The 120294-nt window shown below is 39.1% G+C and overlaps 9 protein-coding genes and 1 long non-coding RNA gene across 14 annotated transcripts; 1 reads left to right on the top strand and 9 right to left on the bottom strand.

The window, feature by feature from the left end:
• Positions 1–7754: 7754 nt before the first annotated feature.
• Positions 7755–29028, bottom strand: LOC137032447 (polymeric immunoglobulin receptor-like). The gene is made up of 6 exons (XM_067404209.1): positions 28989–29028; positions 28511–28828; positions 9928–10242; positions 9505–9831; positions 9208–9303; positions 7755–9136 (listed from the first exon to the last, which is right to left on the bottom strand). Exons 1-6 carry the CDS (start codon positions 29026–29028, stop codon positions 9063–9065), a joined length of 1170 nt encoding a protein of 389 aa, XP_067260310.1. The 3' UTR covers positions 7755–9062.
• Positions 20269–21524, bottom strand: LOC137033115 (uncharacterized). Of its 2 annotated transcripts, none has more exons than XR_010896818.1 (3): positions 20902–21524; positions 20480–20778; positions 20269–20401 (listed from the first exon to the last, which is right to left on the bottom strand). It is a non-coding gene; the product is annotated as an uncharacterized lncRNA (long non-coding RNA). The 2 variants fall into 2 exon arrangements; XR_010896819.1 differs by having other exon boundaries at positions 21323–21524.
• LOC137033087 (polymeric immunoglobulin receptor-like) lies at positions 27341–28309 on the bottom strand. The gene is made up of 2 exons (XM_067405178.1): positions 27958–28309; positions 27341–27861 (listed from the first exon to the last, which is right to left on the bottom strand). The coding sequence occupies exons 1-2, from the start codon at positions 28301–28303 to the stop codon at positions 27461–27463; spliced, it is 747 nt and encodes a 248-aa protein (XP_067261279.1). The 5' UTR covers positions 28304–28309; the 3' UTR covers positions 27341–27460.
• Positions 29029–41774: 12746 nt separating the features above from the next.
• LOC137032446 (B-cell receptor CD22-like) lies at positions 41775–45365 on the top strand. Its single transcript, XM_067404208.1, has 10 exons — positions 41775–41882; positions 42818–42883; positions 42986–43330; positions 43410–43658; positions 43741–43995; positions 44274–44531; positions 44616–44864; positions 44950–45011; positions 45163–45229; positions 45340–45365. Exons 1-10 carry the CDS (start codon positions 41867–41869, stop codon positions 45363–45365), a joined length of 1593 nt encoding a protein of 530 aa, XP_067260309.1. The 5' UTR covers positions 41775–41866.
• A 10194-nt stretch (positions 45366–55559) lies between these two features.
• On the bottom strand, positions 55560–62254 carry LOC137032300 (polymeric immunoglobulin receptor-like). The gene is made up of 6 exons (XM_067404039.1): positions 62146–62254; positions 61659–61985; positions 60493–60810; positions 60070–60396; positions 59911–59994; positions 55560–59839 (listed from the first exon to the last, which is right to left on the bottom strand). Exons 1-6 carry the CDS (start codon positions 62183–62185, stop codon positions 59766–59768), a joined length of 1170 nt encoding a protein of 389 aa, XP_067260140.1. The 5' UTR covers positions 62186–62254; the 3' UTR covers positions 55560–59765.
• Positions 62255–70194: 7940 nt separating this feature from the next.
• Positions 70195–74249, bottom strand: LOC137032689 (polymeric immunoglobulin receptor-like). 2 transcript variants are annotated; one of them, XM_067404576.1, is made up of 8 exons: positions 74167–74249; positions 73749–74066; positions 73249–73563; positions 72826–73152; positions 72464–72577; positions 72283–72375; positions 70831–70847; positions 70195–70578 (listed from the first exon to the last, which is right to left on the bottom strand). In XM_067404576.1, the coding sequence occupies exons 1-8, from the start codon at positions 74204–74206 to the stop codon at positions 70450–70452; spliced, it is 1353 nt and encodes a 450-aa protein (XP_067260677.1). In that variant the 5' UTR covers positions 74207–74249; the 3' UTR covers positions 70195–70449. The 2 variants fall into 2 exon arrangements, with proteins under 2 accessions (XP_067260677.1, XP_067260678.1); XM_067404577.1 differs by lacking the exon at positions 73249–73563 and having other exon boundaries at positions 74167–74247.
• Positions 74250–76724: 2475 nt separating this feature from the next.
• On the bottom strand, positions 76725–86858 carry LOC137032820 (CMRF35-like molecule 6). 2 transcript variants are annotated; one of them, XM_067404780.1, is made up of 8 exons: positions 86721–86858; positions 82728–82916; positions 82488–82553; positions 82230–82265; positions 77936–78124; positions 77754–77846; positions 77505–77521; positions 76725–77246 (listed from the first exon to the last, which is right to left on the bottom strand). In XM_067404780.1, exons 2-8 carry the CDS (start codon positions 82765–82767, stop codon positions 77118–77120), a joined length of 570 nt encoding a protein of 189 aa, XP_067260881.1. In that variant the 5' UTR covers positions 82768–82916; positions 86721–86858; the 3' UTR covers positions 76725–77117. The 2 variants fall into 2 exon arrangements, with proteins under 2 accessions (XP_067260881.1, XP_067260880.1); XM_067404779.1 differs by having other exon boundaries at positions 82230–82553.
• LOC137032819 (polymeric immunoglobulin receptor-like) lies at positions 82929–92385 on the bottom strand. Of its 2 annotated transcripts, XR_010896753.1 has the most exons (9): positions 92277–92385; positions 91796–92116; positions 91284–91601; positions 90861–91187; positions 89380–89598; positions 88978–89070; positions 87900–87943; positions 87262–87804; positions 82929–87000 (listed from the first exon to the last, which is right to left on the bottom strand). XR_010896753.1 is itself a non-coding variant. In XM_067404778.1 (8 exons), the coding sequence occupies exons 1-8, from the start codon at positions 92314–92316 to the stop codon at positions 87352–87354; spliced, it is 1815 nt and encodes a 604-aa protein (XP_067260879.1). In that variant the 5' UTR covers positions 92317–92385; the 3' UTR covers positions 82930–87351. The 2 variants fall into 2 exon arrangements, 1 of the variants encoding a protein (XP_067260879.1); XM_067404778.1 differs by having other exon boundaries at positions 82930–87804.
• Positions 92386–97249: 4864 nt separating this feature from the next.
• Positions 97250–104042, bottom strand: LOC137032445 (polymeric immunoglobulin receptor-like). Its single transcript, XM_067404207.1, has 8 exons — positions 103850–104042; positions 101859–102176; positions 101426–101737; positions 101003–101329; positions 99622–99867; positions 99452–99550; positions 98383–98435; positions 97250–98283 (listed from the first exon to the last, which is right to left on the bottom strand). The coding sequence occupies exons 1-8, from the start codon at positions 104040–104042 to the stop codon at positions 97978–97980; spliced, it is 1854 nt and encodes a 617-aa protein (XP_067260308.1). The 3' UTR covers positions 97250–97977.
• Positions 104043–107128: 3086 nt separating this feature from the next.
• On the bottom strand, positions 107129–113270 carry LOC137032444 (CMRF35-like molecule 5). Its single transcript, XM_067404206.1, has 6 exons — positions 113231–113270; positions 112750–113070; positions 108087–108182; positions 107917–108015; positions 107641–107693; positions 107129–107545 (listed from the first exon to the last, which is right to left on the bottom strand). Exons 1-6 carry the CDS (start codon positions 113268–113270, stop codon positions 107339–107341), a joined length of 816 nt encoding a protein of 271 aa, XP_067260307.1. The 3' UTR covers positions 107129–107338.
• Positions 113271–120294: the final 7024 nt, after the last annotated feature.

Raw genomic sequence — 120294 nt, 5'->3', positions numbered from 1 at the left:
CGGGACAGTTATTGATTTTTTTTTCTCTTTTAATGGCAAAGATGAATCAGTCCAGACCTCATCCTGACAGAAATCAAGCTTCTGATGTTAAGTTGACTGAACCTGTTTATGAAAATTTAACAGTAAGTTAATGTTATAGTTATCTTCCATTGGTGTGGACGCTAATATAGTCATTTATTTTGTGTATATTTCTGTTCTTTTCTTGAATTACAAAAATGATCCAATCCATACTTCATCATGTGTGACGTCAAGCTTGTGATGTTGAGCTGACAAGCTTATTTATGAAAATGTAATGCTAAGTTAATGTTATAGTTTTGTCCATTGGTGAGGACGCTAATATAGTTATCATATATTGGTGTGGACGGTAATATAATTATTGTTATAGTTATCTCTATATACAGTACCATTGTTAAGGTACTTTCAGATAGGCAGGCAGGCAGGTAGTGTAAACACATAGGTATTACTGTGACGGGACAAAGAGTGCAGGACAGGGAACAACTTCATGATACAGACGATTAACTCAAATGACGAACAGCTGATGAAGATGATGATTAGTGTCCATGGTGACAGATTGTGGCGGGAACATAGAACAAAGGAACACATGATCAAAGACAACAAACTGAAAGTCCATTCAAGCAGAAACTAAACAGGACATATCGCCCCCCTCCAGCAAGGCGTGACCTTGTGCTGTGGCAGAACAGAGGGAGGGCCGGAGGGGGCTCTGGATGAGGATGAGGTGAAGGAGAAGGGTTGGTGAGAGGCAGACGAGAAGTGATGATGGCAGGATGCAGTGAGTGGATGGTAAAGGTGGGACGACGAGACACTGGCAACAATGATGGAAGATGGTTGATGGCACAGACCCAGAGCTCCCCAGTGGCCACAGCGGAGATGAGGAAGGGAGGAGTCCAGGTGGTGACGAGGCTGACGATAGCTGGGGGATGACCGACAGAGACGTGGCCTATGGATCCACAAGCACAGACAGAGCCAATGGGAACGATCAACATTGCTGGTACTGGAGACCCAGGCGATGCCACGGCGATGACTGTCAAAGGCGGAGCCAGAGTACCCAAGGGCTGAAGTGGAGCCAGTGGGATCGAGGACAGAGGTGACGTCGAGGGGAAAGAGGAACCCACAGCAGTCGTAGGGGTGGAGGGACGGAGTGCAGTGGACGGACCGCAAGTTCGTGACAGAAGTGGTGTGATGACTGACCAAGGAGGAGCCGGCAGGACAAAGGAACCCGGAGGAGCCACAAGTCCGAGGGTCTCCGGTGGAGCTTAAGTTGGATGGAGTCAAGACAGTGCCAACAGATCGACAGGCCGAGATGGAGCAAACAGTTCTAAGGCCAGAGGCAGAGCCGCAGGATCCTCTCACACTGATGCTGCTGGTGGTAACACGACCTGTGGCTTGACGAGCAGAGCAGGGCTCCCACGGAGATGGCGCAGGGCTGTGGACATCTGTCAGCGGCAGGGCTGGAGGACTGGCTGAGCTCTGGGATGAAGGTGGTGAGAGGAGACTGGACATGACGATGATGAGTAGGGTGATTTCCACACATATCAGAGAAATGATTAAATCACAGTCCATGCAGGTAGATGAGGGAGATCAGCAATGATGGTACCGGGTGGGATATCCCCTGGTTCAGGGATGGACGCTCTCCAGACACCTGATGATGGCTCTCCAGTTGAGATCGGTGGTATCTGCCCCAATCCAGAACATTGATTTCAGGGTCGTCAAAGGGGAAGGTGATGGCAAGGTGAAAAAAACAAACTATTATCCATTTAATCCATTTGTGGTCCGGTCAACTGTAACGGTAACAGACAAAGGCAGAAGATAAGTTCCAAACGTTTAATATCAAACTCCAACAATGGCAGACAGGTAGTGTAAACACAGGACTAGCAGGACAGGGAACAACTTATGTAATGACACAGACGATTAACTCAAATGATGAACAGCTGATGATGATGATTAGTGTCCATGGTGACAGATTGTGGTGGGAACATAGAACAAAGGAACATGTGATCAAAGACAACAAACTGAAAGTCCATTCAAACAAAAACTAAAAAAAAATAAATAAATGTGAAAACCATCCACTGGTGTACAACAATAGCTACTAAAATAGCTATTGTTGTGGTGATCTTTATAGTTGTTGTAGTATCTCTATTGTTGTGGTTATCTTATCTTTATTGTAAGCATCTATTGTTGTATCACAGTAATATAGTTATTATTATAGTTTGTGGTGTGATGGGTCAACACACTATGATTTAATGATGAAGACCTGATACACTAAATATAATGTACTGCTTAAAGTAAATTATAAAGTAATTTTATACCAACCTGACAGTTAAAGTGTATTAAATATTAATGTATTAATTCTGTAATTCTGTCTTTCTTTTTCAGCCTGTGATGAAGAAGCCATAGTGTTTTGGACAAATGGCAAAATATTTTACAGCTTTATTGTCTCTCTGTGGGCGGAGCTCTGAATGATTGACAGGAGTGTCATGAGTCACATTTGTTTGTTTAGCAGATGGCTTTATCCACAGTGATTTACAAACGATAAACATAATTTAACAATATTTACTACTACACAATGTCAAGTTTAAAGTACAAGCTAGATCAATGCTGGAGCTTAAGTGAAATGCAGTATAAATATTGTCAGTATAAATAAGTCTGTTCCAGTGAAGATGTCATACTCTGCGTGTTCTTTGTACCACCTGCTGGTGACTACAAACCAATGCATATTTTTTTCTTTTCCTTAATTAATTAAAGTGGATCTGTGATTTTCATTGTGAAATAAAAATCTTCTATAGCTAAAGCTTACTGACTGCTAATCTGGCACAGTTGCCCTCCAAATCATTTGTGGTCATGTTTCTAAAAGGTTTTTCTGGCACTACACAGTTACAATTACACACGGAAACAGTTGGCATTTGATCTCAAAACTAGAGCAGCCCAAATCCACCATTTTTAAATTAAACACATCCACAAAGGGGAAGATTATCAGCTGCTCAGCAAAAACAAGCAGTTGTCAAGAGAAATGGAGTGTTCTCTTACAAACAATTTGATAAAGATTTTAAAAGATATAATAAAAAGCAGAAAATTGCTGAACTTGGAGAATCTCTGGGGTCTATGAAGTTTTCATAGACGAGACATACAAAAACACATGCTGTGGGCTTAAGTGAAGTGGTGGTATACACCACCCCCATTCGTGCCATTTACGGTGCGAGAACGCGCCTTCCGGGAGGGGGACATTCTGTCACGATCACCATCCGCCAGTCCTGACCTCTGCCTGTATCTGGATTACGATTCTGTCTGCCCTCTGCTGTACCTGTCTGCTCCTGTTTTGACCCTGCCTGTGCGACCACGCTTACTACTTTAATAAAAGCTGCATTTGGATCTTACCATGAGTCCCACTTCATTACACTGTGTGTGCCTAGAAGAAGATTTTTTTTTTTTTTTTTGGAGAAATCCTTCAGATTACATATAAAAAGCTGATCTTGTGCTGTAGAATCACAGTGCTGCTGTAATCAATAATGTAAATCTAACAATCTAGAGATTGAGCTCTAAATGAGTTCAGTGATTCAGGTCAAATAATGATTATGTGAAAACATAACCAACACCTGATCATCTTTTCTCTGTGTTTGTCTGGCTGTTATAACTCAGTTACAACAGACCAAACAAAATCTAATATTAAATAGTCAAGGGTCAAGAGCTCAACTAAAGCAAACCCCGATCTCCATAATGGTTACTTTATATATTTTTTTTCTACACTACATATAATATGTGTAAAACAATTGAATTCTTCCAACACATTTTTATGCAATATTGACACAAAATGTGTAATGATATATGTCATAATATAATAGACCCCTTAATCGCCTACGTCACTGTGACTCTAGCTGGAGGCAAAACATAAGAAGAGCTCATTTAGTTCTGCTCTATCTTTAATGTATTTATTTGAAACTCCCCCTGGCTCTGCTCTTGTCTTATTTGATATTTCTGTATTAATGACTCTATTTGTGTGTTCTTATTGTTTGTATCGTAAAGATTTAATAAAAATTTAAAAATAATAATAATAATAATAAAAGAAGAAGAACTTATGTTTTTTGCTGCCAGAATAGAAGGAACATCACTTTTGGTTCAAAACTAACGTTTTACCAGATCCAGAACCAGACATTCCTTCACAGAAATCAAAAAGATAATTGTGGTTGAATGCAATACGGCGTACAGACTGGACGGAGATGATCATAAATAACACTCGTGTTTGCAGTGCACACTTCATATCAGGTAAAATAATCGATGCATATGTAATGGTGTGTTGGTTTTATCTAGTACAAATCAGCAAGTTTCTGTTTTATAGGTGAAAAGTCGCCAACTTTCAGCGCACTAGCTAGCTTAAATGTTTAACAAACATACAGTGATAGATGTGTGTGCCATCCTTTGAATGGTCTCTTAAAATAATCTACATTGCTAGCCATAATCATAGTTAGCCCAGCGTTAGGTTACATTAGACAATAAGCCTTGACAAAATTCCCCGAACCACCCGAAAGTAGTTCATATGTTGTCTAGGAAATATCCAAAATTTAAGTTAATTACAAAAATAGCTGTCATGGTCCCGCAGAGTCAGTGACTGTACATATTCGGACAGTTCTGAACCTTCTTCTGCATCTATGTTTAATAAATCCATGCTAGCTTACGCTTGTCAACATTGAGTCCAGCGTCTCTTTTTGCCTCCAGCAGATGAATCGCCTTCGATAATGAACACAATATTGCGTAGCTTGTCAGTGATCTACGGCTCTGTCTATTAAATGCCGCTCCATTTGAAAGCAGGTGATGGGGATTTCGTGGTAATCAGGGAACTGGCTTTACTGACAAAATGCGCGTGACAATCACATGCGATTTTGCCCAGCCCTAAGTATATGTGGTTAAAAACTAACTCAAATGCTTTGCCTGGAGCGAGACTTGATTGGTTTTACGTTGCTAATTGTAATAGTGGTAGGTTATATAATAGCTTAATAGTACCATCTTTTTTATCTGACCACCGCTATATTTCTGTAGCTGTTTCTGTCCTGTCTGCTAAAGCCTATAAGTCACACTGGCACTTTAATAATAGATTATTACAGGATCACTCTTTTATTCACTCTTTTAATCTCTTCTGGCAATCATGGAGAGAGGAGAGATGTAGTTTTCCTTCAATACGTCAGTGGTGGGATATGGGCAAAGTGCATATTAAGTTGTTCTGTCAACAATATACTGCCCATAAATCAATGAAGTCACTAGAAGAAGATATTCTGAGACAAAGTAGCCATGGTGACTCTTCTGATTCTATTGAGAGAAACATTGTTGGAGGAACAAGGAAAAGCAATTCTCTTAAAGACCAGATATTCTCAACTAAATGAAATGGATGCTCCCACTGCCTTCTTTTTTGGTCTTGAAAAAAAGACAAGAGAACAGAAGTATTTTCATAAATTGAATTTACCACAAGGTGGAGTGACAGCTGATCAGCAGGAAATCCGTACTCACGCTCTTTCCTTTTATGAGGACCTCTACTGTGCTGAATCATGTGACAGAACAGCAGCAGAACATCTTTTGTGTGATCTACCACATTTATCAGAAGAAGATCGACAAACCCTTGATAATCCTATATCCTCTGCTGAACTTTCTCTGGCTGTCCAGGAATTGAGCTCTGGGAAGTCGACTGGTTTAGATGGACTTTCAGCAGAATTTTATTGTACTTTTTGGAATTTGATTGGGGAAGACTTGTATGCAGTCTTTCTGGAAAGTTTTAGTCAAGAAAGCTGTCGGAGGGCAGTCGTAACATTGGTTCCTTAAAAACTGGCGACCTGTTTCATTGATCTGTGTTGATTTTAAAATATTATCTAAAGCAATAACTAATAGATTGAAAAAATATATGATAAATATTATCCACGAAGATCAGTCATTTTGTGTCCCGAAACGTACAATTTTTGATAACCTTTTTCTTGTAAGAGACATTACTACGGTTGCACAAAGACACAAACTGGATATTGGATTCCTTTCTTTGGATCAGGAAAAAGCTTTCGATAGGGTGGACCATCATTATTTGTTCAAGACCCTGGAAGCTTTTGGTTTTGGAACACATTTTATTTCTCTTGTTAAGTTACTGTATAATGATGTTTACAGCATGCTACGAATTAATGGGTCTCTAACTAGACCTTTTCCAGTGACCAGGGGAATAAGGCAAGGATGTCCTCTTTCTGGTCTTCTGTACTCTATTTCTATTGAACCTCTGTTGGTCATGCTGAGGAAACAGCTGCGCGGTATCGGTGTACCAGGTTCCCCTGAAGTAGCCCCAGTGAAACTTACAGCTTACGCAGATGATGTTACAGTTATAATTAAGAATACTGACGATGTAACTAAACTTATTTCCTGTTTGAAAAAAGTTTCAGAAAGCCAAATCTGCTTGTATTAACTGGGACGAGTGTGCATCCTTGTTGTTGGGAGACTGGGCGGATATAGGACCTCCTCGATTGCCACAACAGTGTAAATGGGATCAGACTGGATTTAAAGTACTTGGTGTTTTTTTTTTGGGACAGCCCAATACACTGAAAAGATTTGGGAGGGATTAGCAAATCGGGTGATCGGTAGATTACAGAAATGGCGATGTCTTCTCCCACAGCTTTCTTTTAGAGGGAGGTGCTTGAGTTTTAATAATTTGGCAGCCTCAATGTTATGGCATAGAGTTACTGTTTTAAATCCTCCTACAGTCAGAGGGTCTACTGGGGCATTTTATAATATCTGGCAAACTTTTTAAAATTTTGTTGAGGGAATGAAAGCAGATAATATGTCATTGTAAAAGAAAGAGGGAGGGGAATATTATTCATACTTACTTAATGTTGTTTATTATTATTATTATTATTATTATTATTATTTCTTTATGGACACCTGATCATGTATAGTATCTTTATGTTTATGTCTGGTGTTTAGGGGATGGGGAGTTTATAGTTGGAAAACAATTAAAAAAAAAAAAAATTCATATTAATGAAAACTCATCCACCCAGTCAGCTATCATAACACTACACAAAACTCATCTCAATAAAACCAAGACATTTAACAGGTGATTACTCACATGTGCCACTAGATGGAGCCGAAGGTTTCAATTACTCTTCTGATAAACAGAGAATTACAAACACAATCTCTACAGATATTCAAACAGATTCATTTAATAACTTGACTAAAAAAGACTAATACTACAACTAAAATTTAATAATAACCCAAATAATCCTGCAGACAGAAAAAAGGTCCAAACAGTCATGCTGACGGGACTTTAACCTTTAAACACAAAGCAGACATTTTATAACACAGATCTGTGACTGCCGTTAACTGGACTTGAAGCTTGTGCTTCCTTTTTTACTGTAAAAACAAAAGTCGTTCAACATTCAACAGAAGCATCTATATGCATTTCCAACAACCAGAATAAAACCCTCTGAAAGAATTGCGATATATTATAATTAATATTTTATTAGATAATGCAAATTCACAGCATCCCTTCATGGAGTGGAAAGTGTGTCCATCGTTGCTAAAGAAACCACTTCCTGTTTTTATCACACCTGAAGGCGGCTGAATCACATATTGATTTGACTAAACGAATATAAAGTGCATAAGCAAAAGAAAAGCACAAGCTGAAGAGCTTCTTGTCTTAGTTTCTCTTTATCACACTGATCACATATGATGGTCAACATATATAACGAAAACAGAATCGGAGCAATAATTGATCCCTGGGGTACAATGCATGCAAGAGGACACGAAGAAGAAATATACTGCCCAATAAAAATATTGAAACTTCAATTTATTAAAAAATAACAAAACCATTTTAAAACAGTGCCACACAACTCTCCAAACTGGAATTAAGAATATTGTAGTGAGACCTTAAATCTATACTGTAGATTCAAATAGTATTCCTTACTATAAAAACACTTGTATGTTTACTTGATTTTAACCAAAATGTTGACTTTACTACACATATTTAATTGTTGCTGAAATTTTAGAACAGATAGTTCCCATAACTAATGTAATTTGAGTAAAAATACAAAAGAATACATTCACACATTCACATTCACCCACATTCAATCTTTTCCCAAAGTCGTCTGTAATTTTTAATTGTCAATACCACTGAATAGTTTGAGAGAACATCACATAAGCTGACTTCAAAAACTGATGTAGATTTTCCTAAAAAGTTGTGAAGATAGATCGTTGTGAAATTGTACAATGACGTTCTGAACATTTTGGGTATTTGTAACAATATGCTGCAGCTGACAGTGCTCGAGTCACACACATACTTCAACATTCAGCATGCAAAACACAACACTGGTAACAATTACATTTTATTTAAAGTAAATTAAGTACTCTCTACAGTTCTTTTTTTAGTTACTAGAACTCTTGTGTAAGTGAACTATACTAAGAAAGCTTTTGTCAGTACAACATACTATTCCTCTTTCACTTTACTTGTGGAAAATGTGAAACTGACTTTTCTAAGTCTCCATAGCTTAAAATGGCAGATTAAAACCATGTTGAGCATAATAGTATTTAAGATGTTTGCAGAACACAATAAAACACTGTTAGTTAAATGGAATCCCTCCAGTAATCTTACTATTAAATCTTAAGTAGGATTAGGAAATATTCTAGAGTATGTTAACTAGAATTGACATTAAACTAACTTGATATTTATGACTTAATTTACTTGGGAAGAGTTTGCTTTGTTTACCTTCTAACTTAAGTTTTCTTCTCAAGTTTGCTTTGCAAAATTAAGGTAATCAGTTTCCAAATATTTCAAATGTTCTTATAACAAAATTATGTTAGCTGAGATCTTACTTTCATTTTCTCTACACATGTCAGGTTCTGCAGAGTATAACCATTTGGAGATATGAGATTAAAATACATGTTCATATAATGCAACAAACATAATGCAATACAGCATGTGAGACCTTTTAAATGAGGAATGAGCACATCAAAAACAAGTTAATTAAATTTCATACCTGCATTCATCATATCACACACAAAATAATACATATCTAAAGAGACTGAGACCTTCTTCAGAGCGTGATGAACACGAGTCGAGTGATGATCAGCAGCAGAACCACAGACACACTGACCACCAGAGAAGAGCCTGAAAACACCAGAGACTCATAATCTGAACCACACAGATGAGTGTGTTTGTGTTTCAGAGAGAGTTTGTACCTGTTACAGGAGACACAGATGAGATCGCTGGAGATTCAACTGATGAGAATGATGCTGAGGAGGAGAAGGATGAGGATGATGGTGTTGATGTTTGCTCTGAAACAGTAAAGCCAGTGTCAATAATCACTCACAGATACTTCACTTCCCTTTTCTCAGAGAAGCTGATGGTTTTCACACATTTCTGAACCATCTGACATGTTTCACACACACAAACATCAAACTGTTGACTGTATTTGAGACTCTCAGGAGGTTTTTCTTAAAGTGTTACAGATGCTGGTTTGTTTCATCATTTCTCACCTGTAACATGGATCAGGACTCGTGTGATGAAGCTCTTGTGTCCTTGATCAGACTGAACTCCACACCAGTATTCTGAATCTTGTTCAGTCACATGACTGATGCTTCCCGTCAGGAGCTGCTCTTCTCTGTCATCATACAGCTGGATCTTTCCCCCAGGACTCCATCTTCTGCTCTCCTTCACAGACGTCTCTTCAGCACAGAGATCAGCTCCAGATCTCCAGCAGAGAAACTTCACATCACTAATGTGGGATTGTGGGTATTTGCAGCTGATGTTCACAGATCCTCCTGCAGCAGCTGATAGACTGATGCTCTTCACACAACAATCATCTGTTTCAGATCCAAATCAAGTGCAGCAATGTTACAATGACCAGATATATTCATGGATTCTGTCAAATAATGCAGAAATGAATGAAAGCGTCTCACCGTCTCTGATGATCAGATTAAACTCAGAGAAGAAACTGTATTCTTCAGAAACTTTGACTGTAATCTGATATTCTCCAGAGTCGTTCTCATTCAGATCTCTGATAAACACACGTAAGAGACCTGCAGATCTGTCATCCTGAACGGAGAATCGTCCGTCCTGTTCCCATCCTGCTGCTCTGCTAGTGATTATTACAGTAAAACACTGACCTCCAGTTTTACAGAAATATTTCACATGGTTCTTGTGTTTCATCTCATATTTGTAGTTTATAATGGCGTTTCCTCCTGAATATCCTCTCACACTCCTGATTGGTTGATCTGTTGAACACAAAAGTAAAAACACAAGCTTTAGTCAATGAGATTCGGACACACACTTTTTTTTTTTTCTTTTACAAATTATACTGATTCACGACATAGGAAGCTAGAGAGCTGATTGAGACGCACCAACAGAAAGAGTGTGAATGTGACAGATAGAAGGCTAAGTTGAGAAAAAAAGAAGAAGAACAAAAAACCTTACCAACCACATTAATCTGCATATAAAGTTTTAACACACTTCTTACATTTTTTATAAAACATTGTTTAGTATGTCATTATACAAATTTGTGTCCTCATAAATCATAAAAACGCGCGCACTCACACACATAGTCCATAATAGTTGCCAAAACATCTTAACTGCACCTATTGCATTAATGATGGCAATTACAATGGGTGTGGTTGTTTAGTGTATACCAAACAACATTGTGGCGTTCTCGTGACCTGCCGCCATCTTAACACACACACACACACACACACACACACAACAGCAGTAATTCCAGTCAGTGTTGAGTGTTGTGATGTTGTGGAGATCATCATGGGTTTGAGGCTCTCAGTTACTCACCTCTTATAACCTCCAGATTCACTTCAGTGTATAAATCTTTTCCAACTCTTTCAGTTCCACACCAGTACGTGTCAGAATCCCATTGATTCAGATCTCTGATGGTCACAGTGAAGACTGCTGAACTTGTGTCGTCATACAGAGAGAATCTTCCAGAACGAACCCATTTATCTTTAATATCAGTCTTGATTTGGTCTGAGCAGCCTGTCCACTGTCCTTTACAAAAATACTTTACATATGCTGCATATCCTTTATAATATTTGCATGTGATCGTGACTCCTCCTCCTGAATATCCCGTCACACTGATGGAGCTCACGACTCCTACAACAAACCAGCATCAAACACACTTTAATATATTTATGAGACTACACAGAAATGAACTTTCTTCAGCAGTCACTAGAACATCATGAAGTGAAGTGAAAGACTCTCCTCATCAAATCTGTGCTGTTTTTAGTGATTTACTCTGAGTTCAGATTCTTACCAGGAATCATCAGCAGAGTGAAAGTCAAGATGATCTTCATTTTTCTCTCTTATTAAATGATCTTCTCTGTTGTCAGTAGATTCAGTTCTTCTGAAGCTCTCGATGTGTGTTCAGATGAGTTTTGAGTGTTTCTTTCCTGGTTACATGTTTAACATGAAGTGCTGAATGTGACGGAGACGCCCACTTCCTCTGAGAGAGAGAGAGAGAGAGAGAGAGAGAGAGAAAGTGATAGTAAGGCATTGGACAGTGATGGACCCAAACAGCAGTGGTTCACATGGTCATCTTATAAATGCATGTATTTCTTTGATTAATTATTATACCAGTGAGAATGTCAAGGGTCAAAGGTCCTTGTAACGCTTCACAATTAAATTTTCAGACTATGCAATGCAAATGCAAAAATGAAAAATTCAAAAGTCAGTTTTAATTATTAATATAATAACTGTGCTTAATAAAGACAGTCCAGACTGGCCATCACGAGCAGCTCGGAAAAGTAAAATCCCGGTGGCTTGGCTGATTTGGCACGTTGCCCACGTTGTTTGTATTTACAATTACTTATTCGTTATTACTTTATTTTTTTATTAATATGCAATACCCTTGGTCAGGGGGTGCATTTTACTTGTACAACCACAAGATCCCAGTTCATTTTCAGAGGGATAGACAGAATGGAAAGTGTGTGTCCATCACTGCTAAAGAAACCACTTCCTGTTCCCTTTCACGGGAACTCGCGTTGCGTCGAGAAATTGACGCTGTGGGAACGCAACGCGTTATGTCGTCATGAAGCACGTGTGAAATCCGTCCAATGGAGTGACGAGACGCCACAGGCGGGTGACGTCACGACCAGGAAACTATAAAGCACGCTCAAACAAAGCAACGCTAGCTTCTGTGTCTTCAGTAGCGCTTTGTGTGACTTGTCTGTCTTATTTGGTGTTGTTTGTGACTATCTATATCTATATATTTACTATTATGGCGGAAAAGCAATTTAGATCGTGTGTGCATCCCTGCCCTCGCTACATCACGAGTGGGGACACACACAATCTTTGTGTTGCTTGTTTGGGAGCGGAGCATGCACGGTCAGCACTCGAGGGTGCTGGCTGTGAGCATTGTGAGATGCTTCCTTTACGGACGCTCCGCTCCCGCCTGGCACTCTTTGATGAGGGCGCTCAGGCTCGCGTTCCCCAGGGTTCGGGTCCCGCTGCTGCCGAGGCACAGTGGCGTTCTCTATCCTGGGGCTCGCAAATGAATCTATCAGAGGGGTTTGAGACGGGCCCAGCCTTATCTCAGCCCTCACCTGATAGATCCAGTGCTTTTTCTCAGTGTCTGGAAGCACGCTCTGCGGTTCCTTCCACACTGGGTCAAGCACCGATGCTCAATATGTCCAGTTCCGAGGAGCTGGATGTGGAGAGCATCAATACTGTTGAGAGTGAGGACTCGCCATCCCACTCGCCTGCTTTTGAGGAGTTGGTGGAGGTTGTGTCTCGCGCTGTTGCCAGATTAAACATCGACTGGCCAGCAGAGAAGCAGGACGTTCGTCCTAAAAGCAAATTGGATGAACGTTTTCTGCCCTCTAGAGCGCAACCTCCGCGTCGGGGTCTCCCGTTTTTTCCAGATCTCCACACCGAGGTGGCGAGATCTTGGAAGAAACCAGCCTCATATCGGGTGCATAGTGCTCAGACCACGCACTATGCATCGATCGTGGGGCTTAAAGAGCACGGTTATGGGGTGATGCCAAAAGTGGAGGAGACGCTCGCGAGCTATCTCTCTCCACAGTCGGCGTCGTCCCTAAAGACCCCGACGCTGCCCACTAAGCCAGTAAGAGTCACCTCTGGTTTAGTGGGCAAAGCTTATTCGGCTTCTGGTCAGGCGGCAGCATGCCTTCACACTATGGGTGTGCTGCAGGCCTATCAGGCTGAGTTATTAGGTGATATTGATGAGGACGGGGGAATCACTCCCGACGTAGCTCATCGACTTCAGACCTTTCTCTCCGTGCCACCAAGGAGACGGCCAGATCCGTGGGTCGTGCTATGGCAGCACTGGTGGCTACGGAGAGGCACTTGTGGTTGAATTTGAGTTCTATTAAGGACAAAGATAAGAACATCCTTATGGACGCCCCGCTTGCGCCCCCTGGCCTCTTCGGCGATGCTGTTAACACGGTCGTCGAGAGGTTTCAGGAAGCCAATAAGCAGGCGGCGGCGTTCCAGAAACTCCTCCCCCGTCGCTCTTTCACCCCTGGGGCTGTTCCACAACACCAGCAGCCCCAGTCATCAAAAGCCAGCTCCTCACAGCAACACCGTGCCAATCAAAAGCGGAGCGTTTCTACCCGTACGCCTCCTCAGAGATTCGGGGGGTCGGGAGGGCGCTCACAGCCGCAGCCTTCAAGGGGTAAGACGGATCTGAGGAACGTCATTATCGCCAAGAAGGCTGCAGCAAAGAAGTCCTGACGCTGTGAGTGTCAGGGCTCAAATGAGGGCAGCCCCCGCTGGAGAGAAGTGGCGCACACCTCAGTATACGGTGCCCAGTTCTCTTCAGTGCCCTCAGGGGGCCGTTCTGCCAACCCTGCCACCTCGTGTGCTTCAGGGCGCGGTGGTCCCCAGCGAGCAAACACCCAGGTGTGCGCCCGGAAACGTAGCGGCCCTGGGGCGCTCGCCCCCTCTAAGGAGGGTCTCCGAACAGTCAGCTCGGCTGCCCCCTGCTGGTGCGCCGCTTCAGGGCACCGTTTTGGCTGTTCAAATTAAACCAGAGGCCAGTCTCGAGAGACTGGTTCCCTTAGTAGAATATCTGACAGCATGGAGGCTACTGCCAAATATTTCTCAATGGGTCCTGCGTACAGTCGAAAAGGGGTATACTATTTAGTTCGGGTCTCGCCCACCCAGGTTCGCGGGGGTCCTGCCCACTGTGGTGGGCCCCGAGCAGGCTCTGGTTATGGAACAGGAGGTAAAAACTCTGTTGGAGAAGGAAGCCATAGAGCATGTACTTCCTCTCGACAGAGAAAACGTTTTTTACAGCCGTTATTTTATCGTTCCGAAGAAGGATGGGGGGTTGCGTCCCATTTTGGATCTGCGTCTGCTGAACCAGTCAGTTATGAAGCTCAAATTCAAAATGTTAACGTTGAGACAAATCGTGTCACAAATCAGGTCCGAGGACTGGTTTGTCACGATCGATCTCAAGGACGCGTATTTCCACATCTCCATCCTTCCGCATCACAGGAAGTTCCTGAGGTTCGCTTTTGGGGGCAAAGTTTACCAGTATCGGGTTCTTCCGTTCGGCCTAGCGTTATCACCCCGCACTTTCACCAAATGCATGGATGCAGCCTTGGTGCCACTGCGTTTACAGGGCATTCGCATTCTCAATTACATCGACGATTGGCTAATGGTTTGGGACTCTGTTGTGATGCAGGCGCGTCTTTCACCTGCTCGCATAGATTCAATCCTTTCTACCGTAAACCGGATAAGGCTAGGCCAGTCACTCACTGTGAAACAATTTCAGAGACTGTTGGGTTTAATGGCAGCAGCGTCCAACGTGATTCCCTTTGGCCTGCTGTACATGAGACCCCTGCAGTGGTGGCTCAGGACCAGGGGGTTTTCTCCAAGGGGAAATCCATTTCGCATGATCAAGGTCACGCGGCGATGCCTACGTGCCCTCGACATGTGGAAGAAACCTTGGTTTTTATCCCAAGGCCCGGTATTGGGAGCTCCTTGTCGTCGCAAGATGCTAACGACAGATGCCTCCCTCACGGGTTGGGGGGCGATCCTAGACGGACGCCCAACTCAGGGTCTGTGGAGCGAACATCATCTCTCCTGGCACATCAACTGCCTGGAGATGATGGCTGTGTGTTTGGCTCTCAGAGTCTTTCTCCCAGATCTCAGTGGCCACCATGTTCTTGTCCGGTCAGACAACACATCGGTGGTTGCCTATATAAATCACCAGGGAGGTTTGCGTTTGCGTTCGCGTCCGCTTTACAAACTGGCGCACCAAATCCTCCTGTGGTCCCAGGGGAAGTTGCTGTCGCTTCGTGCAGCATACATTCCCGGGGTTCGAAACATAGGAGCAGACGTCCTGTCAAGGCAGGGGCTGAGGCCCGGGGAATGGAGGCTCCACCCCGAGGTGGTGGAGCAAATATGGGGGATGTTTGGCCGGGCTCAGGTGGATCTGTTTGCGTCTCGAGAGACGTCTCACTGTCCACTCTGGTTCTCCCTCACCCATCCAGCTCCTCTCGGACTGGATGCTATGGTGCAGACATGGCCGAGGCTTCGTCTGTACGCTTTTCCTCCGATTGCTCTGCTCCCGGGAGTCTTAGAGAGAATTCGCCGGGACCAAGTCCGGCTCGTCTTGATAGCCCCGCGGTGGCCGGGCAGAGTTTGGTTTTCGGACCTAGTATCTCTCCTAGACGGCTCTCCCTGGGAGATTCCAGTCAGGAGGGATCTTCTGTCTCAGGCGGAGGGCTCAATATTTCACCCTCGCCCGGAACTTTGGAACCTGTGGGCTTGGCCTCTGAGGGGACCCAGCTCATAGACTCTGGTCTCTCAGCCGAGGTTGTGGGTACCATCCTTCACTCTAGGGCTCCCTCCACGAGGAAGCTGTATGCTTTTAAGTGGAAGCTGTTTTCTACTTGGTGCAGTGTTCGTCAGTTGGATCCTTTAAACTGTTCGGTTGGGGCAGTGTTGGAATTTCTGCAGGAGAGGTTCACTGCAGGGTTATCTCCGTCCACCTTAAAAGTCTATGTGGCGGCTATTGCGGCTTACCACACACCTTTGGCTGGTGGCTCTCTGGGGAGAGACCCTCTTGTCACTCGCTTCCTTCGTGGCACACTGAGGCTGAGGCCTGCGGTACGCACGAGGGTACCGGCTTGGGATTTGGCTGTGGTGCTCCAGGGCCTTTCCTTAGCTCCCTTTGAACCCATTGAGGAGGTTCCTGTTAAGTTCTTGACCTTCAAGACTCTGTTCCTTCTTGCTATCTCCTCTCTTAAAAGAATAGGAGATTTGCAAGCTCTTTCGGTTGCCCCATCGTGCTTGGAATTTGCACCCGGTATGGTGAAGGCTTTCCTTCATCCCAGACCTGGGTATGTTCCTAAGGTCCCCACCAATGTGGTGAGGCCCATAGTACTGCAAGCCTTCTGTCCTCCTCCCTTCAGGGATTCAGACCAGGAATGCCTTAATCTGCTTTGCCCAGTTCGGGCGTTGGATGCTTATGTCCACAGAGCTGCCCTGTGGCGTAAGTCGGAACAGTTGCTCATTTGTTTCGGGTCCCCTAAAAAAGGGGCCCCGGTATCTAAGCAGAGGATGAGTAAGTGGATAGTTGAGGCTATCTCACTTGCTTACGAGTCGGCCGGACTGCCATCTCCTTTGGCAGTTCGAGCCCACTCCACTAGGAGTATGGCGGCCTCTAAAGCTCTGCTCTTCGGAGCATCTTTGCAAGATGTTTGTGATGCGGCAGGCTGGTCCTCACCGCATACATTCATGAGGTTCTATGACCTTGATCTGAGCTCCACTCCTGGGGCCAGGGTTCTGTCTGGTGTTGACGAGTCACACTAGACAGGCATTGGTCATTATGGCGGCGTGGGTATTAACGTTCCCACAGCGTCAATTTCTCGACGCAACGCGAGTTCCCTCTTCAGGGAACTAAGGTTACAGTCGTAACCAAGACGTTTTTATGACATACGCAGGGGGCTGAAGCACATACTGGTTCTGGATCGACTAAAGGAATATACAATGCATGAGCAAAAGTAAACCACAAGCTGAAGAGCTTTTCATGTTAGTTTCTCTTTATCACACTGATCACATATTAAAAACCCTGAAAAACCTTAAAAGTACCCTTCAGCACTGCAACATATCTCACCTTACCTCTAGATAATGTAGAATATAACATATATAACATTGTTTAAAAATGTATAGGATGTTTACAGATGTACTGTGGTTTCATTAAATGTATTCATTTAATTTGATCAGTAAAAGTACAATTTTTAAATCACACATGGATAACTTGTTGATCATAAATGTTTTTCAGCCTCTTCCTCTTCCTCAGCTCTTAGTCTTTATTGTCTTCTGCTCACAATGGATGTTGGTCCGTCTCTCTCTGTTCAGTTTCACTGTGGGTTTCCTGAGTCTGTTTAATGTTCTTAGAAAATAACTAAATTTAGGGCCTGAAACCTCACCTGATGTCTGTGACTTTGAGATGGACGGAAATGGCCTGCTCATCATGGAAACTCAAACACAGTGTTCATGAAACACTTCATGAAGAAAAAAAGATATTCAAAGCTTTTTTTTTTTACATTTTGAAACATTTTTAATAATAACCAAACAAACAAACAAAAAAGAATACTAATGATCATGATTAAAATTAAGGCCTTGTCAAACTATCTGTTGGCCTATAAAACTGCACATTCACAGAGCACCATGTGAAGTAGGGATGAGCCATATGGACTATAAATATTTTTGGCTACAAGTGATAGCTGCATCATGCAGTCTTGAGAGCCTCAGAAACAAACATTGATTCAAAGTAAAATGTACCCATCATCAAATAGGCTCCTATAATGGTGCATTACCACTGCATGGGACGGCACAGCACAGTTCACTTAAATAGTACCACCTTGGTGGAGGTTCCAAGCGTGCTGTACCGATACTAAATGTGACGTGTAAACACTGCAGATCACTGACTGGTCAGAGAGAATTGTCACTACAAGTGTCATTGGATTTGAAACACAAGACACCGAACCCCTAGAGGGTTTAAAGCTGCAGTCCGTAAGTTTTGCCTCTTTGTCGCCATCTCTGTTTTTACCCTGCAATTGCAGATATTTGTGGAATTATCATCTTTACGTTGGTTGTGCTTTGGCGCGACTCCTCAGGCGGATGAATCTAATGTTTGCTGTCAGTCACTCCACAGATATGGATACTGTACTTCAGAATCAGATTCTACGTCTTGGAGGTATGACCAAAATAAGTAACATGTCTCCCACTTTTGTTCTGACCAACTGAGGAAAAAAGCATTACAATAAATCACGCCAATGGTAATTAAATATAACGATTGCTTAGCTCAGATCACATCAAACCATGCAAATTATTATTATTGTTATACTTTGTCCTCGAATTGTTAATGTTAACAACATCAGCATTGCGTGACTGTGTATTTAGTGTGTATTAGCGTTACCTGTAGATTTCAATTTCTGCAGCCACTTCACAGTCCAAAGTCTTTTGCTTTTGACTACAGGTGAATCTCCAGTTGTCACTAATGATTGTCATTTGGACCTTTCTGGATTACAATCTGCCATCAAAATGACATGACTAATGACACAAAGACGAATGGCGGCATGCATGAATTTCCTGCAGAAACCCACTAGTACCGATTTTATTATAAAACATTATTAATAGCTTACCATTGTGAATCTGGCTAAAGTAAAGATGTAGTTTTGAGCACTGGCTGTTTATGTACTTGCTCAAAAATTGATTTTCGATAAAAAATAAATAAATAAAAAAGTTACGGACTGCAGCTTTAAAGGTAGCACTTTATTTTACAGTATGTGCACTTACAGTGTACTTATCTAAGAAAGTACAGGTTACTATAAGGTAACTACAGGGGTTAAGGTTAGGTTTAGGGGTAGGTTCAGGGTTAGTAAAATAAAGTGCTACCACTTTAAATAGTCAGCAACAGCCACCGCATTATCATTTGTGCACCAGTGCATGCAACCGGACAAAATAAAAAAGGGGAGGAGCAGATCCACGGCAGTAAAGGCGTTGCAACTATATCAGTCTATAATCCCACACGATACTAAAGCAGTACTAAACTGCAGTGGAAAAGCAAACCGAAAGTAAAGTGAGCCTAGTCGTACCACACAGTGGAAAATGAAAATGATTCCAGCACCGGCAGGAATTGACTGAAGTGTCCTTGAGCAAGGTACCTTACCCCCAGTCGCTCCCCAGGCACCCGGGTGTGTGTGTGTGTCACGGTTTGCAGCGTTTGTGTGTGTTCACTACTCTCTACTCTTTTGCAGAGTGCAAATTCTGAGTATGGGTTACACCAATATATTTCCAACAACCTGAATAAAAATATTTTTATAATATTAATCTCACAGCATCTCTTTATGGAGTGGAAAGTGTGTGTCCATCGTTGCTAAAGAAACCACTTCCTGTTTTGTTTTGTTTTTTTGACATACGCAGGTGCCTGAAGTGCATCTTAGTTTGACTTTTAACTCTTTCCCTGCCAGCATTTTTGAAAAAAGATGCTGTTTAGCCACAGCATTTTTGATAATTTTCACAAAAATGTCATGGCCCACAGAATATTTTTTTGTATGAATATGGAGTCTTAGTTGTGTGCAATAAATCAAAAGAGCACCTGCTTTAAAAAAAAAAAAAAAAGTTGAGAAAATCACATCCAGATTATGTCTGGATCAAATTCAGAATGATGATCAAAGAATAGATGTAGTAGATCAAGTCCATTAACACCCCTAATGCTTGAACAGTCCTATAGCTCATCCAGGGTCAACATTTCATTCAGTAACATTACACAGTTTTGATTTATGTGCTGTTTAATGTTGATGATCGCATTATTTTACATATGCATATGATTGCATATGATGTCACTTGTTTCTGCTTCTACTTGCCTGAGTTTTGATCAGGATATTCAGTAATCTTCCAGAAGATGCGTAATAGCACCCCCTACCATATAACAAGTCAATCTGTCAGTCTTGGTCTCTTTCTCTTCATTGAGAGTATTTCTATCTCTAGTGGAGCACTTCCCCTTACAGAGAGACTTTGACTTTGATTTAAATTTAACACTCCTGATTCTGAATAGACTGTATTTCTACAATGAAATCATCTGAATTGACTCACTGATGAGGTTGAGCTGAATTTTGGTGTTCAGGGAGATGAAAGTCAAATGTGTGTCTCTGGTTTCTGCTCCAAACCAGTAAACTCCAGCATCTCTCACGCTCACATTACTGATGCTCACTGTAAAAACTCTCTCTTCATTTCTCTCAGATGAACCATTCATTTCTGTCACTGTAGATGTGCTGATGTTTTGACAGATGTGATTATCATCCTCTTTGCAGAAATGAACTTCATGTTCCTCTGGGATCTGACAGCTGATGTTGACTTCTTCACCAAGATGAGCAGATTCAGTCACAAACATTGCACCTGTAATCCAAGAGTAATTACATTAAAATCAGATCAGATACTTCAAACATGCAAGATACAGTATTTCATGTTCCTCACCATCTGTGATGTTCAGCTGGAGTTCAGTGAAGCTCTCAGTATAGTGAGACACATTCACTCCACACCTGTATGTTCCTGCATCTGCAGCTTTCAGCTCTCTAAAAAACACCATCAAGACTCCTGCTCTGGTGTCGTCATATAAAGAAACATCTCCATCCATTCATCCTGAACTCCTGGATTCTTCCTCTCTGAACATCCATCTGATTCTTTACAGAAGTATTTTGGATTGGTTTTGTATTGAGGATGTTCACACTTGATCATCATACGACCTCAGTTGCCAGTTACTTTATACACTTTATCTGTCAATCAAAAAATATCTGTCTGAATCAGTGTGTTTATTGAATGCAACATATGACATATACTGAAGAAGCAAACTGACTATGTGAATTTACTAGATGACATCTATAGTTTGTTCTACTCACTCGTTATGTGCAAATTAACAGTATTAATAATGGAGTAATTGTATGAGAGTCTGTAGATCCAAACTCCACATAAATAAACTCCTCCATCATCTGGTCTCACAGCAGTAATTCTCACACTGAATATGTTTTTATGTCTGTCATCAGAAATACTGAATCTTTCTTTCTTCTTCCATGTGCTGTAAATCATCTCAAAAGAGTCTTTTCCTTCTTTGAATATGATCTTGTAATCATTAATATGATTCTGTGAATATTCACAGCTGAATGTGTCAGTTTCTCCATTACTCACTATCACTCTCTTTGACACTTTACAATATGAATCTGTCATTCACAAAATAAAGAAACAGATTTCACATATACCTGTTTAAAAGCTTTGAAATGATCGATAGTTTTACTAAAAGACTTTAATCTTTAAACAACTGACCTTCTTTCACATTTAAAGCCATATTGATGTACCATTGGCCTTCAACCCCAATTTCATATCTTCCAGCATCTTGTTGATTAAAATCTCTGATGTAGATCACAAGTTTTCCCTCATTGTTTTGAAACAGTGTGAATTGTCCTTCATTAATCCATGCATGTTTCTTATCATACAATATTGTCTTCCACTCAGATAACTTATGCATGTATTTCACAGAGTAACTGTACCAAAACCTCTGTGACTCAACCAGAAGACTTCCTCCAGAATATCCAGTGACACTAAAGCATCTCACTGCACCTGTCAATCAGATTGATACTGTGATCAGAAACCTCATGAACAGAAAACAGCATCATTACTGCAGTGATGAAAGAGAAAAGCTCTGACCTGAGATCAGGTAGAAAGTGAAGAAAATGAGGAGGATCTTCATTGTGAGTTGAGTTCATTCTTCTTTATGCTGAATGATCTCTGTGTGCAAGAGGGCTGTTAGTTAGGGTTTTTTGTTGTATGACAACTTTATAATATTCAAGTTGAACCACTGTACTCACATAAACTGATTTAAATATGTTTTTAGTACATTAATGGATCTTGAGAAGAAGTACCATTGCTGTGAATGCAGGCCTCACTGAGCCATAGAATTTAATCAAAATATCTTAATTTGTGTTCTGAAGATGAACGAAGGTCATATGGGTGTGGAACAACATGAGGGCGAGTAACGATGAGTGAACTAACCCTTTAAGTTGTGCCAGTTGTGGCCTAATGGTTAGGGAGTCAGACTTATAACCTGAAAGTTGTGGATTCGAGTCTCAGTACCAGCAGATAAAGTAAGTGAGGGAGTAAATGAACAGCGCTCTCTTCCACTCTCATTACCCACCACCGAGGGGCCCTTAAACAAGGCACATAACCCCCAATCACTCCCCAGGCACCACAGCAAAAACTGCCCAAAAACTGACTGGCCTTAAAAACTGCTAGATCTGCCTATTTCTCAAATCTCTTAGAAGAAAATAAACACAACCCTAGGTATTTATTTAATACAGTGCCTAAAGTAACAAGAAATAGAGCTTCAACTTCTGATATTTCCAAACAGCACAGCAGTAATGATTTTATGAACTTCTTTAATTGCAAGATTGATAATATCAGATAGAAAATGATAACCATGCAACCTTCTACTACAGTATTGCATCAGACAGTGCACTGTAGTGTCCCTGAGGAAAAATTCAATTAATTTACTGCTTTAGGAGAGGAAAAAGCCCCCTATACCGACTAAGCTATTGGAAGATATGCTTCCAGAAGTCATAGATCCTCTTTTTAATATCGTCAATTCATCTTTATCACTAGGATATGTACCAAAAACTTTTAAGCTGGCTATTATTAAATCTCTTATTAAAAAACACAACTTGATCCTACAGAATTAGTCAATTACAGGCCGATCTCAAATCTCACTTTTCTGTCAAAAATAATAGAAAAGGCAGTATCATTGCAACTATGTTCCTTCTTGGAAAGAAATGGTATCTGTGAGGATTTCCAGTCAGGATTTAGACCATACCATTGTCATGGTTCAAATCATACTTATCTGACCATTATCAGTTTGTAGTAGTAAACGATGAGATGTCATATCAATCACAAGTTCAATATGGAGTACCGCAAGGCTCAGTACTAGGACAGTTGCTTTTCACTCTGTACATGCTACCCTTGGGAGATATCATTAGGAAGCATGGCGTTAGTTTTCATTGTTATGCTGATTATACTCAGCTCTATATTTCTTCGCGCCCTGACGAAACTTACCAATTCATAAAATTAACGGAATGCATAGCTGACATAAAAAAATTGGATGACCAGTAATTTCCTACTACTAAATTCAGGAAAAAACAGAGATTCTAATTTTTGGACCAAAAACTTCTTCACGTAATAACCTAGAATACTGTCTAACACTTGATGGCTGCTCTGTTAAGTCTTCGACGTCAGCTAGGAACCTGGGTGTGCTCTTTGATACCAATCTTTCATTTGAAGGCAATGTTTCTAGCATCTGTAAAACTGCATTTTTCCATCTTAAAAATATATCTGCTGTCAATAAGGGCTACCACCTGTTTGCCATTTGCCATGTGAGCGCTGCCACTTTTTTTGTTTGTTCGTTCCCTATTTGCCCTAGAGCAGGGATTCCCAAAGTGTGGTATGCGCACCCCCAGGGGTACGCGAGCTGCCACCAGGGGGTGCGCGAGAGGAAAAATGTAATGGCGGTCTGTTTTGTTAAGTGGGATTTTTTCATACAATAAAAAGACATGAACAGTAAACATTTCCTTTGTAATCACTTTTATTTTAAATAAAAAACTATAATTAGTTTTTGATAGAAACGTAGAAGAAGACAGCTGCTGTCTTCTTCTACGCACTGCTCTTCTTTTATGCACTGCAGGCTAGGCTATATGCGTGCCAACTCGTTTTATTCATTCCATATATATATTATAAATATGCTTAACTGGCTGAAATCAGGGAAACTGTCTAGTGAGCTTAAGCCAGAATACCCTTTGTGACATGCTGGATTGAAAATATGTGAAATAAGTTTTTCTAGCCGACTAGTTGTTCATTTAAGCCATTAGTTGACTAATCACATTTATATTAATTTAATTTCTTAAATACTGGAGAGAATAAACTAATAATGACCTTTTATGTAATATAGGCTATGCACTCAAGCGCACACATAAGGCTTGCTATAAAGAACCGGCAAAAGTAATGATTATGAATGTGACCAAAACAGCAAGGAGACATTTTAATTGTTTATTAATAAAGTAAAGTTTTCTGAATCAGTGTTGGCTGCGAAGATGAAGTTGACATTGCTGACTCTCATCATCTCCGCATATACTGGACGCGCCTAGAGAGAAAATGCACATTTCATTCGGATTACCTAATCATAGTAGACTCTTTTCGTTTTTAATTATTTTGTTTTAAAGTAAATATTTCAAGCTTTCAATAGATATATTTCTCATGGCTGCGAGGCAAGCAGCCTGTACGCTGAGTTTCGGTTCATTTAGCCGTGCACCAGTTCACGCGCCAGCGATCGCGCCCATGCATCTGTGATTATATTGTCTGCTATATTTGCTTCTTATTTATTAATCCCAGGCAATTGGTTTATGAAACATTGATTAAAATTAAGATACAATTTTTACAAAACGAAATTCACTTTAAAGAGAGGCTTTCTATAAAACAAAACTTATGAAGTGTTTAAAATCATGTCTGACCAGATCCATGCGCATACTGCGCATCTTACTCATGGTGTTCACTTTTCATAATCAAGTAAATGAATTTAAAACATAGGACTATTTAAACATATATATATATATATATATATATATATATATATATATATATATATATATATATATATGAAACTACATTTTCTTTAATGGCTACCAACACGTATTGTACAGTACAGAGAAATTTCAAAAGCAAGAGCGGATCATGAGTCACGAGTCGGATCAAGAATTATTTATTCTTAGACTTATATTTAATAATGGGGGCATTCGTTATTTTACTTTTTTTTTTTTTAAAGTAACGCAATAGTTACTTTCCCTGGTAATTAGTTACTTTTATAATGATGTAACTCAGTTACTAACTCAGTTAATATTTGTGAGAAGTAACTAGTAACTATAACTAAATACTTTTTTAAAGTAACGTGCCCAACACTGCTTATGATAAAGTTGTTAGTCACGAAGGAGGAGAAGGACCAAGAGAGAGTGAGGATTTGGAGGCAACAGAGACGTAGAGAATAGCCTATTGCTGCAATGTTTCTTTTACGCGGCTGAAAATAATCATGCTTTCTGTTACTGAGCCTGTGTCTGTCACTCGTCCTCTTAAAAGTGGAAGCATGTGTGTAGCTTTGTTGCATTATATTGAAACTTTGTTGATGTTGTTATTGTCATGTGTGTTCTGGTTATTTGTGCATGAGTCTTTATATGGCGATAAAACAAAGCTTTGTTGCGTTTTTTTTTTTTTTTTTTTGAAGTGGGGATTGGGGGTGCGCCAACCCGGTTGGGACATAGAAGGGGGTGCGCAGGAAAAAAAAGTTTGGGAACCGCTGCTCTAGAGAAAAGGGAAGGATGTAACAACTGGGGGCTTGTCCGGGATTTGAACCTGGGACCTCTCGGACCCCAAGTGAGAATCATTACGCTAGACCAACCTACCCCTAGTTTGTGTTTTTTTGTAACAGTGTTAATTAAAACACATGATTTGATGCAAAGGAAGCCATAGACAAATATGATATGCCACCAGTATAAAACTCACAATGACCACAGCAGACAGTCCAGGGTGGAACCGGAGAGATGTAATACTGAGGTGGAATCAGGAAGGCTGGAAACCAAGTTGACGCCACTGGACCCAAAGGCCAAGGTGGAGTTGGAGGATCCAAGGACCGTGGTGAAGCCGGTGCAAGTAAGGAACCTGGTGGAGCAGAAGGAAGTCCATGGTGGAGCCAAGGTAATGACAGAACAAGGTGGAGTCTTAAAGATGAGGGACCCCATGTGAAGCTGGAGGGAAGGAGGTGGAACCAGAAAAGCAGGCGAAGCTACTTGGAAACTTAACACCAAAGACAAGGTTCAAACATTCAGCTCTTTTATATTCTCTGCTGTGGCTCTTCAAGCAGTGAGATGATTGACAGCAGCGTATTCACTGTAATCCTGATCATTCCTGAAACTGACACTGTCAGGACAGTCTGATTCCTTGTGGAAATTCACCACTGCGTAATTCAGATCCTCAGCAGATGAGATGCAGCACTGAGAGTCTCCAGAGGCTTTCTGAACTGTAGCGTAAACACAGATAGAGTAATCAGAGGGGTTTGTGGGTAATTGGGCAGTGGCATAAACTGTAGCAGAGGAATCAGAGGGGTTTGTGCGTAATTGTTTGTGAGTGTCTATAATCTCCTCATAATCACAACCAGTGTGAGAAACCTGAGGAGAGACAGAGAAATGATTTACAGCTCTGAAGATCTTCAGGATGGAAGGCATTAGACATTAATATCATTTTATACAGTAACTGGACTCACCACTTCATGTTTTCCTGGTCCAGTCTGAGATGATGAATCACCACCTGATAAAAACAAGCATCTTAAATTAATGACGTTATATCACATTTCAACACAGACATCTTGTGTAAATGTTTTCACACATCATCAAATTTCTGTATTTTGTAATTGTGGCCAATAGGTGGCGACAGATTCAAATTGAAAAAAAAAGTTTGTTTTAAAGTATAAATAGAGAGTTTAGTTAGGGAGTTTTACCTTGAGACTGACACTTCTTAAAGAGAAACAGTAATAAGAGTCCAGCGATGATCAGAACCAGAACCAGAAGAACGATCAGAGAAGAGCCTGAAAACACAGGAATTAACAATAACCAGAGAATATGATAATCTGAGCTAAACATCAGATTCTATGTATATCTTTCAGCACAAGGTCACCTGTTAACATGTAAGGAGGCACTGATGTGATGTTAGATGTAGAAGTTTTGAAATCAGAAGCAGATGACGATGATGATGGTGATGATGATGATGATAATGATAATGATGACATTGTTGTTTTTAGAACATCTGTACCTAAAACAATAACAAAAACGAGGAAAAACTGCTTTTCTAAACTAAACTGTTTAAAAACTCTTTAGAAAAACACTAAACTTTTTTTTTTTGTCTTTTAAAGGTTTCTGATGTCATTCCCCTACCCAGAATTCATGTTTGCTGATGCACAGACACCTAAAAAACAAAACTGAAAGATGTTCATTTAAGTTTATTTAACTTTGATCAGATGTTCAGATCCTGAGTTCACACTCGAACTTGTTTATTGTGTGATATATTGTGTTTTTGTATCATCTGTTAAAATGGCAATAAATAAATAAACTCAATATGTTTAAAATGAACCAATTATACATATAAAGAATGACATGAAGAATAAAATACACATTGAGCATTGCATTTGCAGAACACCACAGATCTACACAAAACTCTTTTAATTGCAGAGACTGAAGTAATACTAACGGCGGATCATTTTAGCAAGGACACATCCTCTTTTTAATTGTAGTTTTTGTCTTTAACAGATGTTACTTCTACACTAAAATAATCCTGTGGGTAAACCTACAAGAATAGAATAAGCCTGGTTCTTCACTATCTTTACACAGTAAAGCAACATGAAGCGAGCCACACAGTTGCATTACAGTTAATATCAGTGAGAAAATCACCTGTACCTGTAACATTGATCAGGACTCGTGTGATGAAGCTCTTGTGTCCTTGATCAGATTGAACTCCACACCAGTATTCTGAATCTTGTTCAGTCACATGACTGATGCTTCCCGTCAGGAGCTGCTCTTCTCTGTCATCATACAGCTGGATCTTTCCCTCAGGACTCCATCTTCTGCTCTCCTTCACAGACGTCTCTTCAGCACAGAGATCAGCTCCAGATCTCCAGCAGAGAAACTTCACATCACTAATGTGGGATTGTGGGTATTTGCAGCTGATGTTCACAGATCCTCCTGCAGCAGCTGATAGACTGATGCTCTTCACACAACAATCATCTGTTTCAGATCCAAATCAAGTGCAGCAATGTTACAATGACCAGATATATTCATGGATTCTGTCAAATAATGCAGAAATGAATGAAAGCGTCTCACCGTCTCTGATGATCAGATTAAACTCAGAGAAGAAACTGTATTCTTCAGAAACTTTGACTGTAATCTGATATTCTCCAGAGTCGTTCTCATTCAGATCTCTGATAAACACACGTAAGAGACCTGCAGATCTGTCATCCTGAACGGAGAATCGTCCGTCCTGTTCCCATCCTGCTGCTCTGTTAGTGTTTATTACAGTAAAACACTGACCTCCAGTTTTACAGACGTTTATCAAATGACTTGCTTCTTGCTTCTCATATTTGAAGTTAATAATGACGTTTCCTCCTGAATATCCTCTCACACTCCTGATTGGTTGATCTGTTGAACACAAACTCAGATTATTTGTCATTTTGTTCTCGATATAAACACATATCTGCTCACTTTACTGCAACATTTATGAATGAGGATTATGAGTGTAAATCTTACATCAGGAAATCAAAAGGTTACTGATGGAGTCTGTTATGAGTTTCAGGTATGAACGGCAGTAATTACAGTCAGTGTTGAGTATCATGGTGTTGTGGAGATCATCATGGGTTTGAGGCTCTCAGTTACTCACCTCTTATAACCTTCAGATTCACTTCAGTGTATAAATCATTTCCAACTCTTTCAGTTCCACACCAGTACGTGTCAGAATCCTGTTCTCTCAGATCTCTGATGGTCACAGTGAAGACTTCTGATCTTGTGTCGTCATACAGAGAGAATCTTCCATATTGAACCCATTTATATTTCTCATCAGTCTTGATTTGGTCTGAGCAGCCTGTCCACTGTCCTTTACAAAAATATTTTTCATTTGCTGTATATCCTCTATCATATTTGCATGTGATCGTGACTCCTCCTCCTGAATATCCCGTCACACTGATGGAGCTCACGACTCCTACAACAAACCAGCATCAAACACACTTTAATATATTTATGAGACTACACAGAAATGAACTTTCTTCAGCAGTCACTAGAACATCATGAAGTGAAGTGAAAGACTCTCCTCATCAAATCTGTGCTGTTTTTAGTGATTTACTCTGAGTTCAGATTCTTACCAGGAATCATCAGCAGAGTGAAAGTCAAGATGATCTTCATTCTTCTCTCTTATTAAATGATCTTCTCTGTTGTCAGTAGATTCAGTTCTTCTGAAGCTCTCGATGTGTGTTCAGATGAGTTTTGAGTGTTTCTTTCCTGGTTACATGTTTAACATGAAGTGCTGAATGTGACGGAGACGCCCACTTCCTCTGAGAGAGAGAGAGAGAGAGAGAGAGAGAGAGAGAGAGAGAGAGAGAAAGTGAAAGTAAGACACTGGACAGTGACATCTGATGGACACATACAGCAGTGGTTCACATGGTCACCTTATAAATGCATGTATCTCTTTGATTAATTATTATACCAGTGAGAATGTCAATTACACTTTAAGATTTGACTTTTAATAATCATCTAAACATCATTAACATGGAGACAAATTTAAGGCTCAGTAAACATCATTTGTCTTTCAGTTTGATTGACATTTGCCATTTAATCACTAAATATCATCATAAGTTAAACATAATATCAATATATATATAAGTGAATTCACATTCATAAACCTCAGCATCTGTTGAGTTTTCCAGCATATCTTTGTTTGAATGACTCTTTTACTGCTTCAGTGAATCTGGTCACATGAAACACATCAGATTAAACATGCTGGAAACCACAAACCACGAAAGAGAGACACAAATAAACCTGAGAGTCAAGCAGCTCCATCTAGTGTTGATCAGTCTGATCTCCTGATGGAGGAGAGTCGCTCCAAACAAATATTAAAGACACTTAACCTGTCACCAATAATGAATTAATCAAATTAATAACTATTGATTTTTACAATGGAATGAATCAATACTGAATTTACCTAAGCTGGTCAATGACACTAGTTTGTTCTAGAGCTGCTGTGCAGTGAAAATTAATTTCCTGTTCTCACTGTAAAGCTGCTTTGACACAATCTGGATTGTTAAAAGAGCCAGATTGACTTTTGCTTTAAACACACGAGTGTAAAACAGTGTCAATTAAAATCATATTAATGAAAACTCATCCTGTCAGCTATCATAACACTACACAAAACTCATCTCAATAAAACCAGGACATTTAACAGGTGATTACTCACATGTGACACTAGATGGAGCCGAAGGTTTCAATTACTCTTCTGAAACTACAGAGATTCAAACAGACTCATTTAATAACTTAACTAAAAAAGACTTATACAACAACTAAAGGCTAATTTAAAAATACATCTTTACCAGTAATTTATTCCTGCAGAGAGAAAAAAAGATCCAAACAGTCATGCTGAACACATGAACACCAAGACATAAATTTTATAAAAATGCTTGTGCAACAGAAGCATCTACATGTGCTTCCGACAACCAGAACAAAACCTTCTGAAAGAATAATTGCAATATATTATAATTAATACTTTATAATATGATCTAAATTCACAACATCTCTTCATGGAGTGGAAAGTGTGTCCATCGTTGCTAAAGAAACCACTTCCTGTTTTATCACACCTGCAGGCGGCTGAATCTTGGTTTGACTAAAAGAATATAAAGAGCAAAAGCAAAAGAAAAGCTCAAGCTGAAGAGCTTCTTGTGTTAGTTTCTCTTTATCACACTGATCACATGTTAAAAACCCTGAAAAACCTTACAAACACCCTTCAGCACTGCAACATATCTCACCTTACCTCTAGATCATGTACAATCTAGTTTGTTTAAAACTAGTCATTTTGAGGTGTTCTTATTGAATTTATTTAAATCACACATGGATAACTTGTTGATCATATATGTTTTTCTGCCTCTTCCTCAGCTCTTAGTCTTTATTGTCTTCTGCTCACAATGGATGTTGGTCCGTCTCTCTCTGTTCAGTCTCACTGTGGGTTTCCTGAGTCTGTTTAATATTCTTAGAAAAGAACTAAATTTAGAGCCTGAAACCTCACCTGTTTTCTGTGACTTTGAGATGGACAGAAATGGCCTGTTCATCATGGAAACTCAAACACAGTGTTCATGAAACACTTCATGAATAAAAAAAGATCATCAAATTTTGAAACACTTTTAATGAAAAAAAAATGTGATAATACTAATGATCATGATTAAAATCAAGGCCTTGTCAAACAAACTTGCACGCAACTTAAAAAAATAAGAATTGGCTGTAATTGAAATTGTAAACCACAAGTAAAGCGAGCCGAGTCATACCACATAGTGGAAAAGAGTATTAAACTCATGTTCGGGGTCAGGATGGTGAAGAATGGGAGCTGTAGTGAACAATTGTTTCAGTCTCTGGAATGCTTCCGAGGCTGCGGCTGACCAAATGAGTCCTGAACTTCCCTTCTTTAACATCGAGGTGAGTGGAGCGGCGACCAGGCTGAAGTTACGAATGAAACGCCGATAGAAATTGGCGAAACCTAGGAATCACTGGAGTTCCTTGATGGTTGATGGTAATGGCCGGTTCTTTGGCCTGGACTTTATTGTCATCCATGGCCACCCCCTCAGCGCTGATGATGTATCCCAGGAAGGAAGTTGAAGTTTGATGGAACTCACATTTTCAAAGCTTTGCGTATAGTTGATGATCGATGAGTCTTTGGAGAACAGTGCGGACCTGCTGGACATGTTCAGAGAGAGTGTTGGAGTAAACCAGGATATCATCAATGTATACAATGACCCACTTGTTGAGCATGTCACGGTAGATGTCATTTATGAATGCTTGGAAGACGGACGGACTATTGACCAGGCCGAACGGCATGACCCGATATTTGTAGTGCCCAGTGGTGGTGAAGAAGGCCGTCTTCCATTCATCACCCTCCCGGATGTGGATGAGATTATAGGCACTTCGGAGATCAAGTTTGGTGAAGAAACGGGCTGATCGGAGCTGTTCTAGGGCGGCAGGAACCAAAGGCAATGGATAGTGGAATTTTACAGTTATCTCATTGAGACCCCCATCCTTCTTCTTTACGAAGAAGAAGCCGGCGGATGCGGGAGAGGTGGATGGTTGTATGAAGCCCTTTGCGAGTTCCTCTTCAATATAGCGCTGCATAGCTTCTGATTTGGGTTGTGATAGTGGGAAGATGCGGCCCTTAGGTGGTATGGAACCGGGGAGGAGATCGATGGCACAGTCATTGGGACGATGAGGTGGTAGTTGTGCAGCTTGACTTTTGCTGAAGGCTTCTGAAAGGTCTGCATATTCACTGGGGAGTTGGCCACTGATAGACGGGGGTTCTACTGTGCATGGACACGAGGGAGACTGGATACAGGTCTTATGGCAATCCTCAGACCACTGAGTTATCTGATTTTCAGCCCAGGAGATTTGTGGATTGTGTTTTCGCAGACACGGCAATCCGAGGATGATGGGATTTTGCAGGGAGTCGATCATGAAGAAGCGTAAGGTTTCTTTATGAAGTGAGCCGACTTGCAGGGTGATGTCATCAGAGGTGAACTTAACCTGTCCTGTCCCCAGAGGGCGTCCGTCTAGCGCTGCCACTGACAACACAGATTTACAGGGGATTAACGTGATGTTTCGCGAAATTTAGGTCCATAAAGTTGCCTGCTGCCCCGGAATCGATCATGGCAAGAGTCTGGATAGTCACATCATTACATAACAGTTTGGCTGGGATTTCAATAATGGGTGAGGTTGAAGTGGAACTCACCGTTGAAGAATTTCGGCTGGGTGGACGTGTGGGACACGAGGATCTCATGTAACCGGGCTGACTGCAGTAGAGACACAGCCGCTGTTGAATCCGTCTTTCACGCTCCTCTGAAGACAGGTGGGTTGAGCCGATCTGCATGGGTTCAGCCTCCATAGCGACGGGTGTAGGTACAGGCGTAGATGTGACCGGGGTATGTCTGGCAGGGCGGCGTGACCGGATCAGGTTATCAATACGGATCGCCAGTTCGATGAAGCTGTTGAGTGAGCGACCCTCATCTCGGCATGCCAGCTCTGACTGCAGATCGGTGTTTAATCCCTTACGGAACAGTAGTTTAAGTGTGTCATCCACCCATGAAGTCTGAGCCGCGAGTGTGTGGAATGTAAGCGCATAATCCACGGCAGTCTGTCTCCCCTGACGAAGAGCCAACAACAGTTCACCGGCCTCTTTACCACCCTCAGCGTGCTCAAACACCTCATGGAAGTGCTGCAGGAAATCTTCCAGTGAGGTAAACGAGGATTGGCCATTATTCCAGACCGTAGTAGCCCATTCCAACGCTCTCCAGGTGTGTAAGGAACAAACAAACGCTATGCAACTCACATCATTGGGGTACAGGGCCGGTTGTTGTGACAGGAACAATGAGCATTGTAGCAGGAAGCCCTTGCACCTGGCGGGTGAACCATCATATTTCTCCGGGAAGGCTAGGCATAGGCTGCTAGTTGTGGAGACAGGTGTGACAGACGCCGTGGGCGGCGTGGTTGATGGCGGACTAGCGTCGGCTGGTGGGGTGCGCATGCTTTGTAGCATCTTGACCAATTCCTCTGTAATAGAAGTAAGATGAGTGAGTTGTTGTTGGTGAACAGCTAGAACACGTGCCTGGGTAGAGAGTTCTGTCGACAGACGTTGTAAAGCCGCTGGATCTTGATCTGGCGAAGTCTTCTGTAACGAAGCAGACTCAGTGAAATCCATGTGCAGCTTTATTAGAAGATCGTAGTCATACAGGCTGGGGTCAGATAACAGCAGAAGCAATATCAGAGACAAGACAAACTCAGTATCGGGGACAGGCTAACAATCAGGGCTGGCGGCAGACAAGGCAGGATAAATCAGAGAACAGGCAAACAGATCCAGAGTAGTCAAGGCAGTCCATGGTCATACACAGGAAAACTAAACACAGAGATAAACGCTCAGAAATGTTAGCCGGGGCAAAACAAGACTTCGCGACTGACTGTGGGTGTGTGGGTCTTTATAGTCCAGGATGATATGTAACAGGTGGTGAGTTAATCAGACTAGAAATGGAGTGTGGGTAATGTAGTCCGGGAATGGCTTAATACTCAGGTGATGGTGCCCTCAGGTGGCGATCGGAGGGAGCCACAGAGGTCGTATTCGTGACAAATTTAGATAGGGATATGTGTGACCAACCTATTAGTTTAGAAGAAAAAATCATTTCAATTCATAATTTAAAAAATAATAAATCTCCTGACGGTCTAACATCTGAGTTTTATAAATTATTTGCTGAGCAGCTAGCCCCTTTTCTCCTTTAAGTATTTTTGTTAAAGTTTGTTTAGTTCCAACCTCCCATCTACTATGACTCAAGGATTAATTACCCTTATACCCTAAGCCTAAAAAAGATTTGACTGTTATCGATAATTGGAGGCCTATTAGTCTTTTGAATAATGATTATAAAATAATTGCTTCTATATTTGCTAAAAGAATTAAAAATATCTCATAATGTCTTATTGTCTATTATAGATGAAACTCAGTCAGGATTCATGAAAAATAGACATATCTCAAATAACATTAGGTTAGTATTAGATATATTGGATTATTCATATTTAATTAATGAAGATCTTATTCTTGGATTTCCGTAAAGCTTTTGATACTGTGGAACATAGTTTTTTATTTTCTTCTCTAAAGGCTTTTGGATTTGGTGATTTTTTTTGCACAGCAGTTGAAACCCTATATAATAATGCAAATTGCTCAATTAAACTAAAACATGGAACTACTTCTAGATTTGAACTAAAAAGAGGTATTAGACAGGGTTGTCCCATATCTCCTTATCTATTCCTGCTTGTAACCTAATTATTGTCAATGTATATTAAAAAAAATAATCTTAAGGGTATCTTAATTGCGGACAGAGAAATTATTATAAGTCAGTTAGCCGATGATACAACCCTTTTTCTAAAGAATTGTGATCAAATTCCGATTGCAATTAATATTGTTAATAATTTTTCTAGTGCTTCTGGTCTCTATCTACAGCTTTCCTGTAGCTCAGTGGTTAGAGCGTGGCACTAGCAATGCCAAGGTCATGGGTTCGATCCCAGGGATTGCACATACTCAGATACAAATGTATAGTATAATGCAATGTAAGTCGCTTTGGATAAAAGCGTCTGCCAAATGCATAAATGTAAATGTAAATGTAAATCTTAATATTAATAAATGTGAACTAATGGCTGTCAAAGATTGTGATTTAGCAAATATTTATAACATTCCTGTAAAAGATAGTGTAACATACTTAGGAATCATTATTGTTAAAGACCAGTTGGAAAGATGCTCTCTGAATTTTAAACCCATAATTGATAAAACTAAAAAGAAACTCAACTTCTGGCTTCAAAGAGATCTGTCCCTAAAGGGGAGAGTCCTCCTTACAAAGGCTGAAGGTATAGCCCGACTCACATATGCCTCTCTATCTCTTTATCTTGATAAACACACTATTACGAATATAGATAAAATACTCTTTGATTTCCTTTGGAAAAATCAAACTCACTATATTAAAAAAACTGTCATTATGAATACATATGAGACTGGTGGCCTTAATTTCTTAGATTTCACCACTATGAACCACACCTTCAAGATTAATTGGATTAAGCATCACTTAAAAAAAACCCATCTCTGTCTGGAACTTTATTCCTCATTATATTTTTTTTTTCAAATTTTGGTTGTCTCAATTTTGTTTTGATGTGCAATTACAATATAGATAAGATCCCAGCAAAGTTATCTGCCTTTCACAAACAAATGCTCCTATCTTGGTCATTAATATATAAGCATAATTTTTCTCTGCATCATTATTTTATTTGGAATAACATAAACATTCTATATAAACACAAATCTCTTTTTTTTTTTTAAGAACTGGTTTGAAAATAATATTAAATTAGTTAGTCAATTATATAACAAAGAAGGAATGCTCTTTTGTTATGATGAATTCCTTTCTTATTATAAAATACCAGTTACTCCAAGAGAGTTTTCAATTGTTTTTGGTTCAGTTCCCTCGGGTACTCACATGCTTTTTAGAGGTATTAACAAAAATCTTTCTCCTGACTTAATGTCTTTTGATGTCACAAAATCTTATGTTGGTAATATTTGTTTTTCGTTAAATTCCAAAAATAATAATAGAGCTATTCATACTCTTTTTCCAAAGAGAAATTGTTACTATCCCTTATGTTTTGTCTCATTGGATTTCCTTACTAAATGGAAAATTGATTTACTGGAGGAAAGTATGGTTATTGCCACAGAAATATCATCTTAGAAATAAGCTTAAAGAAGTTTCTTATAAGCTTATTCACAGATTTTATCCAGCCAATCATTATTTACAAAAATTTAAAAAAGGAATAAATGTGAATTGTATCTTCTGTAACAAACATGAGGAAACTGCCTTGCACTTATTTTGGCACTGTTCATACTCGGTTACACTATGGTGTAAGGTTCAATAATTTATCAACGAAAATATTCAGTGTTCAAAATCTCTTTCACTCTTGTGGGAAAACTTACTCTTTGGCTTTCATGTTTATCCTGATCAAGAAAAACAGTGCTTTTATTTATTAAATCTCATTATATATATATATATATATATATATATATATATATATATATATATATATATATATATATATATATATATATCAGTGGCGAGGCTACAGAAGGGCCAGGGCGGCACTGGCCCACCCAGATTGATGGCTGGCCCACCCAATCAAAGGTGCCAGAATATTTCATTTTATTTCCAGACACTACTTTGGCCTGGAAATAGTCATATCTGTTGTGAAAGCCTATATATAATTTGAAAAATGTATTATTAAAAATACATAATGTGTTTTTATTTTGCGCCGGTAAACTCAACTTTCCAGAGTCGCGACAGCAGCTGTTTCTATGCGGCGCGCATCACCGTCCATGAGTTGCGCTTATAATAGACTATGTGTGCCGGTTTGTTTCATTTCTGCTGTGATTAGCCTGTTTATTCTACAGTAACAATTTATTCTATGGTAACATAGTCACCTATGTGTAAAAAAAATAAAAATTGAAGTGATGACAATGAAATTAAATCGAGCTTTGGTTCAGTATTGTGTCCTAGCTTCCCCCACACCATTATGACGGTAACTCTCCAAACAAGCAAATGCCCCCCCATATTTTTCCCGATGTGATCCGTCAGCTCCAGTCCACTCATTTGGAGCGGTTAAGGCCCGGGTATGCTTCATTTCCCACGTTCCCCTCCGTCTCGCGCACAGTTAAGAGCGCAAGTCTTTCAGATTCTCCTTTGCCCATACGCGCGGAAAGACGCGTTCGGCGCATGAACGCGCACCGTCCATGGTCATAAAAATTCGGCTGCGCGGAGAGTCAAAGCTAGTCCACAGTCTAGTAAACGTTTCTTGCTTGCGCCGACTGAAAACACATGAGAAACATAATGAGAAACATCATGAGACAGTAGAGACTCGGCATGTGGATTTGGATAAAAAAGTTAGGCTAATCGATTTGATGCTGTGCCCGAACACCGCGTTAATCCTTTCACAGTGGCATATAGCGGATGGGGATGCGGGGCTATTAAATTATTTTTCTTATTATCATGCTACTTTTATTATTAAATTAATATTGCAATTCTTTTGCCCCGCTATATCATAGCGCATTACCGCATAACCGACGCACTGCGAGGACAATAAAATATTAGTAAGATAGCTTAATCCTCAACAACTTGTTTAACACGAAATACTAATCAGTTCACGAAAAATACTACTTTTTCTCATTATGGGCCACAAGAGAAATAATAAGAAAATAAACTAGATTCATCTCTCATTGTCTCTAAGAGATTTGCGACGTTATTGCAGCGGCAGATGCCAAAAGCTCAGTCAGTTTTTACTTTCGGTTTCTGTAGCAAATTAATTGACTGCCGTTTGAGACTTCACCCGCATAACTCTCACGCAAAGTTTGCACATCGTTTGTGTGATATCCACTAGCTCGCCTTCATGGTTTAAAATGGAAATAATTACAATATGGCGACGTGGCATTTTTCTTTATCACCAGTTGCTTGCAAAATGATGGACACTGATTCACATATCGTCCACGTCATTTCCCGTGATAATAAAATTAAGTTAATTATATATATATATATATATATATAAAAATAGTGGTCCACCCTATTTCATCAAGGTCCACCCACTTGAAGATTTCTGGCCTCGCCACTGATATATATATATATATCGAACCTGTATCGCGATGTGAGAAGGCAGAATCGCGACACACCCCTTCCAACTCCCAGAGTTATCCTTCCTGTCCAGATCCAATGCTACCACATTTTTAAATTACTATAAGTATTAGGGGTGTAACGATTTATCGTAGATGGTGTGTCTCAATCAGCTCTCTAGTTCAGTAAGTGTTTCGGGCACACATTGAATCTTGCAAGCAGGTTTAAACGCTTCTCATGTCAGTCTCTTGCATGGTCGCGTGAGAAAAGTCGTGGCTTTCTTTCACCGCAGTGCACAGCAACAGCTGTGCTCACAGAAAAGCAAAAGACGCTTGCGATGCTTTGCTTTAAGAAGTTCTGTGGGGCCGTTCACATATTGCGTCTTTTCCGCGTGCAAGTCAGTTATTATTTTCAAATGTAGCGCGCGGCAGGCATAATGGGATCAACGCAGTCGCGCCTTCCATGCGTTTTTAGACGCGATATGTGAACGGCCCCTATTCATAATTCTAAGTTCATGTTAAATTTAACATTTTTTTTCAGTGACAGACAGACAGCCTTATTCAACTGTTAATTTGAATACAGAAGGTTTTTATTAAAATTTTATATTTATTTATTTTATTGAAATGTGATCTTGTATGTACAACAAGGAAAATTATTGACATTTGTTCATGTTTTTTTAATAAATCTTGTTTGAATTTCAGTTTCATTTTGTTCAAAATATCGTGATACGTATCGTATCGTGAACTCCGTATTGAGATACGTACCGTATCGTGACCTGAGCGTATCGTTACACCCCTAATATATATATATATATATTTTTTTTTTTTTCTATCTATGTTTTGATCTTTTATATACTTCCCCTTGGCACCCTGTTTTATTTGTTGTAATTTGTTCTTTTCCTTTTTTTTCCCTCTTCCTTTTGATGTTGTTTCATTACATATTGTATGTTATTGTTCTTTGAAAAAAAAAAGACAAGTTATACACATTATGAAAATTGTAAAGGATATCATATTAGAATATTCAGCCTGTCTTTCCTTTGCTTGTCAGATTTGTCTTTATTTGGCCAGCAGATGTCCTCGGTGTGCAAAATCATTTCATAAATGGACTCTCACATCACTAGTCTTATCATAATAAATGAATAAAGCATCCCAGTGCTAGCGCCCTCTACAGGAAGAACTTCATATATATTCCTCTAAGTTCACCCAAATGTTTCCTCATCTACAGGTGCTGGTCATATAATTAGAATATCATCAAAAAGTTGATTTATTTCACTAATTCCATTCAAAAATGATCAGGAATTTGTATATTATATTCATTAATTACACACAGACTGATATATTTCTAATGTTTATTTATTTTAATTGTGATGATTATAACTGACAACTAAGGAAAATCCCAAATTCAGTATCTCAGAAAATTAGAATATTACTTAAGGCCAATACAAAGAAAGGATTTTTAGAAATCTTGGCCAACTGAAAAGTATGAGCATGTACAGCACTCAATACTTAGTTGGGGCTCCTTTTGCCTGAATTACTGCAGCAATGCGGCGTGGCATGGAGTCGATCAGTCTGTGGCACTGCTCAGGTGTTATGAGAGCCCAGGTTGCTCTGATAGTGGCCTTCAGCTCTTCTGCATTGTTGGGTCTGGCATATCGCATCTTCCTCTTCACAATACCCCATAGATTTTCTATGGGGTTAAGGTCAGGCGAGTTTGTTGGCCAATTAAGAACAGGGATACCATGGTCCTTAAACCAGGTACTGGTAGCTTTGGCACTGTGTGCAGGTGCCAAGTCCTGTTGGAAAATGAAATCTGCATCTCCATAAAGTTGGTCAGCAGCAGGAAGCATGAAGTGCTCTAAAACTTCCTGGTATACGGCTGCGTTGACCTTGGACCTCAGAAAACACAGTGGACCAACAGCAGCAGATGACATGGCACCCCAAACCATCACTGACTGTGGAAACTTTACACTGGACCTCAAGCAACGTGGATTGTGTGCCTCTCCTCTCTTCCTCCAGACTCTGGGACCCTGATTTCAAAAGGAAATGGAACATTTACTTTCATCAGAGAACATAACTTTGGACCACTCAGCAGCAGTCCTGTCCTTCTTGTCTTTAGCCCAGGCGAGATGCTTCTGACGCTGTCTGTTGTTCAAGAGTGGCTTGACACAAGGAATGCGACAGCTGAAACCCATGTCTTGCATACGTCTGTGCGTAGTGGTTCTTGAAGCACTGACTCCAGCTGCAGTCCACTCTTTGTGAATCTCCCCCACATTTTTTAATGGGTTTTGTTTCACAATCCTCTCCAGGGTGCGGTTATCCTTATTGCTTACACACTTTTTTCTACCACATCTTTTCCTTCTCTTCACCTGTCTATTAATGTGCTTGGACACAGAGCTCTGTGAACAGCCAGCCTCTTTTGCAATGACCTTTTGTGTCTTGCCCTCCTTGTGCAATGTGTCAATGGTCGTCTTTTGGACAACTGTCAAGTCAGCAGTCTTCCCCATGATTATGTAGCCTACAGAACTAGACTGAGAGACCATTTAAAGGCCTTTGCAGGTGTTTTGAGTTAATTAGCTGATTAGAGTGTGGCACCAGGTGTCTTCAATATTGAACCTTTTCACAACATTCTAATTTTCTGAGATACTGAATTTGGGATTTTCCTTAGTTGTCAGTTATGATCATCAAAATGAAAATAAATAAACATTTGAAATATATCAGTCTGTGTGTAATGAATGAATATAATATACAACTTACACTTTTTGAATGGTATTAGTGAAATAAATCAACTTTTTGATGATATTCTAATTATATGACCAGCACCTGTACATCTGGTGCATGTGAGCTTAAAGAGCTGGTACTTCGGGTCTGTGTGCGTCAGTCAGCCAAACAAATGTCAATTAAGATGAATGGGAATGCTAACGGATAGCTTGTAGGTATTATATAGACTTTCTTAAGCTATTTATTTTACCTCCTTGAGATATTCACAGTTCATCAGCATCATCTATGATGTCTCGTCTGTCCATGGATGTGTTCTGAAATCATTCCTCAGTCAGAGGAAGCAACTTCACACTTATAGTGCACTATTTTATGGTACAGACATTTGTAGTGGCGTAGAGAGCACTCATTCAATCCCATAATGCATTGCAATAATGAGTGTACAGTGGAATGGTGACTGGTGCAGAAAATGGTGCTCAATCGTCGTTATTCACTCTTTCGAGTGGACTACGGTGGGCCTGTCCAAATACCCACTCTTGAGGTCATGGCTATTTGAGAGCGTTTGCATGTGACAGGAAGTGAGCAAGACTGCCCTAGGTGTGAAAAACACGCAGTGTCCTTTACAAATACTCAAATATGCTTTGTGTATCCCATTATGCTTCATGTTCAGAAACTCACGTTCCCCAAAATGTTGAGGAAAATATTCCAAACTAAGTTAAATTAGATATTGTAATCAAAATAAAACTGTGTAAACTCTTGCATTTGTACATCAGGTTATTAAAAGTTCTACACACACTAGCAGTCTTCACACCTACTTGAGCACTTGAGCCAAATACAGGAAATACGTCACAGACAAGTGGTCAAGCACAAAGACCGCAAGTTTAACAGGCCTAGGGTTTACTGCTAAATTCTTCTGAGCATCTAAAGCATCTGAGAGAGCATCTCTGTGAAACAGTGTCGAGTTTTTACACGTTACTCTTTTGACTTGATAAACTAAACCAACACTAGATGAAGTGTCATAAATATGACCACATGTTAAAACATAAGGTGTTAACCAAACGTGTTTCAGAGTGAGAAACCCAGTGCTGTTTCAACCTGGTCATTTTAATGCTGGCAAAAAAAGGTAAGAGCATCATTTACTAATCATTCTTATGATTCATTATCATCAAATAGCTTTCTATTAAATTAACTGTATTTTTTAATGGTATAAATGATTCTTTTTTGAACAATGTACAAAGCTGCTGTTTGTGTTGTAATTGTGGGCTATGGAGTGTAGATTGGAATAAAAATTGAAAGTATTTTAGCATACGGTGGAAAAATGTGAAAACATGAAGGGGTCTGAGCTGATATATACAGTATATTAAGATATAACTCTGGCCTTGCAGAGTTTAGCTCCAACCTTCATCAAATTCACCGCCTATATCTAGTAGAGCTGTAGACCTCGATCAGCTTGTGTTTGATTAGATTTGGAGCAAAACTCTGCAGGAAAGAGTAGAGAACCCCTGATCTAAAGCACTGTTTGGTCTGATTTTTGGAAATAAAATGTTATTAAATAATATATTTAACATGATATCTCAACTCAGTGAGTAAATACAGGTTTTGTTAAAACACTTTATCGTTTATGACTACTACATCATAAACCTGTGTTTAAAATTCTAGCTGGTCTTCTGCAGAAAAGACATTTATTTGAGGACAAGCATGATAAAAAGAATAGATTTTTCTTTAATCTTCATTTTTTCTGCTTCTTTTATTGTAGTGGTTGTATAAGTGTTTAATGTTTGACCATGTTTTGCAGCGATTAGAGCAGGATTGTGTGTGTTTTTCATGTGTAAGGTGCACTTTGCATTGTAGATGAGCTCGATTTGCACTAGCCAGAAAAAAGGAACTTTTATTAAGTTTTGATAAACCAAAACTTAATAAACACCACCACTGACACCGACACTGAACTAATGATAATATTTACATGTTTATTAGCTATTATATAAAAAGTACATTAAAATTAAGTTTAAAACTTCTGATTCATGACACCAGAAATCAGCCGCTGTTCATTTGTTGTAGGTGTTGCTCTGATGTCAGTCAGAATGGCTCCTCCTCTTCCTCTGATCTTCCTGCTCATGATTCACGGTGAGTGACTGACTAAAGAGGAAACTGTAATTAACTTACATCCCCAACATTATTTGTACAAAAGCAGATTCTTTTCTTCACTCTATAAATCATGTGTTTCAGGGGTTTCTAGTGCTGATTGGGGTGTGAGTTACAGTCCTTCACACATCTGTGCACTAAAGGATTCATCAGTGATAATGAGCTGCACTTATACAAACCCTACTGAACATCAGATCATGAAAGTGTTCTGGACAAAAACACAAGTTAGAAATACAAAACATCCAGATCTGTCTGAGGACCCTGAATACAGTCAGAGGTTTCAGTATCTGGGAGATAAACAGCAGAACTGCACCATCAGACTGAGTCATGTGACACTGAAGGATTCACACGAGTACTATTTCAGATTCACCACTAATGTAACAGAAGGAAGATATATTGGTTATCCAGGAGTGTCTCTTACTGTCACAGGTGACTTTCATGTGCATTATGTTGAATAATAATCAGTGTATGACAGCAGCACTAGATATAATGTGTGTGTTGTGTTCAGATCTTCAGGTGGAGTCTCCTGAGAGAGTGACAGAGGGAGATTCAGTCCGTCTGACATGTAAAAGCAGCTGCACTCTGACTGACAGAGCAACATTCATCTGGTACAGAAACTCACAGCCATTAACTGAGAGAAGAGACAGAAACAATGAACTCCTGCTGCAGTCAGTCAGAAGAGAGGATGCAGGCAGATATAGCTGTGCTGTACACGGACACAATCACATCTCTCCTGCTGTTCAGATCAATGTCACGTGTGAGTACAGATTCATTTGTACTTTAAAAAAAAAATAGAGATTGTGTTTGAATTAGATGATTTCATGTTTTTGTTCTTTTAGATGCACCAAAGAGCGTCTCAGTGTCCATCAGTCCATCTGGTGAAATAGTGTCAGGAGATTCAGTGACTCTGATCTGCAGCAGTGATTCAAACCCTCCTGCAGAAATCAGATGGTTTAAAGGAGGAACGTTTGTAGGATCTGGAAGAATCTTCAACATCTCAAACATCAGCTCTGATGACAGTGGAGAATACAAGTGCAGATCCATCAATGAACATGGAGAGAAATACTCTGATGCTGTGACTTTAAACGTCATGTGTGAGTTAATGATCATCTACACCAGGGATGGACAACTCCGGTCCTGGAGGGCCAGTGTCCAGCAGAGTTTAGCTCCAACCCTAATCAAACACACCTGAACCAGCTAATCAAGGTCTTTAGGATTAGTAGAAAGTTATAGGCAAGTGAGTTTTTATCAGGGATGGAGATAAACTCTGCAGGACACTGGCCCTCCAGGACCGGAGTTGTCCATCTCTGATCTACACATTGTTCACAAATCAACAATTTCCTAATATTTAATTCAATTGTAACCATTCCAGATCCTCCCAGGAACGTCTCAGTGTTGATAACTGGATCTGGTGAAATAGTGTCAGGAGATTCAGTGACTCTGATCTGCAGCAGTGATTCAAACCCTCCTGCTCTGAACTTCAGCTGGTTTAAAGGAGGAACGTTTGTAGGATCTGGAAGAATATACAGCATCTCAAAGATCAGCTCTGATGACAATGGAGAATACAAGTGCAGATCCATCAATGAACATGGAGAGAAATACTCTGATGCTGTGACTTTAAACGTCATGTGTGAGTTAATGATGATCAGTGACTGTGACATTAAATCCTATAAACAAAGTCTGTGATGTGAATGTATTTTGTTTTCTGTTTTAGATCCTCCCAGGAACGTCTCAGTGTTGGTAAATGGATCTGGTGAAATAGTGTCAGGAGATTCAGTGACTCTGATCTGCAGCAGTGATTCAAACCCTCCTGCTCTGAACTTCAGCTGGTTTAAGGAGAATGAAAGCTCAGCTGTTGGATCTGGACAGAGTTTCAGTGCACTACAGAGTGGACGCTTCTACTGTCAGGCTCACAATCAACATGGATCTCAGAGATCAGACGCTGTAACTGTGACTGTTAAAGGTAGAGCAGCTCATATACTTACATTACTCTTTCTAAAGTGATACAAATTAATTTTTTATTATTTATTTATTTATTTTTTTTGTAGATCATCTGGTGATATTGTACATGTCCATTGGAGTGGTTTGTGGAGCTGCAGTTGTCCTTACGGTGTTGCTCATTTGGTAAGATGATGTGTGTAATATTTTATTGCAGGTATTTAACTGTACTGTTTTTTTCATCATTGAAACGAATAAGAATAATTCTACACAAAGTTGACCAATGAAGATATATGAAATATTTTCCCATTTTGTTTTTTAAGGAGAAGCAGGATGAAAAGGAGAAATCACACACTGGAGTCTCAGGTGAGAAAAATGAGTTTGGTTATGGTTAGTTTCCTGATCAGGTAAATGTACTAATGAAAGATTGAAAGTCTGAATGCTGTTGTGACTTTATATGGTGTCTGTTATTGATTCTGTTTTCTCTTTTAACGGCAAAGATGAATCCGTCCAGACCTCATCCTGACAGAAATCAAGCTTCTGATGTTGAGTTGAATGAACCTGTTTATGAAAATGTAATGGTACATCAATGTTATAATTATCATCAGCTGGTGTAGACACTGATATAGTTATTTATTTTGTGTGTATATTGTTTTTTTTTTTCCTTAAATGGCAAAGATGAATCATTCCAGACCTTTTCATACGGGACAGTTATTGATTCTGTTTTCTCTTTTAATGGAAAAGATGAATCAGTCCAGACCTCATCCTGACAGAAATCAAGCTTCTGATGTTAAGTTGACTGAACCTGTTTATGAAAATGTAACAGTAAGTTAATGTTATAGTTATCTTCTATGGGTGTGGATGCTAATATAATCATTTATTTTGTGTATATTCTGTTCTTTTCTTTAATTACAAAGATGATTTAATTCATACTTCATGTGTGACGTCAAGCTGGTGATGTTGAGCTGACCGAGCTTATTTATGAAAATGTAATGCTAAGTTAAAGTTATAGTTTTGTCCATTGGTGAGGACGCTAATATAGTTATCATATATTGGTGTGGACGGTAATATAATTATTGTTATAGTTATCTTTATATATAGTACCGTTGTAAAGGTACTTGCAGGAAGTCAGATGAAGGCAGAAGATAAGTTCCAAACGTTTAATATCAAACTCCAACAATGACAGGCAGGCAGCAACTTCATGACACAGATGATTAACTCAAATGACGAACAGCTGATGAAGATGATGATTAGAGTCCATGGTGACAGACTGTGGCGGGAACATAGAACAAAGGAACACATGATCAAAGACAACAAACTGAAAGTCCATTCAAACAGAAACTAAACGCGACATATCGCCCCCCTCCAGCAAGGCGTGACTTTGTGCTGTGGCAGAACAGAGGGAGGGCCGGAGGGGTTCTTTTGACAATGAGGATGAGGTAAAGGAGAAGGGTTGGTGAGAGGCAGAAGAGGAGGGATGATGGCAGAATGCGGCGAGTGGGTGGTGAAGGTGGGATGACGAGACACTGGCGACACTGATGGAAGATGATTGATGACACAGACCCAGAGCTCCCCAGTGGCCACAGCCCACGGCAGAGATGAGGAAGGGAGGAGTCCAGGTGGTGATGAGGCTGACGACAGCTGGGGGACGAGTGACGGAGGCATGGCCAATGGATCCGCAAGCGCAGACAGAGAGCCGATAGGAATGTGCAACATCACTGGTACCGGAGACCCAGGCAATGCCACGATGATGACTGTCGAAGGCGGAGCCAGAGTACCCGAGGGCTGAGGTGGAGCCTGGTGGGATCGAGGACAGAGGTGACGTCGAGGAGAAGGAGGAACCCACAGCAGTAGTAGGGGTGGAGGGACGGAGTGCAGTGGCGAACCCGCAAGTTCATGACAGAAGTGGTGTGATGACTGACCAAGGGGGAGCCGGCAGGACGAGGGAACCTGGAGGAGCCGCAAGTCCGAGGGTCTCCGGTGGAGCTGAAGGTGGATGGAGCCAAGACGGAGCCGACAGTTCAACAGGCTGACATGGAGCGAGCAGTTCTGAGGCCAGAGGCAGAGCTGCCGGATCCTCTCGCACTGATGCTGCTGGTGGTAACACGACCTGCGGCTTGACGTCAGAGCGGGGCTCCACACTAAGATGGCGCAGGGCTGTGGACATCCGTCAGCGGCTGGGCTGGAGGACTGGCTGAGCTCTGGGATGAAAGTGGTGAGAGGAGACTGGACATGACGATGATGAGTAGGTTGATTTCCACACATATCAGAGAAATTATTAAATCACAGTCCATGCAGGTGTATGAGGGATATATGTTAATTTTTTAAATAGTCAATGGTGCTGTTTAAACACAGCAATGATGGTACTGGGTGGAATAGGGTGGAATATGACAAGTCCTCGTTGAAGTCAATCAGCCAGTCCTCGTCATCAGATGTTGTGGGCTCACTCCCCTGGTCAAATGATGGAGCTCCACTTCTGGGGTTAGGGTCAGCCCTGGCCTCTTCTCCTCGGGCTCTGGTTGACACGTTGTGGCGGGTGGTAGCTCTCCCTTCTGTAGGGGACACACATGAGTGCTCCGCGGTCGAAGGTGGTGATTCAGGCTCTGGGTCTAGCGGGGTCCTGGTTCAGGGAAGGACGCTCTCCAGAACACTGATTTCAGGGTCGTCAAAGGGGCAGGTGAGGGCAAGGTGGGAAAAAAAAAAAACAACAACTTTGCGGCGTAATCCATTTGTGGTCCGGTCATCTGTAACGGTAACAGATGAAGGCAGAAGAGTTTAATATCAAACTCCAACAATGACAGGCAGGCAGTGTAAACACATAGGAGTTGTAGGACAGGGAACAACTTATGTAATGACACAGACAATTGACCCTTCGCCGGGAGTTTGATTGACAAGCGATCTAACCAATCAGAACGCTGAATCCGCCATTTTGTCCGACAAAGCAGTCAGTAGTTAGAAGATTAACCTCGGTGGAGTTAAACTTGAAAAAAAAATAAATAAATTCTTTCCGCGTTTGAAACAACATTCATTCTCATGTTCATTCATGTTTATTTGATGCTATAAATGAACTAGTAGGAAGAGACGATCGGTTCACGAGCCTCTTGAGCTGATGCGCTACAGCAATCTGTCACGACACATTAAAGAGCCACAAAACGGTTTTTACTGTTTGAATTTCTTTAATAACTACACAGTTTGAAAGCTGGGACTTTGTTTAATATCATAAGTAACCTGCTCTATCTTGTCTGTCGATGTGTTGTCAGTTTCTTCTTTGCTCCGCAATGTATTTTTCACTGCGTGTGGCGTGACAGCGCCACGGCTTGTCGGACTAAGCAACAGTAACTAAGGGAGGCGGGTCTTTGCGAAGGGTCAATTAACTCAATTGACAAACAGCTGATGATGATGATTAGTGTCCATGGTGACAGATTGTGATGGGAACATAGAACAAGTGATGGGAACATAGAACAAAGGAACACATGTGATAAAAGACAACAAACTGAATGTCCATTCAAGTAAAAACTAAACGGAACTAAACATGAAAACCGTACACTGGTGTGGACACTAATATAACTATATATTGTTGTGGTTATCTTTATAGTTAGCATCTATTGTTGTAGATGCTAATATAGTTATTATTAGAGTTTGTGGTGTGATGGGATTTAATGACGAAGACCTGATACACTAAATATAAGTCATTTTATACCAACCTGACAGTTAAGTGTATTAAATATTAATGTATTCATTCTTTAATTTTGTCTTTCTTTTTCCAGGCTGTGATGAAGAAGTCATAGTGTTTTGGACAAATGGCAAACTATTTTACAGCTTTTATCGTCTCTCTGTGGGCGGAGCTCTGAATGATTGACAGGAGCGTCACGTGTCACATTTTTTTGTTTAGCAGATGTTTTATCCAATGTGACTTACAAATGATGAACATAATTTAACAATATTTACTATTACACAATGTCAAGTTTAAAGTACAAGCTAGATCAATGCTGGAGCTTAAGTGAAATGCAGTATAAATATTGTCAGTATAAATAAGTCTGTCCCAGTGAAGATGTCATACTTTGCGTGTTCTTTGCACCACCTGCTGGTGACTACAAACCAATGCATCATTTTTTTTTCTTTTCTTTAATTAATGAAAGTGGATCTGTGATTTCAATGTGAAATAAAAATCTTATAAAGCCATACAACAGCTTTGTTATTAGCTTATTTACTACTAATCTGGCACTGTTGACCTCCAAATGGCTTTTTCGGCGCTACACAATCACATGACACACAGAAAAGGTCATCAAGAGCAATGACATCAAGAGCAGCCCAAATCCACCATTTTTAAATTAAACATGTCTACAAAGGGGAAGATTATCAGCTGCTCAGTAAAAACAAGCAGTAGAACAGAGAGAATCAAGACAATGACATATGTGACAGAAAAGCACCTACAGGGATAGAAGAGCTATCAGTCGAATTAATTAATGCAGCACTAACAGCAGAGATATCTGAAACACTGACAACATGTGGTGGTTGAGGAGGGCATTGATGGTACTATGCACTTTACATTAGAATGTCAGAAGTTTAAATGGTAATGGAAACGTGGAAATAAGAATTGTAGTCAACCATATCAAAAACGGAGCTTAAATCTAGAAGCACCAAAGCAAGAGCATTCCCCTTGTCAGTTTCCAATAAAACGTCATTTAAGACTTTTAAGAGAGCAGATTCAGTGCTGTGGTGAGGCTTTAAACCTCAGTGACATTTTTCAAAAATACTATTTGTCTTCAGATGATATTGTAGATACCAATTCAAAAAGCCAGGAACTATTCCAGTACTAGGACTATTATTTGAGATTTGTTAAAATCTTGAGGACAAGAAGTTGGTCTCAGATGTTCAACAATGCCTTTACAGGTTCGAAATGAAATGGGCTTAAAATCACACCATAGATCCGCTTAAGCTCTCAGTTTGAGCAGAGTCTACCAAGGGAAACTTTGATCTTAAATCAAGTTTTCTTAGCAAAGAATATACAGCAAATGTTTTAGACAGAGAAACAGAAGCTTCAGGAAAGATTGTTGAGTTATGTTCTCATCATTTATGTTATATTATGTTGCTTTCTATTATTATTATTTGCCTTTTATGTTAGATTATGATACTGACTGTTGTATACCCAAAAATGTGCAAGAGTTCATTGTGCGCATGTGTGAACAGACGGGACTTTTATTTTGATTTGAGTCAAGTGGATGTAAAAAAAAAAAAAAAAAAAAAAGAAAACTTTTCACATTGAACCTGTTGCTGCTCCCTCGAGCACTGATGTTTTGGCAGTGCATTGAGATGTAAACGGTAAATAAAACAATACTAAGAAGTTATTTTTTTTGTAGTAATCTTTAATGGATGGATGACAACAACATATTACACATAGGCATGACGGAGAGAAATGAAACCTTAACAGGTTATGGGCCCAGGTGCGCCAATGCTAACGTTACAGGAGGAAGATGGCAGAGGCTAGTCTTTGACGGAGACGAAAATAACTACGAACTATGGGAAGTAAAATTTCTTGGTCATCTGAGATTACTGGGTTTAAAAGAAACAATACTGTCTACCGGGGATATAGACGAGGAAAAGAATGAGGAGTGCTACGCTGAACTAATCCAGTTTCTCGACGATAAAAGCTTGTCACTGGTGATGCGAGAGGCGACTGACGACGGCAGGAAAGCTCTGGAAATACTTCGAAGTCACTACGCCAGTCAGGGTAAGCCGAGAATTATCGCCCTATACACTGAACTAACTTCGTTAAAGAAGGAATCTAACGAGACGATAACAGACTACATTATCCGAGCTGAGAAAGCGGTGACTTCCCTAAGAAACGCAAAAGAAGTAATAAGTGACGGACTGATAATAGCTATGATCCTAAAGGGCCTGCCAGATTCCTACAAACCTTTCGTTATCCATACTACACAGAGTAGTGAAGAATTGACTTTCACCCAGTTCAAAAGCAAACTAAGAAGCTATGAAGAGACAGAAAAATTTGATGATAAATCCAAAACTGACAATGTGATGAAAGTAAACACAGCATACGTGACCTGCTATGGATGTGGAAACCGCGGTCATGTTGCACGTGATTGCCGCCAAAAAGGCGTACCCAAGTGGTGCAGCTACCATAGAAGTTCAACACACAGTGATGAGACATGTCGCCGGAGAAAAGACGGGCACAAAGACGAAGCGAAACAGGCTGCAGAAAAACAAGAGGAGCATGAGAAAGAACAAACATTTGTTTTCAAAGTCAGTCAAACATTTCTTCCAGACAATATTACGAAAAATGGACTAATGGTAGACTGTGGAGCAACATCCCACATCTTAACAGAGAAGAGCGATTTCACGAAATTTGATGAGAGTTTCGACCCAAAGTCACACTACATGGAACTGGCGGATGGAGCCAGGATGAACAATGTGGCATTAAAGCGGGGCGACGCAGAGGTGTTACTGCTGGATGTGGAAGGGAAATGCGTCAGGATCACTCTAAAGAAGGCCTTGTTCATACCATCATATCCACAGAGCATCATCTCCGTTCAAGCTGCTACAACAGATGGTGCCAAGGTGATCTTCCAGGAAGGACAGAATGAACTGATAAGCAAGGATGGAGCTGTGTTCCGCATAGAAGAGCATGAGAGACTGTACTATCTGAAAACGGTAAATAACAACAAACACTGTGTTGATACATCAGTTACTGATATGATGTCCAAGGACAAAGTGAGTCTAACTTGTGATGTTAAAACATGGCATGAGATTATGGGACATTGTAATGTTAGCGATGTGTTGAAATTACCTGAAGTGGTAGAGGGTATGAAAATCACAGGTAATACCAAACTAGACTGTAACGTTTGTACTGAGGGAAAGTTCATCAACAGCAGAAATAGGAAAACCGACACAAAAGCTGGCGAAGCCCTAGAGTTAGTACACACTGACTTAGCAGGTCCCATTGAACCAACTTCTCAAGATGGATATAAGTATGCAGTTTTATTCACAGATGATTTTTCAGGGGCAATATCGGTTTACTTCCTTAAGAACAAGAGTGACACTACTCTAGCGACAGAGAAGTTTCTTGCAGACTGTGCACCATACGGTAGAGTCAAATGCATAAGATCAGACAATGGTACAGAATACACAGGCAATGCATTTCAGTCACTTTTACGAGAAAAAGGTATAAGACATGATACATCATCCCCATACTCTCCTCATCAAAATGGTACAGCTGAGAGACAATGGCGAACCATTTTTGAAATGGGAAGGTGTCTACTAATGGAGAAGGGATTACCAAAGGTTCTGTGGCCTTATGCTGTACAAACTGCTACTCATATCCGAAACAGATGCTATAATGACAGAATTAAGAATACTCCACATTTCATGTTGACCGGAAGAAAGCCAGACCTTTCTAAAATGTGGGTTTTTGGATCAGAATGCTATGCGTACAAACACAATCAAAAGAAATTGGACCCTAGATGTGAGAAGGGAATATTTGTGGGGTATAGTAAAAATAGCCCAGCTTATCTGGTATACAATCCACAGACAGGAAATGTGTCAAAACATAGATTGGTGAAATTCATTAGGAAGAGCAGTGTTGAACAACAGACACAAACCGATGAGGATTACTTAGAAATGCAAAGCTACAGAGACAGGACACAGGATAGTGAGAACAGCGGCGATGCCCCACAAAGTGAGGAAAGCACAGAAAACCAGGTCCTAGATGGAAAAATGGAGAGTATAGATACAGACAATACAGAGGTGTCAGAACATGATGGAACTATGGAAAAAGTAGACACAGAAAACAACAAAAACAGTACAGGTCCAACAGACACTGCTAGTCAAAAACATTACCACTCGAAAAGAGAAAAGAGAGCCCCAAAGTATTTACAAGATTACCTGACAGACTTTAAAGACGATGTAACCAATGTGAGTGTCGATTATTGTTACAGGGCAGTGTGTGGAGTTCCCCAAACCTATAGAGAAGCCCTTATGTCACCTGATGCTCCCGGATGGGAACATGCTATGAAGGAAGAGATGGACTCACTAAAAGAAAATGACACATTTGAATTGACAACTCTACCAGAGGGCAGAAAGACAGTAGGGGGAAGATGGGTATATGCCCTTAAAGAAAATGCAGAAAGAGGAAAAATCTTCAAAGCTAGGTATGTTGCAAAAGGATACAACCAAACTGAAGGCATAGACTACCATGAGACATTTGCTCCTACAGCAAATCTCACCTCTGTACGGGCATTAATGCAGATAGCTGCTCAGAATGACTTTTTTGTTCATCAGATGGATGTCAAAACAGCATATCTGCATGCTCCAATAGAGGAAGACATATACTTAGAACAACCAGAGGGTTTTGAAGAAACATCTGACATAGGAGACAAGTTAGTATACAAGTTAAAAAAATCTCTGTATGGTCTAAAACAGTCTGGAAGGAACTGGTACAAACTTTTAAATGATCATCTTGAACAAAACAACTTTGAGAGAAATCAGACTGATCACTGTGTGTATAGAAAGCAGATTGAAAATGAGACCATCATAGTGATCATCTGGGTAGATGATTTGATAATTGCAGCAAGCAGTGAAGATCAGCTCAACAGTTTTAAAGAAAAAATGAAGTCCAAATTTAACATGAAGGATCTGGGGAAAATATCTTATTTTTTGGGGATTCAGTTTGAACAAAAAGAGGGAGAAATTAAAATGAATCAGAAAAGGTACATTCTCAAAATGCTTGAAAGGTTTGGAATGTCTAACTGTAAACCAAAAGCTACCCCAAGTGAATTAAAAGTGGAATGTGATAAGAATGAGGGAGAAAATGAGATTGAGAACCCCAAAGAATACCGTGAACTTGTTGGAAGCTTGATCTATGCAATGACCTGTACCAGACCAGACATTAGCTGGATAGTCAGTAAACTGTCACAAACCCTTGCAAAACCTAAAACACATGACTTAGTAGCTGCTAAACATGTCCTGAGATACCTAAAAGGTACAGCTGACTACGAGCTTTGTTTCAAGAAAACAGACAAGACTTTAAGTCTAATAGCATTCAGTGATTCTGACTGGGCATCTTCTGAAGAAGATAGGCGTAGCACTTCAGGATACTGTTTCAGCCTGACAGAACAAGGCCCTGTTATTTCATGGAAGTCTAAGAAACAGCCAACAGTGGCACTGTCGACCTGCGAAGCTGAATACATTGGTCTAGCAAACACTATTCAGGAAAGCATGTACTTAACTCAACTGCTAAATGGCATGGACAGTAGTGTTTACACTTGCACCACGATGTATGGTGATAATCAGGGTGCCATTGCATTGAGTAGAAATCCAGTGAATAGATCTAGATCTAAGCACATTGATGTGAAATATCACTTTATCCGTGATGCTGTCAGTGAGGGAAAAATACATATTGTGTACTGCCCAACAGAAAACATGGTGGCAGATGTTTTGACAAAATCTGTATCAAAAATTAAAATTCTAAAATTCAAATGTTTTCTGTTTGGGAACTAAATATTTGTGATGTCATTATATATGGCTTAAAATGATGAGAACAAGTGGGGGTGTTGAGTTATGTTCTCATCATTTATGTTATATTATGTTGCTTTCTATTATTATTATTTGCCTTTTATGTTAGATTATGATACTGACTGTTGTATACCCAAAAATGTGCAAGAGTTCATTGTGCGCATGTGTGAACAGACGGGACTTTTATTTTGATTTGAGTCAAGTGGATGTAAAAAAAAAAAAAAAAAAAAAAATTTTTTTTTTTTTTTAAATTGAACCTGTTGCTGCTCCCTCGAGCACTGATGTTTTGGCAGTGCATTGAGATGTAAACGGTAAATAAAACAATACTAAGAAGTTATTTTTTGTAGTAATCTTTAATGGATGGATGACAACAACATATTACACATAGGCATGACGGAGAGAAATGAAACCTTAACAAAGATGTTAACAGAGATTGAGTGCAGAGTCAATGACAGAGAACAGGATGTTGGTTGTCACCAATGAACTCAGATAGATGTTACGTCCTGGTAGATGTGTGCGCCTGTTTTCTCTCTCTCCCCCTCCGTCAATTTCTTAGGCACAGACTTCAAACGCACAATTAGGGTTAAGATACATGTCTAGATTTTGCTGCTCACTTGTGCACATGTGGATTTATTATAAACAGTCATTTCTATAAACTTGTGAAGTTTACATGCATATATCAATACATAATTATCCCTTTCGATCGTGAGTTTAAAATATTCTAACTGTCCCCCCAAGAGTGAGTTTTTTTAAGGCGACCGTTATTTTAGAACGTTCGCATTTAATGTTTCCATAGCGACGCGTCTTGCGTGTCACGAGCGCTGAATGCAGCAACAATAACACTGTATGACAGATGGATCGCTATTATTTAGTTTTTCATTTTTTATTTAGAATATTCGCAAAATTGCTTACCATGTCATCAACTATCTGATATTCCGATTCTCAAATATGTGTAAGGGAGTGTGCTTTGTCGTTTTAAAACCTTTATAAATTATCTTTATTTTGATCTGTAATGCGAGATGGGCGCCGCCATCTTAGTTTGCGCTGCAGTTCACAAGAGTCCTGTCAGTCGGATTTACAGCAGGTTAATTCATAATTTTCTTCCAAAATATATGCAAGTAAGTGGCTGGTGAACTGGAAGAATAATAGAGTAAACTTTATAGTCACTTAGGCCCACTATGTGTGTCTGAAATGAATAAATGTCGCCAAATTATATTTGTTGCTGCTTCCACTGATGTCGGACATCAATGTGTAAATTATAAACGCTTAATGTATTGTTTTAATGGTGCTTATGCATATTTAAATGTCTGAAACCTTAAAAGAAACATTATGTGCCTGAAAACACTGCATAGCTGTGATATATGAAAAGAGCTGCGCGTGTCCGTCTCGCAGCCAGAGCGCGAAAGCACAGTTTGAATCTGGCAGTTATGTGACGTCGCTGAACGTTCGAAATCCCATATGTGGTACCGTACGCCCAGGGGCACTGAAATAAAAATCCCATATGTGGGACCGTACCGCTCAAAGGGTTATAATACATTTATGTGATGCATGCAAACACAGCACATGACCTTCTGTAACACACACATCTAGAAAACACACACTCCCTCCTCTGTAATGTTAGTCCATGAAATCAAATGATAAGGATTGTAACTCAAACTTTTAGAAAGCTAGTATTTTTTGCCCTGTGTTCACCGGGTCAGGAAGCAGTCTCACACAATTCTGCTTTTTAAGGGAAGAACAATAATCACACACCTAATTGTTCATGCAAGTCTTCAGCTTTATTGTAAAAATATCAGGGTTTATAGCAGATGCCATCACATGCACTCCACCCACACAGAATCCTGTTTGTACAGGTTTCCTTCTTGTACATCAAGTTGTTTCCTTTCATTCACAGTGCATCCCAGCTAACAGTATAAGAATGTTCTCTTAATATTCAGTGTTGGTTCTGGGAACGTAAAAATATGTCCAGTTTTCTTGACATTAGAGTAACTTTTTATAAGGCATAATGTTCCTCAAATGTTCTTTCAAAAATGTCCAGTTTCCTTAATGTTAGTAGAATGTTATTTAAAGGTTAGTGTGATGTTCCTGAAACATTCTTTCAATCATTTAAACACCTGCTGTGAACAAACACTGAAAGAAAGAGAAATAAGAACACAAACTACAACTTTCTTCAGCCACAGCCTTAGATGAACTGAAGATAAAAGACATTAAATCTCTGAAGATCTGATTCAACAACTCCACAAACAGCATTACCAGCTTCACTTATTACTAACCAGACTGACTTTATCTCTGTCACACGTCTACAGAAGCTCTTATCTTCTTGGGATTCTGCATGGGTGGAGTTTCCTTCTTGTACGTCAGGTTGTTTCCCTTCATTCACAGTGCATCCCAGCTAACATAATTTTGTTCTCTAAATGTTGACTATTGTAATGGTCTTCTAGCTGGAGGATCCAAATCCTCAAATTGACTTCAATATTTACAAAATTTGGATGATAGAGCTCTGTCTGGGGTCAGGGCTGGTGATCATATTACCCCTGTCTTTGCACTGGCTCGCTGTCAGGTTTCGTATTGATTTTAAATTCCTCATGTTGACATATAAGGCTTTGCATTATCTGGCTCCTCAGTACTTGACTGATCCTTCAATGCCTTACACACCATTTCAAAATCTGCGTTCCTCTCAGAGTGGTCCCTTAGTTGTTCCTAAGACACGGCTTCGATAGGGGTGATAGAGCATTTTCTTCTTATGCTCCTAAGCTTTGGAACTCTCTCCTGGCTGACATTAGGGAAGCAAATACATTAGTGACTTTTAAATATCTTCTCAAAACATTCTATTTTAGGATTGCTTTTACTTGATTATTCATTTTATTTATTTATTTATTATTATTATTATTATTATTATTATTTTGCATTTTTTGTTGTATATCTTCTGTAGTTAAAGTGTGTTGTTTTCTCTGTAATGTTTTCTTGTAAAGCGCTTTGAGAAAGCAACTTTTAAAGGCGCTATATAAAATAAATGTATTATTATTATTATTATTATTATTATTTTGCTTTGAGAAAGCAACTTTTAAAGGCGCTATATAAAATAAATGTATTATTATTATTATTATTATTATGTTCCTGAAACGTTCTTGAAATGCATTACCAGCTTCACTTATTACTAACCAGACTGACTTTATTTCTGTCACACGTCTACAGAAGCTCTTATTGAGAATGAACAGAGGTTAAACATGTTTGTTTTTGATAACAGGTAAATAGCTGCTTTTTCTGTAATCCTAAAGCATTATTGAAAAGTATAAAACAACCAATATGAAAAAGATCATTTATAACACCATTGTTGCGTTTCAGATGCTGAATGTTGATGTGAGTGTATAAATAACACTTCTGTAAGACTGATGCTGGACCGTCTGGTACAAGAGAGGGCTACTCTGAGAAAACAAAGGAAATTAACATTTGAACTCTCTCTTGCAAAATTAGCATCCCCATCCTATCACACTGAGTCAATCACACCTCAGCATTGCTGAAATTCACCCAAAATCTGTATGGTTTAATGTGAACAGTTATCATTTGAAATGTCTCAGTGCGACTGGAACAAAGGTCAGATTCCCACAGAAGTAAACCAGAAAGTAATAAAGGTTTAAAGGTTTTAGAGATATTTTGCTCTCTGTAATGGGTGTGTCCACCTTCACTGGGTCTTTCATGCAAATAGCCTTCTGTCCCCAAAAGGTGTAAACTACTCATTCTAGGACCCTGATTAATGCAAATTCCCATTGTGAAAGAAGTTTGTGTCTTGGTCTGAGTATTTAAAGAGATGTTGCAGGAGGCTCAGGGCTCGATCCTGTGTGGATGAGCCCACATTGCTGAGTGTCCTTCAGTCATCTGTTTCTCTGTTGAAATGATTATGTAATTGGCATGATACATTTACCTGACTAATAAATTGTTACATTTGACTTTATTCTGACTTACTCTGAAATGATTGGCTCTAGTAGATTACGTTAAATCCATAACCCCACAAATCTACGCTCAGGTTAGTAACAGACTCAGGTACAGTTTAGGTGGAGCAGTGGGGCACACCAACTGATATTTTTGAGCTCGGACTAGCACATTGGCATTAGTTAAGTATACTTAGACTGTGTAGGCTAATAATGAGTTTTTTCCTTTTACAGCAACAGAGTGTTGCTAGATCAATGTAAACAGGGTGGGCCTCAACCTCTGGTTATGGTGAGATTATTCTAACTAAGTGTCTGTGGGTAAACCACTGCGTGATTATGTAAAGTTACCACTAGAGGAAGCTAAATTGGTCAGCCTGATTTTATGGTAATGGTCATGGCCTCTGGTTAAAAATAATCTTACCTTAATTCGGTGTGATCAGATCTATGGGGACTAAAATGAGAAAAGTGGGTACGGCCTCTAGAATATTAGTCATCGCCTCTGTCTAATGACCAAGACTGACGAGATTGTGCGCATGAGATCGTATGCCCGGCCGGTGCGAGACTCAAAGCGTTATAGGAATCTGAATGAACGAGTACAATAAGAGTAAAGAGTTAAATAGAATAATCAAATGTAGAGCTAAATTATCATATAAATGATCAATAATAAATTGGGATTCTACCCTAAATTTGAGGTCATAATAAAATGGAGTCAGATAAAAGTTACATTTTGAATTAAACTACTTTGCCACACTGAAAAGACCAAATGCGCAAGGAAACTTACCCGTCCTGTGGGAAACCGCTGTTCGGCCTATTGGACGGGCCTTACACTGTCATTGTTAATTTTGTTTTGTGTCATTTATACACTCACAGACATCAACATTCAGCATATGAAACACAACAATGGTGACATGCTTCATGCCAGCATACAAAACACATTAATGGCTCCCAGCATGCATTGCGGCATGAATAAATTAAGCAGCAGAATATTTTTTTTTTCTTGTTTTTTTTTTTTTTTTTGATTGTCACCGTTGTTGAGGTTTGTATGATGAGTGCTGGTAGTTTTGCACAATCTTACACAAATCACTTCACAAATCTACGTTCTACAATGTTGAATTTATAATCAAAATTAAGTTAAAAGAATGTTTGAGGAACATTATACCTTTTTTTAAAAAAGTTCCTCTAACATCAAGAACCAACACTGAATATTTAGAGAACATTCTTATAACAAAATTCTTACTTTCATTTTCTCTACACATGTCAGGTTCTGCAGAGTATAAGCATGTGGAGATATGAGCATGGTTCATATAATGCAACAAACATAATGCAATATAGCAGAACCTTCACGATTATCAGTTTCCTGGTGTCATGTGAGATCTTTTAAATGAGGAATGAGCACATCAAAAACGAGTGAATACCTGCGTTCATCATATCACACACAAAAAAAATACATAAAGAGACTGAGACCTTCTTCAGAGAGTGACGATCACGAGTCCAGTGATGATCAGCAGCAGAACCACAGACACACTGACCACCAGAGAAGAGCCTGAAAACACCAGAGACTCACAATCTGAACCACACAGATGAGTGTGTTTGTGTTTCAGAGAGAGTTTGTACCTGTTACAGGAGACACAGATGAGATCGCTGGAGATTCAACTGATGATGATGATGATAATAATGATGATGGTGTTGATGTTTGCTCTGAAACACAGTAAAACCAGTGAAAACAAGATTTTTAAAGTGTTACAGATGCTGGTTTGTTTCATAATTTCTCACCGGTAACATGGATCAGGACTCGTGTGATGAAGCTCTTGTGTCCTTGATCAGACTGAACTCCACACCAGTATTCTGAATCTTGTTCAGTCACATGACTGATGCTTCCCGTCAGGAGCTGCTCTTCTCTGTCATCATACAGCTGGATCTTTCCCCCAGGACTCCATCTTCTGCTCTCCTTCACAGACGTCTCTTCAGCACAGAGATCAGCTCCAGATCTCCAGCAGAGAAACTTCACATCACTAATGTGGGATTGTGGGTATTTGCAGCTGATGTTCACAGATCCTCCTGCAGCAGCTGATAGACTGATGCTCTTCACACAACAATCATCTGTTTCAGATCCAAATCAAGTGCAGCAATGTTACAATGACCAGATATATTCATGGATTCTGTCAAATAATGCAGAAATGAATGAAAGCGTCTCACCGTCTCTGATGATCAGATTAAACTCAGAGAAGAAACTGTATTCTTCAGAAACTTTGACTGTAATCTGATATTCTCCAGAGTCGTTCTCATTCAGATCTCTGATAAACACACGTAAGAGACCTGCAGATCTGTCATCCTGAACGGAGAATCGTCTGTCCTGTTCCCATCCTGCTGCTCTGTTAGTGATTATTACAGCAAAACATTGATATGTTGCAGTGTTACAGATGTCTATCAAAGGACTCTCTTCTTGCATCTCATATTTGAAGTTAATAATGACATTTCCTCCTGAATATCCTCTCACACTCCTGATTGGTTGATCTGTTGAACACAAACTCAGATCATTTGTCATTTTGTTCTCAATGATCTGGTCACTTTGCTGCAACATTTATGAATGTGTGACAGACTGGAAATATGATGTTGAAAGACAAAATTATTAAGTAATATTATAGGTACCCCAAAATGCATATTTTTTTCTTCTTTTCTTTCTTCAGATAAAATACTATTTAGATGTAAGTGTCTCTATAAGATTCCTGTAGGTGGCGCATTATGTTGGAGTGATGAGGAAGTTATGTTCAGGCAAAAGGTCAAAGCAGGTCAAAGCTTTCAAAGAAAACACCAGAATGCTGCAGACTGTGTTGATCTCATCATTTTCTACTGGTATGTATGTGATTTTTATTGATTAATGCTTAGGGATAATGTATGTCCAGTTTAAAGATGATCAATTTATTATTTTATTAACAATTCAAATATTGCAATTTCCAATTTCCAAGAGTAAAAGATCATAATACTCTTAAAAATGTGATGCGTAATTAGGAGATGTGAAATAATCATTTATATTTTTGATAGATTTTCCATGTTGAGCTGAATTATATTATATTGAGTTTTGAATTTAGTCCATGTGGAAACACTGACACATGATATGGTGGGTTCCTTTGAGATTAACACTGATAAGGGTCTAAAAAACAAACCTTGAGCACATTTGAGACTATTAATTGCTATTATTTAGTATTCTATTTAATTTATGAGTGTAAATCTTACATCAGGAGGTAAAAAGGTCATTGATGGAGTCTGTTATGAGTTTCATGTGAACGGCAGTAATTCCAGTCAGTGTTGAGTATCGTGATGTTGTGGAGATCATCATGGGTTTGAGGCTCTCAGTTACTCACCTCTTATAACCTTCAGATTCACTTCAGTGTGGAAATCTTTAATGAGAGGGATATCAACCACACAATAGTACGTCCCAGAATCCTCTTCTCTCAGATCTCTGATTTCCACTTTCAGGACTGCTGATCTTGTGTCGTCATGCAGAGAGAATCTTCCAGAACGAACCCATTTATCTTTAATATTAGTCTTGATGAGGTCAGAGCACTTTGTAGGCCACTGATCACTTTTACAAAAATATTTTTCATTTGCTGTATATCCTTCATCATATTTGCATGTGATCGTGACTCCTCCTCCTGAATATCCCGTCACACTGATGGAGCTCACGACTCCTACAACAAACCGGCATCAAACACACTTTAATATATTTATGAGACTACACAGAAATGAACTTTCTTCAGCAGTCACTAGAACATCATGAAGTGAAGTGAAAGACTCTCCTCATCAAATCTGTGCTGTTTTTAGTGATTTACTCTGAGTTCAGATTCTTACCAGGAATCATCAGCAGAGTGAAAGTCAAGATGATCTTCATTCTTCTCTCTTATTAAATGATCTTCTCTGTTGTCAGTAGATTCAGTTCTTCTGAAGCTCTCGATGTGTGTTCAGATGAGTTTTGAGTGTTTCTTTCCTGGTTACATGTTTAACATGAAGTGCTGAATGTGACGGAGACGCCCACTTCCTCTGAGAGAGAGAGAGAGAGAGAGAGAGAGAGAGAGAGAGAAAGTGAAAGTAAGACACTGGACAGTGACATCTGATGGACACATACAGCAGTGGTTCACATGGTCACCTTATAAATGCATGTATCTCTTTGATTAATTATTATACCAGTGAGAATATCAATTATACTTTAAGATTTGACTTTTAATAATCATCTAAACATCATTAACATGGGGACAAATTTAAGGCTCAGTACACATCATTTGTCTTTCAGTTTGATTGACATTTGCCATTTAATTACTAAATATCATCATAAGTTAAATATAATATCAATAAATATAATTCTCATTCATAAACCTCAGCATATCTACATTTTTCCAGCATATCTTTGTTTGAATGACTCTTTTACTGCTTCAGTGAATCTGGTCTCCACAGGGACACACATGAAACACATCAGATTAAACCTGCTGGAAACCACAAACCAGGAAAAAGTGACACAAATAAACCTGAGAGTAGTGTTGATCAGTCTGATCTCCTGAAGATGGAGGAGAGTCGCTCCAAACAAATATTAAAGACACTTAACCTGTCACCAATAGATGAATTAACCAAATTAATAACTATTGATTTTTTTTTTTTACAATGGAATGAATCAATACTGAATTTACCTAAGCTGGTCAATGACACTAGTTTGTTCTAGAGCTGCTGTGCAGTGAAAATTAATTTCCTGTTCTCACTGTAAAGCTGCTTTGACACAATCTGGATTGTTAAAAGAGCCAGATTGACTTTTGCTTTAAACACACATGAGTGTAAAACAGTGTCAATTAAAATCATATTAATGAAAACTCATCCTGTCAGCTATCATAACACTACACAAAACTCATCTCAATAAAACCAGGACATTTAACAGGTGATTACTCACATGTGACACTAGATGGAGCCGAAGGTTTCAATTACTCTTCTGAAACTACAGAGATTCAAACAGACTCATTTAATAACTTAACTAAAAAAGACTTATACAACAACTAAAGGCTAATTTAAAAATACATCTTTACCAGTAATTTATTCCTGCAGAGAAATCCAAACAGCTGTGCTGACTTTAACATTTGAACACCAAGACATTTTATAAAAATGCTTGTGCAACAGAAGCATCTACATGTGCTTCCGACAACCAGAACAAAACCTTCTGAAAGAAGAATTGCAATATATTATAATTAATACTTTATAATATGATCTAAATTCACAACATCTCTTCATGGAGTGGAAAGTGTGTCCATCGTTGCTAAAGAAACCACTTCCTGTTTTATCACACCTGCAGGCGGCTGAATCTTGGTTTGACTAAAAGAATATAAAGTGCATGAGCAAAGAAAAGCTCAGGCTGAAGAGCTTCTTGTGTTAGTTTCTCTTTATCACACTGATCACATGTTAAAAACCCTGAAAAACCTTACAAACACCCTTCAGCACTGCAACATATCTCACCTTACCTCTAGATCATGTACAATCTAGTTTGTTTAAAACTAGTCATTTTGAGGTGTTCTTATTGAATTTATTTAAATCACACATGGATAACTTGTTGATCATAAATGTTTTTTTCAGTCTCTTCGTCATTAAACAGTAAATATCGAAGACGATCAGTTCTTAGTCTTTATTGTCTTCTGCTCACAATGGATGTTGCTCTGTCTCTCTCTGTTCAGTCTCACTGTGGGTTTCCTGAGTCTATTCAGTGTTCTTAGAAAAGAACTAAATTTAGAGCCTGAAACCTCACCTGATGTCTGTGGCTTTGAAATGGACAGAAATGGCCTGTTCATCATGGAAACTCAAACAGTGTTCATGAAACACTTCATGAAGAAAAAAAGATATTCAAATTTTGAAACACTTTTAATTAAAAAAAATGTGATAATACTAATGATCATGATTAAAATCAAGGCCTTGTCAAACAAACTCGCACGCAACTTTAAAAAAAAAAAAGAAATGGCTGTAATTGAAATTGTAAACCACAAGTAAACCACATAGAGGAAAAGAGTCGTAAATTAAATAAAAGAGTAAAAAATAGTAAAAATCCAAACACAACCGTTTAAATACTAGTCCAACTGTGCTAAAAACATCACACAATAATAATTCAAATCAAGTTTGAAATGTAAACACAGATTCTGTATTTATTCATACTCTCATGGTGCAAACAGTGGCAAAAATAGTGCAAACAGTAAAAGTAACAATTCCAACCATGTCCTCAGATAGGTTAGAAGTGTAAATAATCGAGTATTATTTAATGATAAAACTTAAAGGGGTCATGAACTGCATTGTTTTATTGTTTTATAATGTTTCCTGGGTTGCACTTATATTGTTAGTATGATTTTAACATCAAAAATGGTCATAATTTATAAATAAAAGGCATTTTTCCAACCCTGATTTTAGCCCTCTGGTTTGAACGCTCCGTTTTAAGGGGCGTGTCTCTGTGAGACTTCAGTGTAAACGCCCACAGCTGTAATTGGTTGACATCTTTCCATTTGAAATAGCTAAGTATTACTCTCTCTTTTTAGCACATTTTTACTATTACAGCTCTCAAGGTTAACTAATCGTGAAAAGTGATGCATTACATTTAAAACTATGGCATTGTATTTAGATCATGGCATGAAAGGTTGCAGTGATGAACACTGTAGCTGATGTTGTTGAGCTCATGAAAGCAGTGATCTTGTCATTGCAACTCAATTAACAGTGCACACATGATATAACTAAGAAATTTGTTGAATAAAACGGGAGTTTTATTAATAGGATATTATTTATATTTCTAAATCGCGCTTATGAATGTGCTTGTTAGCATATGGCTAATGTGGTTAAAGATGATTATATAAATTATTACCGTAATTAAACTAAATTATATCTGTTCTATCACAATACAGCTTATTATCTTACTCTGTAGGCATCCGACTACAATTCCCACATGAGCATGAGCACCTGTACAACAACTTATAGATGATCATGATGGAACATGCTAATCGATAAGTTGAATAAAGTTCTCCACAACAACTACATAAATCATCAACTAACCATTCAGTCCTTTCTAAATCTCTCCATCAGTGTCTGACTTCAGATAAACAAATAAGGCTAAACACCTTTACTGACAATTTCTGATATTTTGGCTGCATGAGGTTTTCCAGTACGGAGCCCCGCACATGACATGAAAGAAAAAAAATTAAATCGAGCACGATTCAGCCTACTATTTTTTTCCTGCATGTCATGTCCAGGGCTCCATATTCCAGTTATGTGTGTGGAAGCATGAGCTGTTAAAGCTCCGCCCTCTTCTGGAAAGGGGGTAGGAATCAGCAGCTCATTTGCATTTAAAGGTACACACAGGAAAACAGTGTGATTTTGCTCACAACCAAAAAGGGGCAAATTGGACAGGCTATATTATAACATCTGTGGGGTATTTTTGAGCTGAAACTTCACAGACGCATTCTGGGGACATGGCTGAATAATTCCAAATGAATGCCATTATTTTTACAGGAAAATATAACAAAGGATCCCGTTTTCATGTAGCACATCAATTCTGTGTGGTATGTAAGATCTCTCATTCTCTCTCTGAGTGTTTAAGAAACACTGAGCACTCTCAGCAAAGCGACGGCGAGTGTTTACTGTGTGTCAAATACACTGTGCATTCATTGAGATGAACTGAAAAAGTGCACTTTTTGGAGAGAGAAACTCTCAAGCGCTCAGTCAGAGTGTTTGATGAGTGAAAATATATCTGTTTGTGTCAGTTCCAGATTGTAGAGGTAGCTTTATTGATAAACTCTTCTCATCTTCCTTCGGCCATAGTTTTTTCTCTGCATTGCTGTGAATGGGTCGAAAACAGAAATAGGTCATCAACTAGGCTTTATCGTTATTATCGTAGGAAGATATCGCCCATCCCTTATGTGGAGCCATAGGAGGGGATTGTGGGAAGGTGAGTAGAGGAACAAAGTGGATCTACAACTGAATTTGCTCAAGAATGTGCGATCTGAGATTAAACAAGAGAAAAATATGATGTGCAGAATGAAATTTGCATATGAAACACACAAAACTTCAGTGAATGAAAATACTGACTTACTACCTCACTGACTAGTCCGGTGATGAGATCATCCTCGAAATCTCAACACAACATCAGCGATAAAAAACAGTGAGATGCATCTGACAAAACATCTATTTGAAGACATTTTAAAATGTCCTCATTTAGGGTTTGGGGTATGATAAATGTGTGTCTGTGTGTGTGTGTGTGTGTGTGTTCATGAAGGACAGCATCACCTCATCTTATTAAACACTTAATCACAGTGAATCCTCCAATCAGCAGCAGAGTCCAACACAAAGAAATAATGTTGAACAAAGAGAAATCTGAAAACACACAAACACATTACGGTTAAACAGGGATGTATTCACATGTATGAAAAAAAATAAATATATGTAGCATAAAAATGCAACATTCATGGCAAATATATGTAACCGTTCCTACTCGCACAGCTCTAAGTGGGATTCGAACCGGTGTCTCTGGCATGGGAGGTGAGCGTTCTAACAAGGATGCTAAAAACCACAGCCTCTAGCCTCAGTCTCTGTCACTACTCTTGAGATCAGAGGAGTGAGGTTTACATGCACAGCTCTTACTAGCTTGCCTCTGTTACACTCTCCCCCCTAAACTTCACTCCCATAAGGGTCACGGCACCAAATGTAATAATATAGGTCTTAAAACCTATATTAGGTGTGAAGTGAAGTAAATAAAACTTCAAAATGAACAGGGACTTACCCATTTTGACAGTGAGGTTGACTTCAGTGATGATGTGAGCTCCACACCAGTATATCCCAAGATCCTCTTCTCTCAGATCAGTGATGTTCACAGTAAAGACTCCAGTAGAAGCTTCATCACTGAAAGAGAATCGATCATCTCTGATCATCTCCAATGAAACTCCATCCTTCACACACATGGAGGGTTCATGTGCTTTGCAGAAGAGTTTCTGATGTTCATCATGATGTTTGCACTGGATTGACATGTCGTCTCCTTCATACTTAGTCAAGTTCAGCTCTGGAAATGATGAGAAATAGAAGAACATCAATTCACAGCCATAGTTTGACATATTCAGATGATAAACCTTCCTCACCCTCGTTCATGATGACGATCAGATGAGTGTAAAGATAATTCACGTCTCTCTCTAATGTCACTGCACACCAGTATTTCCCAGCATCCTCTGCTGTCAGTCCAGTGATGGTCCCATTGAAGACACTTGCAGTGCCGTCATCATTCAGAGTCAATCTGTCAGTCTTGGTCTCTTTCTCTTCATTGAGAGTATTTCTATCTCTAGTGGAGCACTTCCCCTTACAGAGAGACTTTGACTTTGATTTATAGATTGAATCATAAGGGCAGATGATCTCAGCAGATTCTCCTTCACGTCTCACTACTGGAGCCACTGCAAACACACAAACACAGACATTTAACACACATGATTCTGAATAGACTGTATTTCTACAATGAAATCATCTGAATTCACTCACTGATGAGGTTGAGCTGAATTTTGGTGTTCAGGGAGATGAAAGTCAAATGTGTGTCTCTGGTTTCTGCTCCACACCAGTAAACTCCAGCATCTCTCACGCTCACATTACTGATGCTCACTGTAAAAACTCTCTCTTCATTTCTCTCAGATGAACCATTCATTTCTGTCACTGTAGATGTGCTGATGTTTTGACAGATGTGATTATCATCCTCTTTGCAGAAATGAACTTTATGTTCCTCTGGGATCTGACAGCTGATGTTGACTTCTTCACCAAGATGAGCAGATTCAGTCACAAACATTACATCTGTAAACCAAGAGTAATTACATTAAAATCAGATCAGATACTTCAAACATGCAAGATACAGTATTTCATGTTCCTCACCATCTGTGATGTTCAGCTGGAGTTCAGTGAAGCTCTCAGTATAGTGAGACACATTCACTCCACACCTGTATGTTCCTGCATCTGCAGCTTTCAGCTCTCTAAAAAACACCATCAAGACTCCTGCTCTGGTGTCATCATATAAAGAAACATCTCCATTCTCCATCCATTCATCCTGAACTCCTGGATTCTTCCTCTCTGAACATCCATCTGATTCTTTACAGATGTATTTTGGATTGGTTTTGTATTGAGGATGTTCACACTTGATCATCATACGACCTCCTGAGTATCCGCTCACTCTAGACACGCCCACTTTAGCTGTCAATCACAAATATCTGACAAAATCAGTCTTCATCAAATACAAACTCTAGCAAATATTGAAACTGCAAATATTGATATAATAACTTATTCTAGTTGACACTAAGAGTTTGTTCTACTCACCCATAATGTGCAGATGAACTTTAGCTCTAATGGAGTAGAAGAGTCTGTAGATCCAAACTCCACATAAATAAACTCCTCCATCATCTGGTCTCACAGCAGAAATTCTCACATTGAAGAAGTTTGTATGTCTGTCATCAGAAATACTGAATCTTTCTTCCTTCTTCAGTGTGCCAGTGGCGTGTATCAGCTCTTCGATTAAGTTTTGTCGTTCTTTGAATATGACTTTTGCATCATTGATATGATTATGTGAATATTCACAGATGAATGTGGCAGTTTCTCCAATATTTACCACCACTTTCTTTGACTTTTTACAACATGAATCTGTAATTCACATAATAAACAAATATATTATCCATACCTTTAAAATGAGTAGTTTCTTTGCACACTTGAATTGCTTACCTTTATTCACATTCAAAGTCATATCTATATACCACTTGTCAGTAACCCTGATTCTGTATCTTCCAGCATCATGTTGGTTCAGTTCTCTGATGAATATCATGAGGTTTCCATATTTATTGCGAAAAAGAATGAATCTTCCTTCACCAGTCCATTCACTGTGTTTCTTGTAATTTATTATGGTTCTCCATGGGTCATGTTTAACCATATATTTGGCTTTGTCTGTATGCCAAGGCTTCCGTGAATCAACCAGAAGACTTCCTCCAGAATATCCAGTGACACTAAAGCATCTCACTGCACCTGTCAATCAGATTGATACTGTGATCAGAAACCTCATGAAAAGAAAACAGCATCATTACTGCAGTGATGAAAGAGAAAAGCTCTGACCTGAGATCAGGTAGAAAGTGAAGAAGATGAGGAGGATCTTCATTGTGAGTTGAGTTCAGTCTTCTTTATGCTGAATGTTCTCTGTGCACATGAGGACTGATAGTAAGGGTTTTTATAGTGTGACATCACACAGACCTCCTTTGACTCAGTACTGAATTAAACACTGAGAAAGAGCGCCATCTGGCTGAAGTTACAGTTACAGTTTCTTCACTTTAACGTTTTCATAAAGATTATCATACAAATGATAGTGAATATAAGCCAGATAGATGTCAGCTTTTATTGTGAGGCTCAGTCATTAACACATTGACTTAGACTATTAGATAAAATTATATAGTTATTAAGGAATTAATACATTATGACACATTTAATTAATAACAATTCATATATTACTTAATCTTATAGACTCTTCATTAGTTGCTGATGCAGTAATCATTAATTAATGGTTTAGTTCTTCATGAGTCATACATTAACGCATGATTATCTGTGCATTAGTTAAGCGTGAATTAATGCATATTAGTGAACATGTATTGTAAAGTGTTACCGATGTATTAATATTATTCTATATGAATCATTTATTGACAAATGAATGATTATTTGAATGACAGAATTGAATGGTTATGCTCTTTCGTTTTAGCTGAATACTGACCAACAGTCTATTCTCTCCATTGCTCTGCACATATAATAAGCAAAAAGGATATAAAGAAATACTAGCTCCACACTAATGAATGCATAACTCCATCTACCTGAGAAAAGAGTCACTGCGGATGGTATACATTCATTTTATTACATTTATAAGACATCAAAGAACTTAATCATTTTTGCTTTATATACAATACAAAGTAATGAGTTCTAAAACCGTCAAAACACTGTTTACAAATGTTACATAAATATTATAAGAATAATTCACTTAAAATATGCTGCAGTGTGACACACTTCATCTAAAACTAAAATATACACTTAATATACACCAAACAATCACCGCCCGGCTGTTATACACTGGATGTGGAGATATCAGAGTAGTTTTGACTAGTCAGAGGGGTTTATGGGTAAGTGAACAGCGCTGTAGACTACAGTTGTTCTGGTGTCTGTGTGGTTCAGATCAGAATGAAGGTCCGTTTTACTGACAGTCACATAACTGCAGGAAACGTGAGTGACCTGAGAACAGACACAATTCATTAGAATCATTAAACATCTTATTCAAATCAAAAAGGTGGATGTGTACAGAAGCATGTGAATTTCTGTTCAAATAGGCTCATTTCACAGTATTTGGTTGAACAGAACTGCAGAGTATCTGCATTATTGATAAAGCTTCAATGTCATTACACACTTGAGAAAGACACTAAACCTGTTGCCTATAGCAGTGTGTTGCAGTAGAGCAACTGTTTATGACTGATCATGATGACTTACCTCATCCCCGGAAAATCCTGAACTCAGATCAGTTTAGAAGGACAGCAGGAGAAGAGAAAACAAAAACACATCAGCCCACAGTTTCAAACATTATTGTAGTAGCAAAAATCCATTGTTTTTCTTTCCAGCAAAGAATTCACTCATTGATTCATACAGATTTACTGAAAGTTCTTGCACAATGAAAAACAAAACAAAAAGTAAACACTGGTCAAAAACTGTTGCTCTGTCTTTCATTCTTAAAGGAAATGCGGCAATCTAAAGGAACTTCGAGGTACTTTAAAGGGTTAGTTCACCCAAAAATGACATTTCTGTCATTAATTACTCACCTTCATGTTGTTACACACCTGTAAGATCTTCATTCATCTTCATTCAACACATTAAGATATTTTTGATGAAATCCTATAGGTTTTTTATCTCCCATAGAAAGCAATGAAATTATCACGTTCAAGGTCCAGAGAAGTAGTTAAAACATTGTTAAATAGTCAACGGGACTGCAGTGGTTCAACCTTAATGTTATGAAGTGATACTTTTTGTGCGCAGAAACAAAACAAAAATAACTTTATTCAACAATTTTTCCTCTTCCCTGTCATTCTCCTACACAGTTTATGTTCAGTGTTGCAAATTTAGTAACTTCCCCACCCTTTTGAGACTTTTTTCTCAAAGTCGTAAAGACTTATTTTGCTCACTGATCTATCCATAATTATATAGATCAATGAATTTGCTGTTATGATGTCATCTAGCGACATTTAGCTAGCAGTTTTAGCTACTTTCAATGGAAAGCAATTGAAGACTCATTGCAGTGTTTTTGTGTTCTATGTCAGAATACCAACTCTGTGTGTCAGGATCACACTCATGTGTCGTGCTGCTCACGTGACCAGCGTAGGCCAATGATGAGCCTGCATTCTGACGTCAACACAGAAGCGTTGCACTGAGTTCATAGATAAGAAATTGTAGAATAAAGTTGTTATTTTTGTTTTGTTTTTGTGCACAAAATTCTCATTGCTTCATAACATTAAGTTTGAACCACTGCAGTCACGTCGACTGTTTTAATGTTCAAGTCAAGTCAAGCCAAAACTGCTCGTGGAGGGCTACTGTTCTGCAGACTTCAGTTCCAACCCTACTCCAACACACCTGTCTGTAATTATCAAGCCATGCTCAACAAATGTACATAAATAACATAAACCTAAAAAAAAAAAAAAGTTATAATATTTGAGTTGATTTAAGTGTTAAATTGTAATCATTCAGATTATGGCTCTTACAGTCATTATAGAACAGTTCAAAAGCATCATCACCATCATGTCTGTCTAGTGAAGGCCAGTAGAGGGCAATGATGATCTTTACTTTCACTTCAACACACTTTAAACTGTCTGTGATGAATCTGAATCTCATGTAGAGGGTCATTAATTATTACAAACTGATGAAAAAATAGCAAAGATATGAAAATGTAATCACCGTGAGCCTCTTTATTCTTTCGTACGGCCACTAGAAACATCAGGACACCAATTAGGAGCAAAACCAAAACAGAAATGAAGATCACTGCAGAGCCTGAAAACACAAGAGAAAGAGGATTTTAATGTTCAATGTGAGATTCATACAATAAAATATGAAGAGGTTTTAGTACAGTAATATTTACCTGTTATTGTTGATGTTGTATCAAGTGAAGTCAATGTCATTTCTGTGATCATTTGAGTTTTCACTGATGATGATGATGATGATGAAGGATATGGTGTATTCAGGTCATTTGTCTCTGTGATAACAGTAATGTTTGCACTGTATCATGATGCCAGTAAATTAATGTCTCATGCAGAAAATTAACTTCCGTTTTTGCACATTGAAAATAAACCAGAGAGCGTAAACTTTCACACATTCATGTTTGCTGACACATCATCACCCTTATACAGCAAAAACACTCAGCTTCAGTTTTACTTTAAATCAAGATGTTTAAACAACAAGATGAATCATATAAACCAATAATTGTAAGTGATCAGTACTGACCTGTAACATGGATCAGGACTCGTGTGATGAAGCTCTTGTGTCCTTGATCAGACTGAACTCCACACCAGTATTCTGAATCTTGTTCAGTCACATGACTGATGCTTCCCGTCAGGAGCTGCTCTTCTCTGTCATCATACAGCTGGATCTTTCCCTCAGGACTCCATCTTCTGCTCTCCTTCACAGACGTCTCTTCAGCACAGAGATCAGCTCCAGATCTCCAGCAGAGAAACTTCACATCACTAATGTGGGATTGTGGGTATTTGCAGCTGATGTTCACAGATCCTCCTGCAGCAGCTGATAGACTGATGCTCTTCACACAACAATCATCTGTTTCAGATCCAAATCAAGTGCAGCAATGTTACAATGACCAGATATATTCATGGATTCTGTCAAATAATGCAGAAATGAATGAAAGCGTCTCACCGTCTCTGATGATCAGATTAAACTCAGAGAAGAAACTGTTTTCTTCAGAAACTTTGACTGTAATCTGATATTCTCCAGAGTCGTTCTCATTCAGATCTCTGATAAACACACGTAAGAGACCTGCAGATCTGTCATCCTGAACGGAGAATCGTCCGTCCTGTTCCCATCCTGCTGCTCTGTTAGTGATTGTTACAGTAAAACACTGACCTCCTGTTTTACAGATGTTTATCAAAGGACTCACTTCTTGCTTCTCATATTTGAAGTTAATAATGACGTTTCCTCCTGAATATCCTCTCACACTCCTGATTGGTTGATCTGTCGAACACAGTAGGGGTCATCGTCATTTAATGACAAACACAGACATACACACACACTGGGAGTTAAAGAAAGTCAGTGTATTTGCCCTCATTACTGATTTTCTGGCATCATTTAGGGGTTATCAGTATTGTTATCATGATGTTGTGGAGATCATCATGGGTTTGAGGCTCTCAGTTACTCACCTCTTATAACCTCCAGATTCACTTCAGTGTATAAATCTTTTCCAACTCTTTCAGTTCCACACCAGTATGTGTCGGAATCCTGTTCTTTCAGATCTCTGATGGTCACATTGAAGACTGCTGATCTTGTGTCGTCATACAGAGAGAATCTTCCAGAATGAACCCATTTATCTTTCTCATCAGTCTTGATTTGGTCTGTGCAGTTTGACCACTGTCCTTTACAAAAATACTTTTTATTTGCTGCATATCCTTCATCATATTTGCATGTGATCGTGACTCCTCCTCCTGAATATCCCGTCACACTGATGGAGCTCACGACTCCTACAACAAACCAGCTAATACATTCATAAGACTGAACAGAAATTAACTTTCAAATATTTCACGAAATCTGTTCAGTTCAGAAATCAGTTCAGATTCTTACCAGGAATCATCAGCAGAGTGAAAGTCAAGATGATCTTCATTCTTCTCTCTTATTAAATGATCTTCTCTGTTGTCAGTAGATTCAGTTCTTCTGAAGCTCTCGATGTGTGTTCAGATGAGGTTTGAGTGTTTCTTTCCTGGTTACATGTTTAACATGAAGTGCTGAATGTGACGGAGACGCCCACTTCCTCTGAGAGTGTGTGACAGAGAGAGAGAGAGAAAGAGAGAGAGAGAGAGATGTTAATGAAGAGAAACTCAAGCTAGTACTTCACACATGGTTTACATGAACACACAGAACGCAGAACTGTAATATTCAACAGACGACAAATAAAGAGAAAGCGATTGCTGGTGCTGGCATCTTTATTCCAAGTGAAACACAAATTACTTCACCTCTCATTAGCAAATGCACTTAACTTTATACAATCTATTATTGCCACCTGCTGGACTAAATAGCATCCTACCCATTGCATTCATTTTCCTCAGATTTTTAAGATGACAATTTTAATATTTAATCATTTACATTACATAATTAACAACAATTCCCAACAGCAAATCAAGCAATCAATTAACAGTCCATTTTACAAAATCGAGAAGATCAATAAGCTTGACCTGGAGATGTACAGCCCCCAATCCATCGTCTGTAGAGATCTCAGTAGGGCATGTGGGAAAAAACAAGGAAAGGTTCCATGCTAAGGATCTCCTTTGACCTCTTACATTCTTGATCATGTACAGAAGCCCACACAAACTCTTTGTCATTTTATAACAGCTTTCTCATATGTGTGGTTTTAGCTGAAATATTTGGCAGGAATTCTCCTAGGATATTTACCATACCTAAGGCACACAGATCCCCCTTCTTGTCAGAAGTAACAAGAGTAACAAAGGCCAGCTAGTGAGAGCTCTGCAGGTAAATCTCAATCCCCTGAGTTCAAGAGATGCACCCTAGAGACTGTGGTCTTTAGTGTCCTTGTTAGCGCCCTCCCATGCCGGAAATGCCAGTTAGAGTCTTGACTGGTGCAGAGTGAATAGGACCGGAGGGGTTACATTGGTGCCGTGACTGAATTTAGGGGGGTGAGTGTAACAGAGGCCAGCTAGGGAGAGCTGTTGTTAGTGCACTCAACTTCCATGCTGGAGATGCCGGTTTGAGTCTTACTTGGAGCGGGGCAAGTAGGACCGGAGGGGTTACATTGGTGCCATGACCAGGATGGGAGTGAAGTGTAACTGAGGCCAACTAGTGAGAACTGTGCAGATAAATCTCACTCCCCTGATTTCAAGAGATGCACTAGTGACTGACCTTATAGACTGCGGTCTTTTGCGTCCTTGTTAGTTCAACCACATTCCATGCCGGAGATGCTGGTTCAAGTCCCGCTTGGAACAGGGCAAGTAGGACTGGAGGGCTTACAGAGGCATATCAAGGAGGGCTTGTCCTTTAGCTGGATCTGGATCTGCAGACAGCTTTTCACCTAAGAATGTTATCTCAGTGACTCCAAACACTCTGTAGACCTTCAATAAGTTTGAAGAAACCTTCAGATTAAAAATCTCGGGAGCTGACTTGATCCCAAATGTAAGTTGAAGAAAACAATATCTTCCAAAGGGAGTGTTAAATGTACAATATTTGCAACTCTCAGAATACAGTCAGATCTGCCATCACCCATGAGATGTATTTAATTTACTAAAAAAAAACTTAGCAACCGACATTTCACTAATGATCTGTTCACAGGTGTGTATCTGATAGTGTTCCCTTTTGATGTTATCATTAAGGTCTTTAGGATCTAAGCATTATCTTAATTCCCCAAGCTCTCAAATCACTTTTTCACACAAGTTATGGAGTTTACCCAATCTGTAGGTTGTTCAGTCCGTTGTATGACTCCTAACTGTGTCATGCTATCCAATTCTTGCCTCAAGATACCCTATACCAACAGTATTTTAAACAAGGTTTCACACTGTTCCCTTTCAGTCGGTCACTTTTATTGTGACATCAGACTGACCGATGAATTGGGGATCGGACCAATCTACTTTGAGTGTAAACTATATGAGCCAATAGACATTGCCATGCGATCTTCGCATCCGATGCTCCGCCCTACTGTGCAGGTATAAATAACATAGCAGATGCATCGCATATTTGCTTTGCGCTTCGGAGCCGAGCGGTTCTACTGTTCCTGCTCTGCAATCTGTCTGAGAGAGTTTATTTAGACAAGTTTGTTCTTCAGGAGGAAGCCTATTCAAGTTGATGTTCATGAGTTCACATTTACACATGATTAGATTGGGGGTGTCCAATCCTGCTCCTGGAGGGCCACTGGCCTGCAGAGTTTAGCTCCAACCCCAATTAAACACATCTGAACCAACAACCTGCAATGTTGCAGTCGAGACTCAAGTCACTTTGCTTATTCCCTGATCTAGTCCTTCTTCTGGGTTACCTCAGAAGAAGCCTACTTCAGTTAACCTTGGTGTCCTAAGGATTACAGTAAGGAATACCACGCCGAGTCAACATCTTCGCCTATCTGAGGATAATTGATCATTCACACATCAGTATTTAACAAAAACTCACTGCAGATGGTTTACATGTATTTTATTAAAGACGCTGAGAAACATAAATTTGATTTACAGTAAAATACATACAAAATAAATACAGTATTTTACAATGGGTAATATAAACCAAAAACAATATATAAGTTATATGATGTAAACAATAAGTTATATAAATTAGGTACATAAATAATGCTGGGAAGTTGATGTCCTGCAGTTTGACATGCTCCATCTGAAACTATATTAATAAAGATAGTATATTAAGTATTTTTTACCTCAAATGTGTTTGTACTACTGACAAAAAAGACAACAGGGAGTTGAAAACATGAAATAAATGGTGACTCTCATGAATGTATTTTACTACCCATAATCAAACAATCACAGTCCGGCTGTTGTTCACTGGATGTGGAGATATCAGAGTAGTTTTGACTAGTCAGAGGGGTTTATGGGTAAGTGAACAGCGCTGTAGACTACAGTTGTTCTGGTGTCTGTGTGGTTCAGATCAGAATGAAGGTCCGTTTTACTGACAGTCACATAACTGCAGGGAACTTGAGTGACCTGAGAACAGACAAATCAGAAAGGTGGATGTGTACAGAAGCATGTGAATTCTGGTTGAACAGAACTGCAGAGTATCTGCATTGAGCTGATAATAACTGAGCATTATTGAGCTTGATAATTAAGCTTCAATGTCATTACACATGAGAAAATCACAGCACCTTTTGCCTATAGCAGTGTGTGTGTGTGTGTGTGTGTGTGTGTGTGTGTGTGTGTGTGTAGAGCCAGAAAAAGGGTTTATGATTGATCATGATGTCTTACCTCATCCCAGAGAAATCCTGAACTCAGATCAGTTTACAAGGAAGGTAGGAGGAGAGGAAACAAAAACACACTGGATTAATTAACACATCATTAAATCGTGCATCATCTCCACATTCAGCATCTCTCTCATGTCTGTCTAGTGAAGGCCAGTAGAGGGTGATGATGATCTTTACTTTCACTTCAACACACTTTAAACTGTCTAAGATCAACTAATGCAGAAAATAAATAAATATTTGACAATGTAATCACCGTGAGATTGTTTATACTTTCGTACGGCCAATAGAAACATCGAAACACCAATTAGGAGCAAAACCAAAACAGAAATGAAGATCACTGAAGAGCCTGAAAATACAAGAGAAAGAGTGATTTTAATGTTCAATGTGAGATTCATACAAGGTAATATGAAGAGGTTTTAGTACAGTAATATTTACCTGATATTGTTGATGTTGTATCAAGTGAAGTCAATGTGATCATTTGAGTTTTCACTGATGATGATGATGATGATGGGGGTGATGATGATGATGATGATGATGATGGGGGTGATGATGATGATGATGATGATGATGGGGGTGATGATGATGATGACGATGATAGATATGGAGTATTCAGGTCATTTGTCTCTGTAATGACAGTAATGTGTTCACAGTAACAGAGACACAAGTAAATGAACTGCTGCTGTTTTACAGATGTGTATCAAATGATTATCTTCTTGCATCTCATATATGAAGTTTATAAAGACATTTCCTCCTGAAAATAGTCTCACGGTCATGTACACAACAATATATAGTGCATTAAAGTTTTCTATATTTCAAAGTGTGTGTATATACTGAAAACATTTTTTTTTTTTAAATTGTACTTAAAATGGGTCCATTTTTTAAGCTATTTGCAATGTATTTAATTGCAAATAGCTTAAAATTGAACTTAAGTGCATCTTGAAATACACTTATATTTAAAGTTCTTTCAAAATAGTACATTTAATATGCATTTAGTATAAAACAATTTAACATATTAAGTGTGTCCAAGAAAAGCACAATTTTAATATATTTTATTTTCATCTGGGAGGTACTGTTAATATATTAATTAACTATTATTTTTTTTAATGTGGTTACAGAATGAGTAAAGATGTTGATGGAAACAATAGTGACTGTTGGGATAATATGGAATGAATTGTCCATTTGCAGTTGTTAGTTGTTAGTTTGCTCAAAAATGTCACAATAACAAAGTCACATTGAATATTGCACTAAATAATATGATATATGTTACAATATATGTAACAATTTTGAAAATATATCAATTTTGATATATATATATATATATATATATATATATATATATATATATATATATATATATAGTTTGCTGAATGTTTATTCTGAGTGCATCAGTATCTATCAAAATATAAGTTTATTAATACCATCCGTTTCTGTCCACTAACTAAAGAGGTAAATCTAATGTCAAGAGTAGGTTGTTTGTTTTTATCTACTTTTTGCTCCACTGGAATTTTGGCTTTAGCTCTTTTGATACTCTTTTAATGTTTTTTTTTTTTTTTTTTTTTTTTTTTATGACTTCGTTCTATACTACTTCTATATCTTCTAAACCTGGTTACTAATAAAATATTATGCAATAATTAATTATATAGATATTTTTAGTATATATAAAGTATACTACATTAATTGATTTAATTAAAATAAAAAAAATACAGTAGGTTGTCATTATTTGACTTGCTGCAGCAGTCTAAGCGGCAGGTACCTCTTTTTAGCACAGGCTTTTTTTAGCACAGAACGTGACATCGCTTTTTTGATGGTAAAGAATGATGTCATTCACACAGTCACTACCCAGAATTCTCTACTTTTATTAGTTACACATGTGAATGGCAGTAATTACCCAGTCAACAATTTGTCTCACAGTGATCTAAAAGTGTAACCTCACAGCACACTCATTGTGTGCTCATACTACAGTATATTCACAATGTGAGGTCACCCCAGAGAGAAATTTTATTGGACGTGGACTCCAACATCACTCGTTTCAGCTGCGCAGCTCAGACCAATAATAGACAACGTGACATGAGTTCAGAGCAGAGGGCCGATCTCAATCACACAACAACATTTCTACACAGCACTGTGAAGAAACTGCTTGCATTCAGTGCAGAATTAATAACATCGTTGTGAAACCTTCTCTGTTAAACCACATAGATCAGATAAAACAGTGCTGCTGTGGAAACTGGTTGATCTGTGGTTTAACAGAGAATTCTGTCACGAATGTAACTTACATGCTTCTCACAACATGTCACAACAACAACACACTTTCTTCACAGCACTGTGTAATCTGGAAACCATGATAAACATTGTGCCTAACTCTAACAGAAATAACTGTGGCAGAAATGGCCTAATGTTTTCAAGTGCTTTTAAATGCTTTACACAACTTTTCCCAGCACTTCAGAGCTTTAAATATTGCCCAATTTGAAAGTTATTTTTAATAAATAACTTGTGTTCATTTTGATGCATTCACTGTGTTTATGATTTTAAGTTAGTAAATGTGTCATGAAGGTGATCTGTTAACAAGCCGAATCAAATGAGAAAATCACCATCATTGAGATCAGGTTTTGCTTTAGTTGAGGTCTTGACCCTTGACTTTTTAATAGTAGATTGTATTTGAGCTGTTGTAACTGAGTTATAACAGTCAGACAAGCAAAGAGAAAAGATGATCAGGTGGTGTTGGTTATGTTTTCACATAATCATTATTTGACCTGAATCTCTGAACTCATTTAAGCCCAATCTTTGAGTTAGATTTATATTATTGATTACAGCAGCACTGTGATTCTACAGCAGAAGATCAGCTTTATCAATATAATCTGAAGGATTTCTCAAAAGTTGTTGTGTCAGTGAATGTGTCAAAATGAACACAAGTGTTGACCCTAAACACACACACTGATGTGTAAGAATTTAGCCAGTTTGAGTCAGTTTTTAACAAATGCTTTTTGACACATTCTGAATGTCTGTGTTTGACACAGTGAATGTGTCAAAATGAACACAAGTGTTGTCCCAAAACACAAGCACTGATGTGTAAGTGATGTTTTTTTTGACTGGACTTGACAAAGAGACCATTGCAAATTTGGTCTTCATGTTCAGAAGTAGCAAAGGTGTTTTATTTTGTTGTTGTTTTCCTCTTTCCTTCAATGATTCTGTCTGTTAACAGCAGGTGTTCATCACTACTGCTTTATTCAACATTTTCTAGTAATGGGCGATTTCAAAACATTGCTTCGTGAAGCTTCGAAGCTTTACAAAACTTTTGTTTAAAATCAGTGGTTCGAAGTCAAACTTCCAAAGTCAAGTGATTTCAGGAAATGTGGCTTTGTTACGTCGTAAGTGTTTCGAAACGTTTTGAAATTTCAATGGTTCACCACTGGGGGGCGATGATCTCTGTGAACCCATGAAAACACGCTGTAAAAATTTGAGAAAAGCCGCCGCAAACGCCATCATTTTAGGCCACAAAAATCAGAAATTATGATTATGGTGGTCAGTATTTGCTTTAGTTGGGCAGTCTGACTCTTGATGTTTCAACGCTGCTATGTAGTAATGCAAACAGCAAGGGAAAGTGTTAAGATGATGTCAGCTACTTGATGACAATAAGGATATAATTATCACATAGTGTTATGATCAGCTGATCATATGTGTTATGGCCTACTAATTTTATATTATTGATTATAGTAATGTCTCTACTGCACGAGATCGAACAATGTCTTTATTAGAAAATCTGTATGATTGATGATGGTCTCACAGAGACAAACACAAACCTCAAGAATCAGTATAATCTCAATAATGGTGACATGATTTATGCCGCAATGCATTCTGGAAGCCACTGATGAGTTTTGCATGATGCACCCAGAATGCATTGCATTCATTATTGAGATTCACACGCTGATTCTTGAGGTTTGTGTTTGTCTCAGTGAAGGGGCTTACAAGTTTGTTTTTTTTTAGTTTTAGTTTTTTCTTTTTTTTCCTTGAAGCCTCGATATCTTCTTAAAATGCTGCTGAATCTCATGCTGTAGAAACCCAGGATTGTTAAGACCATGTGAAATTGTTAACATCTGGCAACTGACACAGTTTCATATACTTGCCAACACGGATTTTTACTCGCATTTTGCACTTGGCAAGTGTTAATATTAGGCCCTGCTTGGGCACATTTGCAGGACAAACTGTAAGGTAATTTAAAACTCACCTCACCTCACCTCAGACCAAAGTAGCAAACCCAACTGCCGTAAAACATGAGGAAGAAGACTCACTACACAAGTCTGTGTATGGCGATGGTGTCATTTAATGATCCAGGATCAGTGATCCTTAGCAGTTGTATTTCCGATTTAAGCTGAAATATGGGACTGTCCCGGGAAAAAAACTGGATGTCTGGTCACCCTATCTGTCAATGTTATCAATAAACATGTTTGGAATGTTTTTATAGAATGCTATCCTACCTTTTAGGAGAACATTGTGTAGCAAAAATAAAACTAGCTAAACTGAAAACATTACAATAACATTCTCAGAACAATAAAATATCGAGCTGGGGTGACCTCACATTGTGGCCATAATATGAGCATACAGTGAGTGTGCTGTGAGGTTACATTTAGATCACGTTGTGGCCACATGATAAGATCCCTGAATGGTTGACTGGGTACAATCAGTTTTGAGTATTGTGGAGATCATCATGGGTTTCAGGGTCTCAGTTACTCACCTGTTATAACTGTCAGATTCACTTCAATGTATAAATCTGTAAATATAAAGATATCAATTCCACAGTAGTACGTGTCAGAATCCTCTTCACTCAGATTTCTGATGGTTACTTTCAAGACCGCTGAACTTGTGTTGTCATGCAGAGAGACTCTTCCAGCATCAAACCATTCATCTTGAATATCAGTCTTGATGAGGTCAGAACATATTTTCAAAATGTCACGTCTACAAAAATACTTCGGATTTGCAGTATATTCTTTACCATATTTGCATGTGATCGTGACTCCACCTCCTGAATATCCTGTCACACTGATGGAGTTCACGACACCTACAACAAACCAACATTTTATACAAGACTGTATTCATAAAACTGACAAGAAACAAACTTTCAAATATATTAGAACTTTATCTAAGTCAGTATAACATCATGAGTTGAAGTGAAAGACTCTCCTCATCAAATCTGTGCTGTTTTTAGTGATTTACTCTGAGTTCAGATTCTTACCAGGAATCATCAGCAGAGTGAAAGTCAAGATGATCTTCATTCTTCTCTCTTATTAAATGATCTTCTCTGTTGTCAGTAGATTCAGTTCTTCTGAAGCTCTCGATGTGTGTTCAGATGAGTTTTGAGTGTTTCTTTCCTGGTTACATGTTTAACATGAAGTGCTGAATGTGACGGAGACGCCCACTTCCTCTGAGAGAGAGAGAAAGAGAGAGAGAGAGAAATAAATAAAATAAAAAAAAATAAAATAATAATAATAACGTCATAGTATTTATAAGCATTGGAGAGGAAAATTTAATAGTTGGATAGTTGGAGGATGCCTTCTTTTTATTATGATATAAATATATACACCCTTTAGAGCAGGAAATCAAGCCCTCCAACGCACCCACACCACACCTAAAAATAAGTTCAACAGGAAACTTTAATCTGGCTGTGAATGAGCTGAAAGCAAAGGCAATGACAGTTTTCTACATTTTACAATTCAATATGAAATTCCAATTCAAACCTGGCTACAAATACCAAATTTGCAAAAGCATCCTAAAAGTAAAACGAGCAGGAACAAGCCCTTACAGGACAAAAATATATGGGAATATACTGCAAAATATCATGTGATATAGTACATAATACATTTCCATATATGGGAAACTAGTGCTTTTTTAATATACTGGCTATATGGCTATATATTTATACATAACATATTTAGAAATGAAGACAAACATAGCTTTACATGTAATATTCATAAAGTTTTATACTTTAATTTGTACATACACTCAAAAAAAATGAACTTTCACTGTTGTTATTTTCACTCAAACCACCCTTGTTCACATTACTTAAAAAACTCATGTAACTACATGAACGTAATTTAACTGCGTTGTTTCTACTAAAATTGAGTATTGTCAGCTTTACTTAGTAAGTGTTTGATCAGTCAACTTAACATTGCTGTGTGAAACGCACACATTATTGTTGACATAACTAACTGTGCAGTGGATCCGTAGTTCCCAGCATGCTTTGCAAAGGACTGCATTAGGAAAGTAAATTTAGGGATTAAAGTGTTATTTTGTGTGTTTTTCAGTAAAGGGAAAGATGTTGTTAGTTTATGTTAGTGTTTAATGTTCAGTTATGTTGGACATTTAGAGTAGTTTCTGTAATGTTTTTGCATTTTGTGGTTACCATCATGCAGAAGAGTGTCGCCTGTGTTTAGGCTGTGTACACTCATATATGTATGTTTATAGGATGAAATTCCTGCTCTCAATTCAGTTGAGTTTGATCAATTAGTTTATTTTTTGAGTGTGTTTTGGGGTGAGGGGTTGCATTCTGATATGTTGTATCCTTTTTATTTAAATGATTATTCAAAAAAAAAAAAAAATGTGTTCACCTTATGTAATCAACATAACATTATTAAGTAAACTGCACATATAAATATTATGTAACAGTGACATTCAAATGATTTGTATTTACTCAAAGAAATTTTGTCAGCTTTACTTGAATTTCTTTTGTTCATTCAACTAAATAGTTTTTTGTACAAATTACTCAGTATTGTTGCGTGGAACCACTTGACACTTATTTTTTAAGTAAATCCACCAATTCATTTTTTTTAGTGTATATTGCACAAACATATTCCCATATAAATGTGAATGTATTTAAATACATTCACAGAATGACTTACAGCAGATTTTTAGTTTACTTTCAGTCAGTCACGTTCGACGTCACACCAGTGACTGACAATTTGGGAATCTTGCCAGAGAGACAAATCAACTTCAAGTGTTTAACTAAATGAGCCAACTTGATGCCCTAGAGTCTTCCATATGCAGGAGGACCCGTCCAGACCCCCACCAAACCTCGCGGCAAGCGTAAGAGCAAAAGGCTCTGAGACGGGTGACCCAGAGATGGAAGGAGCAGCTCTTCAGGAGATGGTGTCCGACCACTCCCTCCCCAGGAGGAGGGTCGGGTGGAGAATCTTTTGTTTTGTTTTGTTTCTGTTCCACCGCTGGCTCTACAGCCCAAATTTTCAAAGAAAGGGCAGTCTCCTCTATCACAGGCCACAGAGAGCTGTGGACGGTTCAGAACCATACCACTCTCATCCTCCTCTATTGTCAGCAAGCAGCAGCGGGCGGTTAGAGAGTACAACCAAGCATTCTCATGCACCCTCTGCCCAACCATGGAACCAGGTAACTGTTGCACCGCTCACTCAGACCCCGCTTCAGGCCACCACGGAGCTTCCTGTCCAGGTCCCTCGCTGCCACACCGTGGGTACGTCTGAGGTTTCCCTTGGTCCTGCTTGCACAGTCTCTGAGAGCCTGACTAGCGCTCCCCAGCCCATCTCGCAGGCTCCTTCGGACCATAAGACTCAACTATGCGATTCAGTTCGCCCGGCGTCCCCTCAAGTTCAGGGGCATCCAGTTCACCTCAGTGAAGACTGTCGATGCTCATGTCTTGCATATGGAAATCACAGTCCTACTGGCAAAAGACGTGATAGAGCAGCCCCTACTTCACTGTATCCAAGAAAGGCAGTGGGTTAAGCCCAATCTTGGAACTGTGAGTTTTTAAGCGAGCCCTTTACAAGCTACTGTTCAAAATGTTGATGCAGAAACGCATTTTCAAATGCATCCATCCCCAAGAATGATTTGCAGTGATCGACCTGAAGGATGCATACTTTTATGTCTCTATTCTTCCTTAACACAAGCCATGCCTGCACTTTGTGTTTGACGATTGAGTATATCAGTACAAGGTCCTTCCCTTCAGGCTGTCCCTATCTCCGTGTCTTCACGAAAGTCATGGAGGCAGCCCTTGTTTTCATGAGATATTACGCAGCAGCTGTGACCCCCTGTTTGCACAGGGAGCGTGCCTTGCAACCATTGCACCTGCTGCACCCATGGTACAGCAGCAGAGTTCTTTGATCATTACGCCGGAATGAGAGTATAGCCATATCGGCCCAGAAAATCGCAACTTTTCATTTTCCGTCGGTCTTAGTACACAATGTAACTACAGAAGAGTCAAGTTTTAAATAAGAAAAATATCGAAACTCTTTGGTCATTTTTGAGAAAGATGCTAACAGTCTAATCAGATTCAATGAACTATGCTAAGCTATGCTAAAAGTGGTACTGCCAGACCCAGAGATCGGCTGAATGGATTAGAAAATGGTAAAACTCAACTGTTTAACTCTAGGGGAGTTGGAAAATGGGCCTATTTTCTTCCTGTATTTGTCACATTTTCTGCTACACTAAATTTGTTAAGTCTGAGCAGGCAAGAGTAGAGACTATGATCTATACTGCAGCAGTTTTATTAAATAAACGATTTCAACAGTACTGGTGTCATACCAAATTCTGTGACTGACCATAGTGGTGTTGTCACCTTAACTCCTACTATCACAAGAGTGTCTACTATGGTCACAGAAATCAATAGGCAAACACAAATTCAATGACTGACAATTAACAGAACAAATGAGTATAAATGCACAGGGTAATGATAAACTTGACACAAGCGAGAAATATAACCAGTAACAAAGGAAAAAAATGACAACATAGTTAGAAACCATTAACACCAAAGAAGCATGAACTAAGAACCAATGAATGAAATGAAAATCAAAATAAGAGTCTTTGAACAGAAATCAACAAAACTGGATGTGTCCATACTCCTTAAACAATAAAAAACACTCATTAAAGGCACAATATGTAGGTTTTTGCTGCTAGGGGTCACTTATTCAAAACATTAAAGCGTCTTGGTGTTTCTATGGTTTCTACAAAATAAAACCAGAAATCGACAGTAATGTGGGTATGTCATTGATAGGCAACGCACGGACAAGGTCCGTGTCCTAGTTAAAATTGCTGATTTTTCTTGATTTAAACAGTCTTGGAAACATTTGGGATAATCTAAGTACACAAGTCAAGAAAATATTCATCACTGTTCTAGTGGTTTTTGGATATTTTAATACAAATATCTTACACATTGTACCTTTAAACAAAAACTACACCAAAGAATCGGGATATGCAGCATCACCTCGATGATGGATATCAGATGGAGGGAAGGCTTGGGGTGATGAGGGGGTGGAGAGATGGAGTGGTGTGCCTTGACAGAGCCTGAGGGATAAAGACCCGCAGCGATGCCTTAGGCAGTGCAGTCCAGGGTGGAGAGATGGAAGATGGAGGCGGAATCAGGAAGGCTGGAGACCAAGATGAAGCCAGAGGGCTGAAAAAGCAGGGTGACGCCACTGGACCGGAGGGTCAAGGTGGAGTCGGAGGATCCAAGGACCATGGTAAAGCCAGTGGGAGTGAGGAACCTGGTGGAGCAGAAGGAAGTCCATGGTGGAGTCAGGGTAATGACAGAACAAGGTGGAGTCTTAAAAACAAGGGTCTCTGTGTGAAGCTGGAGGGAAGGAGGTGGCGATGCTGGGAAACTTGACAAAACCAGCAAAGAAACTGGAGGAATCAGTGAAGGAAGCAGAGTTTGGGAACCGGATGGGACCAGCAAAGCAGGCGGAGCTACATGAAACTTAATGCCTAAGACAAGGTTCAAATATTCAAACATTTAGTTGATTTACATCCTTTGCTGTGGCTCATCAAGCAGTGAGATGATTGACAGTAGAGTATTCACTGTAATCCTGATTATTCCTGAAACTGACACTGTCAGGTCAGTCTGATTCCTTGTGGAAATTCACCACTGCGTAATTCAGATCATCAGCAGATGTGATGCGATGATCAGTCTCCAGTGGCTTTCTGTCTCCAGTGGCTTTCTGAACTGTAGCGTAAACAGAGTTAGAGGAAACAGAGGGGTTTGTGGGTAATTGGGCAGTGGCATAAACAGTGTTAGAAGAATCAGAGGGGTTTGTGGGTAATTGGGCAGTGGCATAAACAGTGTTAGAAGAATCAGAGGGGCTTGTGGGTAATTGGGCAGTGGCATAAACAGTGTTAGATGAAACAGAGGGGTTTGTGGGTAATTGGGCAGTGGAATAAACAGTGTCAGAAGAATCAGAGGGGTTTGTGGGTAATTGGGCAGTGGAATATAGAAAGTCGGAGGAATCAGAGGGGTTTGTGGGTAACTGTATGTCTTTAATCTCCTCATAATCGCAACCAGTGTGAGAAACCTGAGGAGAGACAGAGACATTATTTACAGCTCTGAAGATCATCAGGATGGAAGGCATTAGACATTAATATCATTTTATACAGTAACTGGACTCACCACTTCATGATTTCCTGGTCCAGTCTGAGACGACAAATCACCACCTGCCAAAAACAATTATTCCTAATTTATTTATAATGCATTTCAACACTGATATAATAACAAATAATATAATGCAGAAAACAAATCTTTGTTTTAAACTCAGTATACACAGCAAAATCCCTGATGCTAAATTAACACTGCCAAATGTTTCTAGGGGTCCACAATTCAGAGAGTTAAAAACTAACACTGAAGAAGTTAATTAGATAATTAAGTGATTAATTAAGTGCCAAGAGACAACATAATAATTATATATTTTCTCACTGCTAATGGTTTGCCATAACAAATGTGTCGTACTGCAGCCAAAGAAAAACTAATGTAAATAAAGTCAAGGGTCAAGAGCTCAACTAAACAAACACTGATCACAATGATAGCGACTAAATGAAACAATAAATCATCAACATCTAAACCTCTGTTAATTCTCAATAAGAGCTTCTGTAGACAAGTGACAGAAATAAAGTCTGGTTAGTTATAGTGAAGCTGGTAATGCTGCTGGTGGAGTTGTTGAATCAGATCTTGAGAGATTAACCCCCGGTTTCACAGACAAGGCTTAAACTAGTCCTAGACTAGATTGCATGTTTGAGCTATTGTAACTGAAAGAAACTTGCACTGACATATCCTAAAATATGTCAGTGTCATTGTTTTGTCTCAAGATGCACACCAGTAATGTGTTTTTCTAGTGAAGGTTTATAAAAGCTACTTAAATGCCTTAATTAAACCAAGGCCTAATCCTGGTTTATGCTAAGCTCTGTCTGTGAAATGGGATTTAATGTCTTTTTATCTTCAGTTGATTTTATCTAAGCCTGTGGCTAGAAGTCAATTGCAGTTCTTTTGTTTCTGCTTGTTAACAGCAGGTGTTCATCACTAATGCTCAATCATCACTTAATTAATCAGTTATCTAATTATCTACAACACTGCTTCAATGTTAGTTTTTAGCACTGTAAAGTGGACACATATAGACACTAAATGGTCTTAAATGAACACTGCTCTTTGTCTATATGTGTAGAGAGTTTCTGCATCTAAAGAAGAAAGGTTTTACCTTGAGACTGACGCTTGTTGAAGATATACAGTAAGAGTCCAACGACGATAAGAACCAGAAGAACCAGAATCAGGGGGGTGATCAGAGAAGAGCCTGAAAATACACAAAAAATAATCAGAGAATCAGAGAATTTAATAATCTGGGTTAAATCTAAAAAAAAAAGATCATGTTGTTGTTGTTAATATTAATGATTTAAAATTACATGTAAACTATTATATGAATTATTAAAGTATTGAAGAATTCAATTTTGTAAATAAATGCATTATATAATTTAGAATTGAAAAATGGGGAGGGGGTCAGGCCTCCTCATAAGATACACCCATTGATCATGTTTGTATTTCAGCACAAGATCACCTGCTGATGTGTTTAGAGACACCAGTGATGTAGAAGATCTGGAAATACCTGTGAATGGTGAAGGTCTGACTGATGAGAAAGAGGAAGCTGATGATGTTGTTGTTGTTGTTGTTGTTGTTGTTGATGATGGTGGTGATGATGATTTTGTTGTTGTTGTTGTTGTTGTTGTTGTTGTTGTTGTTGTTGTTGTTGTTGTTGTTGTTGTTGTTGTTGTTGTTGTTGTTGTTGATGATGATGATGATGATGATGATGTAGTTTCTGGAAAGTCTGTATATAAAACAATAACACAATGAATTTCTAAATGATGCTTTTTGACACACTTTTCTCATGATACAGACACTTGTTACTGATGTCCCAGAATTCATGTTTGCTGACACACAGACACTTAGAAAAAAGAATCATAAGCTGTTTGTTTGAGTTTCTGGAACTTAAGCCTGTGGTTTCACACTGAATAATACAGTACAGAAGTGTTGCTGGGTGAACACCATTTACTGCAGTTAACTATAGTATAAGTGTGGTAAAAGGACTCACAGCAGTATAAACCTGCACTTCTACAGTATCCAGATGAACACACCTGAACTACAGTTAATGCTGCTGTAATAATGTGTCCAAATTACCACAAAAATACTGCAACACCAAACACTGTAGTGATACAAGATTAACATAAACTTTCAATCTGCATGCAGATCTCCATGCATTCACACACTGCTGTAGCTTATATGTATTGTATATACATCTAGAGACTCTTCTGTTCGTTTGCATGAACAGAAATGAGTATATGAGTATACTGTATATGAATGTGATATGAACAAATAACCATATAGCGATTAGTGTTACAATACTAGAGCGGCCACATTTAAAGAATGAAATAAAGAATGAATTGGTCACACACACAATGTCCATTGCTTTGTGAGCAGTGCCGTTTCTCATTGTGTAGAACAGCAATATTTTTTCTACACAAAACTGCACTTTTACCTGCATATAGACTACAATCATATGAACTGCAGAAAAAAAAAAAAACAGAAAGAACATATAAATTAAAAATAATCCTGTGGTTAAACCTATTGAACAGAATAAGCTTAGTTCTCTTAAATACCTCAGTGATTTTTAAGAAACATGATACATAATATACAGTGATCTGTAGAAGTCACCGTGATTTTGCCAAGTAAGACATGTTCCTGGATCAAAACATTTTGTTGATCCTGGAACAACATTCCAGTCTGAAAATTTAGTCAACCTTATTCCTACCCCTAAACCTAACCCTACCCATAACTTATCCCTGACATCAGAGGGCAATGATAGGTGAATAACATTGATTTAGAAGCACCTAACCCTGGTTGCAAGCCTAAACTTGTCATAAACGGTAAACTTGTCCCACAAATCTGATTGGTTGATTGGAATATGGTTGACAAAGATGTTGATCCAGGAACATGTCTTACTTGGCAAAATCATGGTGACAGATCTGTAGAATAGCAGCTAGTGGTCATTAATTGCATTAAACTTAATATCAGTGAGAAAATCACCTGTACCTGTAACATTGATCAGGACTCGTGTGATGAAGCTCTTGTGTCCTTGATCAGACTGAACTCCACACCAGTATTCTGAATCTTGTTCAGTCACATGACTGATGCTTCCCGTCAGGAGCTGCTCTTCTCTGTCATCATACAGCTGGATCTTTCCCTCAGGACTCCATCTTCTGCTCTCCTTCACAGACGTCTCTTCAGCACAGAGATCAGCTCCAGATCTCCAGCAGAGAAACTTCACATCACTAATGTGGGATTGTGGGTATTTGCAGCTGATGTTCACAGATCCTCCTGCAGCAGCTGATAGACTGATGCTCTTCACACAACAATCATCTGTTTCAGATCCAAATCAAGTGCAGCAATGTTACAATGACCAGATATATTCATGGATTCTGTCAAATAATGCAGAAATGAATGAAAGCGTCTCACCGTCTCTGATGATCAGATTAAACTCAGAGAAGAAACTGTATTCTTCAGAAACTTTGACTGTAATCTGATATTCTCCAGAGTCGTTCTCATTCAGATCTCTGATAAACACACGTAAGAGACCTGCAGATCTGTCATCCTGAACGGAGAATCGTCTGTCCTGTTTCCATCCTGCTGCTCTGTTAGTGATTATTACAGTAAAACATTGATCTGCTGCAGTTTTACAGAAATATTTCACATGGTTCTTGAGTTTCTTCTCATATTTGTAGTTTATAATGACGTTTCCTCCTGAATATCCTCTCACACTCCTGATTGGTTGATCTGTTGAACACAAACTCAGATCATTTTTCATTTTGTTCTCAATATAAACACATATCTGCTCACTTTACTGAAACATTTATGAATGTTTTAACAACTGTTATGAGTTTCACGTGTAAACGGCAGTAATTACAGTCAGTGTTGAGTATCGTGATGTTGTGGAGATCATCATGGGTTTGAGGCTCTCAGTTACTCACCTCTTATAACATTCAGATTCACTTCAGTGTAGGGATCTTCACCATAAGAGATATCAACTCCACACTGGTACGTCCCAGAATCCAGTTCAGTCAGATCTCTCATGGTCACATTGAAGACTTCTGATCTTGTGTCGTCATACAGAGAGAATCTTCCATTATTAATCCATTTATCTTTCTCATCAGTCTTGATTTGGTCTTTGCAGCCTGACCACTGTTCTTTACAAAAATACTTTTTATTTGCTGTATATCCTCTATTATATTTGCATCTGATCGTGACTCCTCCTCCTGAATATCCCGTCACACTGATGGAGCTCACGACTCCTACAACAAACCAGCATCAAACACACTTTAATATATTCATGAGACTACACAGAAATGAACTTTCTTCAGCAGTCACTAGAACATCATGAAGTGAAGTGAAAGACTCTCCTCATCAAATCTGTGCTGTTTTTAGTGATTTACTCTGAGTTCAGATTCTTACCAGGAATCATCAGCAGAGTGAAAGTCAAGATGATCTTCATTCTTCTCTCTTATTAAATGATCTTCTCTGTTGTCAGTAGATTCAGTTCTTCTGAAGCTCTCGATGTGTGTTCAGATGAGTTTTGAGTGTTTCTTTCCTGGTTACAAGTTTAACATGAAGTGCTCAATGTGACGGAGACGCCCACTTCCTCTGAGAGAGAGAGAGAGATTAATGAAGAGGGAAGTGAAACTAGTTCTTCACACATGGTTAATGAACACACAGATGCAGAAAAGACACAAGCAGATAAAATTCATTATTAAAGTGCTATTTTACAGAAATATTCACAGAATTATTCTATTTAAAAGGCTTAGTTTTATGTTTTACCAGAACTGTACATTTAATGTTTTAACTGACTTAGGATTTAAATGAAGTGTTTCTTCAGTGCATCAGATTCATCTTAAAGATACTGGTGGTGCAAGCAGTAAACAACAGTGGTTCCCATGGTAACTGTATAAATACAGTGCTGACTGATTCATTTTGCACATTTAGGTGTGTGCCAATCCATCGATTATAGATTTATTGTATTTATAGGTCATTTTTTTATTCTTTTATTTTATTTATCTTTTTTCCAATTGTGATCTTTAATAGTTTTATCCAATGTTTCATAAAGTACCTTTGACTAAATTAATTTATTGTCTTTTGCAGTAAATAAATAAATTAATTAATTAAAAGAAATTAAAACAGGAAATATCCACCTTTTTTCCTGAGCAAGGGTTGATTTACCAAGACTGAATTCAGTAATCCAAACCTGTAATAAAACAGATCTATGAGAAAGAGCACAGGACGACATGACTCCTGACTCCTCACACCCCCTCCTTCACCTCAGGTCTCAGTCAACCATGCAAATCTCACAAATCTGCTGTCTCAGCTGCTTTACGTGAAGTCAATATAAATACTTTTGGTGCGACTGGTAAGATGGTTTCACTCCTGCATCAATAGAATCAAGCATGTGACCCTTTGGGCATAAGAAAAGCTGCATAAATATTTGGGTGCTAAATGTTTACAGACCTTTTGTCAGATTTGGGGTATTTAAAGGGATTTGGCAAACCACTCAAGGAAGCATCTGTAAACAGAACTTCCCACACAGTTGCTGTGTCTCTCTGACTCTTTGAAACTATTTTATAATAATATGTTTTGAACTGTGTTTTATATTTAGTGCTGATCAGTTGTGTACCATGTATTATTTTTAATTCTTTTAATTAATGTTTAATTCTGCCAGGCAAACAATAAATGTTAATCTTGATTTATTTTAGATTTTTCATTATGACCAGCATATTAAGTGGAGTCTGGTATTTCAGCAAATCTGCGTCAGGATAGATCACATGAAGATCTCAATGAAAGGAGCATGTGGAGCATGAGCATGAGCAACTTTTTGATTTCTGTCTATCACTGACTTAGCAAGTTGCTGCATTGTGGCTAAGATAACTACATTTTTGTATGAACAAGCATGGAGCGATTTGACTCAAATATATTAGTTAACACTGCATCCTCTGACTAAAGACTAGAACTGACGAGTTTGTGTGAGACTACGACCAGCCAGAGTAAATTCTCTATGCGAGAATTTTTTACACTAAAACGTTTGCTGTATTAGGGTCCCTAATACAGCAAAAGTTTGGGATTATACTGCTGTGGTAACATAATAAAGATTAATTTTAACATTTTTTGCATTTTATTCCATTCAATTTGACAAGAGAAAACGAAAATGGCTTACAGCACTTTAGGAAAAAAAAAAAAAAAAAGTGTACATGCATCCATATTTTGAGGACAAAATCCCCCTGAAGTCCACCTGATCAGAAGCTGCATGTAGAATATGGGCGCTCATGTTTTCAATGTAGCCAGCAGCTTCATGTCATCTACGCACTCATTAAACTTTGACAGGTGAGACAGGTGAGACGGTCATTGAGACACTGTAAACTGATGGTACTATGGAGCCATGTACTTTTTAAAACCATTTTCATAGGTTTAACATTACATTATCTTCTCTGAAGATACATTAATTTGACTACAAACACCATAGCCTGGAAATGTAAAGGATAATTCGTTCAGGAAAAAAGTTGATTTGGTCAGTCTGACTGAGCTCCACATAATAACCAGTGGAGTCATTGGATGCTACAGTCTGAAAACAAAGAAAACAATATAAGAGATGTTAAGAGATAGATCACTTTATTTTTATATTGCTTCAAAGCAGCTTTACAGAAAATCAAACATTTTCCACAAGTGAACAACTGCAGCGAGCAAAACAAACAAACAAAACAAACAAAAATAATAATAATAATAATAAAAACATAAAATGTTTCAAGAACATCTGTTTAGACAGTATATGTCTCATTTGGTGCACATCTTTCTGACCAGTTTACATTTCACCATTCTTGTTACTGGTTGTCTGGATGTTTGGAATCGTGTTTTCTTCTAACTCCAATGTGCTGCTGTCTGGTCTCGACCCGTATGTTTGGATTATTTGTTTTGATCAAATCGATCACCCGTATCTCAACCTCCTCCATCACTATCAATAGGGTTAGTGTTTGGGCCGGGTTTTGCGATCGCCATCGCCACCCTAACATCAGGTCTGACGCTATGGGTCTGGTGCTGTTGTCCTCAGATCGCTGTGATCTCATTTTGAACCTGGTGTGTTTTTCCTTTAGTTTGGTTCGTTTAGGCAAATGGGTGATTTCACACTTCAGTTTAGTTTGAATCAGGGCACGGTTCACATGAAAATTAGGTAGTGTGAAAATTGTCATGCAGACCCGGGAGCACACCGGGGTACTGAACCCGAAACTACCTATAGGAGATGATGCACTGGAACTGTGGCGTGATTCACGCGAATGTGAAAGTGAATGAGAGTCGTTTGCACATTTGTTCAGTTAGTAAAATAACATGCACATGTGTTTTAGCTGATGATGACTTCATTAGTTCAACAAAACACTATCACAGTTAGTTATCACTTTTGTAAACCAAAGAGCAACTCTTCATCTTAAAATGTTGTGTAATTGCTCTTCTCTGTGCAGTCCAAAAATGCTGTCCCAACAAAGCCTTGATTCCCGCTCTAACAGCATTATATTTCTATTAAAAACTCTGACCAGTGAGAGGACAGCTTTACTCACATGTGATCTGCATGAACACATTTTGGTGCGCTTTGAAATGTTCCCTTGTGAAAGCGAACTGAACCAAGAAGAAAATGATCTACAGATCTGAAAACTCCCTAAGACACTGGAGAGTGACATCTAGTGGACACACGAGTCACCCTATAAATGCATGTTTCTGATCGATTAATATAGGGTGAATATTTGCAATGTATTAATATGGTAACGATTTAACTTTTAAATGGAGACAAATTTAAAGCTTAATTTCACATCATTTACATCTTCTAGTTTTAATGATATTTTGTATTGTTAAATATAATGAGTGAATTTACTTTCACAATACTGTTCCCTTTCGTGGGAACTATCGACATTTATGCATCTAACTCAAAATAACTGCTTTCAACAGATCAATCAAAGTTGAAGAACATTCAATGTGAACACAAAAAAGCTGCATCTAGCTTATAATCTCTTGAATATGAAAACAAATCCATTAGACTTAAAGTGGTGGAACATAGTGCAGAACAAAGTGCAGCCATTAAGTTGCTCCAACAGAGCTTTGTGAATTAAAATGTTAAATTACATTGTTCATTAGAAAAAATGACATCTATATGTGACCCTGGACCACAAACCCAGTCATAAGCTGCACGGGTATATTTGTAGCAATAGCAAACAATACATTGTATAGGTCAAAATTATTGATTTTTTTTTTTTTTTCTTTAATGCCAAAAATCATTAGGATATTAAGTAAAGATCATGTTCAATTAAGATATTTTGTAAATTTTCTACTGTAAATATATAAAAAAATATTTTTGTAAATGGATATACATTGTTAAGGACTTCATTTGGTCAACTTTAAGGCAATTATCTCAATATTTCAATTTTTTTACACCTTCAGATTACAGATTTTCAAATAGTTGAGTCTTGGCCAAATGTCATATCATAACAAACCATACATCAATGGAAAGCTTATATATATATATATATATATATATATATATATATATATATATATATATATATATATATATATATATATTCACCTTTTGTCACAGATCCCTTGTTCTCCGAACTCCAATTCCCATGATCCTCCTGTTCTCCACACCTGCACTCACTTCCCTCGTCATCTCCCCATCATCACTGATCATCATCACCTGGACTTCCTCGTTTGCACTCCCTATATATATGGACTCACTCCCGTCACTCCTTGTCTGTTCTAAATGTTATATCGTATGTGTTGGTTGTTGTTATGCTCCTTCGTTTCATTAAAGTACCCATCTTGTGGATTTCTGTGACTGCCTCGTCTCTGCAACCACCACCCGTAACACCTTTCAGATGATGTATAAATCTTAATTTAAAATAATTTACCCTTATGAATGGTTTTGTAGTCTAGGGTCACATATAACAAACAAACAAAAAATAAATTAATTAAAAAATTAATTAATTAACAAATAACAATATATGATATATAACAATATAAAATATTATGAAATCAAAAAGCACTAAACAAGACCTTAACCTTGATTTATTAACCCATTAGACACAGTATACCCCATTTCCCCATGATATATGTACTTACAAGTCATTTGCCCACCGGCAACTATAGTTGCCGCTCGTACTTTTGACTAAGTATACAAAAAACTATAGATCTTTTGTAAGATTTGTTTTGTTTGGATGATTCTAGAGACCCTCATGATTACGTAGATATATATATGATAACAAAAAATTTCTAATATTAACATGAAAATTACTTTTCTTTGGGAGGGTTTGCCTTCACTATGCTTCCTGGAAGTAGGGGTAGGAAGCTGACAGCCTCATGTCACAGGAAGGAAGTGAATACCTTTTTTATGTTCTTGAAATCCTTTATTTGGATGTTTTCTTGCATGTCATTGAGAAATAAAACATATAAAACATCTAGAAAAAAACGTACAAAAGGAAAATGACAACCATACACTATGGCAACTATAGTTGCCGGTGGGCTAAAATGGGTTAACCACAAACAAATGAAAGTGAAACTAAACTGAAGTGTGAGAGTCTCAAGCAGCTCCCTCTAGTGTTCAGAAGATGTTCAGCACCGCGGACAGCAGCTGATCACGTGACTGATTCATCACAACACACAAACACATTCACAGTCTCTGTCTGTCTGGATTATCTCGTGTTCTCATGGATATGAAATTACTCTTCATAGATGATTTGTAACTCTGAATAACTGACCTTCAATAGCTGCGTGTGACAATCAAACACATTACAGAAATCAACAAATCATAAAGCGCTTTATCTGGACAGACAGGTTTGCAAGAACAAGAACATTAGTTACCACCAAGATTTACATTTCAAATAACAATTATCTTTAGTTATACACAAATGCATACATTATTAAACTTACATAAATTACTTGAGCAGGAACAATAGCTGTGTATATTGAGCAAATAACAAACTGAAAACAAACATTTGCTGTAATCTCTGACTCATAACTGCATATAATGACTCTGATCCTGATCGTTATTAAAGATGAACATCATCAGGACCATCTGCGTCATTCAGTACATTATGATGATGATGATGAAGCGAGATGTGAACTTCTGTTAGACATTAGCGTAAACATTGTCAGAGGAATCAGAGAGGTTTGTGGGTAATTGTGGAGTAGCATAAACAGTATTAGAAGAATCAGAGGGGTTTGTGGGTAATTGTGGAGTAGCATAAACAGTATTAGAAGAATCAGAGGGGTTTGTGGGTAATTGTGGAGTAGCATAAACAGTATTAGAAGAATCAGAGAGGTTTGTGGGTAATTGTGGAGTAGCATAAACAGTATTAGAAGAATCAGAGGGGTTTGTGGGTAACATTCTGTGGATGTTCTTAATATTCTCATAATCACAATCAGTATGAGAAACCTGAAGAGAGAAAGAGCTTTTATAAATTTAATAATAATTTAAATATTTAATAATACTTAAAATCAAACATGGTTTTTCAGTCACAGAAATTGTACAAACCGCTTCATTGCTTCCTGGTGTTGTGTGAGATCTATCGGATGAGGAATCAGCAGCTGTCAAAGACAAGCAAGTCAATTAATTTTCATACCTGCGTTCATCATATCATATTTCAATAACTATTTCTCTGGGTAAATATTGAGACAGCCTTACATTTTTTTGTTATTTTGCTCATTTATAAAAATAACTAAAAAAATGTCACAATATGATTATTTACTAGTTTGATCAATGTGGAAAAATATACACAGTAAATTGCCCGGTGTTAAATTAACACTGCTCAGTGTTCATACAGGAACCGGGTGTTAAAAGAACACTGAAGCAGTGTTAGAGTTAATTAAATACTTAAGTGATTAATTGAGTGATGATTGTTTGATTATCAAAGACACCTGAGAAGCAGAATCACTGAAATAAAGAGAAACACAAGAACTACAACAGACTTCAGCCACAGCCTTAGATGAAATCACATGAAGCAGGCCTATGTCACCATTGTTGAGATTCATATGCAGCTTCTTGATGTTTGTCTACATTTTTATTTCTCACAATATATTTAAAACCCAAAATTCAGAATGTTTGATCTGTGGCAAGAAAGTGTTGTTGGTTAAAATATTTTAACTTTTTTTTTTTTTTTCTCATCATTGACCTCTTTGCTTCAGTGGTGATCTTAATCATTTTTCTTTATGATGATAAAAGCTATTGCACCTGATAGACTTTGTTTATGGCTTTCTTTTCAACAAATGATGTGTTTAGGTAAAAAAAAAAAACTGTTACAAAAACCATGAACTGACATAAAAAGCAAAATGTCAGCTGCCCAACTAAATGAAACACTGATCACCATAATGGGGGCCAAATGTTTTCAATTGTGATTCTGCTTCTTAGGTGTCTTTGATAATCAAACAATCATCACTTAATTAATCACTTAAGTATCTGATTAACTCTAACACTGCTTGAGTGTTACTTTTACACCCTGCTGGTGGTTCCCATATGAACAACAAGCGGTGTTAATTTAACACTGGGGAATTTATTGTGTACAAAGTCCATTTAAATAAACTAAAAATGGAAAAAGGAGTTTTACTGTTGGACTGACGCCTCCTGCAGACAGTCCAGATCACGAACACGAGTCCAATGATGATCAGCAGCAGAACCACAGACACACTGACCACCAGAGAAGAGCCTGAAAACACCAGAGACTCATAATCTGAACCACACAGATGAGTGTGTTAGTGTTTCAGAGAGAGTTTGTACCTGTTACAGGAGACACAGATGAGATCGCTGGAGATTCAACTGATGATGATGATGATGAGGAGGATGAGGATGATGGTGGTGATGATGATGATGGTGATGGTGATGATGATGTTAATGAGGATTGTGGTGATGATGATGGTGGTGATGATGATGATGATGATGATGATGGTGATGATGTTGATGGTGATGATGATGGTAATGATGAGGATGGTGGTGATGTTGATGATGCTCTGCGATTGTTTATCTCTAAAACACAGAAAAGCAAGAGGTTTTAAATCAGTCATTGTAGGTGTAGCGGTGGCTGTTTAGGAAAGTAGCAGAGAGGATCCAAATGCAGTTCAAGAGTTTATTAAAAAAAAAAAAAAAAAAAAAAAAAAACAACAAAAAAACAGGCAGAACACAGAAGTCAGGGAAATGATCAAGGTAATCCATGCACGGGAGAAACAGGAACCAAAACATAAGCACACACAATACATCCACATAGGACAACACCAGACAAAGAACATGTGACACTGGGGTGTTTATACACAGAGTAACAAGGGGCTGACAAGGGACAGGTGAAGATGATTGGTTGGCATGGAAACTGACGAGAGAAGCTATGGTGACAAACAAGGGTAACTAAGGCAACAAACAAGGCTGCAAGGCAAACAGGAACAAACATGAATACAGAAAATAAGGGAAATACATTTCAAAATAAGAGTCCAACACAAGACACAGAACTGGGATTGTGACAGTATATTTCTTTTTGGGTTTTGATCATGCAAACTGGTTGACATCCTGACAATCCAAATCATTAACCATTTATAGATCTTACTGACATTGGTCTTGGACATATATTTATGCAGTGTTTAATCTGCAGAACAATCCAAAAACACATCAAATAGCAGTGGAAGCCACTGAAGAGATGTATGTCTAACCCTCACAGCCTCACTTTCGTTCTAGTTGAAAATCAAAGCTGCCGCTGCTGTGAATAAGGTCTACAGCCAACAATGAAAGGGCAGATAGTTTGATTTGAATTATTGTCTTCAGCTCGTTTTGTTCATATTTAATTTAATAAATAATTTTAAAATGTGAAAATGCACTTTTTTGGCAGTATGTGTGAGTTTGGTTAAAGACTGTGTGAGCTCTGATATCAGACTATGGCTAGAAAGACATGAATGCATCACTTTTCTTCCAGGAGTAAAACATGTTTTTGTGGAGCCCCCTGAATGTGGTGTTCAGTTGCATGTACAGATGATCCACACGTGGTTTTCTCACTCACAGATACTTCACTTCCCTTTTCTCAAAGACGCTGATGCCTTTCACACATTACGTACGTCAGACATTTCACACAAAAAACTCAAACTGTCGACAGATGCTGCTTTGTTTCATAATTTCTCACCTGTAACATGGATCAGGACTCGTGTGATGAAGCTCTTGTGTCCTTGATCAGACTGAACTCCACACCAGTATTCTGAATCTTGTTCAGTCACATGACTGATGCTTCCCGTCAGGAGCTGCTCTTCTCTGTCATCATACAGCTGGATCTTTCCCTCAGGACTCCATCTTCTGCTCTCCTTCACAGACGTCTCTTCAGCACAGAGATCAGCTCCAGATCTCCAGCAGAGAAACTTCACATCACTAATGTGGGATTGTGGGTATTTGCAGCTGATGTTCACAGATCCTCCTGCAGCAGCTGATAGACTGATGCTCTTCACACAACAATCATCTGTTTCAGATCCAAATCAAGTGCAGCAATGTTACAATGACCAGATATATTCATGGATTCTGTCAAATAATGCAGAAATGAATGAAAGCGTCTCACCGTCTCTGATGATCAGATTAAACTCAGAGAAGAAACTGTATTCTTCAGAAACTTTGACTATAATATAATATTCTCCAGAGTCGTTCTCATTCAGATCTCTGATAAACACACGTAAGAGACCTGCAGATCTGTCATCCTGAACGGAGAATCGTCTGTCCTGTTCCCATCCTGCTGCTCTGCTAGTGATTGTTGGATAAAAACACTGACCTCTAGTTTTACAGACTTTCACATGGTTCTTGTGTTTCATCCCATATTTGTAGATTATAATGATGTTTCCTCCTGAATATCCTCTCACACTCTTGATTTGTTGACCTGTTGAACACAAACTGGCATCTGTTATGAGTTTCAGGTGTGAACGGCAGTAATTCCAGTCAGTGTTGAGTATCGTGATGTTGTGGAGATCATCATGGGTTTGAGGCTCTCAGTTACTCACCTCTTATAACCTTCAGATTCACTTCAGTGTATAAATCTTTTCCAACTCTTTCAGTTCCACACCAGTACGTGTCGGAATCCTGTTCTTTCAGATCTCTGATGGTCACAGTGAAGACTTCTGATCTTGTGTCGTCATACAGAAAGAATCTTCCAGAACGAACCCATTTATATTTCTCATCAGTCTTGATTTGGTCTGTGCAGTCTGACCACTGTCCTTTACAAAAATACTTTACATATGCTGCATATCCTCTATCATATTTGCATCTGATCGTGACTCCTCCTCCTGAATATCCCGTCACACTGATGGAGCTCACGACTCCTACAACAAACCAGCATCAAACACACTTTAATATATTTATGAGACTACACAGAAATGAACTTTCTTCAGCAGTCACTAGAACATCATGAAGTGAAGTGAAAGACTCTCCTCATCAAATCTGTGCTGTTTTTAGTGATTTACTCTGAGTTCAGATTCTTACCAGGAATCATCAGCAGAGTGAAAGTCAAGATGATCTTCATTCTTCTCTCTTATTAAATGATCTTCTCTGTTGTCAGTAGATTCAGTTCTTCTGAAGCTCTCGATGTGTGTTCAGATGAGTTTTGAGTGTTTCTTTCCTGGTTACAAGTTTAACATGAAGTGCTGAATGTGACGGAGACGCCCACTTCCTCTGAGAGAGAGAGAGAAAGAGAGAGAGAGAGAGAGAGAGAGAGAGAAAGAGAGAGAGAGAGAGAGAGAGAGAGAGAGAGAGAGAGAGAGAGAGAGAGACTTTTGAACAACTTTAATTACAAAAATTTAAAAAACAATTATTTAGCCATTACAAACATAAATTACAAACACCCATAAACTTTTTTTTTAGAACGTTATCATCATATATAATTATACATACATTTGTAAGTTACCATCACAATCAACATTGCAAATACAGTTATTTATAGCCCACTTAAACTTGAATTCTTCAATATTCTCATTCAGTCGATAATATTCAAATTCTATTCTTAACCGTGACTTCATTAAACCCTCATAAATCAGTACCACATCAGTTTTCCCCACACCACTTATTTTGCTTTTACGGGACAACCAGACAGCTAACTTTGCTTGTCCGCAGATAAAATTTAGTAGGTGATAAGTCTCTCTCTTGCTGCGTTTATATTTAGGTCCATAGATATACAATTCAGGTGTGAAACCTGTGAAAGTCTGACACCACCCACCAAGAATTTCAAAAAGAGGCAATAATCTACTACAATTAGCAAACAAATGAAAAACTGTCTCCTGTTGTTCACAGAAAGGACAACCTATCCCTGCTAGTGGATCAAAATGTGCTCTGTATCTGTTTGTAGCTATGATACCATGCACAACGCGCCATTGCAGGTCTCCAGACCTTTTTTCAATGGGGGGCTTGTACAAGGACCTCCAGCTACCTTTCAGGGAAGAGTCAGGTCCAAAAAACTCTGTCCATTTAGACTCCTTTACAGTTTCAAGAACATGAAAATGAATAACTTTTACACACAGTATATAAGTTGCTTTTTTCCCCATGTCTCTGAAATGTCCCAGTTGAGGTGTCTCAAAGGAAAGAATACCACCTTCAATTTCTTGCCACAAGCCAGTTGCAGCTGCAATATCCAGTTCTGGGAAAGAAGAAACAGCATTTCCTTTTTTGTGTAAAAATAAAGAGTCTCTATAGTCCAACGGTATACACTCATATATATGGTTCAACAACCTCTGCACAACTCGTACTGATCTTAGGCCAAGCTTGGTAGCCAGAGTCTCTGCAGAAATCCATCCATCTTCAGTCAGTAAATGTCCAATTTTTACAATACTAGCAGACCGCAAAGCATTCCTCACAGAAGTTGATTTTAGAACATCCAAATCAATTTTTGGATTAAAGATCAAGGGTTCTTCCAGTAACCACCGACTCTGTTCACCATTAAGATCTCTGCAAATTTTTAAACGAGTCCACGCTCTCAGCATTGACCTGTAGAATGATGACAGACCAGTTAGGTCCAGCTTATTAATGTCCATTAAGAACAGCTGACGATCAAAACCCATTTTGCCTGCTCTTCTCAGGAGGCCACAGGCTACCCCAAACCAGCTCACATCTTCACCATACAGGAATCTTTGAGCTGTCTGAAGTCTGAAAGCTTTAATTCTGGATATGATGTCAATAAGTCCTTGACCTCCCTCCATCCTGGGCAGATAAAGTACTGGTGCTTTTAGCCAGTGATGCCCGGTCCAAAAAAAAAATCAACTAGTTGTTTTTGAATGTCCATTATCAGTTCTTCTGGAGGTTCTAAAATCATCATCTTATGCCATAAAGCAGCAGCAATAAGATTGTTAGTCTACCCCTATAGGATAGCTGGAAGAGCAACCATTTCCATCGAGACAACCGAGCACATGTTTTCTCCACTAGTCCCTCCCAATTCTGTTTCCTATATTCTTCAGATCCTAAAAACAGCCCTAAATATTTAAAACCTTCTCTTCCCCATTTCAACTCTCCAGGAAGGATAGGACCATTATTGTCATACAGCCACACTTTTGTCTCAATTAACTTTTGCAGAGGATGCTTTTTCGTAAGTTTCTAAACACTTTTTTTACAACATTAACATCTTGATTGCCTCTTATTAAAACCGTAAGATCATCTGCAAATGCAGACAATTTAATTGAATGGGAAAAATCTATTTCTCTGATTTGCAGTCCCATTAACTCTCTTCTAAATTTACAGAGCAAAGGCTCAAGAGCAATGCTATAAAGCTGCCCTGAAATAGGGCAACCTTGCCTAATACCCCTCTGAACCTTTATGGGACACTGAGACCGCCAACTATTTTTATCAAACAAGTTGCCTCATTATAAAGCATTTTTATACATGAAATTAAATTATCACCAAAACCGAAAGCCTTAAGAGTCTCAAAAAGAAAACTATGGTCGACTCTGTCAAAGGCCTTCTCTTGGTCCATTGGCAAAAACCCCACATCAACATTGTTATAAAAAGCATAGTCATAAAGATCCCGCATCAGATGTAAATGATCTGCAATAGATCTGCCCCTTACACAATATGATTGATCTGTATGAATAATTTAATGCAAAACACCATTCAACCTTTTAGCAAGACACTTAGAGAGAATTTTATATTCTAAACATAAGATTGCTATGGGTCTCCAAGTTTTTAGTAATGTCAGATCCCCCTTCTTTGGAAGCAATGTTAAAGTAGCACGCTGACAACTTCAAGATGAAGTGCTGGCATAACCGCGCTAAACTTTGTTTACAAGCAGGTGAACGCGCGCGCGACATTGATCGTGCTTTTGGTCTCTCTCTAAGTAAATGCTTACAATGGTTAGAAAGTGTGCATTTCCTGGATGTCCGAATCGTGAAAAACTAACGAGTAAATGTAAAGGTGCCTTAACATTGCCACAAAATGAACGGCTTACCTTTCACCGTTTCCCATCAAATGATCGTGAGGGACTGAATCTATGGCTGTTGGCTGTTCAACGGGATGTTAATTTACCGATTAATTTCGTCAAGCACATGAAGTTGTGCAGTGAACATTTCTCTCCAGACGACTTCAAATCAGTTCAACAAAAAAGATTACTGAAATCAACAGCTGTGCCCAACTTATTTATACAGACCAACAAGGTAAGTGGAAGCAGTATGTGGTAATTGTTAAAGTCTTGATACACTCATTTAGTTTTGTCTTTATTTGTAAATGGCTATATATTAAATAATAAAAAAAAAAACATAATACATGATACAGTGAATTTTACAGTGTCTGTGTATTCAGGTTCGAATAAGTAAGGTTGGTTAAAAAAATTCAAGTCTTCATCTACGTCAAAATCTGCCGACATATTTACAAATAATGGTTTTTACATACAGCGAGCTCGTTCACCTGCTTGTAAACAAAGTTTAGCGCGGCTATGCCAGCACTTCATCTTGAACACTAGGTGGCGGTAATACTCCTAAGGAGTGAGCAGCCAGTAACAAGTAGTAGTAGAAGAAGACCGTCGTCAGTTTAGTTGTCGCGCATGCGTCATGGAGCTACGTCAGAGGCCTACAAGAGAGAAAATGAATAGTTGAATAAAGTCGTTCTTTTCCTTGTTTTTTTCACACGAAAAGTATTATCGTCGCTTGAGAAACGTACGGGTGAGCCACTGTAGTGGCATGGACTATTTAAACATTTTCTTCACTGACTTTCTGGACGGACAAGTTTGTGCCCCCTTAAAGCCAATGGAGGAGTATTCCACCGCTCATATTTAATCACAAAAATATTAATTTGTGATCCGAAGATGAAAGAAAGACTTACATGGTTGTATCAACATGAGGGTGAGTAATTACTGACAGAATTTTCATTTTTGGGTGAACTAACCCTTTAAGTGTGAACACACAGTGCTTATGCCCGATGAAGGATCTGCAGACCAAGTTCATGTAATGTTGCTAAAGGTTCTGAAAACATTCTGTGAATGTGATGGAAGGACCTACCAAAAAATAACATTATAGATTAGTTCCCTAAAGGTCCTGCAAATGTTATCAGAATTTGCAGGGCTGGTGGTCTTCAGGACAGGTTTGAAAATCACTTTTTGTAGAAAAGATTTCACAATAAAAATCCAGGAAGTAACCGTAAAGTTTTTTTTTTTTTTTTTTTTTTTTTTTTTGTAAGACATTTAAGAAAAAATAGAATATAAATGAGGATATTTTACCTTAGTTTTTACAGTTTTTGTTTGAAGAGCAGATTATGTTAGTCAATTTAGCTCTAATTTTCAATTCAATTTTTTGACAAGGGCAGCAGGGACATTCTGAGAACATTCTGGGCAAAATGTGTTAAATTCTTACACATCAGTGTGTGAGTTTAGGGACAAAACTTGTTGTGTTAATTCTGACACATTCATTGAGTCAATGATTTTAACACGGTGAATGTGTCAGGAAGGTGATCTGAAGTTAACAAGCAGGATCAAAGGAGGAAATCACAATTGTAAGTCACCATAATGGAGATCAGTATTTGGTTTAGTTGGGCTCTTGACCCTTGACTTTTCATTAAATTTTGTTTGGTCTGTTGTAACTCTCTCTCTTTACACATGATCAACTTAAAACTACACAAAATTTGTTAAAATAGCCATAACACACACACACACAAAAAAATTGTTATTAATTAACACATACTTTTTGAGAGTGCACTGTGATGTAAATTTCAAATAATAGCACTTTATTGTTATAAAGTACAATTATCTTTAGTTATATACAAATACATACATTTTTTTAAATTACATAAATTACTTGAGCAGGAACAATAGTGTATATTGAGCAAATAAATTAAAAACAAACATTTGTTGTAATCTCTGACTCATAACTGCAAATAATGGCTCTGATCCTGATCGTTATTAAAGATGAACATCATCAGGACCATCTGTGTCATTCTGTACATTATGATGATGATGATAATAATAAACATAAACATTAGCATAAACAGTTTCGGAGGAATCAGAGGGGTTTGTGGATTATTGTGCAGTAGCATAAACCATATTAGAAGAATCAGAGGGGTTTGTGGGTAATTGTGGAGTAGCATTAACAGTATTAGAAGAATCAGAGGGGGTTGTGGGTAATTGTGGAGTAGCATAAACAGTATTAAAAGAATCAGAGGGGGTTGTGGGTAATTGTCTGTGGATGTTCCTAATCTCCTCATAATCACAATCAGCATGAGAAACCTGAAGAGAGAAAGAGCTTTTATCTAAATAATAATTATAGTATTTAAAAATGCTTAAAACGAACATGGTTTTTCAGTCACAGAAATTGTACAAACCTCTTCATTGCTTCCTGGTGTTGTGTGAGATCTATCGGACGAGGAATCAGCAGCTGTCAAAGACAAGCAAGACAATTCAATTTCATACATGTGTTCATAATATCAAATTTCCATAATAATTTTTTTTCTGGGTAAATGTTTTGACATCCTCTCATGTTTTTGTTAGTTTGCTCATTCAATTCTCATACTCAGTCAATATGGATATTTACCAGTTTGATCAATGTGGAAGAATATACAAAGTCCATTTAAAGAAAGTGAAAATAGAAGGAGTTTTACTGTGAGACTGACGCCTCCTGCAGAAAATTCCAATCACGAACACGAGTCCAATGATGATCAGCAGCAGAATCACAGATACACTGACCACCAGAGAAGAGCCTGAAAACACCAGAGACTCACAATCTGAACCACACAGATGAGTGTGTTTGTGTTTCAGAGAGAGTTTGTACCTGTTACAGGAGACACAGATGTGATCGCTGGAGATTCAACTGATGATGATGATGAGGATGGTAGTGATGTTGATGATGTTCTGTGATTGTTTGTCTCTAAAACACAGAAAAGCAAGCAGTAAAAAAAAAAAAAAAAAAAACTACAGTTTTCTCCAGGGGCAGATTAAAACTATTTGATGCTCCTGTCCACTGACACCTAGAGTCAAGATTAAACTGAACTAAAACATGCCACTATCCAAAACAATCACAACCAACTGCCCACTAAAATCAGTCTTTGTAGGTGTAGTGGCAGTGGCATAACGTTGTATTAAAACGTGAGTGGAACAGGAGTGTGTGTGTGGGTGTATGTGTGTGTGTGTGGTTGGGGGGGGGCTGTTGCTGTGCTATTGCATATCATAAATGCACACTTGCCTAATAAATGCACAATTTATGAATTCATGTTTAATGTGATAGTTTCAGCCTTACATCTGCAATACCACAATATATTGTTAGTCTTGAGAGTATTTGCATTAGTTAATAAATATATAGATCCACAATAAGTATTTGTTAGTACTTATGGGCTAGTGGTACACTTTTGGTTTAGCGTGCCAGAGGATCTGGGTTCTAATCCGCCTTTGTACAGCTTTTTTTCTAATAAAACAGAGGAACGTGTTAAGCAATAGAACGGCGTTAGGCAATAGATTGAAGCGCTCGTCTGTGTTAAGACTGTGCAGTATGCACAAGAACTCCCGCGACATTGCAGGCTTAGAAGACCCCGGCGACGTCACGGCAACGATCGACATAGGTGGAGTTGGAGATCCCGAAGGCTGAGGTGATGCCAGGGCGATGGGGGACAGAGGCGACCCCGAGGGGAAGGAGGAACTCCCTGTAGCCGTAGGGGTGGAGGGACAGAGTGGAACGGACGGCCTGCAAGTCCGTGGCGGAAGAGGTGGGACGACTGACCAAGGGGGAGCCAGCCGGATGAGGAAGACTAGAGGAGCCGTCAGTCGGAGGGTCTCTGGTGGAACCATAGGTGGGAGGAGCCTGGACGGAACCAGCTGGTCGACGGGCCGAGATGGAGCGAAGAGGCCAACTGTGGGAGGTGAATCCTCTTACCTCTTACCTGGGCTCTGTGGATGGACAAAAGACCTGCAGCTCGACGTCACAGGGATTCCCCGGAGATGGCGCAGGGCTGGAGACATCCAGCAGCGATGGGACAGGAGGACTGGCTGAGCACTGCGGTGACGTCAGCGTGGGCAGATCAACAGTAAGGAGGTCAGAGTTCATTATGTAGTCCATAGAAGATGATGTTGATGATGATGATGATACCGGGTGGGACAGGGTGGGAGTTGAATCCTCACTGAAATCAATCAGCCAGTCCTCCCTCTCCGTGGGTGTCTCTCCCTTATCCGCAGATGTCGTGGGCTCACACCCCTGGTCAGACGTCAGATGGAGTTCCACTTCCGGGGCGATGGTCACCTCTGTCCTCGTGGTTTCGGGATCTGGTTGACGGGTTGTGGCCGATGGAAACTCTCCATCTGCGGGGGGCTCACATGAGTACTCCTCGGTCCATGGAGGAGATTCGTGCTCTGGGTTTGGCTGTGTTCTAGACCGGGATGTGACGCTCTCTAGACACCGGATGATTGCATCTTTCCAGCTTTCAAGTCCGGTGGTGTCTGGGAGTTCAATAGGATGGTGGAATTTAGCCCTCAGGGTCTCATCGTCGTAGGGGCAGGTGAGTGCAAGATGAATAAACTCCTTGGTGAAGAACATAAAATCATGGCTCTCCTGATCCATGAGCACAAACTTCATTGCGTTATCCATATTTGGTCTGGTATTCTGTCAGGTACTGCTCCAGGAAAACAGGCGGAGGAAGACGAGGATTTCTCAGAACACATATATGTAATATATAAGTAGACAGGCAACAGGTAGCAACACGTACATAGAGACAATACCGGACAATGAACTGAACTAAGGGAGGAACTTAAATAACACAAAGGTAATGATGAACAGCTGTAAGATGATTAGTGTCCATGGAGACTGATGAGTGGAGGGAACAGAGAAGCACAACAAACAGAACATGACAGTGACCGTGACGATGGCTGCGTCCGAAAACTGAAAAATGCTGCCTTCCGAGGACACATTTCAAGGTAAGAAGGCATCAAGGCACGTCCGAATCCAATGTTAGCTTCACTTCCTCTCTCATGAGACACCTTCCTCAGATCGATTTTTGAAGGAAGCATAGATGCATTCACATAACAAATCTCATACCAGATCAACTGCACATGACTATCTTTGCTTAAAGTTATGAACAGCAGCTAATTGTTCTCCTTTTGCTTTTCTGTTTTACCTCGGGACACCCGCCCTGAGGTGACTAGAGAGTACATCAGCTTCAGTTTGTATCCAGCCTCTTAAGAAGACCTCAGATGACCATCACCTGTGAAGAGACGGCACCAGCTCCTGCGAGGACTTCAGGAGACGCAATCATCTAGATCAACATTCACATTGCGCAATCTCTATATCCTAATTTATTGTTAATGTAATTCATTTTCCAGGAGCTCATTGCTTCTACCTTCCGTTAAACTGATAACAGTGATTGTAATTACCTAAAGTATATTATTTGCTAACTACATTCTTTAAATTGTAATGTTGACATCCATTTTCTGTAAAGCTGCTTTGAAATGATATGTATCGTGAAAAGCGCTATACAAATAAATTTGAATTGAATTGAATTGAATTGAATGTATCCTTAGCTGCCTTTGATATCCCACAATCCTGTGCTTTCCATTCTGTGACAGTTGAGCTTAGAAAAATAAAGATGGCGTCCGAAGGTTGCGTTTGCTGCTCAGTTTGTGTATAAATGTACGATTTTGATCAACATATTTCAATTTTGATATCATTTCTATCGAGAAATTCTACTGTAGTAATTAAATATTTGTTTAGTTCTCACCAAAGCTTGTGCTATATTGCTGTAGATCATTATACTGTTACACTGCCTCAGAAGTCTTTCCGAAATCAATTCCGTGAGGTACCTTCATGCACAAACGCTGCCATACAAGTCATTCTCTTATAAGATAGCGAGGCAGCAAGACAGCTACCTAGGATTTCGGACGCAGCCAGTATCTCAACAATGGTGACATTATTCATACTGCAGTGCATGCTGGGAGCCACAATAGTAACATGACTCCCATCATGCTTTGCAACATGAAGTATGTCACCATTCTTGAAAATCATATGCAAAATGCAAAATTCAGAATGTTTTATCTCTGGCGAGAAAATAAAAAGTTACTGTTTTTGGTCAGGTATGATGTATCACCTGATTGTCCTTGTTTAATTTGCAACAAAATATGCCTTGTAGTATAAACACTGTTAAAAGACCACAAACTGACATAAAAAGCAAAGAGTGTGACTGAACTAAATGAAACACTGATCACCATAATGGTGATATCATACACCGTCTAATACTCTGTTAACTCTCAAAAACAACTGTAGACAAATGACAGAAATAAAGTCAGTCTGGTTATTATTAAGAGTGATTTAATGTCTTTTCAGTTGATTTCATATAAGGCTGTGGCCGAAGTCAGCTGTTGTTTTTTTATGTTTCATCAGTGATTCTGCTTAGTATCATCAGGTGTCTTCAATCATCGAACAATCATCACTTAATTAATCACTTAAGTGTCTACTTAACTCTAAGACTGCTTCTGTGTTACTTTTAACACCCTGCTGGTGGTTCCCATATGAACACTGAGTGGTGTTAAATTAACACAGGGGAATTCACTGTGCACTTACATCTTATCTCAGTTCAGATAAGAAGATATTGGTACTGTGCAATATTCTTGCAGCTAAAGTAGTGTTAATACTATATTAAGCAATATTTTTCTTAACATTTATTATATACACCTTGGAAAAATATGGTGACCTCATAGCTGGCTACTGCCATATACACAAACAAGGCAGCAAGGCAAACAGGAACAGGACTCATGAATTAATAGAGAAACAAAGGGGAATACATTTCAAAATAAGAGTCCAACACAAGACACAATACTGAGATTGTGACGGTATGTTTCTTTTTAGGTTTTGATAATGCAAAGTGTTTGACATTAACCATTTATAAATCTTATTCGGAGTAGCCAACAATGAAAGGGCAGATAGTTTGATTTGAATTATTGTCTTAAGCTCATTTAGTTCATATTTAATTTAATAAATAATTTAAAAATGTGAAAATGCACTTCTTTGGCAGTATATGTGAGTTTGGCTAAAGATTGTGTGAGCTCTGATATCAGACTATGGCTAGAAAGACATGAATGCATCACTTTTCTTTCTGGAGTAAAACATGTTTTTGTGGAGCCCCCTGAATGTGGTGTTCAGTTGCATGTACAGATGATCCACACGTGGTTTTCTCACTCACAGATACTTCACTTCCCTTTTCTCAAAGATGCTGATGCCTTTCACACATTACGTACATCAGACATTTCACACAAAAAACTCAAACTGTCGACAGATGCTGCTTTGTGTTTCACAATTTCTCAGCTGTAACATTTTCAAACTAACTTTTCCACTGTCATATATTTTACATGTGAGGATCTGTTATGTGTTTCACATGTGAACAGCAGTAATTCCAGTCAGTGTTGAGTATCGTGATGTTGTGGAGATCATCATGGGTTTGAAGCTCTCAGATACTCACCTCTTATAACCTTCAGATTCACTTCATTGTGGGAATCTATTGCTAGTAGTTTATCAACTGCACACCAGTATGTGTCAGAATCCAGTTCAGTCAGATTTCTGATGGTCACAGTGAAGACTGCTGATCTCGTGTCGTCATACAGAGAGAATCTATCCTTCTGAACCCATTTATCTTTCTCATCAGTCTTGATTTGATCTGTGCAGTCTGACCACTGTCCTTTACAAAAATACTTTTTATTTGCTGTATATCCTTCATCATATTTGCATCTGATCGTGACTCCTCCTCCTGAATATCCCATCACACTGATGGAGCTCACGACTCCTACAACAAACCGGCATCAAACACACTTTAATATATTCATGAGACTACACAGAAATGAACTTTCTTCAGCAGTCACTAGAACATCATGAAGTGAAGTGAAAGACTCTCCTCATCAAATCTGTGCTGTTTTTAGTGATTTACTCTGAGTTCAGATTCTTACCAGGAATCATCAGCAGAGTGAAAGTCAAGATGATCTTCATTCTTCTCTTATTAAATGATCTTCTCTGTTGTCAGTAGATTCAGTTCTTCTGAAGCTCTCGATGTGTGTTCAGATGAGTTTTGAGTGTTTCTTTCCTGGTTACATGTTTAACATGAAGTGCTGAATGTGACGGAGACGCCCACTTCCTCTGAGAGAGAGAGAGAGAGAGAGAGAGAGAGATTGTTTTCAACTTAACTGGTTTTGCTACTATTGTACATATTACTATATTGCAATATTACTATTACTTATTTTCTTTTTTCAATATATTTTATTATACTCATTAATTAACACTCACAACACAATGGTTGAGAAAAGTGATTATTATTATTATCATTTGTTTATTTTTATTCATTATTCATATTTAAGATTTATTAACTTAATCGGTTTTACTACTGTTATACCTGCTCTGCTGTTACTATTACTTATTTTATTTATTTATTTATTTATTTATTTATTTATTTCATAGGTTTTGCCTTCAGATAAACAGCAGTATTTTAATCTCTGATCATATAAAATGTATTAGCTTTTGGAATATTCAGGGTTTGTGCTCTAAAACATTTGGATTAAAAAGCACAAACACAGATTTCTTGAATAGCATCACAAATGTTGACATATTAATTGTAATTGAAACATGCTGTAGATCAGGTGTGTCCACTCAGTGTCCTGCAGGTTACTCTGAAATCATAGTGCCCTCAGGGAAACTCAACTCAATACATCGTGGCAGAGATTCTGGAGGTTTAGTTATATGGATAAAAAATTATCTTGCCCCTTTTACATCACCAGTACAGCAAGGCAAAAATCACAAATGTTTAAAATTGGATAAAAACTTTGGAATTCTGGATAAAGACCTTTTTATCTGTGGAATTTATATTCCTCCATCAGATTCTCCATACTACGACGATGAAATATTTCACACATACAGGGAGAAATTTATCAATATTAAACTCAGGGGAAAATTTTATGTGGAAATTTAAATGCTCGAACTGGTTTAGAACCAGATTACATTGATAATTCAGGAGATAAACATCTGTTCACACAAATACCCCAAGACCTCTTTAATACCCTACCTAGAAGAAATAACCAGGATACTGGAGTTAATAGACATGGGAAGGAGATAGCTCACCTTTGTCAAACTTTAGGTCTTTATATCCTAAATGGTAGAATCAAAGAAGATTCCTGTGGACACTTTACCTATGGCTCAAATCTTGGGAACAGTGTTGTAGATTATGCCATATCAAATATAATCCCCTCCTATTTCAGTGCATTTACCATCAAAGCTCAGTCACCCTTGTCTGATCACAGCCAGATCAATGTTTCCATTAAGGGTGAAAACATCAAACCAAAAGAAATACATAAAAAGCCAATTCATCTATATAAACTTAACACATCATATAGATGGACTCATAGCACTGCTGAAACATATATCAGAGTGTTAAACTCAGATGAAATAGTCAATTCCATAACATTGTTTAGCAATTCAACATTTGATATTGATCCAAAGGGAATTCACTTAGCCCTCTACCGCACACATTATGATAAATCTATAAAAAAAAAAAAAATATTTGACTCTTTTTCTTTTCTTAGAATGGCTTAACTTAAAGTGCTGTAAAAAAAAATTTGAAAAAAAAATATTATTTTAAGGTACATTTTTGAAAATATAGCAAAAAAATAAATAAATAAATAATAATTTAAATAAAATGACACCATGTAATCACAAAAGAAGCACTAAACAAAAACCTTCTGAAAAATGTTTTGACCATGACTGTAAAACAATTAGACAAGAGCTACGATTCATTTCAAATCAAAAACACAAAGATCCAGTCAACACCGAGTTGCTCTTAAAACACTCAGAACTTCTGAAACAATACAAAAACACACTGAGACAGAAGAACGTCTCGGTTACGACTGTAACCTTAGTTCCCTGAAGAGGGAACGAGACGTTGCGTTGAGAATGACGCTGTGGGAACGCTCTGCGTAATTGCGTCGTGAAGCACCTATGAAATCGGTCCAATGGCGTGACGGAAGGTGGGTGACGTCATGACCAGGAAACTATAAAGCAAACCCAGACCAAACAATGTTAGCTTCTGATAGCCCGAAGCAAGTCGATCACAGGCATGCCGGAAGTATGGCAGGGCGACGCAACGTCTCATTCCCTCTTCAGGGAACTAAGGTTACAGTCGTAACCGGGACGTTCCCTTTCAAGGGAACTCGCGTTGCGTCGAGAATGACGCTGTGGGAACGTTTATACCCACGCAGCCATACTGACCAGTGCCTGTCTTGTGTGAAAACAGGCGAGCACAACTAAGACAAAGCAACTGGGACCCAGGGGTGAAGCCCAAATCTAGGTAGTAAAACCTGAAGAATGTGTGTCGAAAGGACCAGCCCGCCGCATCACAGACCTCTTGTAGGGATACCCCTATAAAAAGGCTTCCAAAGCCACCATACTCCTGATCCGACGCACCACACAGGAAACACCAATGGGTTTCTCCCCAAAGACCCCACCCAAAGGTGCGTGGTAAGCAGCTAGGCCGCCACGTAAACCCTTAGAGTGGAGGGGGATAACCCTGCAGAGAATCGATTCTGCAGAATTCCAGCCCTTACCAGCCGGGCAGTAACTGGATCCCGCTGATGATTCTGCCAGTTTCCTTGTGCAGGGAGCTCTGGAGTTAGCATGGTCTTACAACCTCAGTTGAGAGACCTGAGTCTATGAGTTGGGCCTCCTCAGAGGCCAAACCCATATCCATAACTCTGCTCTCCAGAACTCCGGGGAGTAGAACGATCAGGGAAACCGTGTACAGACACAGCCTCAGCCAAGTCTGCAGCTCGATATGAGCTCCACCACCCCAGGTCTCCATTCCCCTGGCCTCAGCCCCTGTCTCGACAGGATGTCTACTCCCTAAATCTGGTGCCCAGGGATGTAGAGCCTGAGTCATCATCAACAGGCAGGTGCCTGGAGAAATGATAACCCGTCCACAGACTCTGAGCGACCATCCATGATCGCTCCCCAGCCCGTGAGGGAAGCATCTGTCGTAAGCGTTACGCGACGACAAGGAGCTCCCAAGCACAGGACCCTGGGACAAGAACCAAGACCTCTTCCACAAAACCAAAGTACGAAGCACCTGCGCGTAAAACTTAATCATGCGGAATGGGTTGCCCCTCAAGGAAACCCCTTGGTCTTGAGCCACTACTGCAAAGGTCTTATGTACAGCTGGCCAAAAGGTATCCCGTTGGACGCAGCTGCCATCAGACCAAACAGTCTCGCAACTGTCTGAGAGTGAGTGACTGGCCTAGTTATCTTGCTTAAACTTTGTGGATCGAAACGATGCCTGCATCGTCATCTAATCCCACACCACGCCTGAAAAGTGGTCCTCTGAAATGGAGAAAGCACACTTTTCGTTGCGCTCAGCCTTAACCCCCCATACTTTCATGCGGCAAGGATGACATCTCGATGCCTATCCGCCATCTGCTCACACTTTGAGCCAGAAACACAGGGTGACAAGACTAGGCCTAAAGGAAGGATGGAATATGGGAGTATGCGTCCAGAGATCTATCGTGACAAACCAAGTCCTCGGATCTGATTATGTCCCGAATCACCTCAGCGCACAGATCAAAAACTGGACACAACCCCCCATCCTTTTATGGAACAATAAAATATGATGAGGATGATGAACACATCTTAAAGATCCTCTTCCCTAGCAGAGTTTATCTCCTGTTCCATAACCAGAGCCTGCTCAGGGCCTACCACTGAGGACAGGAACCCCCAAGTGCAGGACCCATTGAGATATATTGGCAGTCTTTCATGCTGTCAAAAATCTACTAAGGGAACCAGTCTCTCGAGACTGGCCTCCGGAGTTTTTGAGTAGCCAGTTCGGTGCCCTGAAGCAGATGACCGGCAGGGAACAACCAAAACTAGAACTCGCTGGAGACCACTGCGCCCCGAAGCACACAAGGTGGCAGGGTTGGCAGAAAGGCTCCCTGATGGCCCTGAAGGGAAATGAGCACCATATTAGGAGGTGTTAACCACTTTCCCTCTGAGGCCAAGAGAGCCAGCCTCTCGAGACTGGTCTCTGGTATTACCCAGGCGACCAATTTGGTGCCCTGAAACGGCGAACCGGCAGGGAACAGCCAAATTGTTTGCTCTGAGACCCTCCTCAGAGGGAGCAAGCATCCCAGTGCCGCTACGTTTCTGGGCAGACGCTGAGATATGTGCTTACTGGAGACCGCTGCGCCCTCAAGCACACGAGGTGGCAGGGTTGGCAGAATGGCCCCCTGAGGGCACCGAGGGGAAAAATGGGCACCGTGTAATGAGGTGTAAACCACTTCCCCGCGGAGGGGACTGCCCTCCCGCAGCCTTCTTGGAGATAATGATGGTCCTCGGATCCATTTTATCACGAGGAGACTTATACAAAGAGAACCAGCCCATCAAGACTGGTCTCTGGCATAACTCGAGTAGCTAGTTCGGTGCCCTGAAGTGGATGACCGCCAGGGAACAACCGAAACTAGAACTTGCTGGAGACCGCTGCGCCCCTAAGCACACAAGGTGGCAGGGTTGGCAGAATGGCCCCCTGATGGCACTGAAGGGAAATGGGCACCGTATAGTGAGGTGTTAACCATATTGCCCCAGAGGCCAAGAGATCCAGCCTCTCAAGACTGGTCTCTGGTATTACTCAAGCAACCAATTTGGTGCCCTGAAGCGGCGAACCGGCAGGGAACAGCCAAATTGATTGCTGTGAGACCCTCCGTAGAGGGGGCGAGCATCCCAGTGCGGCTACATTTCCAGGCGGACACTGAGATATAGGCTCAGTGGAGACCACTGCGTCCCGAAGCACACAAGGTGGCAGGATTGGTAAAATGGCCCCCTGAGGGCACCGAAAGGAAATGAGCACCGCGTCATGAGGTGTCGAACACTTCCCCCCGGAGGGGGCTGCCCTCTCACAGCCTTTTTGAAGATAATGACGGTCCTCAGATCCATCTTACCCCGAAAAGACTTCGTACTAAGAGAACCAGCCTCTCGAGACTGGGCTCTGACATAACGTGAGTAGCCAATTCGGTGCCCTGAAACGGGAGACCGGCCTTTCTTTTGGATATAGTATTCTCATACAGACACAAACTTTTCAAAGCAGACAAATTTTCATTTAATTCTCAAATTAAATGCAGCCAGTAAACAAACACACAAGAATACATGCTGAATGTCCTAGCTGAAATATTAAACACAAAAAGAATTGTAGCTCGAAATAGTTTGCAAGCGATCATAGGGACAAGCGAGAAAGGGAAACTCCCGTCTGCTCAGTTCCCTCCGAAAGTACATATATACATTACAGGCACGTAATCTACGCGCTGCCTCGGCAAACGCGAGATCCGAGCCCTTGATATTATAGCAGACCAGTAATCCACGCGCTGCCTCGGCAGACGCGAGATCCGAGCCATGCTTCATTGCAGACCAGTAACCTGCGCGCTGCCTCGGCAAACGCGAGATCCGAGCCACTATATTCTTATTGCAGACCAGAAATCTGCGCGCTGCCTCGGCAAACGCGAGATCCGAGCCATTGATCTTTATTGCAGACCGTAATCCACGCGTTGCCTCGGCAAACGCGAGATCTGAGCCTTGCATTAGACATTTATTCCCTCGAGAATAAAGCCAACGGGAGCGGACCTAAAAACTCCTGATAGTGCATGCTTTCCTTACACTTCGGGACATTTTTATGAATGCTTTTAATTCTGTCAGCCCAAAAGAGAGCTGACGTGCACACATGCTCCACTCCCATACAAACAACACATAAATCACTTGTATCCCCAGCGAGTGCAGGGAGAAACACATGACAAACTGCTGTTTGCTCGCCATTATACTCCTGTCTAGATAAATTTAAGCTTGTGGACAAACAACAATAAATAGACAGAGACAATTTCACATAGAGTGCTTGCTGAAGGCACAGAAGCTAACATTGTTTGGTCTGGGTTTGCTTTATAGTTTCCTGGTCATGACGTCACCCACCTTCCGTCACGCCATTGGACTGATTTCATAGATGCTTCACGACGCAATTACGCAGAGCGTTCCCACAGCGTCATTCTCGACGCAACGCGAGTTCCCTCTTCAGGGAAACTGGATTATTATAACAACACGCTTCAAAAGATTGAAAACACAGTTGATCAGGGCCAGTTCTGGAGCATGTGGAACAGTTTGAACACCACAAAGCCACAAGAACCAGCCATACAAGATGGTCAAATTTGGATTTTGAGAACATCTATAGCCATCAAACTGACCCTTTAAATAATCCCAACCAATTAAAAGTCCTTGAAAAATTGAACGATCTTGAGTCATGCATCAAAAACAACCAAAATCCACTAGATTATCCAATCACACAACAATAACTTAAATAACTTAAAACTGAAATCTCTCAAATCTAATAAATCCTGTGGCCCTGACAAAATAAAAAAATGAGATGCTAAAAAAACAGCTTTCCTGAACTTCAGAATGCATTTCTCAAACTCTTTAACTTGATCTTGAGTTCAGGTGTTTTTCCAGATGTCTGGAATACAGGGCTCATTTCTCCCATCTTTAAAAGTGGAGACAAAACAGACACTAATAACTACAGAGGAATCTGTGTAACCAGTTCTATAATTAACTCTCGGATTTCATTTTTCTTAAAGCAGCACAATGTCATCAGCAAATCTCAAATTGGCTTCCTCCCTAAACATCGAACCACTGATCATATTCACACATTACACACATAATAAACAAACATGTACACCAAAAGAAAGAAGGAAAAATATTTGCATGCTTCATAGATTTCAAGAAAGCTTTTGACTCCATTTGGCATAAGGGATTGTTTTATAAAATCATTCAAAGTGGTATTGGGGGCAAAATATACGACTTAATTAAAAACATGTATAACCAAAATAAATGTGCAGTAAAAATAGGTCAACAGAGAACAGAATATTTTTCCCAAGAGCGAGAGGTCAGACAAGGCTGCTGCCTCAGCCCAACTTTATTTAACATTTATATTAATGAATTGGCAAATCTACTG

Source organism: Chanodichthys erythropterus, chromosome 12 (genome assembly GCF_024489055.1).
Source record: "Chanodichthys erythropterus isolate Z2021 chromosome 12, ASM2448905v1, whole genome shotgun sequence".
NCBI classification, from domain to species: domain Eukaryota; kingdom Metazoa; phylum Chordata; class Actinopteri; order Cypriniformes; family Xenocyprididae; genus Chanodichthys; species Chanodichthys erythropterus.
Note: the sequence above shows the minus strand (reverse complement) of the source record. Positions and strands in the feature narration are given on the sequence as shown.

Coding starts and splice junctions, on each gene's coding strand:
- LOC137032820 (XM_067404779.1), bottom strand. CDS start 82,767: ATGAAGATCATCTTGACTTTCACTCTGCTGATGATTCCTG. Junction 82,554..82,727: donor CACTCTGCTGATGATTCCTG/GTAAGAATCTGA, acceptor GGTTTGTTGTAG/GTGTCGTGAACTCCATCAGT. Junction 78,125..82,229: donor GAATCTGACAGTTATAACAG/GTGAGTAACTGA, acceptor CTGTCATTACAG/AGACAAATGACCTGAATACT.
- LOC137032689 (XM_067404576.1), bottom strand. CDS start 74,206: ATGAAGATCATCTTGACTTTCACTCTGCTGATGATTCCTG. Junction 74,067..74,166: donor CACTCTGCTGATGATTCCTG/GTAAGAATCTGA, acceptor GGTTTGTTGTAG/GAGTCGTGAGCTCCATCAGT. Junction 73,153..73,248: donor TAATCTGATCATCAGAGACG/GTGAGACGCTTT, acceptor GATCTGAAACAG/ATGATTGTTGTGTGAAGAGC.
- LOC137032444 (XM_067404206.1), bottom strand. CDS start 113,270: ATGAAGATCATCTTGACTTTCACTCTGCTGATGATTCCTG. Junction 113,071..113,230: donor CACTCTGCTGATGATTCCTG/GTAAGAATCTGA, acceptor GGTTTGTTGTAG/GAGTCGTGAGCTCCATCAGT. Junction 107,694..107,916: donor CAGGAGGCGTCAGTCTCACA/GTAAAACTCCTT, acceptor TGTCTTTGACAG/CTGCTGATTCCTCGTCCGAT.
- LOC137032447 (XM_067404209.1), bottom strand. CDS start 29,028: ATGAAGATCATCTTGACTTTCACTCTGCTGATGATTCCTG. Junction 9,832..9,927: donor TAATCTGATCATCAGAGACG/GTGAGACGCTTT, acceptor GATCTGAAACAG/ATGATTGTTGTGTGAAGAGC. Junction 9,137..9,207: donor ATCTGTGTCTCCTGTAACAG/GTACAAACTCTC, acceptor TGGTGTTTTCAG/GCTCTTCTCTGGTGGTCAGT.
- LOC137032445 (XM_067404207.1), bottom strand. CDS start 104,042: ATGGAGGGAGGTCAAGGACTTATTGACATCATATCCAGAATTAAAGCT. Junction 101,738..101,858: donor GAATCTGAAGGTTATAAGAG/GTGAGTAACTGA, acceptor TGTGTTCAACAG/GTCAACAAATCAAGAGTGTG. Junction 98,284..98,382: donor CACCAGGAAGCAATGAAGCG/GTTTGTACAATT, acceptor TTCTCTCTTCAG/GTTTCTCATACTGATTGTGA.
- LOC137032300 (XM_067404039.1), bottom strand. CDS start 62,185: ATGAAGATCATCTTGACTTTCACTCTGCTGATGATTCCTG. Junction 61,986..62,145: donor CACTCTGCTGATGATTCCTG/GTAAGAATCTGA, acceptor GGTTTGTTGTAG/GAGTCGTGAGCTCCATCAGT. Junction 59,840..59,910: donor ATCTGTGTCTCCTGTAACAG/GTACAAACTCTC, acceptor TGGTGTTTTCAG/GCTCTTCTCTGGTGGTCAGT.
- LOC137033087 (XM_067405178.1), bottom strand. CDS start 28,303: ATGACAAATAATCTGAGTTTGTGTTCAACAGATCAACCAATCAGGAGT. Junction 27,862..27,957: donor TAATCTGATCATCAGAGACG/GTGAGACGCTTT, acceptor GATCTGAAACAG/ATGATTGTTGTGTGAAGAGC.
- LOC137032446 (XM_067404208.1), top strand. Junction 43,331..43,409: donor AGTGTCTCTTACTGTCACAG/GTGACTTTCATG, acceptor TGTTGTGTTCAG/ATCTTCAGGTGGAGTCTCCT. Junction 44,865..44,949: donor TGTAACTGTGACTGTTAAAG/GTAGAGCAGCTC, acceptor TTTTTTTTGTAG/ATCATCTGGTGATATTGTAC.
- LOC137032819 (XM_067404778.1), bottom strand. CDS start 92,316: ATGAAGATCATCTTGACTTTCACTCTGCTGATGATTCCTG. Junction 92,117..92,276: donor CACTCTGCTGATGATTCCTG/GTAAGAATCTGA, acceptor GGTTTGTTGTAG/GAGTCGTGAGCTCCATCAGT. Junction 87,805..87,899: donor GACCAGGAAATCATGAAGTG/GTGAGTCCAGTT, acceptor GTCTCTCCTCAG/GTTTCTCACACTGGTTGCGA.